Source organism: Coregonus lavaretus, assembly GCF_964263955.1.
Source record: "Coregonus lavaretus genome assembly, chromosome: 2".
Classification (NCBI taxonomy): Eukaryota; Metazoa; Chordata; class Actinopteri; order Salmoniformes; family Salmonidae; genus Coregonus; species Coregonus lavaretus.
Genome location: NC_139989.1, coordinates 52,547,565 through 52,691,743, shown reverse-complemented (window position 1 = coordinate 52,691,743; position 144,179 = coordinate 52,547,565). Strand labels below are relative to the sequence as shown.

Below are 144,179 nucleotides of genomic sequence, written 5' to 3'. Positions count from 1 at the left end.
AGCAGAAGTAAAATAAAGTAACAGTAGGGAGGCTATATATACAGGGGGGTACCGTTGCAGAGTCAATGTGCGGGGGCACCGGCTAGTTGAGGTAGTTGAGGTAATATGTACATGTGGGTAGAGTTAAAGTGACTATGCATAAATAATTAACAGAGTAGCAGCAGCGTAAAAAGGATGGGGTGGGGGGGCAGTGCAAATAGTCCGGGTAGCCATGATTAGCTGTTCAGGAGTCTTATGGCTTGGGGGTAGAAGCTGTTGAGAAGTCTTTTGGACCTAGACTTGGCACTCCGGTACCGCTTGCCGTGCGGTAGCAGAGAGAACAGTCTATGACTAGGGTGGCTGGAGTCTTTGACAATTTTGAGGGCCTTCCTCTGACACCGCCTGGTATAGAGGTCCTGGATGGCAGGAAGCTTGGCCCCAGTGATGTACTGGGCCGTACGCACTACCCTCTGTAGTGCCTTGCGGTCGGAGGCCGAGCAGTTGCCATACCAGGCGGTGATGCAACCAGTCAGGATGCTCTCGATGGTGCAGCTGTAGAATTTTTTGAGGATCTGAGGACCCATGCCAAATCTTTTCAGTCTCCTGAGGGGGAATAGGCTTTGTCGTGCCCTCTTCACGACTGTCTTGGTGTGTTTGGACCATGATAGTTCGTTGGTGATGTGGACACCAAGGAACTTGAAGCTCTCAACCTGTTCCACTACAGCCCCGTCGATGAGAATGGGGGCGTGCTCAGTCCTCTTTTTTTTTTTTTTTTTTCCTGTAGTCCACAATCATCTCCTTTGTCTTGGTCACGTTGAGGGAGAGGTTGTTGTCCTGGCACCACACGGCCAGGTCTCTGACCTCCTCCCTATAGGCTGTCTCATCGTTGTCGGTGATCAGGCCTACCACTGTTGTGTCGTCGGCAAACTTAATGATGGTGTTGGAGTCGTGCCTGGCCATGCAGTCATGGGTGAACAGAGAGTACAGGAGGGGACTGAGCACGCACCCCTGAGGGGCCCCCGTGTTGAGGATCAGTGTGGCAAATGTGTTGTTACCTACCCTTACCACCTGGGGGCGGCCCGTTAGGAAGTCCAGGATCCAGTTGCAGAGGGAGGTGTTTAGTCCCAGGATCCATAGCTTAGTGATGAGCTTAGAGGGCACTATGGTGTTGAATGCTGAGCTGTAGTCAATGAATAGCATTCTCACGTAGGTGTTCCTCTTGTCCAGGTGGGAAAGGGCAGTGTGGAGTGCAATAGAGATTGCATAATCTGTGGATCTGTTGGGGCGGTATGCAAATTGGAGTGGGTCTAGGGTTTCTGGGATAATGGTGTTGATGTGAGCCATGACCAGCCTTTCAAAGCACTTCATGGCTACAGACGTCAGTGCTACGGGTCGGTAGTCATTTAGGCAGGTTATCTTAGAGTCCTTGGGCACGGGGACTATGGTGGTCTGCTTGAAACATGTTGGTATTACAGACTCAGTCAGGGACATGTTGAAAATGTCAGTGAAGACACTTGCCAGTTGGTCAGCACATGCTCGGAGTACACGTCCTGGTAATCCGTTTGGCCCTGCGGCCTTGTGAATGTTGACCTGCTTAAAAGTCTTACTCACATCGGCTACGGAGAGTGTGATCACATAGTCATCCGGAACAGCTGGTGCTCTCATGCATGCTTCAGTGTTGCTTGCCTCGAAGCGAGCATAGAAGTGGTTTAGCTCGTCTGGTAGGCTTGTGTCACTGGGCAGCTCGCGGCTGTGCTTCCCTTTGTAGTCTGTAATAGTTTTCAAGCCCTGCCACATCCGACGAGCGTCAGAGCCAGTGTAGTACGATTCAATCTTAGTCCTGTATTGACTCTTTGCCTGTTTGATGGTTCGTCGGAGGTCATAGCGGGATTTCTTATAAGCGTCCGGGTTAGAGTCCCGTTCCTTGAAAGCGGCAGCTCTACCCTTTAGCTCAGTGCGGATATTTCCTGTAATCCATGGCTTCTGGTTGGGGTATGTACGTACGGTCACTGTGGGGACGACATCATCGATGCACTTATTGATGAAGCCAGTGACTGATGTGGTGTACTCCTCAATGCTGTCTGAAGAATCCCGGAACATGTTCCAGTCTGTGCTAGCAAAACAGTCCTGTAGCTTAGCATCTGCGTCATCTGACCACTTTTTTATTAACCGAGTCACTGGTGCTTCCTGCTTTAGTTTTTGCTTATGAGCAGGAATCAGGAGGATAGAGTTATGGTCAGATTTGCCAAATGGAGGGCGAGGGAGAGCTTTGTATGCGTCTCTGTGTGTGGAGTAAAGGTGGTCTAGAGTTTTTTTTCCTCTGGTTGCACATTTAACATGCTGGTAGAAATTAGGTAGAACGGATTTAAGTTTCCCTGCATTAAAGTCCCCGGCCACTAGGAGCGCTGCATCTGGATGAGCGTTTTCCTGTTGATTTATGGCCTTGTACAACTCATTCAGTGCAATCTTAATGCCAGCATTGGTTTGTGGTGGTAAATAGACAGCTGTGAAAAATATAGATAAAAACTCTCTTGGTAAATAGTGTGGTCTACAGCTTATCATAAGATACTCTACCTCAGGCGAGCAAAACCTCGAGACTTCCTTAGTATTTGATTTTGTGCACCAGGTGTTGTTTACAAATATACACAGACTGCCACCCCTTGTCTTACCGGAGTCAGCCGTTCTATCCTGCTGATGTAGCGTATAGCCCGCTAGCTGTATGATATCCATGTCGTTGTTCAGCCACGACTCGGTGAAACATAAGATATTACAGTTTTTAATGTCCCGTTGGTAGGATAACCGTAATCTTAGGTCATCCAATTTATTTTCAAATGATTGAACGTTGGCTAATAGGATTGATGGAAGAGGCAGTTTACTCGCTCGCCGTCGGATCCTTACAAGGCACCCCGATCTACGTCCACGATATCTCCGTCTCTTCCTCACGCGAATGACAGGGATTTGGGCCTTGTTGGGTGTCTGTATGATATCCTTCGCGGCCGCCTCGTTGAAGAAAAAATCTTCGTCCAATACGAGGTGAGTAATCGCTGTCCTGATATCCAGAAGCTCTTTTTGGTTATAAGAGATGATGGCAGAAACATTATGTACAAAATAAATTAGAAATAACGTGGAAAAACACACATAATAGTACAATTGGTTAGAGGGCTGTAAAACGGCAGCCATCTTCTCCGGCGCCGCTGTCTCGCGTAAGAGTGACAGAAGACTAAATAAATCAGAGTTTGATCTTTCCCTCTCCTCCAGAGTGTCTAATTTGAAGAAAACACGACCACATGCTGGAAAGGAATATTTTAATGATAAAAGGAATGAAACGCATATTATAATATTAAGAAGTAATCTTAGGTTCTACATTTCTATTATATAAAACACAAAATTCTGCAGAATAGCCTTCCTAAATTTGCAGGCTATAGTATATATGTATATATGACAATGACAATAATGTGGAGGTTCCTTCATACAAATACATGCAGAAGGTTTGTTTCAAATAATACAAGAGATTATGAGGGACAATTGCATACATCAGACCTGAGTCGTTCATTAAACAATAGTCTTAAGTAACTCGCTCACTTGTATTGGTTGATTATAAGCAATGTATGAGCAGACTGTCAATCCAACAGTCAAAATGCATAGTACTATAAATTGGTAATGAAAATGTAATAAGGAAATCAAACTAAATACATGTGTAAGTTAACTAACCATAAAAAGCATCAGGCGAAAGCCATTCATACATGTATGGGACCAATCCACAGACATGACATATCAAATACATTACAAGTAAGTAAAATAACCATCATCAAAATATGAAGAAAATGAACCTTTTCTGACATCAAGGTTATAAGGTCTCAAAGTAAGTGGGTATGTAATTTGCCTAAGTCATTTGACCTGACAGATACTCTCAATGTGATAAACGTGATAAACATTCTAATGAAACGGCGAACACAAATATCAACATAGCTACACAATTACTGTCTAAAGGTCTGGTAATTTGCACAATGTCACTAGTAGGTGGGGACGTGGGGTACAGTTCCTTCCGCAAGAATTGTGGGTAACACTTCCTATGAATACCCTTTTCATAATGCGTTATAAGTGCCTTTATAACACCTTATAATCTATGCATTATAATGCATGACATAGGCTCTAATGGCTGCTAATAAATGTATGTATATTCCTACAGCATTATAAGCAGGCAGCATAATGCCTTATGATTATGAAGCTAAGTGATAAGACATACATGAAATGCTCTTTAGGAAATGTGTCAGAGGGGTATACTGTAACGACTTCACGCAGGAGTTCCACACTCCCGTTAAAGGGTATAGTTCACCCAAATGACAAATTACATTTGGTTTCCTTACCCTGTAAACAGTCCATGGAGAAGCTCAGAGAGCAATCCATGCTTTGGTTTTGTTTACCTGGCCACTGTCCTCAAATGCTAACTTTGTAGATCAAATCCAATGTCAAGTAATGTTAAGCCAATATCCCCTTTATAGCATTTTATTTGAGCTTCATGTCCAAATCATCGTAAAATAACTTCATTGAGCTACACAATCAATTGTAGACACTTTAGGATGATTTGTGAAAAATGCTTATATCAGGGTTATTGACTTGGATTTGTGCCACAAATGCTACAACGTTTGCTTTTCTGTGACCAAGTACAGTAAACAAAACCAAAGCATGGATTGCTTTCTTACCTTGTCCATAGACTGCTTACAGGGTAAGAACAACAATATGTAATTTTGCAATTTGGGTGAATTATCCCTTTATGCCTGCAAGACAGAGTACATAGGTGAAAAAGGGTGTGCAGTGCAATTGGAATATAGCCTACCATTTAATGAGCACAGAATGTATAATATAATGTTCCTAATGTGCTTTTCAAATATGGCATCTGGCATAGTAATACTTTGCTTCATAAGGCATTACACATCCTGGTGATAATGCTTTATGCAGTTATAGATGTTCATGAGCAGCTATTAGCACCTATGTTGTGCATCATGATGCATTATGCATAGAAGGTGTTATTAATGCACCTTTAATGCATTATAAAGAGAACATCCATATGAAGTGTTCCCTGTTTGAACTGACCAATCATGATTTCCTATGAAAATAGTGGTTTAAATAAAGTCTGATGTAATATCATCTAGAGTCTAAAATGGAGCATTAACTTTCTTTACTGAAAGTAGAATTACAGGTGTGTGTTAAATGTCTGTGAAAATGTTGCTGAATTGGGACAAATTTTGCAAGCTTTTTTAACACTGACATGCTAACTCTCAATTCAGAAATAATGAATAATTGCTTCAGTAAAATAGAGCATCTGAGACTGGGCCCTGTGAGAATGAGGCCTACTCTAAATAACACCTAGTCAATGTTTAGCTCTTTGACATGTCCATAAGACATTGAGACCTCATGACCTTGGAAATGTCTATACCAGAGAGGTTCATGTTTTAATAATCTTTTCATGTGTATGTTACATATAATTGCTTGTATGTATAGTATATCATACTAGTAAGTACTAGTAAGTACTGTATGATCTTACCATACTTTCATATCATTTTATATATAATGTTGTATAGCTAATATGTGACGTGTTGTATCATAATCAGTTATAAGTCGCACTCACTCATTTTCAGATAATAGTAATTAAACATTTAGATCATAATAATTTAGATAAGTTATCTAAAAGTATTGGGCTGTTTTTGAATTTCAACTGATTTCACTAGAATATGTTTCCTAACCTATCCAGATTACAGCTGTCGCATAGAGAATTAACTTAACAAACTGTTGAGGTTTCTGAAAATCACTGTTCAGTAAAGCACACTGTTCAGAATGTGTCTTGGGGTTGATATGACTGATTATGATGAAGCTAGTCACATATGTGTATCTTATAATATGTACTGTGTATCATATATTACTGTATTTTATCATATTTTATTAGGTTCTCTTTTGTTATACAAACGTCCACCGCTTGTTACAGTTCTCCTCTTTTTGACTCCGTGTTATTATGTCCTTTGTCCTTGGGAAAAACACAAGAGTTACAAATATACTGGAGCAAAAATACAACCAGACCCATTATTTTAGATACCAAGCCAAACAATTCACCAGTTGGCAGAGGACATAAACAGTACTTACTATTAACTCAGGTTTTCTGACTTGGTCCTTGTTGTGACACTCTGGCTCTATGGACTTTATAATTGAGCCAGGGTTGTTCATTTTCTTGTGTTTGGGTGTATTTCATTTGGTGGTGTTGGGGATGGGTGAGTTTCATTTTGTTTGTGTCTATGGTGATTGGTCTATGACTCCCAATCGGAGGTAACGAGTGTCAGCTGTCGGCTCGTTATCTCTGATTGGGAGCCATATATATTCTGTGTGTTTTCTCCTTTGTTTTGTGGGTTATTGTTCCGTGTTTCAGTAGTTGTACTGTGGACTTCACGAGTCGTCTTTTGTTTTGTATTTTACGTGCTTTACTCTAATTAAAGTCATGTTCGTTCAACGCGCTGCGCTTTGGTCTCCTTCACTCCTAGACGATCGTGACACTTGTCCAAGGTCTGTTTGTCCAATAGACCAGTGGTCTCCTCTGCTACTCTGTTAGACATGGGATGTCGTCCATTCATCTGAGGAGGTCCTGGACTCTGTCCATTAGGAGTCGGTTCCTTAGTCTTGTCATTAACCCTGAAATAAGACAACATTCACATTCATTATCCACCAAAACACTGTCCCCTATAGAGACAGAGGCTAACATGAACCAAGGGATGATGGGGTTGGTGAGGTTATCATCCAATGAGTACTGGATGTAGTGAAGTTTACCTGATGTCAGGGGGTTCAGCATGTGCCTTCTGACAGGATTCAGGGTCTGTTCCCCCACTGTCTGCTGGCTTCCTGTCCTCCCCTTCTAGCACGCCTTCCTCTCCTGGGCTTCTAAGGGTGATTATTACATGGATAAGAATTTAAGGATCTGTTTTAGAGGGGTACACATGGTCTACATGTTCATGGCCTAAATTACAGAGGAGTGACTCACCTGCAGAGGAGGGGTGAAGTCTCACCAGCACCCTGACCTGGAGCCCCATCGGTCAGGTGTGATTCCCTGTGGAGTAAGATACAGACTGGATCAGGAAACAGGAACTCAAACAGTTATTGAACCTCCTCTACCATCCCTTGCAACACTTTTGATCCACCACACATAACACTTTACTCCATAGAGGCAGAGACTAACATGATCCATGGGATCAATTCTAAAGGGAGAAATTAGATTGTCATTCAATGGATAATGAGGATCTATTAAAGGAGTTCTCGTGTGGAGAATTTACCTGACAACCTTGGGTACATTCAGTGGAGGGGAATCAGCATGTGTCTTCTGACAGGATTCAGTGTCTGCTTGGTCATTGTCTGACGGCTTTCCGTCCTCCACTCCTAGTACGCCTTCCTCTCCTTGGTCGCTAAAGGAGAGATTATTACATTGCATTTAATGATATTGTTTGGGAGGGGTAATATTTTGTCCATGTCCAAAGCCTACATTACAGAGGACTGATTCACAAATATTACATTTTGTGTAGCATCACATGCAACTTTAAAGGCAAAAGATGGCTGCTGCTACATGTAGCGGATATGAGTAGGGCTCATGGTCTCGTGATGAGGTAGCCCTGCCTGCAACTTCACAATAAGTGTCACCCACGGCCCAACAGGACATTTCTGCTTGGGCTAACAGTCAAAACGTTGGTTTCTCCCATGGGAGACCCGTGTTCGATCCTGCCTGTGACATACACACAGAACAGTGTAAAAGCCAGGATCTCACCGGTCAGAGAGCACCTGTCCATTCGTCTGAGGTTGAACCAGAGTCTCAGCATCAGGAGGCAGGTCATCAGTATGGTCCTTAGTGCTGTAGGAGTAATAAGACATACAGTAATCAGAGTTCACATTTATTATGACCCCTTCCTCCACCACCACAATGTCCTCTATGGAGACAGAAACTAACAGAAACTAACATGACCCCTGGGATCAATATATATCAAGGGATTCTGATGTGGAAAAGTTTACCTGTCTGTTCCCATATTGTTAATCTCAATATCATTATTGGTCTGGCTTGGAAACCTATGTAGTAAGACACAGTATGCATTAAATCAGGATACATTTCTAGTGCACACACAACACTATAAAGGGCAAGGAAATAACTTGTAGATGGTAATAAAATAAACAGAAGATTTCTGACATAATTTTCTGAGAACACAACAGTTTGGTGGTCTGTAAAGTAAACTTGTGATTGGGGTCAGAACCTTTTCAGTCAAGTTGTTTTAATACGAAGGGGTGAGAATTGTGTGCCAGTGGTTGTATGTGGAATGTACTGTTGTGTCATAATGAAACTGCCCTTACCCCTTCTTCAGCTTTTTGTCCACTAACCAACCAACACCGAGCAAAATTATAATGGCAACAGCAATTACAACTGAAAAACAAGAGACAGGGTTTACAATCAAAGCAACAATCCTAATTGTTTAAATGGTTGAACACAGTTTTGCCCATTGATAATAGCTATGATATTGTTTCAACTATTTCATGTTTTTAAGCTTAATAAGAGAGTGTTACTTTACCACACAATGATCACCTGGACTCACTCACCTGGGATGAGCCATGGGTGAGTGTTGTTATGGTCTTGGTTTTTCTGGTCGGCATCCTGCTTCACATTATCTTCAAAATAAAATGAAAGACATAGTTAATGAAATTCATAACAGAGAAGCATTTTGATGACTACCCAACAGAGAGCCACTGGAAACAACAGCCCTCCTTCAATATACTATGCTCTGTAGTTACAAAGGAACACTCACCTGTAGTTTTATTCTGCCACTCAGGCGATTTCTCCAAAGGCTTCTTTGGCTCATCTAGAACAAGACAATATATATATATATATATATATATATATATATATATATATATATATATATATATATATATATATATATATATATATATGAATGTGTGAAACAAAACAACAAACTTGAAAAGCAATATACACATCTCACCTGATGCACCAGACACAATGAAATAGGTCCAATGCTCCTGATTCTGAAATATGATAACATCAATATATTTACATTTTATAATCAAATTGTTAACATGCAACTGGAATGTTTGATCTGGTATTGTACTTTACAAGGTAACTGTACATAGCCTAAACGGCAGTGATAAATAGCCATACTCACAGTCAAACCACTTATGGCAATATGGTTTACGTTCACACACTCTGGGAGGGTGATACAGGAGTAGTTGACATCAATCACATTGGGTGCTGGTGTAGTCTTTTTGTGTTGGCAAAGTTCCGCAAGCCACATAGAAGACTGTGGAAGAAAAAATACAAAAGTTAAATTAAAAATCTACCACTCAAAAACAATCTTCTACATGTTTGAATACATTTGTCATTAAACTGTATCTACTGTCTATATTGAAGTGTAAAAGACAGTCATATTTTTGATTCTACAGGAATCTGATAGTGAAGCCTGTGAATCAATATTGAATCCCAAGTTTGCAAGTCGTACATCATCTGTAGTTGTAGTCACGAGAGTCTTGTGAGATACAATAAACAGATATCTTACATTATTGGAATCCACTGATTCCCACTCCACGCATTTAGGTTTCTCCTTCTCATCTACACAGTATTTGTAAGTATTTCCAGTTTGGAGGCTTGCACAACTAACATTCTTTGTTTCTTCTTCGCCCCAACATCCTGTAGAAAAAATAAGGAAGAGATACTGTATGTTGAAAAACAATTACCACAGCCACCTAGAGCACATATCTTTAATTACTGCTGTTGAAGAGATACAAATGTCCAGAAGAAGCAGCCTGCTTTATAAAGACGATAACGTATGATCGTGTTTGCATCACTATTTGTAGCCATATATCCCCTCCTCCCTCCCTCCATCCTTCTTTTTCAATGTTTGGGGGTGGGAGGATACAGAGGGTAACAGGTTTCACTTCTGGAATTTGGAGGAATTTGGAATAATGGGGGTTGGTGGATAGGAGTGGGAGGGAGGGAGGGAGGGAGGTAGGGTGAATGGAGGGTCTGTGTTGCTAGTTCTGCTGTACCACACCTTTCTGTGTTCATGATTAAGCTAAGCTACATTATACTAGGCCAACTGGTTAACCCTGTCCTCTTATCTTCCACAGTCTAACTAATATAAAGCCTTGTACCTCTATTCTGGTATCCCTTGGGAGAGATACTCTGACCACTTCCTGGTTAAATAAAGGTTAAATAGAACATTTTAAACTTACGACACAAACCAGATGTGTTTTGAATAAATAAAAACAGTTTAAGTTTGCAGAACCTGATAACATTAAGATATAGTGATATAGTTTGTAGAAGTGCAGGAGAGACATCTCACAACCAAAAATACACTGTAACAGTGTGTCAGTGTAGCTGTAGGTGGGTGTGGTGGTGGAATCAGGCGCAGGACGCACAAAGTAAGTCCAAAAGACTTTAGTTGTTTGGCAACAAAACACAGCACGAAAACAAATGCCCTGAGGCGAGAAACTCCGCACGCAGGCGAAATAAAGCGGGCGCACAAAATACGTGCGACCAGGGACGGCCTGTTCAATAGGGCGATATGGGCGACGCACTGCCAAACGGGAAAAGGAAGGGATTTTTTTTCTAATCAATTATATCACGGCAACAGTAGTTATCAGTGTTGTAATCTATACGTCTGATCTGCCACAGTGCCACACTGCCACTAAATGTCGAATCAGGCTAAAGTCGTGCTTCAAATGGCTCCACCCCCTTTTGGGGCGATTTCAGTCAGATTGAAAATCGCCCAGAACTTCTGTCATAGACTCCCATGTAAAATCAATTTTTTTCAAATTTCAGAGCCTTCAATACAATCTCAATGGGTGTCTGTGGGCTTGCACTTACGCGCTTTCGTCATACGTTACGTAACCATGAACGTAACTGAGAAAAGAGTGGATTGTTTGAAAGAAGTTCCTTTTTGTCGGCGAACAAATGAAGATAAATTGGCAACAAAACAATTAGGACCTCCCAGACCAAATTTAATAATTCAACAGGTTTCTACTAAAGGCGGAAAGTCCTACACCCGAGGATTTTCCAAAAATTGGTACGAACGAAAAAAGACATTGCCACTCACTCAACTGGATGACGAGGGATACAGGCTAGCTGTCCGCCGCCACAACGATGAGGTTAGTGTTGATAATCACAAGTTTACTGGATGTGGATATGGTGTAATAAAGGCAGTTTATTCAGAGGTAAATATATCTGGAATCGCGTTCACGGACCCGTTCGTCAAACTCTTAGGGAGCTATAAATTAAGCCCCATTACTTACCATATCAGATAAGAGAAATTGCTGCAGCTACATATATTTTACATCCTGGCCCTACATAGTTCACTATTTGCATCACTTACCAAAATATTACATGTGGTCATATATGCTTGGAAAGTGGAGATGCCATAGAACGTCAAAAAAGTAAACATTGCTGGAGACACATTGCCGTTTTGGAGAAGACATCGCGTTTGCTAGCGAAGAGATTTGTTGTGGCAAATGAACTTGGGCTGGGAATTGCCAGGAACCTCACGATAAGATATATGCATCAGCATTGCGAGTCTCATGATTCTATACGTATTGCGATTCGATACTGTGATTTTATTGCGCACCATATGTCTGTTGCAGAGGGATCAGAAAGCCATGAGAACGAGTTTTGATCAGTCATGGAAATAAAAGTGCTGAAAACAAATTGGCTCCCAATGTGAAAAGATTGAGAACAAGCTATGAAGGAACAATAATGGTGTTTTGGTGCAGGTACAGCCAACTAGCGCTAAAATATTGCGATATTGTCAATACAGTATATCGTAAAGTATCACTATGTAACTCGATTTCTTTCACCCCAATCCCTCAAATTAACGGTAAATAACTGAATTGTTTGCCCCACATTTAGCTAAGATGATTAGCTAGCCAGCTAAAATGTTTTAGTTAGTTAGCAGTCGCATCTACAATAGTTTACTGTCAATAACATGTCTCCAAAAATGACGTGGTGTCTCCAATTGTGTTGACATTTTACAATTGCAATGCGCATCCATGAGTATCCACTTTCTGTAGCTCAGCTGGTAGAGCATGGTGCTTGTAACGCCAAGGTAGTGGGTTCGATCCCCGGGACCACCCATACACAAAAATGTATGCACGCATGACTGTAAGTCGCTTTGGATAAAAGCGTCTGCTAAATGGCATATTATTATTATTATTATTATTATTATTATTATTATCTGAAGAGAGCCCCGAAACATTGTGTGCAGACATTTTATGCAATAAATGAAGTAGGTTCAATCTAGTAGTTCTGATCTTCTGATTGGTCCTGATGAGTTGGGCGAGGTCCCCTGCAGGCTACTGTCACTGTTGCATTGGCTCTGAGTCGGGTTCTCTGTCTTCAAATGTTCAGCCTAAGAGAGGGGATTTTTGTGTGTGTGTGTGTGTGTGTGTGTTTAACAGTGATGATGTGTGTGTGTGTGTGTGTGTGTTTAAAAGTGATGATGTGTGTGTGTGTGTGTTTGTGTGTGTGTGTGTCCTCAGAGCAAGAACTCGTGAGTTGGAAGAACTGAGAGGCCTATGGCGTGGGTGTTGTCCTTGGCCACCTGCTGACAAGGCTGACAAGATAGGACCCTTTTGTCCATTGTTATTGGATAGGAACAGAACTTATAACCAGCTCCTGACCTAAATAGATCTTAGCACAACATTTTACTCAACATATCATATTCCATATTCACTATAACAAATATATTTACTACGACATTAGCAAGAACCGCCACATCCTCAGCCGGCTAATCCAGTGTGTGAAGTTTTGCGGAGTGTTTGAGTTAGCTTTGCGAGGCAAAGATGAAACTGAGGGCTCCACCAACCCTGGTAAGCCAACACTTTTGAGATCAGTCAATAAATGCTTCTGGTATTGACTTATATGCTGCCCCTGTCTTCATGTTGTTGCTGGACATATCTTTTTTTAAATGTGTGTAGGTCACCTAAATCATCAGAAAAATTGCCCCTCCTGAGAATTTTTTCAGGAGCCGCCACTGCGTGCGACAAAATACTCCAAAACACAGAATGGAGAGCAGCTCAACCGAGCAAACTGTACAGACAATAGCTAAGCGCACGACAGTGAAAACAATCACACACAACACTAGACAAACACAACGAGAACTTATAGGACACTAATTACACTAAATAACAGGTAACAGGTGTAACAACAATCAGACAAAAGCAAACGAACATAGAAACATGCAACGGTGGCAGCTAGTATTCCGGAGACGACGAACGCCGAAGCCTGCCCGAGCAAGGAAGAGAGGCAGCCTCGGCCGAAACCGTGACAGTACCCCCCCCTTGACGCGCGGCTCCAGACGTGCGCCGACTCCGGCCTCGGGGACGACCAGGACGACGCGGAGCAGGGTGCGTCGGGTGCCCACGATGGAATTCCGTCAGGAGAGACGGGTCCAAAATGTCTCTCCTCGGCACCCAGCACCGTTCCTCCGGGCCGTACCCCTCCCACTCCACTAAATATTGGAGATCTCCGACGTCTCGAATCCAAGATGGACCTCACGGAGTACGCCGGTGCCCCCTCGATGTCCAATGGGGGCGGAGGAGTCTCCCTGATCTCACTTTCTTGGAGTGGGCCAGCTACCACCGGCCTGAGAAGAGACACATGGAACGAGGGGTTAATACTTTTATACTCAACAGGTAGTTGTAATTTGTAACACACCTCGTTCAACCTTCTCAGGACTTTAAATGGCCCTACAAACCGCCGACCCAGTTTCCGACAGGGCAGGCGGAGGGGCAGGTTTCTGGTAGAGAGCCAGACTCGATCACCAGGTGCGTACACCGGTCCCTCACTGCGGTGGAGATCGGCGCTCGCCTTATGACGACGGAGGGCCCGCTGCAGGTGGACGTGTGCAGCGTTCCATGTCTCCTCCGAGCGCCGCACCCACTCATCCACCGCAGGAGCCTCGATCTGGCTCTGCTGCCAAGGTGCCAGAACCGGCTGGTAACCTAACACACATTGGAAAGGGGTTAGGTTAGTGGAGGAATGGCGTAGGGAATTCTGGGCCATTTCGGCCCAGGGAACGTACCTTGCCCACTCCTCCGGCCGGTCCTGGCAGTATGTTCTAAGAAACCTACCCACATCCTGGTTCACGCGTTCCACCTGCCCATTACTCTCCGGGTGGTAACCCGAGGTGAGGCTCACCGAGACCCCCAACCGCTCCATAAAAGCTCTCCAGACTCTGGAGGTAAATTGGGGACCTCGATCAGACACAATATCCTCGGGTACCCCGTAGTGCCGGAACACATGGGTGAATAGTGCTTCGGCGGTTTGCAGGGCAGTAGGAAGGCCCGGCATAGGGAGCAAACGACAGGCCTTAGAAAACCGGTCCACAACGACCAGTATAGTGGTATTCCCCTGTGAAGGAGGAAGGTCAGTAAGGAAATCCACCGAGAGGTGAGACCATGGTCGTTGTGGAACGGGCAGGGGTAGTAACTTACCCCTAGGCAGATGTCTAGGCGCCTTACACTGGGCGCACACCGAGCAGGAGGAAACATAAACCCTCACATCCCTCGCCAACGTGGGCCACCAGTACTTGGCACTAAGACAGTGCACTGTCCGGCCGATACCAGGGTGTCCAGAGGAGGGTGACGTGTGAGCCCAATAGATCAATCGATCCCGAACCTCGAGCGGAACGTACTTCCGACCCTCCGGGCATTGAGGTGGACTAGGGTCGGTGCGTAACGCCCGCTCGAGTTCAGCATCGACCTCGCACACTACCGGTGCCACCAGACAAGACTCCGGCAGTATGGGAGTGGGCTCCACGGACCTCTCCTCCGTGTCATACCGCCGAGACAGTGCGTGTGCCTTACCGTTCTGTGACCCAGGGATGTACGTGATCTTAAATGTGAACCGGGTCAAAAACATATTCCACCTCGCCTGGCGAGGGTTCAGCCTCCTCGCTGCCCGGATGTACTCCAGGTTACGGTGGTCCGTCAAAATGAGGAAAGGGTGTTGAGCCCCCTCAAGCCAGTGCCTCCACACCTTTAGGGCCTGTACTACGGCTAACAGCTCCCTGTCCCCCACGTCATAGTTTCGCTCCTCCGGACTGAGCTTCTTGGAATAAAAAGCACAGGGGCGGAGTTTAGGTGGCGCGCCGGACCGTTGCGACAGCACGGCTCCTATACCGGCCTCTGACGCGTCCACCTCTACCTGAAATGGCAAAGAGGGATCCGGATGCGCCAGCACCGGAGCCGAGGTAAACAGGTCCTTCAGCCTCCCAAACGCCCTGTCCGCCTCGGCTGACCACTGCAGACGCACCGGACCCCCCTTCAAAAGAGACGTTATGGGAGCTGCCACCTGTCCAAAACCCCGGATAAACCTCCGGTAATAATTCGCAATCCCCAAAAACTGCTGCACCTCCTTCACAGTGGTTGGCGTTTGCCAATTACGCACGGCTGACACCCGGTCTACCTCCATCTTCACCCCTGACGCAGACAACTGATAACCCAAAAAGGAGACCGACTCCTGGAAGAACAGACACTTCTCTGCCTTGACATACAGGTCGTGCTCCAACAGCCTCCGCAACACTCGGCGCACCAGGGCCACATGCTCGACTCGGGTAGGCGAGTACACGAGAATGTCATCGATGTACACGACCACCCCCTGCCCCTGCATGTCCCTGAAGATCTCATCCACGAATGATTGGAAAACTGAAGGAGCGTTCATCAACCCGTATGGCATGACAAGATACTCGTAATGGCCCGAGGTGGTACTAAAGGCTGTCTTCCATTCATCGCCCCCCCCTAATGCGCACCAAGTTGTACGCGCTCCTGAGATCTAATTTAGTGAAGAAACGCGCCCCGTGCAATGATTCCGTCATGGTCGCAATCAGCGGGAGTGGATAACTGTACTTCACCGTGATCTGATTGAGACCACGGTAATCAATGCACGGGCGTAATCCTCCATCTTTTTTCTTCACAAAAAAGAAACTCGAGGATGCAGGGGAAGTGGAGGGCCGTATGTATCCTTGTCTCAGAGATTCGTCTATGTACGTCTCCATAGCTCTCTTCTCCTCCTGAGACAGAGGATACACATGGCTCCGTGGGAGCGCAGCTCCTGCCTGGAGGTCTATCGCACAATCTCCCTGCCTATGGGGAGGCAACTGCGTCGCCCTCGACTTACTGAACACAATAGCCAAATCCCCATACTCAGGGGGAACGTGCAATGCGGGCACCTGGTTTGGACTCTCCACCGAGGTAGCCCCTACGGAAACGCCTAAACATCGACCCACACACTGGGCAGACCACTCCATCAGAGCCCTCTCCTGCCACGAAATAGATGGGTTATGGGTACTCAACCAGGGCATGCCCAGCACCACTGGATACGCAGGCGAGTCGATCAGAAATAGCTGGATCATCTCCTGATGACCCCCCTGCGCACACATCCTAAGTGGCGCAGTGACCTCCCTGATCAAGCCCGCACCCAACGGACGGCTATCTAGGGCATGAACGGGGAAGGGGACGTCAACAGGGAGAAGGGGAATCCCTAAGGCTAAACAAAACTTCTTATCAACAAAATTCCCAGCCGCGCCTGAATCTACCAGCGCCTTATGCTGGGAATGAGGTGCTACCTGTGGAAAACGCACAGGTATACAGAAATGTGCAACAGAGAGCTCTGGGTGAGTGGGGCGCCTACTCACCTGGAAGGACTCCCCAGTGCGGGACCTGTCGTCCTCTCCCCTAGGAGGCCATCCCCAGCACCTAGCCGCGGTGTGTCCTCCCCGACCACAGTTGGTGCAGGAGATGGACCCCCTCGTAAGCCGACCCCTCCTCTCTCTAGCGCCAGCGCCCCCGAGCTCCATGGGGCATGGCTCGGAGGCGCTGGAGGGTGAAATGGACGGACCCCCCTCGGGACGTCCGCGGGTAGCTAGCAGGGTATCCAGCCTGATGGACATGTCGACCAACTGGTCGAACGAGAGGCTGGTGTCCCTACAGGCCAGCTCCCTACGGACGTCCTCGCGTAGACTACATCGGTAGTGATCGATGAGAGCCCGCTCATTCCACCCTGCATCTGCCGCTAGAGTACGGAATTCCAAGGCGAACTCCTGGGCACTCCTCTTCCCCTGCCGGAGGCAGACCAGACGCTCCCCCGCCGCTTTCCCCTCCGGGGGATGGTCAAACACCGCCCTGAAGCGGCGGGAGAACTCGTCGTAGGTGATGGTGTCAGCGTCGATTCTCCTCCACTCTGCGTTGGCCCATTCCAACGCCTTCCCGGAAAGGCAGGAGATCAGGGCGGACACGCTCTCGTGTCCCGAGGGCGCCGGGTGCACGGTGGCCAGGTAAAGCTCCACCTGGAGAAGGAATCCCTGACACCCGGCCGCGGTTCCATCGTAGGCCCTCGGGAGCGAGAGTCGAACTCCTCTGGGTTCCGGAGCGGGAATGGGCTGACCTGCCGATGGTGCGGGCAGGGAGGATGGCGGTGGAGGAGTCCCTCGGGTCTCCCAACCTCGGATGGTGGTGATCACCTCCTGCAGTGCGGACCCCATCCGCAGGATCTGGTCATTTTGTTCGCGGACCCTGTCCTCCAACGTCGCCTGTGCTGCTGCGGCTCCTGCTGACTCCATCGAGAAGGGTGTGTGATTCTGTCAGTGTAGCTGTAGGTGGGTGTGGTGGTGGAATCAGGCGCAGGACGCACAAAGTAAGTCCAAAATACTTTAGTTGTTTGGCAACAAAACACAGCACGAAAACAAATGCCCTGAGGCGAGAAACTCTGCACGCAGGCGAAATAAAGCGGGCGCACAAAATACGTGCGACAAAATACTCCAAAACACAGAATGGAGAGCAGCTCAACCGAGCAAACTGTACAGACAATAGCTAAGCGCACGACAGTGAAAACAATCACACACAACACTAGACAAACACAACGAGAACTTATAGGACACTAATTACACTAAACGATAACAGGTAAAACAACAATCAGACAAAAGCAAACGAACATAGAAACATGCAACGGTGGCAGCTAGTATTCCGGAGACGACGAACGCCGAAGCCTGCCCGAGCAAGGAAGAGAGGCAGCCTCGGCCGAAACCGTGACACAGTGCTGGTACTGTAGCCAACGCCCCCAAAAATGCTTTACTGCCAACGCCATTTTGAAGAAAAACTGGTTGTGGGACAATTTGTATTTTGCAATCTCTCTTTCCTGAGATATGTAACTTTTTCAAATTGAACTGCAAATAGCAAAGAGATAAGCAAACCCTCAAGACATCCAAAAAGCTAAACCAACTACACTAAATATGTGCCAGGAATTCAGGGTGGCTGCCACACATTGGGGAGACTAAAACATATGAAATGTCAGCAGCACCCAGAAAAATACAAAGAGAAGACAATGTTCTTACCTTGAATTAACAGGAGGTTTGTCAATAATAAACCAAATAGAGAAGAAAATGACATTTTGACCCCTTATTACAAACAACTGCGTGGTGCGTGCTGAGTTCCAGTCTGTCGGTGCAAAGCAAATGAAGGCGGGAAAGACACAATTTCTCTTGTTGTGTAATAAACGGAAGTTACATCACAAGGAGGAGCAACAATAACGTTTTGTGAACATTAAACTAGTTTTTTTGTCTTCAACTTAAGGCATTCAAATGAAAAAGTCACAATATTTTCAATCAATTTTCCTTTCACCATGTAAAGCCTCCAGTAGGATGACAACTTGTCTGATTCCTACTGGTGGGGCAGTCTGATAATAGTGTTATGCTTTAGTGCAATTTAGGTGGTGCACTGCAATCTGTGTCTAAAGTGCAGAACTCATTACTAAGTCCATATTACCTGTCTCCTACCAACTTGACCTGTCTAGAAGGTCACAAGGTCAGTATAAACTCAGGGTCCTGCACACAACACTTCTGACCACTAGAAGTGGCTCTTGTTGTACTGTAGGAATGAAACACATGCTTTTGTAGAACTTTACCTAATGGTAGATAACTTTACCTCATGGTAGATAACTTTACCTCATGTTAGATAACTATACCTCATGGTAGATAACTATACCTCATGGTAGATAACTGTTTGAATGATTCAACAGGTAAAGTGATCACAAGCAATTAGCGTTTTTAACATGTTTATAAAGATGATGAACACTCTAGGTTGACTGTGACATCTGACCGTCAGTGAGTGGAGGGTGTGAAGAGAATATCATTATTACAATCATGTGGTACATTTCAGAGTGGGAAGAAATAGGAAAACATAAGTAAAGTCATCATCCATACCATACTGTACCATACTGTGCCATATTGTACCATACTGTGCCATACCATCATTGTCTCCTGTGTGTTACTGGTGAATGCATCAGACATCCCACAAAGACAGACAGTACTTTAGACTCCATACAGTCTGTGTACATGATCAGATCTACAGTGTCTTGCAAAAGTCTTCATCCCCCTTGGCGTTTTTCCTATTTTGTTGCATTACAACCTGTAATTTAAATGGATTTTTATTTGGATTTCATGTAATGGACACACACAAAATAGTCCAAATTGGTGAAGTGAAAAGAAAAAAATAACTTGTATTCACCCCCTATGCTTTGAAGCCCCTAAATAAGATCTGGTGCAACCAATTACCTTCAGAAGTCACATAATTAGTCAAATAAAGTCCCACTGTGTGCAATCTAAGTGTCACATGATCTGTCACATGATCTCAGTATACAGTGGGGGAAAAAAGTATTTAGTCAGCCACCAATTGTGCAAGTTCTCCCACTTAAAAAGATGAGAGAGGCCTGTAATTTTCATCATAGGTACACGTCAACTATGACAGACAAATTGAGAAAAAAATCACATTGTAGGATTTTTTATGAATTTATTTGCAAATTATGGTGGAAAATAAGTATTTGGAAATGGAAGACATACAAGACCACTGATCTGGGTCTCCACGCAAGATCTCACCCTGTGGGGTCAAAATGATCACAAGAACGGTGAGCAAAAATCCCAGGACCACACAGGGGGACCTAGTGAATGACCTGCAGAGAGCTGGGACCAAAGTAACAAAGCCTACCATCAGTAACACACTACGCCGCCAGGGACTCAAATACTGCAGTGCCAGACGTGTCCCCCTGCTTAAGCCAGTACATGTCCAGGCCCGTCTGAAGTTTGCTAGAGTGCATTTGGATGATCCAGAAGAGGATTGGGAGAATGTCATATGGTCAGATGAAACCAAAATAGAACTTTTTGGTAAAAACTCAACTCGTCGTGTTTGGAGGACAAAGAATGCTGAGTTGCATCCAAAGAACACCATACCTACTGTGAAGCATGGGGGTGGAAACATCATGCTTTGGGGCTGTTTTTCTGCAAAGGGACCAGGACGACTGATCCGTGTAAAGGAAAGAATGAATGGGGCCATGTAGCGTGAGATTTTGAGTGAAAACCTCCTTCCATCAGCAAGGGCATTGAAGATGAAACGTGGCTGGGTCTTTCAGCATGACAATGATCCCAAACACACCGCCCGGGCAACGAAGGAGTGGCTTCGTAAGAAGCATTAAAAGGTCCTGGAGTGGCCTAGCCAGTCTCCAGATCTCAACCCCATAGAAAATCTTTGGAGGGAATTGAAAGTCCGTGTTGCCCAGCAACAGCACCAAAACATCACTGCTCTAGAGGAGATCTGCATGGAGGAATGGGCCAAAATACCAGCAACAGTGTGTGAAAACCTTGTGAAGACTTACAGAAAACGTTTGACCTGCGTCATTGCCAACAAAGGGTATATAACAAAGTATTGAGAAACTTTTGTTATTGACCAAATACTTATTTTCCACCATAATTTGCAAATAAATTCATTAAAAATCCTACAATGTGATTTTCTGGATTTTTTTTCCTCATTTTGTCTGTCATAGTTGACGTGTACCTATGATGAAAATTACAGGCCTCTCTCATCTTTTTAAGTGGGAGAACTTGCAAAATTGGTGGCTGACTAAATACTTTTTTCCCCCACTGTATATACACCTGTTCTGAAAGTTCCCAGAGTCTGCAATACCACAAAGCAAGGGGCACCACCAAGCAAGCGGCACCATGAAGACCAAGGAGCTCTCCAAACAGGTCAGGGACAAAGTTGTGGAGAAGTACAGATCAGGGTTGGGTTATAAAAAAATATCAGAGACTTTGAACATCCCACGGAGCACCATTAAATCCATTATTAAAAAATGGAAAGAATATGGCACAACAACAAACCTGCCAAGAGAGGGCCGCCCACCAAAACTCACGGACCAGGCAAGGAGGGCATTAATCAGAGAGGCAACAAAGAGACCAAAGATAACCCTGAAGGAGCTGCAAAGCTCCACAGTGGAGATTGGAGTATCTGTCCATAGGACCACTTTAAGCCGTACACTCCACAGACCTGGGCATTACGGAAGAGTGGCCAGAAAAAAAACATTCCTTAAAGAAAAAAATAAGCAAACATGTGGGAGACTCCCCAAACATATGGAAGAAGGTACTCTGGTCAGATGAGACTAAAATTGAGCTATTTGCCCATCAAGGAAAACGCTGTGTCTGGCGCAAACCCAACACCTCTCATCACCCCGAGAACACCATCCCCACAGTGAAGCATGGTGATGGCAGCATAATGCTGTGGGGGTGTTTTTCATCGGCAGGGACTGGGAAAATGGTCAGAATTGAAGGAATGATGGATGGCGCTAAATGCAGGGAAATTCTTGAGGGAAACCTGTTTCAGTCTTCCAGAGATTTGAGACAGGGACAGAGGTTCACCTTCCAGCAGGACAATCAAATCAAATCAAATCAAATTTTATTGGTCACATGCGCCGAATACAACAGGTGCAGACATTACAGTGAAATGCTTACTTACAGCCCTTAACCAACAGTGCATTTATTTTAAACAAAAAAGTAAGAATAAAACAACAACAAAAAAGTGTTGAGAAAAAAAGAGCAGAAGTAAAATAAAGTGACAGTAGGGAGGCTATATATACAGTAAAATAAAGTGACAGTAGGGAGGCTATATATACAGGGGGGTACCGTTGCATAGTCAATGTGCGAGGGCACCGGCTAGTTGAGGTAGTTGAGGTAATATGTACATGTGGGTAGAGCTAAAGTGACTAGGCATAAATACTTAACAGAGTAGCAGCAGCGTAAAAAGGATGGGGTGGCCTAAGCAATGACCCTAAGCATACTGCTAAAGCAACACTCAAGTGGTTTAAGGAGAAACATTTAAATGTCCTGGAATGGTCTAGTCAAAGCAAAGACCTCAATCCAATTGAGAATCTGTGGTATGACTTAAAGATTGCTGTACACAAGCGGAACCCATCCAACTTGAAGGAGCTGGAGCAGTTTTGCCTTAAAGAATGGGCAAATATCCCAGTGGCTAGATGTGCCAAGCTTATAGAGACATACCCCAAGAGACTTGAAGCTGTAATTGCTGCAAAAGGTGGCTCTACAAAGTATTGACTTTGGTGGGGTGAATAGTTATGCACGCTCAAGTTTTCATTTTTTTTGTCTTATTTCTTGTTTGTTTCACAAAAAAAAATATTTTGCATCTTCAAAGTGGTAGGCTTGTTATGTAAATCAAATGATACAACCCCCCAAAAATCCATTTTAATTCCAGGTTGTAAGGCAACAAAATAGGAAAAATGCCAAGGGCGGTGAATACTTTCGCATGCCACTGTATGAGGGTCTACAGTAGCTACTGTTTATGTCCTCTGGCACGTGTGTGTGTGTGTGTGTTTGTATGTGTGTGTGTGTGTGTCTGCATAAACTTGTAAAACTGAAAACAAATCAAATCAAATCAAATCAAATTTTATTGGTCACATGCGGCGAATACAACAGGTGCAGACATTACAGTGAAATGCTTACTTACAGCCCTTAACCAACAGGGCATTTATTTTTAACAAAAAAAGTAAAAAATAAACCAACAACAAAAAAAGTGTTGAGAAAAAAAAGAGCAGAAGTAAAATAAAGTAACAGTAGGGAGGCTATATATACAGGGGGGTACCGTTGCAGAGTCAATGTGCGGGGGCACCGGCTAGTTGAGGTAGTTGAGGTAATATGTACATGTGGGTAGAGTTAAAGTGACTATGCATAAATAATTAACAGAGTAGCAGCAGCGTAAAAAGGATGGGGTGGGGGGGCAGTGCAAATAGTCCGGGTAGCCATGATTAGCTGTTCAGGAGTCTTATGGCTTGGGGGTAGAAGCTGTTGAGAAGTCTTTTGGACCTAGACTTGGCACTCCGGTACCGCTTGCCGTGCGGTAGCAGAGAGAACAGTCTATGACTAGGGTGGCTGGAGTCTTTGACAATTTTGAGGGCCTTCCTCTGACACCGCCTGGTATAGAGGTCCTGGATGGCAGGAAGCTTGGCCCCAGTGATGTACTGGGCCGTACGCACTACCCTCTGTAGTGCCTTGCGGTCGGAGGCCGAGCAGTTGCCATACCAGGCGGTGATGCAACCAGTCAGGATGCTCTCGATGGTGCAGCTGTAGAATTTTTTGAGGATCTGAGGACCCATGCCAAATCTTTTCAGTCTCCTGAGGGGGAATAGGCTTTGTCGTGCCCTCTTCACGACTGTCTTGGTGTGTTTGGACCATGATAGTTCGTTGGTGATGTGGACACCAAGGAACTTGAAGCTCTCAACCTGTTCCACTACAGCCCCGTCGATGAGAATGGGGGCGTGCTCAGTCCTCTTTTTTTTTTTTTTTTTTCCTGTAGTCCACAATCATCTCCTTTGTCTTGGTCACGTTGAGGGAGAGGTTGTTGTCCTGGCACCACACGGCCAGGTCTCTGACCTCCTCCCTATAGGCTGTCTCATCGTTGTCGGTGATCAGGCCTACCACTGTTGTGTCGTCGGCAAACTTAATGATGGTGTTGGAGTCGTGCCTGGCCATGCAGTCATGGGTGAACAGAGAGTACAGGAGGGGACTGAGCACGCACCCCTGAGGGGCCCCCGTGTTGAGGATCAGTGTGGCAAATGTGTTGTTACCTACCCTTACCACCTGGGGGCGGCCCGTTAGGAAGTCCAGGATCCAGTTGCAGAGGGAGGTGTTTAGTCCCAGGATCCATAGCTTAGTGATGAGCTTAGAGGGCACTATGGTGTTGAATGCTGAGCTGTAGTCAATGAATAGCATTCTCACGTAGGTGTTCCTCTTGTCCAGGTGGGAAAGGGCAGTGTGGAGTGCAATAGAGATTGCATAATCTGTGGATCTGTTGGGGCGGTATGCAAATTGGAGTGGGTCTAGGGTTTCTGGGATAATGGTGTTGATGTGAGCCATGACCAGCCTTTCAAAGCACTTCATGGCTACAGACGTCAGTGCTACGGGTCGGTAGTCATTTAGGCAGGTTATCTTAGAGTCCTTGGGCACGGGGACTATGGTGGTCTGCTTGAAACATGTTGGTATTACAGACTCAGTCAGGGACATGTTGAAAATGTCAGTGAAGACACTTGCCAGTTGGTCAGCACATGCTCGGAGTACACGTCCTGGTAATCCGTTTGGCCCTGCGGCCTTGTGAATGTTGACCTGCTTAAAAGTCTTACTCACATCGGCTACGGAGAGTGTGATCACATAGTCATCCGGAACAGCTGGTGCTCTCATGCATGCTTCAGTGTTGCTTGCCTCGAAGCGAGCATAGAAGTGGTTTAGCTCGTCTGGTAGGCTTGTGTCACTGGGCAGCTCGCGGCTGTGCTTCCCTTTGTAGTCTGTAATAGTTTTCAAGCCCTGCCACATCCGACGAGCGTCAGAGCCAGTGTAGTACGATTCAATCTTAGTCCTGTATTGACTCTTTGCCTGTTTGATGGTTCGTCGGAGGTCATAGCGGGATTTCTTATAAGCGTCCGGGTTAGAGTCCCGTTCCTTGAAAGCGGCAGCTCTACCCTTTAGCTCAGTGCGGATATTTCCTGTAATCCATGGCTTCTGGTTGGGGTATGTACGTACGGTCACTGTGGGGACGACATCATCGATGCACTTATTGATGAAGCCAGTGACTGATGTGGTGTACTCCTCAATGCTGTCTGAAGAATCCCGGAACATGTTCCAGTCTGTGCTAGCAAAACAGTCCTGTAGCTTAGCATCTGCGTCATCTGACCACTTTTTTATTAACCGAGTCACTGGTGCTTCCTGCTTTAGTTTTTGCTTATGAGCAGGAATCAGGAGGATAGAGTTATGGTCAGATTTGCCAAATGGAGGGCGAGGGAGAGCTTTGTATGCGTCTCTGTGTGTGGAGTAAAGGTGGTCTAGAGTTTTTTTTCCTCTGGTTGCACATTTAACATGCTGGTAGAAATTAGGTAGAACGGATTTAAGTTTCCCTGCATTAAAGTCCCCGGCCACTAGGAGCGCTGCATCTGGATGAGCGTTTTCCTGTTGATTTATGGCCTTGTACAACTCATTCAGTGCAATCTTAATGCCAGCATTGGTTTGTGGTGGTAAATAGACAGCTGTGAAAAATATAGATAAAAACTCTCTTGGTAAATAGTGTGGTCTACAGCTTATCATAAGATACTCTACCTCAGGCGAGCAAAACCTCGAGACTTCCTTAGTATTTGATTTTGTGCACCAGGTGTTGTTTACAAATATACACAGACTGCCACCCCTTGTCTTACCGGAGTCAGCCGTTCTATCCTGCTGATGTAGCGTATAGCCCGCTAGCTGTATGATATCCATGTCGTTGTTCAGCCACGACTCGGTGAAACATAAGATATTACAGTTTTTAATGTCCCGTTGGTAGGATAACCGTAATCTTAGGTCATCCAATTTATTTTCAAATGATTGAACGTTGGCTAATAGGATTGATGGAAGAGGCAGTTTACTCGCTCGCCGTCGGATCCTTACAAGGCACCCCGATCTACGTCCACGATATCTCCGTCTCTTCCTCACGCGAATGACAGGGATTTGGGCCTTGTTGGGTGTCTGTATGATATCCTTCGCGGCCGCCTCGTTGAAGAAAAAATCTTCGTCCAATACGAGGTGAGTAATCGCTGTCCTGATATCCAGAAGCTCTTTTTGGTTATAAGAGATGATGGCAGAAACATTATGTACAAAATAAATTAGAAATAACGTGGAAAAACACACATAATAGTACAATTGGTTAGAGGGCTGTAAAACGGCAGCCATCTTCTCCGGCGCCGCTGTCTCGCGTAAGAGTGACAGAAGACTAAATAAATCAGAGTTTGATCTTTCCCTCTCCTCCAGAGTGTCTAATTTGAAGAAAACACGACCACATGCTGGAAAGGAATATTTTAATGATAAAAGGAATGAAACGCATATTATAATATTAAGAAGTAATCTTAGGTTCTACATTTCTATTATATAAAACACAAAATTCTGCAGAATAGCCTTCCTAAATTTGCAGGCTATATTAAATATGTATATATGACAATGACAATAATGTGGAGGTTCCTTCATACAAATACATGCAGAAGGTTTGTTTCAAATAATACAAGAGATTATGAGGGACAATTGCATACATCAGACCTGAGTCGTTCATTAAACAATAGTCTTAAGTAACTCGCTCACTTGTATTGGTTGATTATAAGCAATGTATGAGCAGACTGTCAATCCAACAGTCAAAATGCATAGTACCATAAATTGGTAATGAAAATGTAATAAGGAAATCAAACTAAATACATGTATAAGTTAACTAACCATAAAAAGCATCAGGCGAAAGCCATTCATACATGTATGGGACCAATCCACAGACATGACATATCAAATACATTACAAGTAAGTAAAATAACCATCATCAAAATATGAAGAAAATGAACCTTTTCTGACACCAAGGTTATAAGGTCTCAAAGTAAGTGGGTATGTAATTTGCCTAAGTCATATGACCTGACAGATACTCTCAATGTGATAAACGTGATAAACATTCTAATGAAACGGTGAACACAAATATCAACATAGCTACACAATTACTGTCTAAAGGTCTGGTATTTTGCACAATGTCACTAGTAGGTGGGGACGTGGGGTACAGTTCCTTCCGCAAGAATTGTGGGTAACACTTCCTATGAATACCCTTTTCATAATGCGTTATAAGTGCCTTTATAACACCTTATAATCTATGCATTATACATTATAATGCATGACATAGGCTCTAATGGCTGCTAATAAATGTATGTATATTCCTACAGCATTATAAGCAGCCAGCATAATGCCTTATGATTATGAAGCTAAGTGATAAGACATACATGAAATGCTCTTTAGGAAATGTGTAAACTGTAATGCTCTTTAGAAAAAGGGGTATACTGTAACGACTTCACGCAGGAGTTCCACACTCCCGTTAAAGGGTATAGTTCACCCAAATGACAAATTACATTTGGTTTCCTTACCCTGTAAACAGTCCATGGAGAAGCTCAGAGAGCAATCCATGCTTTGGTTTTGTTTACCTGGCCACTGTCCTCAAATGCTAACTTTGTAGATCAAATCCAATGTCAAGTAATGTTAAGCCAATATCCCCTTTATAGCATTTTATTCGAGCTTCATGTCCAAATCATCGTAAAATAACTTCATTGAGCTACACAATCAATTGTAGACACTTTAGGATGATTTGTGAAAAATGCTTATATCAGGGTTATTGACTTGGATTTGTGCCACAAATGCTACAACGTTTGCTTTTCTGTGACCAAGTACAGTACACAAAACCAAAGCATGGATTGCTTTCTTACCTTGTCCATAGACTGCTTACAGGGTAAGAACAACAATATGTAATTTTGCAATTTGGGTGAATTATCCCTTTATGCCTGCAAGACAGAGTACATAGGTGAAAAAGGGTGTGCAGTGCAATTGGAATATAGCCTACCATTTAATGAGCACAGAATGTAAAATATAATGTTCCTAATGTGCTTTTCAAATATGGCATCTGGCATAGTAATACTTTGCTTCATAAGGCATTACACATCCTGGTGATAATGCTTTATGCAGTTATAGATGTTCATGAGCAGCTATTAGCACCTATGTTGTGCATCATGATGCATTATTATCATTATTATTATTATTATTATTATTATTATTATTATTATTATTATTATTATCATATTATCATTATTCAGGAGACATTTGAAACCCCACCTCTTTAAGGAATACCTGGGATAGGATAAAGTAATCCTTAATTGCACTTAACCCTAATTGCTCCTGTAAGTCGCTCTGGATAAGAGCGTCTGCTAAATGACTAAAATGTAATGTAAAATGTAATTATGCATAGAAGGTGTTATTAATGCACCTTTAATGCATTATAAAGAGAACATCCATATGAAGTGTTCCCTGTTTGAACTGACCAATCATGATTTCCTATGAAAATAGTGGTTTAAATAAAGTCTGATGTAATATCATCTAGAGTCTAAAATGGAGCATTAACTTTCTTTACTGAAAGTAGGATTACAGGTGTGTGTTAAATGTCTGTGAAAATGTTGCTGAATTGGGACAAATTTTGCAAGCTTTTTTAACACTGACATGCTAACTCTCAATTCAGAAATAATGAATAATTGCTTCAGTAAAATAGAGCATCTGAGACTGGGCCCTGTGAGAATGAGGCCTACTCTAAATAACACCTAGTCAATGTTTAGCTCTTTGACATGTCCATAAGACATTGAGACCTCATGACCTTGGAAATGTCTAAACCAGAGAGGTTCATGTTTTAATAATCTTTTCATGTGTATGTTACATATAATTGCTTGTATGTATAGTATATCATACTAGTAAGTACTAGTAAGTACTGTATGATCTTACCATACTTTCATATCATTTTATATATAATGTTGTATAGCTAATATGTGACGTGTTGTATCATAATCAGTTATAAGTCGCACTCACTCATTTTCAGATAATAGTAATTAAACATTTAGATCATAATAATTTAGATCATAATAATTTAGATAAGTTATCTAAAAGTATTGGGCTGTTTTTGAATTTCAACTGATTTCACTAGAATATGTTTCCTAACCTATCCAGATTACAGCTGTCGCATAGAGAATTAACTTAACAAACTGTTGAGGTTTCTGAAAATCACTGTTCAGTAAAGCACACTGTTCAGAATGTGTCTTGGGGTTGATATGACTGATTATGATGAAGCTAGTCACATATGTGTATCTTATAATATGTACTGTATATCATATATTACTGTATTTTATCATATCTTATTAGGTTCTCTTTTGTTATACAAACGTCCACCGCTTGTTACAGTTCTCCTCTTTTTGACTCCATGTTATTATGTCCTTTGTCCTTGGGAAAAACACAAGAGTTACAAATATACTGGAGCAAAAATACAACCAGACCCATTATTTTAGATACCAAGCCAAACAATTCACCAGTTGGCAGAGGACATAAACAGTACTTACTATTAACTCAGGTTTTCTGACTTGGTCCTTGTCCAAGGTCTGTTTGTCCAATAGACCAGTGGTCTCCTCTGCTACTCTGTTAGACATGGGATGTCGTCCATTCATCTGAGGAGGTCCTGGACTCTGTGCATTAGGAGTCGGTTCCTTAGTCTTGTCATTAACCCTGAAATAAGACAACATTCACATTCATTATCCACCAAAACACTGTCCCCTATAGAGACAGAGGCTAACATGAACCAAGGGATGATGGGGTTGGTGAGGTTATCATCCAATGAGTACTGGATGTAGTGAAGTTTACCTGATGTCAGGGGGTTCAGCATGTGTCTTCTGACAGGATTCAGGGTCTGTTCCCCCACTGTCTGCTGGCTTCCTGTCCTCCCCTTCTAGCACGCCTTCCTCTCCTGGACTTCTAAGGGTGATTATTACATGGATAAGAATTTAAGGATCTGTTTTAGAGGGGTACACATGGTCTACATGTTCATGGCCTAAATTACAGAGGAGTGACTCACCTGCAGAGGAGGGGTGAAGTCTCACCAGCACCCTGACCTGGAGCCCCATCGGTCAGGTGTGATTCCCTGTGGAGTAAGATACAGACTGGATCAGGAAACAGGAACTCAAACAGTTATTGAACCTCCTCTACCATCCCTTGCAACACTTTTGATCCACCACAAATAACACTTTACTCCATAGATGCAGAGACTAACATGATCCATGGGATCAATTCTAAAGGGAGAAATTAGATTGTCATTCAATGGATAATGAGGATCTATTAAAGGAGTTCTCGTGTGGAGAATTTACCTGACAAGCTTGGGTACATTCAGTAGAGGGGAATCAGCATGTGTCTTCTGACAGGATTCAGTGTCTGCTTGGTCATTGTCTGACGGCTTTCCGTCCTCCACTCCTAGTACGCCTTCCTCTCCTTGGTCGCTAAAGGAGAGATTATTACATTGCATTTAATGATATTGTTTGGGAGGGGTAATATTTTGTCCATGTCCAAAGCCTACATTACAGAGGACTGATTCACAAATATTACATTTTGTGTAGCATCACATGCAACTTTAAAGGCAAAAGATGGCTGCTGCTACATGTAGCGGATATGAGTAGGGCTCATGGTCTCGTGATGAGGTAGCCCTGCCTGCAACTTCACAATAAGTGTCACCCACGGCCCAACAGGACATTTCTGCTTGGGCTAACAGTCAAAACGTTGGTTTCTCCCATGGGAGACCCGTGTTCCATCCTGCCTGTGACATACACACAGAACAGTGTAAAAGCCAGGATCTCACCGGTCAGAGAGCACCTGTCCATTCGTCTGAGGTTGAACCAGAGTCTCAGCATCAGGAGGCAGGTCATCAGTATGGTCCTTAGTGCTGTAGGAGTAATAAGACATACAGTAATCAGAGTTCACATTTATTATGACCCCTTCCTCCACCACCACAATGTCCTCTATGGAGACAGAAACTAACAGAAACTAACATGACCCCTGGGATCAATATATATCAAGGGATTCTGATGTGGAAAAGTTTACATGTCTGTTCCCATATTGTTCATCTCAATATCATTATTGGTCTGGCTTGGAAACCTATGTAGTAAGACACAGTATGCATTAAATCAGGATACATTTCTAGTGCACACACAACACTATAAAGGGCAAGGAAATAACTTGTAGATGGTAATAAAATAAACAGAAGATTTCTGACGTAATTTTCTGAGAACACAACAGTTTGGTGGTCTGTAAAGTAAACTTGTGATTGGGGTCAGAACCTTTTCAGTCAAGTTGTTTTAATACGAAGGGGTGAGAATTGTGTGCCAGTGGTTGTATGTGGAATGTACTGTTGTGTCATAATGAAACTGCCCTTACCCCTTCTTCAGCTTTTTGTCCACTAACCAACCAACACCGAGCAAAATTATAATGGCAACAATTACAACTGAAAAACAAGAGACAGGGTTTACAATCAAAGCAACAATCCTAATTGTTTAAATGGTTGAACACAGTTTTGCCCATTGATAATAGCTATGATATTGTTTCAACTATTTCATGTTTTTAAGCTTAATAAGAGAGTGTTACTTTACCACACAATGATCACCTGGACTCACTCACCTGGGATGAGCCATGGGTGAGTGTTGTTATGGTCTTGGTTTTTCTGGTCGGCATCCTGCTTCACATTATCTTCAAAATAAAATGAAAGACATAGTTAATGAAATTCATAACAGAGAAGCATTTTGATGACTACCCAACAGAGAGCCACTGGAAACAACAGCCCTCCTTCAATATGCTATGCTCTGTAGTTACAAAGGAACACTCACCTGTAGTTTTATTCTGCCACTCAGGCGATTTCTCCAAAGGCTTCTTTGGCTCATCTAGAACAAGACAATATATATATTGTATATATATGAATGTGTGAAACAAAACAACAAACTTGAAAAGCAAAATACACATCTCACCTGATGCACCAGACACAATGATATAGGTCCAATGCTCCTGATTCTGAAATATGATAACATCAATATATTTACATTTTATAATCAAATTGTTAACATGCAACTGGAATGTTTGATCTGGTATTGTACTTTACAAGGTAACTGTACATAGCCTGAACGGCAGTGATAAATAGCCATACTGTCAGAATGCTGAACGTGGATGTGGTGCAGGAATCAGGCGCAGGACACAGAAGCTTCGTCCAACAGACTTTAGTAGACGACAACGAAATACAAACGGGCCTCAAAAGAGCCCGGAGGCGAGCGATTACGCACACCGTGAGTAAACACCAAAATACAATAAGCGCGCACACAAGTGCGAAAACTCTTCAAACAATGGAGCAAAACAATCACAGCACCTGCTGACATGCGGAACAATTACACACAACACACGACTAACAAAACGAGAACTTATAGGACACATAATTAACACTAAACGGAAACAGGTGTACAAATAAGACAAAACCAAACAAACATCGAAAACATACAACGGTGGCAGCTAGTACTCCGGGGACAACGACCGCCGAAGCCTGCCCGAGCAAGGAGGAGGAGCAGCCTCGGCCGAAACCATGACACATACTCACAGTCAAACCACTTATGGCAATATGGTTTACGTTCACACACTCTGGGAGGGTGATACAGGAGTAGTTGACATCAATCACATTGGGTGCTGATGTAGTCTTTTTGTGTTGGCAAAGTTCCGCAAGCCACATAGAAGTCTGTGGAAGAAAAAATACAAAAGTTAAGTTAAAAATCTACCACTCAAAAACAATCTTCTACATGTTTGAATACATTTGTCATTAAACTGTTTCTACTGTCTATATTGAAGTGTGAAAGACAGTCATATTCCTGATTCTATAGTAATCTGATAGTGAAGCCTGTGAATCATGTTGAAACTCCGGTTTGCAAGTCGTACATCATCTGTAGTTGTAGTCACGAGAGTCTTGTGAGATACAATAAACAGATATCTTACATTATTGGAATCCACTGATTCCCACTCCACGCATTTAGGTTTCTCCTTCTCATCTACACAGTATTTGTAAGTATTTCCAGTTTGGAGGCTTGCACAACTAACATTCTTTGTTTCTTCTTTGCCCCGACACCCTGTAGAAAAAAAGGAGGAAGAGATACTGTATGCTGAAAAACAATTACCACAGCCATCTAGAGCACATATCTTTAATTACTGCTGTTGAAGAGATAAAAATGTCCAGAAGAAACAGCTTACTGTATAAACACAATAGCATATCAACAAGATGGAAATAGTCTGCATCACTGGATGTAGGAAACAATCTCGGTAGGTATGTTTTTTCTTTCTTGAGGAATTTTAAACTCACAACGTCACAAACAATGCTTTGAATGAATAAGAACAGTTCAAGTTTTCAGATCTTGATAAGATAATGATAAACAGGAAGTGGGAGTGCAGGAGAGACATTTCACAACAACTAATATTCGGCTGGCCCCACAATGAATGAGTCACTGCCATTTTGAAAAATTCTGCAAACCTGTGGCGCAGTTTTTATTTTGCAATGTTATCTCTTTCCATAGATAATAAGTAACTTTCTCAAGAGAGTGGCAAATAGAAAATACATAAACAAATGCTCATATAATCGAAAAAGCAATACGACTAGCCTGAAAGTGTGTCTAAAGAAATCTGGCAGAGAAGACTTTAACACAAAGCGTGGCCTCTGGCTATTCAAACATCAGCAATAGATAATACAATGCTAACACTATCTTCTTACCTTGACTTGACAAGAGGATCAGCAAAAAAGTTACAAGATTTGCAACAGACATTGTGGTATTGCAAACAACTTTCTGCTGCAACCAACTGTGTGCCTGCCGCCGTGAAGTGCAAACGCGGAAGAGATAGGTTTAACTCACAGTGAAAGTTATGATACAGGAAGAGCTACAGTTAACAATGACATCTGACTCATTGCGGAAGTCTTGCATCATCATTATGCTAAATCTGTTTGAGCTCTAGCACTGATATTAAAAACCTGCAAATAATTGAAACCCTGTTTTCCTTTCACAATTTCCATGGACCTGATTCCTACTAGTGAGGCAGTCTGATAATAGTGTCATGATTCAGTGCACTGTAGGTGGTTTTACATAATGTCTGAGGTCCATAATTCATTACTAGGTCCAGATGACCTTTCTCCTGCCCACGTGACCTGTCTAGGACCAGGACAAACTCAGAGAACCAGAGTTGTACCTAGTTAGGTGACATGGCTGGTAAACACTCAGTGCTACATCATTCTAACCACTAGAAGGGGCTCTTTTTGAAGAAATGAAACAGAAGCTTTCGTCTGATTCGAGTCATGTTGAACTTTACCTCAATGTATATAACTGTTTGAATGATTCAATAGGTCAAATTATGGTGCATAACATGTTTATAAAGATGATGAACACTCTAGGTTGACTGTGACATTTCACCCTCAGTGAGTGGAGGGTGTGTGGCTATTGTGGATATTGAAAATAATATAATTATTGTGATCACGTGGTTAATTTCAGAGTGGGAAGACATGGGAAAACATCAGTAAACTCATCATCCATTCCATAGCTATCACTGTCTTTTGGGTGAACACATCAGACATCCCACAAAGACAGACATACCATACTTCAGACTCCATACAGTCTGTGTACATGATCACATCTGTGAGGGTCTACAAGAGTTACTGTAGAAACCAGGAGCATTAATGCGTGGCACATATGGTCACTGTGTGTGTGTACACGTGTATGTATGTGTCTGTGTGTGATAATGTGTTTGCGTGTGTGTGTTTGTGTGCGCCATTGTGTGATAGCACAGGACATCCTCCTGTTGTCTTTGGGAGCTGGTCTGTGGAGAGAGAGTGGCAACCCTCCCATCAGATTCTGGCCGTGAGAGCAGGCACTCAAAGGGCCTTCTGTCATGTGCCCCTTCTCACTCACTCTATCTCACGCACACACACGTACAGAGATAAAGCAGGGCTGCCAGAAGCAGCATGCTTCATTTGCAGACAGGAGCCTGTGTCACTCAACCTGGCCCCTTCCCTTCCTGCCTCTCTCTCTCTCCCAAACTCCCCATCTTTCTCTTGCCCTCACTCTGTTTCAGGCATGTCCATACCAAAGGCCCATCCATAGAGTAATGTTGAATTACACTCCAAGTGAACATGACATGTTCTCAGTTCCTAAACATGCTACATAGGCCTACTACCTGATTGAGTTGGCCAGCGTTTCCAGAGGGGAAGGGACTGGGGGGGAAGATATCCATTTTCCATAGATATCAAGTGACAGTAGGAGGTATTCACATCCTGCCCAGGCTGTGTTCCAGAAAGAGAGAGAGAGAGAGAGAGAGAGAGAGAGAGAGAGCATGCTTCATTTGCAGATTTGCAGAGAGAGAGAGACAGAGAGACAGAGAGACAGAGAGACAGAGAGAGAGAGAGAGAGAGAGAGAGAGAGAGAGAGAGAGACCCTCTGCTGGGGGACAGGCAGCATAAACAGAGAGAGACAGAGAGACAGACAGAGAGAGATAGAGACAGAGCCCCTCTGCTGGAGGACAGGACCAGCAGCATGAACAGAGAGCAGAGAGAAACGTAGAGGAGAGGGGGAATGCAGCAGGTCTGCCTATAGACAAGGAGCTGCTAGCTGCATATCTCTCTCTCCCCAGGCCCAGGCTAACAAACAGCCTAGAACAGCCCTGGCTTTGGTTCTATGGGGCTCCACCCAGATGAATGCTCCATGGCAATAAACACACTAATACAGGCCAAGTGATGGGATGTCAATAAATATCTGTCCACCAACACCACTCTGTTTCTCTTCCTCTATTTCATCCTGCCACCTCTCTCCCTCCCTCTTTCCTCCTACCATCCAGGTAGTGATGGGAGATAAATTGTTTTCCTCACCTCCTCCCTCCATCCATCTGTGTTGTAGAGCTCCAACCAGGTCTGTGGTCCTCTGTAGCTCAACTGGTAGAGCACGGCGCTTGTAACGCCAATGTAGTGGGTTCGATCCCCGGGACCACCCATACACAAAAATCTATGCACGCATGACTGTAAGTCGCTTTGGATAAAAGCGTCTGCTAAATGGCATATTATCCATCCTTCTTTTTCAATGTTTGGGGATGGGAGGATACAGAGGGTAGCAGGTTTCACTTCTGGAATTTGGAGGAATTTGGAATAATGGGGGTTGGTGGATAGGAGTGGGAGGGAGGGAGGGAGGGAGGTAGGGTGAATGGAGGGTCTGTGTTGCTAGTTCTGCTGTACCACACCTTTCTGTGTTCATGATTAAGCTAAGCTACATTATACTAGGCCAACTGGTTAACCCTGTCCTCTTATCTTCCACAGTCTAACTAATATAAAGCCTTGTACCTCTATTCAGGTAACACTCTGGTTAAACAAAGGTTAAATTAAAATAATACCAATCCCGCCTGGGAGTGTGAGTTGACTAGTGCTGAGGCAGTATAGCCTTACCCTGCCTGAATACTTAGTGGTAACAATAGCATTACCCTACACTGGGACTGGGAACCCTACTTGACCAGTGTTTACATGGCTTAGAAGCACAGTTTTAAAATACACCGTGTGGAAAAACGACCACAATGAAAACACACAGCAGGCCTGGATGGGTTCCATTTCTGAAAACAATATCATGTTAACAGACCAATAAGGTATTACGTACTTCCAGAGAGGCAGCTGTGAATGGATATTCTTAAACCCCACTGACTGTCAGCCTCTAGGGCTGCTTTGAGAGAGAGAGAGAGTGAGAGAGAGTGAGAGTGAGAGTGAGAGTGAGAGTGAGAGTGAGAGTGAGAGTGAGAGAGAGAGAGAGAGAGAGAGAGAGAGGACTCCATTCAACTAAAACAGTCTTCAGCATAATCCCTATTCTCATGGTGTGGGATGAAAGATGAGCACCAGCTCCGGAGGAAGGGCAGGCTGGCTGCAGACCCACCACGGCCCTCTGAAGTGCTTTGGTCACCAGGTCTGTGTTGTAGAGCTCCAACCAGGTCTGTGTTGTAGAGCTCCAACCAGGTCTGTGTTGTGGAGCTCCAACCAGGTCTGTGTTGTAGAGCTCCAACCAGGTCTGTGTTGTAGAGCTCCAACCAGGTCTGTGTTGTGGAGCTCCAACCAGGTCTGTGTTGTGGAGCTCCAACCAGGTCTGTGTTGTGGAGCTCCAACCAGGTCTGTGTTGTGGAGCTCCAACCAGGTCTGTGTTGTGGAGCTCCAACCAGGTCTGTGTTGTGGAGCTCCAACCAGGTCTGCGTTGTGGAGCTCCAACCAGGTCTGCGTTGTAGAGCTCCAACCAGGTCTGCGTTGTAGAGCTCCAACCAGGTCTGCGTTGTAGAGCTCCAACCAGGTCTGCGTTGTAGAGCTCCAACCAGGTCTGCGTTGTAGAGCTCCAACCAGGTCTGCGTTGTGGAGCTCCAACCAGGTCTGCGTTGTAGAGCTCCAACCAGGTCTGCGTTGTAGAGCTCCAACCAGGTCTGTGTTGTGGAGCTCCAACCAGGTCTGTGTTGTAGAGCTCCAACCAGGTCTGTGTTGTGGAGCTCCAACCAGGTCTGTGTTGTGGAGCTCCAACCAGGTCTGTGTTGTGGAGCTCCAACCAGGTCTGCGTTGTAGAGCTCCAACCAGGTCTGCGTTGTAGAGCTCCAACCAGGTCTGCGTTGTAGAGCTCCAACCAGGTCTGCGTTGTAGAGCTCCAACCAGGTCTGCGTTGTAGAGCTCCAACCAGGTCTGTGTTGTAGAGCTCCAACCAGGTCTGTGTTGTAGAGCTCCAACCAGGTCTGTGTTGTAGAGCTCCAACCAGGTCTGTGTTGTAGAGCTCCAACCAGGTCTGTGTTGTAGAGCTCCAACCAGGTCTGTGTTGTAGAGCTCCAACCAGGTATGTGTTGTGGAGCTCCAACCAGGTCTGTGTTGTGGAGCTCCAACCAGGTCTGTGTAGAAGCCAAGTGTGTTGTAGATCTCCAACCAGGTCTGTGTTGTAGAGCTCCAACCAGGTCTGTGTTGTAGAGCTCCAACCAGGTCTGTGTTGTAGAGCTCCAACCAGGTCTGTGTTGTGGAGCTCCAACCAGGTCTGTGTTGTAGAGCTCCAACCAGGTCTGTGTTGTAGAGCTCCAACCAGGTCTGTGTTGTAGAGCTCCAACCAGGTCTGTGTTCTGGAGCTCCAACTAGGTCTGTGTTGTGGCTGGGGGCCAACAGCAACACACTACACTCACAGTAATCACACAGTAATACACATAAACAGATAAATGTACTTTAATAAACACGCACACACACCATGTAGTTAGTATGTAGCCTACATGTCTAGATTAATGTAAGACAAAATTAAGTTAATTACATAGTCATAGAGAGTTCTTTAAGGGTGCTATGAGTAGAGGTGGCATGGGAATATGCTAACCCACAAATCCCCACACCACATCCCCTTTCCCTCTACCCCATATCTCGGCCCCTTCTAGACCGAGCCAAACCTCCCAGAACCAAATCTCTCTCTCTCTCTCTCTCTCTCTCTCTCTCTCTCTCTCTCTCTCTCTCTCTCTCTCTCTCTCTCTCTCTCTCTCTCTCTCTCTCTCTCTCTCTCTCCTCTCTCTTCTCTCTCTCTTCTCTCTCTCTCTCTCTCTCTCTCTCTCTCTCTCTCTCTCTCTCTCTCCTCTCTCTGCAGCGATTAAGGAGAGCAACTTGAGCTCGCTGAGAAAGTCTTATAAAAGGGAGCGAATAAAACAATCACATCAAGCACATTGACCAGCTCTCTCACACGCTGATCTGAGACATCGAAGACAACCTGTCTGTGTGTGTGTGTGTGTCTGTTTGTGCGTGCTTTTGTGTGCACGTACACCAGCCCAGGGGCCTATCCTCACGTGCATAGATTACAGGAACACTGAATGTAGTATAGGCTACTCATGTCATAGTCATTTCCTGTACTATATGTCACAGTGATGCACTGCTTATCACATACAGTTAGTTCACTTATTGTGCAACTTGGACAGCCCTATGAATCTGTTATCCAGAGAGGAATCTCCTGAGAGGGATCTCTGTCAAACAAACAAATCACTCTCTTTCTGAACCGCTGCCTTATGGTAACTTGTTAAACTCTCTCTTTTTGTGTCAATTCCCCCTCTCTCTTCTCCCCTTCTCTTTCTCTCTCTGTTCTCATCCTTCTTCTCCCCCCTCTCTCTCTCCTTCCCTTCTCCTCTCTTTCTCCCTTTTACTCTCTCTCCCCCTCTTCTTGCTCTCCCTTCTCCCTCTCTCCCCCCCCCCCCCCCCCCCCCCCTCTCTCTCTCTCTCTTCTCTCCCTTGTAGAGCCTGGCTGGCATGGGCTCTAGTTCTGTTCCTTCCCTCAGTGAACCCAGGGTAAAGAGTGTCTTGTTACACCAGTACTGGCCCCTCTGATAAAGCCCAGTATTGTGAAGGATAAGCCTCAGAAACAATCAGGATTTCACACAGACAGCACTGTGTGAATTTCTGCAGTCCCTAAACATTCACACACACACACACACACTCCCATACAGCCAAACATACGTAGCGCACAATCGCTCAAACACACAGACGCTCCAAGTCAGAGAATGTATTATGTCATGTATTACTGTGCACTGCACTCATGTGGTCCTCTGTAGCTCAATTGGTAGAGCATGGCATTTGTAACGCCAGGGTAGTGGGTTTGATCCCCGGGACCACCCATACGTAAATATTTATGCACACATGACTGTAAGTCGCTTTGGATAAAAGCGTCTGCTAAATGGCATATTATTATATATTAATTTGTGGTGGAAGTAAACGCCAGGGCAAAACTCACATCAGGTTACAAACTCTCTACATGTTGTTTTCCTTCCTTTGTACTGTATATATGCCTTACCCTAGGGTACTCACCTGAATGGAGGGGAGGTGAGCACATGTCACGGATGGAAGTTGGAACTCTAGGCCAAGAGAGGGAGGGAGGGTGGGTGGCAGGTGTTGTCCAGACAGGCAGGCTCCTCCTGGTGCGTGGAATGCTTCCATACTGCTGTCATCATTTCTCATCATTCCTCATCATTCCCGGTGATTGCGGAGGATTCCAGAGAATTCCGACATCGGTTTTCCCATCCATCACTGGCCACCAAAGGGAAGAGGAACAATAATTACAAGAGAGACGTTGTCATAACTCAACACCCTCGGGTCACACTAATAACCATGGTAACAGCAGGCAGACGGATCGCTGTGAGACCGTGTCATTCTGTCATTAGGCCAATTACTACAATAGCTGTTAACACTCCCCTACAAATATGTCACGTCCTGTGGCCTTTGGCCTAGTGTGCCTGCACAACTACTTTAGAATAGGGTCTGTTATAAGCAGGCTGTACAGTTTGAGAAAAGTATAGAAACTACGCGCTTGAGCGACATGTTTGCCACTGATCTAATAAGTACAGGGATAATATATGTGGCTCATGCGTGTGGATGTCACCCCATTTTAACACTGATTATTGTCTTTGTCTTGTATCTACTGCCAGAGGATCAGCACTCAGCATGACAACACCTAGTGTATCCAAGCCATTCCTACATCTTGGCTTAACTCGTTGCCAAGACACACACACACACACACACACACACACACACACACACACGCATGCACACACACACACATTGGTCACTGGAGGGAGTACAGCTGATGAAGTGTGAAAGCTGTAATAAGTGTGACCTCAGCCTCACTAGGTTGTCCAGTCCTCCTTGTTGTTTCAGCTGTGAACACGGGAGTGGACTGGAATCACTGGTACTACCACTGCACTGATACCACCTTCCTCCCATCACTGACACCACACACATACTGTACACACACACACACACACACACACACACATTGTAATACAATTCTTTGTAATAGTTGACATACTGTATGACCCAAAATAAACATCTCACAGCACCACGTAACAACAACAAGTACCGGTAAGCCATTATGTCAATGTCAACTACATAATTGTTTGCAGACCGCAACATTCTCTAATATGGACTAGTCTACTGTCAGCACATCCCTGGCAGATTGCAGATGAATAAGTGCCTCAGTCAGTTGTTTCTGACCCCAGAGAAATGGAGAACTGCAGAGCAGATACATGTGTTATTCTACATGGCTCTTCTGCCTCTATAAACAGACCCGGCTTGCGTCCCAAATGGCACCCTATTCCCTACCTAGTGCACTACTTTTGGCCCTTAGGGAATGGGGTGCCATTTGAGATATAGGCCCTGAGTATCATGTCATGATAACATGTCAGATTGTGAGGGAGTGTGAGGCTCTGTGGACTGACCCTGAACCTGGGATCCAGATGGTTGGTTTGTCTCTCCTCCCTCTCCTCTGACACCTCACTATTCCTTACCATGCTTTCACTCTCCACCCCTTGTTTTCACATTCCAATCTGTCCTCAACGACCCACAATGCCTGGCGTATAGTATATACACACAAGCATGCATGTACTTGAGTATGTAAACACACTCACACGCCCACAGGCATGCAGGCACGCGCAGACAGACAGACAGACAGACAGACAGACAGACACACACAGACACACACACACACACACACACACACACACACACACACACACACACACACACACACACACACACACACACACACTCACCCACCCACCCACCCATTGAGTCTCTCATCCTTCAGACCTTGCAGTTTAAACACGTTGCTTGATATCTCTATCAACATGGTGTCTTGTCTCTGTCCTACAGATAACATAGTTTTTTAGCTCCATGTTTTGTCATAGTCTAACACATTCCTTAGGAACCTTTAGACATTCTTACCTGTCGGACTAATCTAGCTGTTTATGTTTATGTGTGTACTGAGGGGTCAAAGTGGCCCCGATAACCTTGACATAGATAGTGGTAGCACTTGATAGCATACCTCCCTCAGGGTAATGTACCCTGCAACGTTCTCCTTCACACCGTCAGACAGTGTAAAATAAACATCCTCACATTGAGCAGCCATATACATCCGACAGAATGACTTCCAGGTAGGTAAATAGGGGCCTGTGGTGTTATTCACCGTCCTCAGTGTTAGGCTGTGTTTATTACACATCCTCACCGTCCTCAGTGTTAGGCTGTGTTTATTAGACATCCTCACCGTCCTCAGTGTTAGGCTGTGTTTATTACACATCCTCACCGTCCTCAGTGTTAGGCTGTGTTTATTACACATCCTCACCGTCCTCAGTGTTAGGCTGTGTTTATTAGACATCCCAGGCCCCAGGGGCCACAACTGCTGCTATGCAACAACATTTGAAATAGAGATTTTTTACATATCAAATACTGAAATGCTAGATAAAGGTTACAATCCTTCTTTAGTTTAAAGGCTTGGCAGCGAACAGGAAAGGCAATACTATAGTCCGTCTTTCCTGCTGCATACTTTAGTATTGTTTGGGCTGGCACAGCAGCCATGTCCAAAAATGTGTTTTGAGAAGCTGCTAAATTGATTATGTTAAGATTGGCTATTTTTTACCGTTCTTTCTCACGCACAAATCAAACATTCAACGGTGTGATACAAATATGCAAAAATACTGCAACTTCACTCATCAATATTCAAAGATTACAAAGGCTCCCCCTCTACCCCGCCTCGGTCCACCCAATTGGCTATCCTGGAGGCGGTGTGGCCATGCCCAAATGCCCACGCTATCATACTATCCCCATCAGATATTTCATAGTTATACAGGTGTGGACTCTGAGGTATGTGGTCGTCCAGTGGGTTGAGTATGCAGGTGGGGTGTGTGATGCTATGTGTCTGAGACTACACACACACCCTCTGCAGAGTTTCCACGTCACACTAATTGCCATTGCAGACCTGACGTCCGTCCACCCGCAAGGCCCGAAAAGCTATTTCTGGCACCGTTTGGGGTATTCTCTTCTCTTTCTGCATACCAAATGATCTGGCCTGGTCTAATCCCCTCGGTGCAGTATGATGAAGGCAGATTAATCTAGCGCTGTATTGCTGGAGCATAGAGAGAAACTAATGCCTTCCACAGGCCATATCAGGAGTCAGGACACAATGTGCCCACTCTGCTCTGCCCTCCAGTCTCAGGTCTTAATGGCTGAAGCCAAGGCATTCACAAACTGTCATTACTGGGATAGATGGAGTATATGGAGGAATATGCAGTCCAATGGAGCTGAGCAGCAGCAGGTCTCAACTCAAGCGTACTAAAGAGCCCATTAATCCCTTCTAATTCTATCAAGAATTGAGCTGCAGACGGATAAGAATCCCACTAAGTTCCAATCCAGAGACTACTACTGTAATGCCATGGAGACCGACCCTGGGAGAAAAAATGTAAACGCTTACTTTCCAAAAAATGTATATGCAAAGAAGAAATAGCTCCTCTTTCTCAACAGTTGATTCAATGTACAACATTAAGCTGCTTGAAACTGTGCCTCATCATGAGAGGTATTTGGTGGACTATAGAAGTTTATTGGTTATTACATTACCAGAAAGAAGCCCTCAAAGGAAGCCTGGTGGGGGAGTTTTAAATGCCTGGGTGATGTTATCCCATCTGATAGTATGATAGGCAGACAGCAGGTATGATACAGGTGTCCTCTCCACCTCCACCTCCATTAGACAGGTATGCAGGTGAGCTACGTGCCTGTCTGTCTGCCTGACAGCCTGCCTGCAGTAGCAACACGTCACAGGGTTCCCTACCTCCACACCATTGATTCTGATCGCCCGCCCAAACATCCGCCCATGGAACTATTCTGTTTTTAGACCTGTATTTTATCTGAAGACGTAAAGTCTTATCAACCGAATTCCCCAGCCCTAAGTATGGGGAAGAGGGAGAAAGTGTGCTTTATTTTCATTCACAATGGAGCGTGGAGACGGTAACGTGTTTCACAGGCTGAGATTAGGGCTCAATCAGCCCATCTAAATACCCACAGGCCGGCTGGGACTACTGTTCTCATGTGTATACTAAACTACAGTCACAGCTCACACAGTGGAGAGGGCTGGAGCTAGTGGGACCTTTCAGATAGACAGGACACACGCCTCAGTTAGTCTGGCCTCCGCTCTATGGACTGGAGGGAGAATCGGCCTCCGCTTGTCAATCCCATTCACTTGAACCAGGTCAAAGGGTCACCAAGGAAGACATCTACAGAGCAAACAAGATGTCATGTTTGAGAGGCTGTGTTGTAAGCTTAGTAGAGGACCTACTTTTCTCTCCTGCTCACCAAAAAAGAAAACACACATACATGATGATGACCTAGACAAAAACAGATAGACAACACCTTCGCAAGCGCAGGCATATACAGTGCTGAGGAATTAAACGTGTCTCTTAGTAACAGTATTGACACAAAACAGGCCTGAAAACCAACGTCCAACACCCAAATCCCTCCTCCCCCATCCCCACTGCTCCATTACTCCTTCCCTTCATTACTGAACCCCAGCTTCTCCCTTCATCCCCCTCTTTTCCCGCTGCATGCCAGCCCTCCCCTCTTCTCCTTTCCTCACCTCCATACAAACCCATTACTGCAGCCTTCCCTTTCTCTGGCTCTGATCTCAGCTGCCTTTCATTCTCCTCACTCAGCCAGGAAGTGGACTGGAAAAGAAAGAGAATAAATAAAAAGGCCTCCACCTCCCAGCCCTCTATCTAGCCAGGCATCGCCATGGCAGCATGACCGCCGAAAAAGCCCAGCACGCCCTGCTGCACTCCAAAAGGATTGAAAGAGAGAGGGAGGGAGGTAGAGAAGGGGGGGGAGAAAGGGGAGAGGGGTGGTGGTGGGAGACATTAGGAGTGTTCTATTAGAAGTTTCCCAGTCAGAAACTAAAGGTGAAGTCACTTGTGACTTTAGAATTCAATATTTTGAACTTAGCTTGAACTTACTTACTGGTCATGTGTGTGACGAACAACTGACTCTTTACTCTACTCTGTTGAGCATATAAACAGTCAGATGACATAAATATTGTTTGTCTGTGTGGGGTAAGAAAAAAAGTGTGTATAATCACAGCCAGGAAGAAATGTCATGATTGTGGACTACAGGAAAAAAAAGAGGACTGAGCACGCCCCCATTCTCATCGACGGGACTGTAGTGGAACAGGTTGAGAGCTTCAAGTTCCTTGGTGTCTACATCACCAACAAACGATCTTGGTCCAAACACACCAAGACAGTTGTGAAGAGGGCACGAAAAAGCCTATTCCCCATCAGGAGACTGAAAAGATTTGGTATGGGTCCTCAGATCCTCAAAAGGTTCTACAGCTGCACCATCAAGAGCATCCTGACTGGTTGCATCACCGCCTGGTATGGCAACTGCTCGGCCTCCGACCGCAAGGCACTACAGAGGGTAGTGCGTACGGCCCAGTACATCACTAGGGCCAAGCTTCCTGCCATCCAGGACCTCTATACCAGGCGGTGTCAGAGGAAGGCCCTAAAAATTGTCAAAGACTTCAGCCACCCTAGTCATAGACTGTTCTCTCTGCTACTGCACGGCAAGCGGTACAGGAGCGCCAAGTCTAGGTCCAAAAGGCTTCTTAACAGCTTCTACCCCCAAGCCGTAAGACTCCTGAACAGCTAATCATGGCTACCTGGACTATTTGCATACTATCAGATGGGATAACATCACCCTCTTTTACACTGCTGCTACTCTGTTTATGATCTATGCATAGTCACTTTAACTCTACCCACATGTACATATTACCTCGACTGTATAACTAACATTTCTATGTGAATGTGGTCGGGTCACCCAAAAAGTTACATATTGCAGCTTTAAAATGTAATAAACTTTACAACGTGAAGACATTTTAAGGAATATCAGTGGACAATAGGACGTCAAAAGATTCAACATTCATTTTAATGGTTTGGTTTTTTGAGTACAGTGGTTATTTTCAGCCATACTGGCATTCACAGAGAAAACAAAACAAAAAACACAAGTAAAACTGGAAACAAGAAATATAGCTTTCTGATAATAGCTCTGGCTCAGTCTAGTCATTATGACAACTGATAATAGCTCTGGCTCAGTCTAGTCGTTATGACAATAACAACAACTCTGCGTACCTGATCAACATCACAGACACATATAAACATGTAAAAACGGTCAAGAAATGGCACTAATAATACTTTTGAAATTCTGTGTGGTTTATAAAAGGACATGTATATTTACATTCAATTTGAATAATTATCATTTGGAAAAAAACTAAAACATATATACTGTATGAGAGTGACATATTAAGGGAAATAAAAAACACTGATTATTCAAACTTTAGATAAAATATATATAATATCAATTATACTATCAGAGTAGGTTCCATTATGTAGTTCAAGTGCTATTAATAGGAATATACAGGGGACCAGTGCCATGGGCGACACGAGGCAGCCATTTTGGCTCCCCTGTGAGAGTGGCATAACACAAGGTGCAGCTCAGAGGTCGGAGGTCAGGGTAATAGGTCAAAGGTTACAGGGTTCAGTCATAGCTCCGCCTCTGAGACACAGTAATAAGTGGTTAGTACAGACATGGAGAAGAGAGGGAGTGAAGGTGAGGGGACGTAACCTGGGCAAAGCATATTTCCACCCTATCACTCCTGGGTAACTGAAGTTAAGATAAGATACTTGGTTTAATACAAAATGTTTTCTCTTTTGTCTTTGTCCATGACATCCTCTACTAGTTGCTGTGTAGTTAGAGGCAGAGAGCAGTCTGAATGAGGGCCAATGGTTACATGGTTAATGGTGAAGGATGGAGAGGGTACATGAGGCCAGTGCTTGTTCCTTATTTGTTGCCAGGTTCCTCACTTCTTGCAGGGCTGTTGTTCCATGTAGAGGTCTGAAATAACAGTTCAGTTCTGACTTTGTCGTTTCACACAGTGAGACATCCACAGAATTAGAGTCAGGGGGCGTCAAGGTGAAGAGGTGGAGCCCTTACATGATGTCACAGACCATCCACAGAGTCCAGCTGATGATGTCATTGTCCAGGCTGGTCAGAGGATGACCAACGAAGTGATGACCAATGAAGATCATTTAGTGACACTCACTGACTGTGTGTTTGAGAGAGCTAACCTAATGCACTGCCCACTAACCACCATCACATTTAAAACATATTCTACTTAGAACAGGACAAAAATCATTATCATTAGCAGCTTCATCTACGACTCCCATTTGAAAAATAGAAACTTTTGTTGTTTTTCATATATAAAAATATCTGTAAAATTACTATGCATATCTCCATATGGACGGGTTGTACTCTACAGTCAAATGTGCTGTGATTTAGTGGGTGTGTGTGTTAGATGGTAGTGTGTGTTAGTGAGTGAGGTGGCACTGTGTGTGCGTGCATGTGTCTTGACGTATTCATCAGAGCATGTGTGTGCTTGCTAGAACGCTCTCTACCTCCATCTACCTCTTCTCTCATCTCCCTCCCTTTTCACACACCTCTCCCCATTTCTTTCTCTCCCTCCCTGTCCCTCCATGTGCTGCTCACCTCTGCTATCTGACTGTCTCTCGCTCCCTCTCTCCCTCACTCCCTCTCTCTTTTCTCCCATCCGTCCGGGTCCAGGTAGGTGAGGAGGGGTGTGTTGGGTTAGGTGGTGCTAGCAGACGGTCTGTTGGCTGGACAGGGGGCTCTCCAGGGACATGCTGGTGGGAGACAGGTCTGGACGGTTGTTCTTAAACATGGAGGAAATATAGAAGGCCTGGAGAGAGAGACAGATAAAACACTGTCCGTCAAACACAGATACATAGAGATGGAACACTGTCCGTCAAACACAGATACATAGAGATGGAACACTGTCCGTCAAACAGATACATAGAGTTTGAACACCGTCCGTCAAACACACAAAGACAACCAAGAGAATCCGTCAAACACAAGACAGATATCCCAACCACCAGAGAGACTGGTTATACTGCTCAGCCTGAGCCAGATAAGGTCCCACCAAATACAGATTGTATAGGCAGATAGATAGGACATGTGATGCCCCGTCATTGTTTAGGCAGGCATTGTTGACATTATTTCATCCTGTAAGCCTGACTTACATAGGAGATCATACATGGACACATTTGTTTGCAGTCCCACAGCTCCATAGAGCCAGAGGGAGGGGAGAGACAGACACTTACCACCCAGTAGGCGGTGAGGCCTCCCTGGATGAAGCCGGTGATCACGTCGGTGGGATGGTGGCGGTAGTCGGAGATGCGGCTCAGCCCGGTGTACACGGCTATCATCACCAGCAGGAACTGCAGCAGCGGGCGCAGCAGACGAGCCCCTCGCCATGACAACCGCGCCTGCAGGTAGAACTGGAGAAGGAGAGCAGGGTCACATGTTTAGAGCCTTCAAATATGAGGAGTGTGTGTGTGTGTGTGTGTGTGTGTGTGTGTGTGTGTGTGTGCGCGTGCGTAGGCACTATCATACATGTTTGCATGCGTCTGTGGTGTGTGCATAAACTGCAATGTAGTTCGTTCTTTACACAGTGATCTGGTCACATGGTACATTAAACACAGTTAACACACAGACGTCCAGAGGGTAAGGAAGAGGACCTGGCATTAGTCCATCCACACTGGGCTCAGCACCCTAATAAACCTCTCTTCCATCTCATCTCGCCCTCCAGGCCCCATCATTACTACAGTAGAGGAGGAGTGTCAGTCAGGGACCAGACAGAGACTGACTGGGGGGGTCAGGGGTTAACTGCGGAGATGCATGGTGCTGTTTATGAGGTGACTGCTGCCTGGGCCTGTCACTGGAACATGTGGAACACATTCCTCTGGAGGGGGAGGGGAGCTGGTTAGGGGGGGTTGGCTCACTGACTGGAAGCAGGTGTCGCTCTTCTTACCCTCCAACCCCAGCAGCTGGCCCAGGGCCCTGGCTGCATGTCACTGCAGGTCCCATGCACTCTAAAGGATACAGTCAGTCTGCAGTAGTAACACTAGCTATACGCCACAGATGGGACGGCGGGAGGATGGAGGGAGGGAGGAGAGAACGAAGAACGAGGCCCCCCGTTTTTCTCAGGCCACTCAACTGCTCTCAATGCCTCACTCTCTTTCTCTCCCTCTTTCTCTCTGTCCCTTTCTGATTAATAGGTGATTAGGAGGTGAGTGGAGGACCCAATAAATCTATTAACAATGTTTTTGAATGGTGATTTCTCTCCTTTTCTCAGATTGAAATGTTCATATATATTTCCCGTAAATAGTTTTGCGATTATTCCAGTCATATTCCGGACCATTGGAGACTTAATGAAGAGGAGGAATACCATTTAGAATGTGAATGAATACATTACGGGAACAAATGCTTGAGCCATGATGGGCTTTTGTCTTCCTCTGTCATTTCTCCCCCCACAATGTGTTCCTCACCAATGGTCCAGTAGAGAGAGGAGAGAGAGAGAAGTGGGGTTCTCTTGTTGAAAGAAGCCTGTCGATCTCTCAGCAGCCCCCCCCCCCCCCCCCCCACCTCCCCCGACCCAAAACAAGGAGTGCTCTGTCTGCTCTCCATCTATTCATGTTCCCTGTGGAAAACCTTTCCTCACTCTTTCTCCCTCTCTTTTCATTTGAGGCAGGATGCCTTTTGAAAAGTTGCTTTTCTCAGAGGCCTCTTCTTTCAGAGTTTGCATGTACAATGTGTGTATGTGAGTGTGCTTGAATGTCTGAGTTTTTTATTGCGTGCGTGTGTGAGTGAGTGTGCACTCTGTCTCTACAGGGACAAAGTGTCCAATATTTTCTTTCATAACTGCAGTGAAAGTGAAAAACTGTCATAAATCATTATTTCATTCCTTCAACAAATATGCAGTAATCCCAGCTAAAGCAGGTGACTTCAGGTGTATAAATGTTACTTGGCAGGTGTGCTGTTCTATGTCGCCACAGGCACGTGTGTCTCTCCAATCGCCAGTGACACTTACCGCCAGGTAGAGCATGGTGTACATGGCAAAAGAGGAATGGCCAGAGAAAAAGGACTTCCTGAAACATAAAGGGATAACAGGGGATGTTAATCATTAACCCAGTGATCTAGTGTCAATATTGCTCCATCTCAATCTATGGCAATAAACCAACAGTTTCTAACAAAGACAAACTTTCACTTTGACTAGGCTTTCGGCGTTTGGGTCTATTCCATCTAAATTCCAGTCAGTTCATGACTTTTCAGGATTGCATAACAATGGAAAAATTCAGCCCAACACCACGGTTCCAGTAACTATGGTGGATACATAACCAGGCCAGCGCAGTTTGGCCAGGTTTGGCTCGGCTTGGCCCTATAGTGTGAATAGGGAGGCGCTCTCTCAGGACTGACCTGGCCTCCTCCACCATCTTGTCTTTGGGCTGCCTGCAGGTGACCTGGGCCATGTAGGAGCCGGGGACGCAGTTGAGCGAGGCGTATGTCACGTTGCACACCGACAGGAAGTTAGGTCGCAGGCGCCCCACGCTCAGCTTGGCCATGTTGGTCAGTGATTGGCCCACGCAGCAGCCGAACAGGAAGCTGCCCAGCTCCTTGTAGAGGCAGGACACGTAGAGGTTGCGCACGAACGCCCGCGAGTGCACCTCACGGAATCGAACCCGGTGACACTCGCCCAGCGCAATCTGGCCATGGAAGAAAAGGAGGTGCAAGAGTTAGAAGCAGTCCTCTTAGTCAATATGCTGAGGTAGACACCGCTAGAGAAATGACGCCACACTTTCTCAGCATATTGTAAAAGAGAATGTGTTCTCAATGACCTGACTAAATAAAGGCTAAATATTGAATGGCTTATAAATACATCTACAGTGAGGGAAAAAAAGTATTTGATCCCCTGCTGATTTTGTACGTTTGCCCACTGACAAAGACATGATCAGTCTATAATTTTAATGGTAGGTTTATTTGAACAATGAGAGACATAATAACGAACAACAAAATCCAGAAAAACGCATTTCAAAAATTTTATAAATTGATTTGCATTTTAATGAGGGAAATAAGTATTTGACCCCTCTGCAAAACATGACTTAGTACTTGGTGGCAAAACCCTTGTTGGCAATCACAGAGGTCAGACGTTTCTTGTAGTTGGCCACCAGGTTTGCACACATCTCAGGAGGGATTTTGTCCCACTCCTCTTTGCAGATCTTCTCCAAGTCATTAAGGTTTCGAGGCTGACGTTTGGCAACTCGAACCTTCAGCTCCCTCCACAGATTTTCTATGGGATTAAGGTCTGGAGACTGGCTAGGCCACTCCAGGACCTTAATGTGCTTCTTCTTGAGCCACTCCTTTGTTGCCTTGGCCATGTGTTTTGGGTCATTGTCATGCTGGAATACCCATCCACGACCCATTTTCAATGCCCTGGCTGAGTGAAGGAGGTTCTCACCCAAGATTTCACGGTACATGGCCCCGTCCATCGTCCCTTTGATGCGGTGAAGTTGTCCTGTCCCCTTAGCAGAAAAACACCTCCAAAGCATAATGTTTCCACCTCCATGTTTGACGGTGGGGATGGTGTTCTTGGGGTCATAGGCAGCATTCCTCCTCCTCCAAACACGGCGAGTTGAGTTGATGCCGAAGAGCTCCATTTTGGTCTCATATGACCACAACACTTTCACCCAGTTCTCCTCTGAATCATTCAGATGTTCATTGGCAAACTTCAGACGGGCATGTATATGCGCTTTCTTGAGCAGGGGGACCTTGCAGGCACTGCAGGATTTCAGTCCTTCACGGCTTGGTATGTTACCAATTGTTTTCTTGGTGACTATGGTCCTAGCTGCCTTGAGATCATTGACATGATCCTCCCATGTAGTTCTGGGCTGATTCCTCACCGTTCTCATGATCATTGCAACTCCACAAGGTGAGATCTTGCATGGAGCCCCAGGCCGAGGGAGATTGACAGGTCTTTTGTGTTTCTTCCATTTGCGAAAATTTTTGACATGCGTTTTTCTGGATTTTTTTGTTGTTATTCTATCTCTCACTGTTCAAATAAACCTACCATTAAAATTATAGACTGAGCATTTCTTTGTCAGTGGGCAAACGTACAAAATCAGCTGGGGATCAAATACTTTTTTCCCCTCACTGTACTTCCAGTGAGTGTGTAAGTGGTGATAGTATGTAATGTGTATATACTCAGTAAGATCCTACAGTGTGTGTTGTGCTGTGTTGTGTTGTGTGTGAATCTCACCGTGAGGCCAGTGATGATGATGCCCCCAGCGATGAGCAGCGTGTCAGGGATGGCCTCTCTCTCCAGGTAGGGGTAGGTGATGCTCTGGTCCCCACAGAAGAAACCCCTCCGGTATGGAGTCACAGCCTTCAGCTCACATGCAAAGAACGGGATGGAGGCTGGAGAGACAGGGAGAGAGAGGAGGGTTTAGACACAGTTAAGAGGGAGATGAAGAGATAGACAGAATAGAAAGAGGTAAAGATATGGAGAGAAGGTTAAGATGTGTGTGGGTGGGTGGGTGGGGCAAGCACACGTGTGTATGAGAAAAGAGTAAGTTCATAACGCATCACACAGTGAGCCAAGACAAAGAGGTGTCATTGATCCTTGGTCCCTGATCCTGTTCTATATGAGAAGGGTTTAGGAGACAGGATATAGGCCTGGGTGCAATCTGAGGAGGGGGCAGGTCTTAGGCCTGTCAGTCATCCACTGACTGGATTCAAGATCTCCCAAAGGATCTGGCATTCCTTACATACTGGAGTTCCACCAGAGAGGCTGGAGGAAGGAGAGATATATGAGAGAGAGAGAGAGAGAGAGAGAGAGAGAGAGAGAGAGAGAGAGAGAGAGAGAGAGAGAGAGAGAGAGAGAGAGAGAGAGAGAGAGAGAGAGAGAGAGAGAGAGAGAGAGAGAGAGAGAGAGAGAGAGAGAGAAACAGAGAGAGAGAAGCGTGCAGAATGAAGGATTTTTCAGGAGGAGAGGAGAACAGAGGAGACCGAGAGAGTTTATTACACAGAAAATGACAATGTGGTGAAAGCCAAAGGGTTTTACAGTAAACTAATAGCCAGGCTACAGTATAGGCTACACTGTGACTGCAGATACTTCCAATAGAAAGGGAATAGAGTAGTCTATTGTGTCCAATAATAAGGGAATAGAAATAGTGTAGTGTGGCACAGAGACGCACAAGGAGCGTACAACATTAACCATTAACTACCACTGTATTGGCAGAATATTTATTAAATCAATGTAGTAACACATTCCTTTCCTATTTTAAGGTTTGTTAATACTGTATCAAGTTCATTTCCTGGTTGGCTAACCAATTAAAAGTTAGTGTGCAAGGAAGGCGTAAAGGAGGGTGGTCAAGGTCTGGCTTTCTTAAGCAAACAACCCTCGCTGCAGCCTGCCCTGCTGCTGGTGAAAGTTCACTGGGTAAAGATTGCGCAACCTCGTTATGATACTGGCAACAGTCACACAGCACGGGCGGACGAAATCAAATACAAAGCTAGATCTGAAATTAAATCTACCCCACTATACTCATTCTGAACTTCCAAACGATCCTTCTAGTTCCTCTCTCTGCTCCCCACAGCCCCTCTACCCCATCATGTAGTCCTCTACCCCATCATGTAGTCCTCTACCCCATCATGTAGTCCTCTACCCCATCATGTAGTCCTCTACCCCATCATGTAGTCCTCTACCCCATCATGTAGTCCTCTACCCCATCATGTAGTCCTCTATCCCATGCCCCCATGGCCCTCTCCCCCATAGAACAGGGAGAGCATGGGACTAATGATTAACCTCTCCCTCATCATAGAGCCTGGAACTGGAACGGGCCCAGGCAAACACTGCTGCTGCCAGGAAATCTCAGAGACTACGTGACAGGAGGAGAGGACAACACACACACACCATTAGAGACAGTATATCAATAGTAGCAGATGGTGAGTAGGACATGGCTCACTGACCTTCAGTGTGACCTTCAGTGACCCTACCAGAGTTCAAAAGGTTTCAGTCTACCTGAACTATATAACCATGAATACTCTGCAGATATATCTCACTCACAGTCCCAGTCAGTCAATCATAAATACTACCAAAACTGATCCATCCATCCACCCACCCTTTCACCCCAAGACATACAGTTAAGAACCTACACACATATCAATGTACCTAAGCACCAATACAATTTATGAATGAAAACGAGGAAGTAGTGTAGCGTCATTGGCTTATAAACAGGGTAAAGTTACTGTAGTATACAGCCAATGTCTGCTTGTGACTTTTGCTATTACTGGAAGTATGTGTTTGTCAGAGAGAAAGACCAAACACAGATAACGACATATCCTCTGGTTAAGAGAAGGCACGGGAGAGCCAGAAAGAGAGGGAGGGAGGGAGGGAGAGGAGAGGGAAACACGTTGCAGGCAGGCAGATAGCAGAGGCTCTGACGACAGCAGAGAGAGAAGAAAGACAGAGGGGAGAGAAAGCAGAGAGAGACAGAGAGAGAGCAGAGGGGAGAGAAAGAACAGAGAGAGCAGAGAAAGAGACAGAGGGGAGAGAAAGAACAGAGAGAGCGAGACAGAGAGAGAGCAGAGAGAGAAGATAAGAGGGGAGAGAAAGAAGAGAGAGAGCAGAGAGAGAGAGAGAAAAAAATCTCACCTGACCCTGATCTCTACCTGATCTACTTCTCCTGCCAGAATCACATGCTCCTCATTTCAGACGCGTTTAGACTACACACACACATTGTACAAACACGTGCATGACATGCACACTCGGCACGCACATAAACACACCATGGTGTGCGACTCCAAGCTGCAGCCCTCTACAGAGCCTCTAACATCACGCAAGGGCCTAACTCCAGACCACTGTAGAAAGGTCAGATCTCTCCCAAAGAGAGAGATAGTGGCTGGCTGGAGTTGGACCCAAAACCATGACTCAGTACAAAGACAGAGATTAACAACTTGCGAAACTACCTCTAACTTCATTCATACAGGATGCAAATACATAAAAATGGTATCCACGAGTTCATTCCAATCTGGGGAAGTAGATAAATGGCCTCAATGGCAAAATCCATAACTATCCCTTTAAGTGTCTTTGAAGGCCTTCCAGCTTCCTTTGATGAACTGAACCCCCCCCCCCCCCCCCCAAACAGAGAGAGTTCCAGTCAGTCAGGTCAATCTAATAGAGGCATGACTACTGTGGTCTAATCAGGTTAAATACTCTGGAGGAGGAGATTCGTCTAAGAAATGTGTTTACTGAATAGACCTTGTGGGTCACAGATGATATGGGATGGCCTGGCTAGAAACCCTGATTTTGTTTACTTGGTGGTTCTGGGTCATGAGAAAACTCAAAAAGCGTGAGGTAGCCTAGATCATTCACAACACAAAAACATTTGGAATATGAACCACCTGCTTTGGGTTAGCCCTGTAGTAATCAGCACGGTGCATCACTATGGCATTCAGTTCCCCAGAGATGTCCCCTGGTGAACACCCTGTACAGCATGATGAGGGTTGCTGGTCCCAAACCTGTTTCAAACAGAATCTCTCTCTAACCTTAATCCTCTTATCGATCTAGGTATGTATTTACGCCTGAGCTGGGAAATAGAGTGAAGAGACTCAAGAGCGAGATATGCCCTAAACCACAGATTATCTATTATATTGACCAGATACTCTAGTGGCCGCTCTAACAATTAAAATACATTTCTTAAAAAATGAGTTGGGATGGGGGCAAGATCAGGTGGGACCATTCTAGCCAATGAGAGGGCAGATACGCATGTGAACAACAGGCACAACGGTTTCCACTAGTTACCACAGCCACAAAGTCAAAATTCACTATATCGAAAAATTCATGAAACAAAAATTAGATTTTTGGTTTTAATTTAAAGGGACATTTCAAAACGCACCTGCTGGAGAAGACAGATTTTGGGACCAGTTATGCCTCTCGCTTCACCTCTTCCTCTCTGCCTAAACTCATCTTAACCCTGGCTGTCACATACCTGTAGAATGAACCAATCACACCTGTTAAGGTCCAGAATGAACCAATGACTTGGTAATTGGTAAACTCAGACTTTTCTTTCTTTCCACAAATGTTGTAGCTTAGACCTATTTTACATCTGTGGATTTTGTGTTGTGCCCGTCATCGGTTGAGACAGCCTACTCTTGAATACAGGCTGGGTGTCATTTCAAATCATAGAAATATAATTAATAGAATGGACCTATCCCTTCAGACCCCTGCAATTTAACTGGTACACCATTGACATTGAAACTTTAACTTCCAATTACTACCAGAAAGATGGCCGCCAGTCCACCCACCATTTAACGTCAACTTGAATGGGAATGTATATTCTATTTCCTATAGTTCTATGATTTCAATAGATTTCCTTATCCGTTGTTATAAAATAAACTGTCAAGTCAACATTCTCTAACGTGTGGACCTCCCACAATCTTTGTGGTACCATTTGAAAGTTGAAAACTAAACTTTACTCACATTTTAGTATATGTATCAGCCAAAACATAAGACTGTGCTGTGTGTCAACCAATGGCAGGTACAAGATGATGGAAAATAGGGTGTAAGCTACCCCAAAAAAATTGGAGTTGACGCGTTTTTAGATAATTGACGACAAAAAACAAATCTATAAATCATAAAACAGTTTGACAACCCTGTTTGTAAGCTTTTAAATTATATCAAACTCAACCGTTTATCTTTTCCAGTGATGAAGACATGGATGTCTCATGGTATGGTATGCAAAATGGGTCAACTTTGAGTACCGTTATCTTCTTAATGTTTTGGCATTCAGGTCCAAAAAGTCACTTTCTGACCACTTCCAACATGGGCAAACAAGTATGGAAGGTTTTGTTCAAATCAAAAGGGATGCAGTCAGAAAGTGATTGAAATCATATGGAACGACCCAGAAGAGAGATGTGGTTCTCTTGACTCAACCACACACTGACAAGGTCAGGGGGCTGAAACCCTATATAGGGTTTATAGCTTTACTCTGAAAACACATGGTCATGGTGGTGTCTACGCTCTGTCCATCTACCACAATAGGCTACTTTTTTACCACAATTATCTCTCTCCCTCTCCCTCTGTATCTGGGGCAGAGTTATGGTTATAATGGGTCTTCTGAGAATAATCAATGCTATTCTGGGTTGTCAGTCTGCTAATGGACAGTGTCTCCATTACTGCCATAATAAAAGTGTGGGGCTGGCTGGTTGAGCCGTTAGCGCCGGATCCTTTAGATGGCCATTTTCAATACTTTCTCACAGTAATGGGAGCCATCAACCACTCAGTCGGCAAACGTAATGGTTTATGACCGCGACCCTGTCAATGATGTATTGACCGCTCTGTAAATGTGTGTGTTGTCATTTCCACATGTGTGTTAAAGTCCATAAACAGGCTTGGCTCACATGGCCGGGACCCAACAACACTCCTTGCTTACAGAGCTCCTCAAAATGCTACTCTCAAACAACACAGTCCACAAAAAAAGAGGCTGCCAGTTTGCCACATACTGACCTCAATCCACAAAACACATCTTATACAAACTTCCCAAATGCACACCACTGTGAAACCAGGGAGAACACACAGAACACGTATGTGATATGTTTTGCAGCAGAACACACACCGTCAACCGAGCCTGCACCTAGCCTATACAACCTCAGAGGTCTGAGAGGTATCAGCCAGTCCCAGTAGAGGTCCAGTCTTTACACTGGGGTTTACACGGGCTCTAAATGGTTTCACAACAAGACACAAAAGACACTCCAGAGCCCCTCACCTCACCTGTCAGGCAGCTGTGAGCAAACCGCTGCACCTGGCCAAGAGCAGCCTCAGAGGACACAGCAGCAGAGCAGAGCGGAGCAGAGAGAGGGGGAGGGAGAGAGAGAACCAGAGAGGAGAGAGAAACACACACACACGGGCCAAATGTGCTGTTGGACGGAGTTCTCAAAGAGGGAATGCTTTCAAATAGTCAAAGGGAGAGACCGAGAGAGGGAGGAGAAACAGGAAGAGAGAGAGGGAATGAGAGGAGAGGGGAAATGTGCCTCACTCTTAAGAAACTCTTCTGGTTGTAATTTACACTTCTATGACCACAGCCCAGAATGAGCTCACTGTGAGAAGAGAACAACAACCGAGAGAAAAAACAGAACAGCCATGGAGAACATGAATAAAGACAGAAAGAGAGAGAGCAGAGAGCAGGAGGGAGGAGGGGGGGGCAGATGTTACATGTTAGTTATTATGTCAGTTATTTATGCGGATGCTTTGTGGGCATATTGCTCATAATGTGTACCAGTCAATAAAACAGCGTCAAACTCAAGAGTAGAAAACATGGTTAGAGGGGGTACGGAAAATTGACAAACAGAGAAAGGGAGAGAGAGGAGGGTGGATAAGGGGTTGGGGTGCTCTAGAGAGGGAGAGAGAGATTGAGAATTGAGAGATGTGGTGAAGTGTTTCACAGACGGAGACGATTAGCGGTGGTTCTGGAATGTGAGGGTCAGAGAACTGGGCTCTGTTGGGATCTGATCTGTAAACAAGACCTCGCCTCGTCCAGCAGAATACACACACAAACCACACTTACACACACACAAACAACCCACAAAACACCACACCGACTAACACGCAACCAAACAAGCCACACAAAAACCCAAACAACCCACAAAAACCTAAATCAACCATAGCCAACCAAATAAAGCACCCTGGAGCCAGAGAAACCACAGCAAACCAAACAACCTATAGACAGGCACTGAACCAACACACAGATAGACCCAAACGAATAGCTTCACTAAACAGTACTAGTATATTATTAACACATGAATATCAATACTAGACTGTAACATAGCCTACTACTCAACAACGCATCAACCAACGTTTTAGGTGACAGTCACTATAGGATACTCCAAACCCCCTCCATGGGTGCTGAGTGACCAGTGACCACTTGATCTCTTGAGGGGTGACCCCAACCAACCACCCACTTGGTCTGCTGTCATGGGCTGGGGCAGGGGAGGGGACAGTCACTGGGGCAGAGAGGAGAACGCTACCCTACTACCCTCCAGGGGTGGTCCGTCTCTCTTCAGCCAGGCAGGCCTCTAGGACCAGTGCCAGGGCCTCTGGTTCTCAACCTCAGGTCTAAGCTGCTTGTTTATCCAGCAGTCAATCTTGCAGAGAAACGAATATGCTACTGGTGTAGTGAATCATTACATGGAGAGGTGCTGTTATTCTAATTTTAGTAAGCCCTGCTGTAATCCCTAATAATAGCACCGTAGGAGAGTTTGTCTTACTATATTGTAACTGGTAGTTGTGTCTACTATACAGAGCTGGACTTTTATTCCCTGTTCTTAGACAATGTGTCCTGGCCACAACATAGTGTGTGTGATATCTATCTGGGTTGAGTCAGTGAGAGTCACAGAGTAGACCCAGACGTCTTTTGTGTTTCACCTAACATTTAAAGACAAAGAGTCTTTGTATAAAATAGTAGCTGGGTGTACAACACACACACACACACACACACACGGACACTATACAGGGGTGAGCCAGGTACACCTCAGACAGGAGGAAATGAAGTCATTGGCACCAGGGCTGTGATTATGATTAGTAAACCACCATCCTCCTAATTATAGGTATTGTGTGTGTGTGTGTGTGTGTGTGTGTGTGTGTGTGTGTGTGTGTGTGTGTGTGTGTGTGTCTGCCCTGTGCGAATGTGTGTGTGGATGAGCACTACAGTGTCCTTTCTCCCAGCTTTTACTTGGTGGCCAATCCAGGTGGTACAGGATAGGGGGGAACGGTGGTGGAAACGTTGCCGCCCCCTCTCCTAAATTGTCTGGATTGTTCTAACTGGGTGCACTGTTCACTGTTTTGTCTGCCCTGATGGCTACACAAAAAGACTGATCATCGAGGGACAAAGCCTGGGAAACCAAAACAGCCCTGCGGCATCTCACTGACTATCTGATATCAGCAGCATCTGCTGCAGCTGGACTCACATACACACACAACCAGAATGTTATTTACTGTACACATAATCACTAACATAATCACTCGATACACAGTCTATCCATAGGCAGCAACACTATCTGTCCATAGTTCCTACGAAACAACAGAGCTAACTCGAAAAACAAGTCAGGAGGTAGAGATGAGACTGTAGCTATAGCCTACTTCCAATTTCCAAGCCATAGGTGCTTGTTCCCCTCTCAACCCCCCTCCCCCTCAATCCCCCTCCCACCATCGGTAGTGCTGTCTCCAGTCTCCAGGCTGTGTAACTGTTACTGTAGCTGTCGCCAGGTCCAGACACGCTTCCCCTAGCCTCTCTGTTCTCTCCACTGGCTTCTTCCTGCAGCACTGCAGCCGTGCTCTGGAGTTAAGGGCATGTGTGGCGAGGGATGGCTGACTGGGAGAGTAGGGGAACATAAAGGGGCCTGCCTGCCTGGCGGTCTCTGTGGTATGTATGTAAAGGGGTTTGGTGGTCTGTGGCGTAGCGTGAAGGTAAGGGTGTGTGTGGTTCAGGCTGGGTGGCTGGAGAGGCGGCTGTCTGTCTGCAGTGCAATAGTATGGGGGGGTTTAATGAATGTAAGATATGTACAGTGAGGACTGGGCTGTCAGACTGTTTGGTTTAGTGGTTTTGTCTGTGGTTTAAAGAGCTTCAGACAGCCAGACAGACAGACGAGGGCAGGGGCTGAGGTGGATAAAGGGGGATCCGGCAGGTGAGATGTGTCAGGAGGATAGGGTGATAGGGTAGATAGGGGGCCATGCTCGTAGGGCGCAGGAGGGGGGATGTCTAAAAGCAAACATGGAGGAGCAGGGGGCAGAAGGAGGACTCATTAGTTTTGACAGACAGGGAATTGGGGGGTGAGGGCAGGAGGGGGCGATCCGACCGGTATGTTGGACTGTCTACTGACACATTTACCATTGCAAAAAGAGCCAGAGACCGCAAAACAGACACACAATGGGCCTAGGCTTTACACTTCACTGTTAACACCGATTGTATGGAAAGACTCAATCAAGTACTTACAGGACCTTCACCAAAGGGAGAATTTGTAGCAATTTGGGTGTGGGAGATACCCCAGGCTGACCTCTGACCCCTACTGTGGATCCTTACCTCTAGAGGAGATAGCCCTCAGCCACTGCTCCCACTCCCCACCCTGCCCCACCCCCCTGCCCAGCCCCTCTCAGGTCAGGGCTGGCTCTAGATAACACTAATGGACTTGGTGTGAGAGGGAGTGAGAAAGAGTGAGAGGGGTGAGTGGGACCGACTGCAGGGTACAGTATCTGGGCTAATGCTACCCAGGAGGGGGTTGTACTAATGGAGCACTGAAATATCACTTACTGACATAAAATAAATGGTTGATACAGGGCAATTCCTGGGGGTTTTCTGGATCAAAAAGGAGCTTAGGTGGTGGGCGTGGCAGGGGGGCGTGGCAATGGCCACGACCGGCCCATGGCTGAATTTCAGATACAATTTTAGAGGCCCCCATCTTGGCGGTGTAGAGAATTGTTTGCCGTTTTAAATCTAATTCTATGCATTTCGTCATAACTAATGCTGTGTTCTTTTGCTTAAACATAATTACAAAATGAATACTGATAAATTCATTGTTTTTGGAATTTTCAATTCTCCATGATTGTCTAGCTTTTCTTTTGGTGATTGTTAGTTCTCAAAGATTATAGTACCGTAAAACTTCAATTAAAACGCTGAGTCTCAAATAGCCACCTGTCCCTTTTAATAGCCGGGCAACGGCACACATTTCAGCAAATGAACGCCCATTTCAAGACACTGCGAGTCTAAATGAATTGTTTACTTATAGCCATTGGCTGCTAACAGCTGAGAACTGCTAGCTAACTGGCAAGCACAAAAACAGTCAACAACTTTGAGAATACAGAACCCTAGAAAAATCAGACAAACTGCCTCTAGTGGCGAAAGTAAGAACTGCCTAAAATGCACAGTCAAAGGAGAATAATTATTGTCAAGGAAAATATTTTTGGGGGAGAGAGAGAGGCATACTAAGACAAAATAAACGTGACAGTGTGTAAATGATAACACATTTGTGCAGGAAATGAGAAATGTATTACAATTATGGAAGTGAATGCTGGAATTAAACAATTAACTATGTAAATTAGCAAAAGCTGACACCTGACTCAAATAGATGCCCATCTCTAAAAGCACCTGTTGTGTTCAGTGATTTAAGCTATTCATTGAAGTTTTAGGGTATTTAAAAATATATAGCTCCATTGTATTTTCTACATACAGCTTTAGTCATTTACGTTTACACTGAAAGCGTTTCTCCATCCTGAAAATATATTTTTCTTACCGAAAAAACTTGTGGCCCACCCAATAATTTCAATGGTAGAAAAATTCCCGAATTCCATGGTAATGTAATTACGGTTTCACTTTAAAATGTATGTCAAACAAAAACCATTGATTTCAAAGTTTAACAGACCATACAACTCCACGAACAAGGACTGCTCTGAACAATTTACACAGACAATTTCAAAAACACATTTACTGGAAGAACTGTGCAGATGCAAAGTTTGGTAACAGAAGTTTTTTATGCGACCACGTTTTCAAAAAAATCTAATATCTACTCCAAATTAAGATTCAAAGCTGTCTGCAGAAAGATTGGGGTGTCAGCTATGACATGCCACCTTGAGTATGAAAAAATATATTTTGGATATTACAGTAACGGAATTACATCATGGGGGTCTGATCTGGACTTTACAGAAATGCATATTTATGGACACGAAGATAATTATCTTCATGGTGATGTATCCTGAATAGGTACACTAAGGTAGAAATATGCAATATCCTTATTTTGCATATTTGGGTATTATTCTACACACTGGCTATTATTGCAATGAGCTCCGCCCCCAAACAAGACCACATTTGGTTGGTTTGGACCAGACCAAATCAGAAACAATCATAGACGTCTATGCGGCAATACATTATACTGCACTGTACTCTAGTGTGCTCTACTCTACTGTACGGAACTCTACTCTACTGTACAGTAACTACTGTACTCTACGCTTCACCGTTCTGTCCAAACTTGCGAAGCATAGATTTAGACCTATGATTTGTTCAGATGTGGTCCGACCAGGGCGGACTGACCAAATTTCTACTCTTTTTCAACGTCAATGGACATCCGGTGTCAGTCGATGTTCAGTGGGTGAGGATGCCCGTTACAGTAAATGGAAAGAGGGTAGGTGTCAGTAAGAGCCGGGAGAGGTGACATTAACTGGAGAGAGAGAAGAGAGTGTGGCAGAGAGAGAGGGAGAGAAGAGAGTGTGGCAGAGAGAGAGGGAGAGAAGAGAGTGTGGCAGAGAGAGAGGGAGAGAAGAGAGTGTGGCAGAGAGAGAGGGAGAGAAGAGAGTGTGGCAGAGAGAGAGGGAGAGAAGAGAGTGTGGCAGAGAGAGAGAGAGAGAGAAGAGAGTGTGGCAGAGAGAGAGAGAGAAGAGAGTGTGGCAGAGAGAGAGGGAGAGAAGAGAGTGTGGCAGAGAGAGAGAGAGAGAAGAGAGTGTGGCAGAGAGAGAGGGGGAGAAGAGAGTGTGGCAGAGAGAGAGGGAGAGAAGAGAGTGTGGCAGAGAGAGAGGGAGAGAAGAGAGTGTGGCAGAGAGAGAGGGAGAGAAGAGAGTGTGGCAGAGAGAGAGGGAGAGAAGAGAGTGTGGCAGAGAGAGAGAGAGAGAAGAGAGTGTGGCAGAGAGAGAGGGAGAGTGAGAGGGAGGGGTTGTCCTGACTGTTTTCACAGTCTTGCTTTGACCACCAGACAGAAAGAGTAAAAAAAACAGTTATGAGTTGAACATAACAGTACGCCAGTGGAAGGGAAGACAGTAGCAGGTGACCCAACTGTGGTTTGTGACTACTATGATTTCCCATTGTAGCCAACTCAATAACAGAATTATGAGAATTATTAGTTTTAATCACTTAATAATTCATAAACTTGATATCAGTAAAAACACTATAACTACGGTAACTGGTAGGTCTACCTTTACTTGTTACTTCTGTGACCTTTCATTATCCTCCCTCCTCACGAGGGAGAGAAATTAGAAAATATCTTAAAGATAATGTGGGTTTTTGGTAACGGAATTACAAGGCACAAGACAATGTTTCTTAAACTTACAGGAGGCAAATAATTTCTACAAAACTAAATATGAGTGTTGATATTAGTTGACAGGGATCTTTACTTCAATATTGTGTTTTGATGCTTATTCCTAATTTTTGGGATGGAAAATAGTTGGAAAATGTTTTCAAAAAAATATATAGACACTAAGTTTTGATTTGACACCCAATTTGACATGCTCCTATGAACTTCACATGTTGGTGCTCATAAGTCATTTTAGATGGAAATGCCCTTCAGTAACTGGGTTAAGCATTGCTTTTTCCTTTAGCTAATCGTTTGATTGCATTTCTTTTATTGGGTGCTGCATCTGTCAATGTCAGAATACTGCCATGTTTCCATGTAATGACTTCATCATGTATTTGATTAGGGCTAAAAACACTGAATGAAAATGCACCAGTGAATTTGTGAACAGAGGCACATGCACACAAGCGCATACTGTTCAACATGACCATGCAAGAGCACAAAAAACAGAGACAAACTCACTCACACACACAGTTACACACACAGGCCCAGAGCGAGAGGATTGCTTAAAATATTCCTGACCCAGTGGCATGCTACAGCATGCTGGCCCTCTCACCGTCTCACTCGACAGCTTTCCCTGCCAGCTGAACAGAAACACAAACCCACTTACACAAACATACTGTATGCCCAAGAAAACACACACGCAAACGCACGCGCCTCAACATGTGTCCCACCCCTCTTCTGGGACACCTTCCATCCCAAAATGGTAAGGAGAAGAAAGAGACGGGAAAGAGAGCGGAGATAAGCAGGAAAGAGGTGGCCCTTTGAGCTCTCTCTGAGGTTAGTGCTATCCCTACCCTAAACCCTAACCTTAACCCCCATCCTTAATCTAACCCTAACCCTTTTAAATGTAAACTTCAATGGGGTAGGGATGTCCCATGGATCCCAGATAGCAAGGACCCTTTCTCTGATCACTCTGGGAGATACAGGCCCTCCTCTCTGGCAAGCTACCTCACGTCTTCTTACCCCCCTACACACACACACACACTCAGTCCCACACACAACTAGTAATCGTCTCTGTGGTGTCTACTGGTCACTCATGCGGTGTTTTGGAGCTGTCTACTCCAGAGTCCAGGCACTTTTACTTCACAATAAAGCCTTGAATTAAGCTGTCTCTCAGGGAAAGCTTAAGCGCTATTCAAAAACGTTTGACCTAGCCTAGACGAGGCAATGAAGTTCAAATCCATGCTCTAATTTTGCTATTGATTTGGGTCTGATTTTCATCTAGGAAATGTTATCCTGAGCAAATATGAATGGATTGTGTGGTCACTGTAATTGATGGTTTTCACAAACCACTCAAGACTTCAGATCACCTTCCAATTACCTTTAAGGGCCCAAATAACTGTCCTTTATAATGGTGATGACAGAGGGAGGACCACCTGTGCTGGAGAGAGAGACAGGCAGCCGTGCAGGAGGCAGTCAAGCAGACTTGTCTCAGCCTGCCCACAGGTATGTCAAAGACTGACCTCTCACCTCTGACCCTGCCTATGCTGCTGGACGCTATGTCTCTAGCATAGCATGGCCACAGGGCATGGATTCTATTCAGACCTGAGCTCGTCTTTAGATAGCTCAATAATGCGGGCCGGAGGAATGCACACACACACACAGATTGAGACATCCGTATGCTTGAGAGGCATTCAGACACAGTACAAAAATGCTCTCTCTGTGAAACATCAACCATCCCAGTGTGTCAAGAGTGCCTCCATAAACAACTTTGACTTGTTTTTGATCTGGGAGAGAGTATTACCTGGTCACACACACACACGGTGACCACATATACAGTGGGGGAAAAAAGTATTTAGTCAGCCACCAATTGTGCAAGTTCTCCCACTTAAAAAGATGAGAGAGGCCTGTACTTTTCATCATAGGTACACGTCAACTATGACAGACAAAATGAGAAAAAAAAATCCAGAAAATCACATTGTAGGATTTTTAATGAATTTATTTGCAAATTATGGTGGAAAATAAGTATTTGGTCAATAACAAAAGTTTCTCAATACTTTGTTATATACCCTTTGTTGGCAATGACACAGGTCAAACGTTTTCTGTAAGTCTTCACAAGGTTTTCACACACTGTTGCTGGTATTTTGGCCCATTCCTCCATGCAGATCTCCTCTAGAGCAGTGATGTTTTGGGGCTGTCGCTGGGCAACACGGACTTTCAACTCCCTCCAAAGATTTTCTATGGGGTTGAGATCTGGAGACTGGCTAGGCCACTCCAGGACCTTGAAATGCTTCTTACGAAGCCACTCCTTCGTTGCCCGGGCGGTGTGTTTGGGATCATTGTCATGCTGAAAGACCCAGCCACGTTTCATCTTCAATGTCCTTGCTGATGGAAGGAGGTTTTCACTCAAAATCTCACGATATATGGCCCCATTCATTCTTTCCTTTACACGGATCAGTCGTCCTGGTCCCTTTGCAGAAAAACACCCCCATGCTTCACAGTAGGTATGGTGTTCTTTGGATGCAACTCAGCATTCTTTGTCCTCCAAACACGACGAGTTGAGTTTTTACCAAAAAGTTCTATTTTGGTTTCATCTGACCATATGACATTCTCCCAATCCTCTTCTGGATCATCCAAATGCACTCTAGCAAACTTCAGACGGGCCTGGACATGTACTGGCTTAAGCAGGGGGACACGTCTGGCACTGCAGGATTTGAGTCCCTGGCGGCGTAGTGTGTTAGTGATGGTAGGCTTTGTTACTTTGGTCCCAGCTCTCTGCAGGTCATTCACTAGGTCCCCCCGTGTGGTTCTGGGATTTTTGCTCACCGTTCTTGTGATCATTTTGACCCCACGGGGTGAGATCTTGCGTGGAGCCCCAGATCGAGGGAGATTATCAGTGGTCTTGTATGTCTTCCATTTCCTAATAATTGCTCCCACAGTTGATTTCTTCAAACCAAGCTGCTTACCTATTGCAGATTCAGTCTTCCCAGCCTGGTGCAGGTCTACAATTTTGTTTCTGGTGTCCTTTGACAGCTCTTTGGTCTTGGCCATAGTGGAGTTTGGAGTGTGACTGTTTGAGGTTGTGGACAGGTGTCTTTTATACTGATAACAAGTTCAAACAGGTGCCATTAATACAGGTAACGAGTGGAGGACAGAGGAGCCTCTTAAAGAAGAAGTTACAGGTCTGTGAGAGCCAGATATCTTGCTTGTTTGTAGGTGACCAAATACTTATTTTCCACCATAATTTGCAAATAAATTCATTAAAAATCCTACAATGTGATTTTCTGGAAAGAAATCTCAATTTGTCTGTCATAGTTGACGTGTACCTATGATGAAAATTACAGGCCTCTCTCATCTTTTTAAGTGGGAGAACTTGCACAATTGGTGGCTGACTAAATACTTTTTTTCCCCACTGTATACGTATTTAAGTCAAAGCCACAGTGAAAGCCTTCGTTATGACGTGATCCTGGCTTTAGGCTCTGATTAACAGTCATTCATAATTCCATACCACCGTGTTAACAACAGTCATTCATAATGCCATACCACCGTGTTAATAACAGTCATTCATAATGCCATACCACCGTGTTAACAGTCATTCATAATGCCATACACCGTGTTAATAACAGTAATTCATAATGCCATACCACTGTGTTAAAGTGTTTACTTCAATTTATAGCAGTAAACACTTTGAAGGAAAATACTGTCTGAGACAGAGGGGACCACACTGAGCAAAGAAGTGGATTCACTCTTAACTTAAGGCCATTAGACTGCGATGCCTTGGGGGAATTCCAGAACGACAGTAATGAATGAGTCCCTTGACGGGGCAGATAACGAGGGGTCAACAGCCTAAGGAATCTGCTGCTGACATTTAGGGAAAATTATGTTTGAACTCAATGAGACAAGGCATACTGTTGGAGAGGAGACAGAGACAACTAGAGACAAGGCATACTGTTAATTCACAATACAGCTGATGATAGTGACACCAATCACATCCATCAAGAAAGACCCACCAGTAAATTAACAAGGCTGATGTCATATGTGATGGTGGTGAATGGGGGAAGATGATGATGCCAGAGGTGAATGGGGGAAGATGTTGATGCCAGATGATAGTAAGCATGCCACGCTGGCAATGTCCCTTTGCCCTTTGTCTTGAGAGACTTTAATAAGTCACTTTCTAAATCTCTCACTTCCTCTCACTCATGTTCTTTCAAGCATGCAACCCGGTGATCGAGTCCTTCCCAGTGTTGCAATGCAACAAGCAGTCAGGGATAAGGAAAGTCAACACCAGCCCACGTGTTCTCATTGGGCTGAGCTAAGAAGAACTGAGAAAGTCTATTTCCTTCCCATCTTCTGACTCTGGGCCAGCCACTTCCAAAACATTTAGGTGAGTGTCAAGCATGCTAGCTAGCAGAGGAGGTGGCAATAGGGTACCTGCAGGCAAGGAGGAATAACAGGCTGTGTGTTGAGAGTGAACCTGTCTGTCAGTGTGTCTGTCAGGGCAGCAGCAGGCAGCTTGTAACCGCCAACTGTGCGCTGGCAGACCTGTCTGTCTGCCTGGACGGGTTCCGCCTTATACTCCTGTTTGTGTCAAGATAACGACTCCAAAACAAACCACTTTTCCCTGCCCTCACATGGTGCCAGCTAGGCAGCATCAGAGAGGCTGATCGACATCCCCCATTTCATTTCAGGGGTGTCGTTAGGCACACAATTGTTGTTTCACTCATGTTAGTTGAGTAACCAACGATAACTACCACAAAGTAGCAACCCAATAGTCCCTCTGTGTTTGTGCGTGATTGTCAGATTGCCTCATGTTCCACATTATGGCTTAACACTGCTAACCCTATCAGCATTCAAAATGTAGGGCCATTCTCTGATGCTTTACTGAATTATATAATAGCCTCCTAATTTGGCAGAGTAACTTTGTTGCACACATTAGGGATATTGTTGCCAAATACCTCAACTCCTCCAACTCGACTAGAGTTTCTTAAATGAACCTCCAAGACTCGCTATATGACGATACTTTAAAAAATGTAAATTCTTAAACCCTTACCATGTACCTATGTTTGTCCTCTGTTGTTGCATGCCTTTCTTCGTATGCTGAAATCCATACTTTTTAATAAAATGTTAATCAAATACAACCACTGACTGTTTCCTCATTGCTGGTGCTCTAAGATGGCAACTCAGCGCGAATGCCAATAGAATATCAACAAGGAAACAGTCGGTGGTTGTATTTGATTAACGTTTTATTCAAATTCATGGATTTCAGCTATGAAATGCACTCAACAAAGGACAAACATATGTAGGCCTACGAGGTAAGGGTTTAAGATTTTTTTTTTTTAAGTATCGAGGCATAGAGACCAGAAGGAGTCAGAGGTTCATTTCAAAAGCTCTAGTCTGTGCTCAACTCAGGAGTTGAGGTACTTGGCAGGGGATAATGCTGTAGCGAAGCAAGGCAAACAATTAACAAATGTAATTTTGGCATTAGAAAACAAGCAGGGAGGGGGTAGCAACATGTTTTATTCCCATGTTCTTTTCTTGAGAACCCCATGGATGGTTGTCATGGGAACTCAATAATTCCCGGGATAACTCTCCTGCCAGCTTTTCTTCAGTGCTTAGCTTAGACTACTTTTTGCCATTTTTGTAAAGTGCTGAATTGGCTTTTGAAATAACTTATTCTTGTATTGTGACCTGTTGAACAGCTAGACCTGTTGCACTTTGCCGTTGGTTCTTCTCCTTAACTACTGGTGCTAATAAATGTAATGCAATGTTTAATTAAATGGTCGTATATCATCTCTTGGACAACGTGACAAGTGAGAGTGAGCAGTCATTGATTTATGTGCAATAATTGCCCATCCTGTGGCATGCATACTATTAGTGATATTCATTGGAATGTCATTGACCTCTGCATTTTTCCTCGAAAATAAGATGGAAATACTGAGACAGGCTATTAATTAAATTAATGCAATACAGACAATCATGTCATGCTACTACTTTGCAGTTTCAGTCAAATAAAACGGGTGAAAGGGTGAAATAACACGCAAAGAGAGGGTTCAACATCATTCTTACCTACAAACAGACAGAAAACATCCAAGCCGACCAGCATCTTTCTCTTGGTACAGAGAGAACTGTCTGCAGGTTCTGCGAGGATGTGATTCTTCCCAGCGCCGTTTTCCTTCATCGCCTCCCCGGCTCCCCCGTTGTCGGCTAACCGCTGCTGAAGTTCAGCGTCCCGAGGAAGAGTATTGGTGTGTGTCGAGTTGAACTTTTGCATCTTGTCTCTTGTTTTTAAAATACAACGTTGATGTTGTCTTGCTGCTGTTTACTGACAGTAACGTTAAGTATCCCAAAGGTGAACATTCAGTCCGTCCAAGGTTGAAAAATACAAATGATTGATGACTGACTAACTTTAGCTAGCTAGCTGTTACCAAAAACCACAAAAGTAAAACGTGACAGGTATCAAACCGTGAGCAACACGCTTGTCCGTGAAATTCAAGACAAGTTCAACAGAGTAAAGATAAACTGAAAGAGAAAAGTTATTGCTAGTCTAGCAAAGCTGGCAGTTCACTAAAGCGCTAGCTAACTTTCACACTGTGTCGTGTTTCCTCTGTTCAAAGTCTTCAGCTAGCTGGCTAGCCACGTTACATCATGAGATAAGTTACCCTGAAACCAACCAAATCAATATTTAAAAGAATAACTTGCAAAATACGCATTGCTCAATTCGTCTGTCAACTTTCAAACTTGCCCATATGTAATTCATTCAACTATTCCAAATGCCTTCTCCATGTGTTGGACTATTTTCTGTTCTATCCTCCTGTTCCCTCGCATTTTGTCCCTCCCCAAAACTAGGCAGACCCCCAGGAGTTTGTTTTGATTTGCAAAATGTTTAAATCTCCTTTTGCTCCAGTCGCACCATCTGACAACCCACCCCCACTTGTTAGTTAAATACAGTAGTTAACCAAATAACTACCCGGACTATCTGCATTGACCTTTTTTGCACTAACTTTGACTCATCACATACACTGCTGCTACTGTTTACTATCTGTCACTTTATGTACAGTACATATCTACCTCAATTACCTCGTACCCTGCACATCGACTCGGTACTGGTATCCCTTGTATATTGCCAAGTTATCGTTACTCATTGTGTATCTATTATTACGTGTTTTACTTTTATATTATTTATATTTTTTCCCCCATCTATCTGCATTCTTTGGAAGTGCCCGTAAGTAAGCATTTCACTGATAGTCCACAACTGCTGTTTACGAAGCATGTGACGAATACAATTTTATTTGATTCTCTTCGGGGTTTTTTTTTTTTACACTAATAGCTTTGTTTGTTTGTTTTATTTGCCAATATCTATGGCATGCTAGAATCAATACTATTATTGATAGATAATTAAGAATATAGAGAAATATATGAAGGTTTATTTTATTGCATTCATTTTTATTTCAGTTTGCTTTGATGAACGGTGGTATGTGTATTAAATGAGGTTTGTAATCAAATTAATGTTATTTGGCACATGCTTTTTAGACAACGGTGTAGACTAACAGTGAAATGTTTACTTAAGGGTCCTTTTCCAACAATGCAGAGTTAAATATAATATCAAATTAAATAGAAACAATGGCACGAGATATAAATACACAGTGAATAACAAATAAAAATAACAAGTAAAGATAACATGGCTATATATAGGGAGTAGAAAATAACATGGCTATATACAGGGAGTACCAGTACTAGTCGATGTGCAGGGGTACGAGGTAATTGAGACAGGTACTGTATGTACTGTACATATAGGTATGGGGTAAAGTGACTAGGCAACAGGATAGATTAGACAGTAGCACCAATGTATGTGTGTGAGTATGTGTGTATGGTGTCAGTATGCATGTGTGTGCATGGTATGTGTGTGGGTGTATGTAGTGTGTGTGTTGGGGTGTCAGTCTAAGTATGTGTGAGTGTGTGAGTAGATGTGTGTAATGTGTAATGAGAGATTCCATTACGTTTCCCAGGCCTACTTAATAAATAAAAAAATGTTGCCCTTTGCCTTACACTTCAAATGTCATCATTTGCCCAGCAATATCTAATCCTTCCTTTGATCAAATAAATGGATGTATCTCTAGCAACACAGTTATTAGCATATCTCATGACTGGCTTGTAGATGATAATTATTTCAAATGTATACTTTCTGATCAGTCGCAGATTTTTCCTTACTCAGTATGGAATAGCAGGTACAAGAGGGAGGAGAGTGCCACCACCTGGTGAGAAGTACAGAAATGGTCACCTCTTTCTTTTCAGGACTGTATATTAAGGTTTATTAGAGACAGACTACAGTGCTATAATCACAAGGTAAAATAACTCAAATTCGTGCAGTAGTTTTACATGATTGGTCTACAACTGCTTGCACAGGAAACATCAAACCAGGAAGCTATGTTCATGAATCAAACACATTTACTCACACACAGGCCGATATGTTTCTCAAGTCCCTCACCAGTTGTGGGTAGGAGCCTGGCGTACAAGGTTACTTCTTCTCACGCAACATTCTCAGCAATACTCCAGTCAGCCGTGGCTAGGTGCCTGATGGCATGCAAGGGTACTTCCTCTCGCGTAACATTCTCAGCAATACTACAGTATTGTGAGAGAAGAAAAGATGATAGAACAAAATTGAGAGAAGAGATGATCAAACAAAATAAAAATAAGGAACTAACAGCAAATTATTTAGGCTGACAGGTCTGTGCCATTACCTCCTTCTTGGCTCATTGAAAAAAGCATCAAACCCTCAACCATCGATCTGTAGAGGTGATATGACAGTGTATCATGCACCAATGCATCATCATCCCCGCCGCTCAATGATCCACAGGAATGACACCTCCTTTTGGAAGAACATACAGTGTCCCCTGCCTCACCTACAGAGTACGTGTCTACAGGGGCAGACTGGGACCAGAAATAAACTCTTGCATTTCTAACACACCAGACTATTTTTTCCCCCTTGGAGGGCCCCACAACAGCCCATTTTTTTCCTTGGGTCCCCCACACTGGCCCATTTTATTCATTGAGGCCCCCCATTATTAGCCAGATAATCATCATTTCGAAAATAAAAATACAAAAATAAAACGAAGTTAGACAGGCCCAATAGGCAAAAAATGGACCAGCCCGCCAGTCCACCCCTCTAGGTCTACCTTTACTTCTCTTTTTCTGTTCAAATGTCAGACTCAAAGGTCATGGGATGATTCCTGACCCCAGCAAGTGGACTAGATAGAAAGGTTAATAAATTCACTGTGTCTTCAATAGAAGAGCCTAAAGCAGTTAGCAGTAATTTTGATGGCCACTAGATGGCTGCAGAAAGTAATTTACTGTGTGATAGGTGGGCCAGGAGAGATGAGAAGCCTGCAGCACAGTGGAGGCTGGTGGGAGGAGCTATAGGAGGACGGGCTCATTCGAATGGCTAGAATGGAATTAATGGAACAGAGTCAAACTTGTGGTTTCCATATGTTAGATGTGTTCCATTTATTCCATTCCAGACATTACAATGAGCCCGTCCTCCTATAGCGCCTCCCACCAGCCTCCACTGCTTTAGCAGTGATTAAAGTTAAGCTTGCTTGCCAGGCTTACATGTCTGAGAACAAAGCTAAGAGAGAAATGAGTTTCCCCCCAAAACAAGTTTTCTAATTGCGTCCAGTGACATTGGCACTCCCTAGTGACAACCACTATACACCTAACACAGGCTACTCAGTACAGCCAGGGTTGGGGAGTAACTGACTACATGTAAACTGATTACAAAAAATTCTAATCAGTTACGTTAGCAGCAAAAATATTGTAATCAGATTACAGATACTTTTGAAGAACTAGATGATTACTACTTGGATTACCTTTAAATTCAGAAAATATGTTTGCAAAAACATACATTATGACACCTTTGTTTTCTCAATTATATTAAATTGAGCATTGACAAAAAGTACAAGTTTAAGTTCGTTCTACCTGAGCGAGTCTGACCACAAGTCAGAGACCACTTTGATGACACACCTTTTTGACTTCTTCTATTGCCTCTAAAGTGAAAGTAATCCAAAAGTAACTGAAAGTAATCAGATTACGTTACTGAGTTTGGGTAATCCAAAAGTTACATTTCTGATTACAATTCGGGACAGGTAACTGTAACGGATTACATTTAGAAAGTAACCTACCCAACCCTGAGTCCAGCACACATCAGATGACACTGATCAACTGTCAGCCCACCCCACTAAGAGAGGGTCATTGCTATCTGGGATCCTTGGAACGTCCCTACCATAAACCCTAAACCTAACCCCTAGCCTAAACTTAACCATAACCCTTACCCATTTAAAATGTAAATTTCAATGGGGTAGGGACGTCCCAACCAGATAGCACGGACCAATAAAGGTACTCTGGCCTTGTACAGGTAACCATGTCCTACCAAAGGTCACGTTTGAGCTCAGCACCAACTGACATCGATAATTAGCTAACTGTCTTTTACACGGAACTCTCTGCCCCAACTCCCAATGGGCCTGCTCACCATGGCAACATGATAAACTATGGCCACAGCATGTAGAGTAGTTATAAAAAAGAAGGGAACGAGGGAAAATTTACCCTACGTTGCGTAGGCCACACTCATTAACCTTTTTATGCGAGTAAAGTACATGTCAGATAAAAAAATGTAATGGAAACAGAACATTTTTCTGTAAACTTTGTAAATGTCCACAAAACAGAATATTCTAGACAAGGTGGGATCTTTGTGTGTCAGTAAAAATGTATTATGCGATACAGGTCGGTGGAAACGCTTTTATGCGCAAATATTGATATAATAACCATCATATCAAAGTAAACTTGGAGTCACGCGATGACATGTTGTGTGGTCCTCCCACTACGACTCGTCGGGAAAGCATGCAGTTTATTAGGCTACGGATTAAACAAATTATGATGAATTTCACAGGGTGGTGAAAGTGCAAAGTGATGAGTTTGGTGCTCCTTTCCAATAAATATTGAGGGTGACATGATAATCGATGCTTGGCTGCCATTTGACAAATAACCTCACTCTTTTGTCCATAATAATAATAATAATAATAATAATAATAATCTCATCATAGTCTATACGTGCGCTCTAGCCAACAGCGTGTAGATAGCGCTGTTGGCTAGAGCGCAGGTGCCAATACCAGAGTGGCACACTTGCTATATAACGCAATTTTTTGTGTGAGAAAACCATCAGTAGAGTTGAAAGGAAACCCATTTAACTTTTATTTTTTTATTGGGTACATGGGAATTTAATCGCAAAAGGTATTTATGTGTGCAATACATCAGGACACAGAGACTTATCTGCAGCAAGTCAATTTGATGGAAACATCTCTGGTTGGAAAATGCGCATAGGGTACTAGGGGGTAACTAGACCCCCCCTAAGAACAATGTCTAATTGCTGACACAAATTGGTATGTGGATGAAGGTCATGCTTAGGCGAATAAACTATAAAGGGGAAAAAATGCCGGTATGATTATGTAACCAATCAAACTGCTCTGGTTCCTCTTATCTTTCCATCACGTTTGGTATCCTCATAAACTAAGACATAGCTCCAAGATTTCCCCTGTCCTTTTCAAAGACTCAAAGCCAATCATATTCTTACTCCTGAGAAAAGTATACTTATACCATTCTCACTTCCTCATTCTCCAACTCACATTTCTAATATCTCATAATTTTCTTCCTATCCAACTGAATAAAAATAACCTATACTATGAAACAAAGATAAATGATATAAAGAATGATAAAATGCTTTGGAGCACCTTAAATGAAATTTTGGGCAAAAAGGCACACTCAGCTCCATCATTCATTGAATCAGATGGCTCATTCATCACAAAACTCACTGATATTGCCAATTATTTTAATTATTTTTTTCATTGGCAAGATTAGCAAACTTAGGCATGACATGCCAGCAACAAACACTGATAATACACATCCAAGTATAACTGACCAAATTATGAAAGACAAACATTGTAATTTTGAAATCCGTAAAGTGAGTGTGGAAGAGGTGAAAAAATGGTTGCCTATCAACAATGACAAGCCACCGGGATCTGAGAACTTGGATGGAAGATTACTGAAGATAGTAGCGGACAATATTGCCACACTTATTTGCCATGTCTTCAATCTAAGCCTACTAGAAAGTGTGTAACCTCAGGCCTGGAGGGAAGCAAAAGTCATTCCGCTACCCAAGAATAGTAAAGCCCCCTTTACTGGCTCAAATAGCCGACCAATCAGCCTGTTACCAACACTTAGCAAACTTTTGGAAAATATTGTTTGACCAGATACAATGCTATTTTACTGTAAACAAACTGACAGACTTTCAGCATGCCTATAAGGAAGGACATTCAACAAGCACGGCACTTACACAAATTACTGCAGATTGGCTGAGAAAAATTGATAATAAAAAGATTGTGGGAGCTATTTTGTTAGACTTCAGTGTGGCTTTTGACACAGTCTGCTGCTGGAAAGACTTGTATTATGGCTTTACACCCCCTACTATATTGTGGATAAAGAGTTACCTGTCTAACAGAACACAAAGGGTGTTCTTTAATGTAACCCTATCCAACATAATCCAGGTAAAATCAGGAATTCCCCAGGGCAGCTGTCTAGGCCCCTTACTTTTTTCAATCTTTACTAATGACATGCCACTGGCTTTGAGTAAAGCCAGTGTGTCTATGTATGCGGATGACTCAACACTATACACGTCAGCTACCACAGCGAGTGAAATCACTGCAACACTTAACAAAGACCTGCAGTTAGTTTCAGAATGGGTGGCAAGAAATAAGTTAGTCCTAAATATTTCAAAAACTAAAAGCATTGTATTTGGGACAAATCATTCACTAAACCCTAAACCTCAACTAAATCTTGTAATGAATATTGTGGAAATTGAACAAAGTTGGTGACTAAACTGCTTGGAGTAACCCTGGATTTTAAACTGTCATGGTCAAAACATGTTGATACAACAGTAGCTAAGATGGGGAGAAGTCTGTCCATAATAAAGCGCTGCTCTGCCTTCTTAACAACACTATCAACAAGGCAGGTCCTACAGGCCCTAGATTTGTCACACCTGGACTACTTACTATTCAGTAGTGTGGTCATGTGCCACAAAGAGGCACCTCGGAAAATTACAATTGGCCCAGAACAGGGAGCACGGCTGGCCATTACATGTACACGGAGAGCTAACAATAATATGCATGTAAATCTTTCATGGCTCAAAGTGGAGGACAGATTGACTTCATCACTACTTGTTTTTGTAAGAAGTGTTGACATGCTGAATGCACCGAGGTGTCTGTTTAAACTACTAGCACACAGCTCAGACACCCATGCATACTCCATAAGACATGCCACCAGAGGTTTCTTCACAATCCCCAAGTCAAGAACAAGCTATGGGAGACACACAGTACTACATAGAGCCATGACTACAGTATGTGGACCTCTATTCCACATCAGGTAACTGATGCAAGCAGTAGTATCGGATTTAAAAAAGATCAAAATCACCTTATGGAATAGCGGGGACTGTGAAGACACACAAACACAGGCACAGACACATGCTAGCACACGCACTCTACACACACGTACATTGTAATATTGTTGTAAGGTGGTTTTATACATTTTGTATTGTAGGACTTGGATGTGTTCCAGGAGTTCATCAAATACAAATAGACCCAGACGTCACACCAGTGGTTCACTCACCCAGAAAATTGCCTGTAGCACTAAAATAAAAACTTGAAAAGGAACTGAACCGCATGGAAAACATGGATGTTGTTGTCAGACAAACTGAGCCTTCTGAATGGGTAAACAGCTTGGTGACAATCGTGAAGCCAAACAAAATACGGATATGCATGGACCAACAGGATCTTAACAAAGCCATCAAGAGAGAACATTATCCTTTACGTACCATTGAAGAGAAGAGGTAGTTGCTGAAATGCCTAACGCCAAGGTATTTTCAGTGTTTGATGCAAACCAAGGATTCTGGCAAATCCAACTGGATGAAGAGAGCTCCCGACTGCACGTTAAATATGCAGTTTTGGAGGTATTCATTCAAGACACTGCTGTTTGGAATCGCGTCCACTCCAGAGGTGCCTTGCCCATCATTTGGAAGGTCTGGAAGGTGTTGTAAACATCATGGATGACATTCTTGTCTGGGGTGATGACACAGAGCAGCACGACCGGAGACTAAGACAGCTACTAGACAGACTGAGAAGCATCAACTTGAAACTGAATAAGGACAAGTGCAAAATTAGAATGACAGAAATTCACTACATTGGACATGTGTTAAGCAAAGAAGGCCTAAAATCAGTCTCCGAAAAGATCAGAGCAATACAAGAAATGTTTCAGAAGAGAAACTGCAGCAATTCAAAACAGCAGAAGATGAAAAGTTAAGACTGGTCACAGAAACCGTTAAAAAAGGATGGCCAGACACGAGAGGGAAAGTTGCAAAGAAAATACAGCACCACTGCACCTTCAGAGAGGACTTGAAATACTCAGATCGACTGCTGTTCAAAAGTTCAAAACTTGTCGTTCCTCAGAAAATGAAAAGAAATTGAAAAAATCCATGAAGCACACATGGAATCGTAAAATGTAAGGAACGAGCAAGGGATGTTCTGTTCTGGCCAGGCATGGCAGATTGAAGATGTTGTAACAAAATGTGCAGTCTGCAGCACACACAATACCAGAGAGAGCTTGGGCTAAAGTTGGAGTGGAACCCTCCATTTCAATGACACAGAATATCTACTATGTGTGGATTACTACTCAAAATACCCAGAAATCTACAGTTGAAGTCGGAAGTTTACATACACCTTAGCCAAATACATTTAAACTCAGTTTTTCACAATTCCTGACATTTAATCCTAGTAAAAATTCCCTGTCTTAGGGCAGTTAGGATCACCACTTTATTTTAAGAATGTGAAATGTCAGAATAATAGTAGAGAGAATGATTATTTCAGCTTTTATTTCTTTCATCACATTCCCAGTGGGTCAGAAGTTTACATACACTCAATTAGTATTTGGTAGCATTGCCTTTAAATTGTTTAACTTGGGTCAAACGTTTTAGGTAGCCTTCCACAAGATTCCCACAATAGGTTGGGTGAATTTTGGCCCATTCCTCATGACAGAGCTGGTGTAACTGAGTCAGGTTTGTAGGCCTCCTTGCTCGCACACGCTTTTTCAGTTCTGCCCACACATTTTCTATAGGATTGAGGTCAGGGATTTGTGATGGCCATTCCAATACCTTGACTTTGTTGTCCTTAAGCCATTTTGCCACAATTTTGGAAGTATACATTGTCCATTTGGAAGACACATTTGCACCCAAGCTTTAACTTCCTGACTGATGTCTTGAGATGTTGCTTCAATATATCCACATAATTTTCCTTCCTCATGATGCCATCTATTTTGTGAAGTACACCAGTCCCTCCCGCAGCAAAGCACCCCCACAGCATGATGCTGCCACCCCCGTGCTTCACGGTTAGGATGGTGTTCTTCGGCTTGCAAGCAACCCCCTTTTTCCTCCAAACATAACGATGGTCGTTATGGCTAAACAGTTATATTTTTGATTCATCAGACCAGAGGACATTTCTCCAGAAAGTACGATCTTTGACCCCATGTGCAGTTGCAAACCGTAGTCTGGCTTTTTTATGGCAGTTTTGGAGCAGTGGCTTCTTCCTTGCTGAGCGACCTTTCAGGTTATGTCGATATAGGACTCATTTGACTGTGGATATAGATACTTTTGTACCTCTTTCTTCCAGCATCTTCACAAGATCCTTTGCTGTTGTTCTGGGATTGATTTGCACTTTTCGCACCAAAGTACGTTAATCTCAAGGAGACAAAACGCATCTCCTTCCTGAGCGGTATGATGGCTGCGTGGTCCCATGGTGTTTATACTTGCGTACTATTGTTTGCACAAATGAACGTGGTACCTTCAGGCGTTTGGAAATTGCTCCCAAGGATGAACCAGACTTGTGGAGGTCTACAATTCTTCTTCTGAGGTCTTGGCTGATTTCTTTTGATTTTCCCATGATGTCAAGCAAAGAGGCACTGAGTTTTTTAAATTTTTATTTCACCTTTATTTAACCAGGTAAACCAGTTGAGAACAAGTTCTCATTTACAACTGCGACCTGGCCAAGATAAAGCAAAGCAGTGCGATAAAAACAACAACACAGAGTTACATATGGGGTAAAACAAAACAAAGTTTTGAGGTTTGAAGGTAGGCCTTGAAATACTGGGTAAAGCAACAATGTAATGTGAATTCAACTCGTTATGGAAGACATATCAGAATGCCAAAATGCTACCAGTACTGAAAAGACTATAGTGAAAAGACCCCCCAAAATAAAATAAGAAATCTGTCAGTGTTTATAGTTTAAACAGAGACTGTTGAACAAAAAAATAGAAGAAAAAAATTAAACATTGACAAGACATTGATAATAACAATGTGATGACAATTGAAATGTCTATGTTATGTTATTAAGAAAAAAAATAGTTTATTGTTTGCATATTGTTGAAAACATTGTTTTGAGATGAAAATTATCTAAAGAAAGGGAGATGTCAATAATTTACATGTACTTACCTGGAGTGCCCGAGGGTGGCGCTGTTACTAATTCCTACATGTGATCATCTGTACTTTGCACTTGACCCATGATATCAGATAAACATGGTTATTTTACCCGCATTCCAGCCACAAGAAAGGAAAGGTCAGTTATTTCCATTACGACCTAAACAACGTTAGAAATGGATAGTAGGATCCATCTCCCACTTGAGACTGGGAGATTTTAGAGATGCAAACATCTGAAACCTGTCATCTTATTAATGTGCTGATGAGTGGGGTTTTGAATATGTTGACTTGACCTGTATTTTACTACAGTACTTTTGAGCAGAAAGAGGAAAATAATAGAAAAATAATGTGAAATGCGCACTGACACGTCAGAAAAGTGAATGGACATGTAAACATTGAACAGTGCCATAACACTATCAAAATCAATTGGTTTGATTTGGTTTATAGTAGTAGCTGACAAATCATATTGTAAAATCTATGTAGGGGAAGGAAGTGAATGACTCATTTTCACTTGATTAAAAGGTCAATGTTTATCACGCCCTCACTTTCTCATTGGTTGTGAGTGGTGTTCCTCTTTCTCTATGAGAGTAGTGTGAATAGTAGGAGGGCCATTCCCCTACGTGAAGAGTTATCTAGTCTCTTTGTTTTCCTTCAGTCACTCAGGGGGAAAGTACCAGCCCAACCTGCCTCCTGTCCTGGACAGCTGCAGAGGAACACAGAGCCGAACACAGACATAAAGACGTCCTCGGATACAGACACAACACACACACAGCAGTGTTCTGAGGTTTCACAGCAGAGGAAGCCAAGAGGACAAACACACAGCGGCTCCATCTCTCGGTCTTCCTGCATTCCCTCTGCTGCATCTCAGGGGACTGAGGTTGCTCTGCCCCGAGCCTCTCTCTCCCCCACGGCCGGACGTTGCAGACTGATGATGCCGCAGCAGTCGATGGACCGCTGTGAGGTTTCAGAGAACTGCCACCATCATGGCCCCGGGGCCCAGGGGAGCCAGCGGCGCCTGGTCAGTGGACTCCTTCTCTGGGTCTGTCTCCTCACCGTCAGCCACGTGGTCTCCATCACCCTGCTCATCATCACCAGGCCACACGTACCGGTAAGACTGCTAACCTGCATAGACACACACACACACTTACACATACTCACTCTCTGGTGTGTGTTAAATATTTAATGCTGTTGCTAGAAAGTGAGGTTATCACCTATGAATTTATTGACAGTTGTAAATTAGCTGATAGTTGACAGTGAGAAGTTTGTCATGTGCAGTTATACTAGATTTTTTTTTGACAAAGAGCCCCTGACCATCACGACTTAGGGAGGGTCATAGTTAGTGAAATCAAGTTGAATTAAATCTGAGATATGTACTGTAGCTCACGGTGTAAATATAAGATGAGATCATGAAGTTGGATCAATGTGTGTCAATAGAGCGGTGTATTGTAGCTGTGGTAACACCTGCCTGTTGCACCTGTTGAGTACAAGCCTCTGAAGTGGTTTCAGTAGCATCACAGCTGGTGGGGGAAACGCATCACTATGTGTGGTATAGTACTGGTGACATCAGAACCCTGTTCTCCAATATGAAAGGGCTGGGTGTGTGCTACTGAATTATCAATGTGTGTATTACATTAACACTGTTTCATATAGCCTAGAGTAGCACTTAATACAAATGTTTTGCTCAGGCAAAATGTTGTTACTTACAACATAGTTACTGATGGGAAATATCACAACGATTGTCCTCTCTCCCTCCCCCAGCCTCTGTCAGAAATAGTTTCAGCTCCAAAACCCACAGCAGACTCATCTCCGGTAGGCTAACCACAAGATGGGTTTAAACATGTTTTCCAACCTCAAAACAAGTTTTGTCCCATGCAAACATTTTGTTCATTTTTGCCTCCTCCAAGACCGAGAGTAGTCATAACGTCATCATGATATTCTTGGCCTGCCAATGATGACAGGATATACAATAGACCAGGGTTTCCCAAAATCGGTCCTGGGGCCTCCCAGGGGTGCACGTTTTGGTTTTTGCCCTAGCACTACATAGCTGTAGTGCTGTAGTGCTAGGGCAAAAACCAAAACATGCACCCCTGGGAGGCCCCAGGACCGAGTTGGGAAACCCTGCAATAGATCATTTTGAATAGAATCCTAACACTTGAATGCATCATGGAAGGACCTGAGCCTAGGCTAGGTCATACCTCGTCAGTCCTGCTTTCTCTGTCTGACTCATCATCCTCCAGGCTCTCTGACAGTAGAGGACTCAACCACCAGCCTCACCGCACTGCAGGGAAGGGTGACATGTCATAACATCATAACCTCAGGCAGGGAAATGCCACTGTGCCACTTGTCTTCTCGACTTTCTCTTTTTTCATGATTTTCCTTCTCTGAAATCAGATTTCAATCTCTGTTTTACGATCATGAACGTGTGGCATACTCCATTAGTAAGTGTTAAGGGCGGTAACTAGTTCAAATTCATTCCTAAATGTGGTAGTCATCCAACATCTAGCCCAAATTTAGACACCTATATTAATTATTGTATTTATTAATAAGCCGGGTCTAAGGGCATTCCATACATCTTGCGAGAAATCTCCCAACCCGTTGCTGTACATGTTTTAGCAGCATGTGTCCGGTGTTGGATGGTGTCCGTAATCATTTCTGATGGAAACTTTGTTGTTTGCGTCGCTGAGCAGTGCCCAAGAAAGTATTCAATCCAATCGTTTGATGCAAACCCCACCCCCTCCAATTTAATTAAAATATGAATTCCCTAACTGAGCACTCACATGGCATGCTCTCGCCTCTAGACAGATAAACACAGACTGTCTGCAATCATTAAATTTCCTGTCGGTTCACGAGCACTAGCCAGAGGCTGCAATACACATCAATGTCCTTTTGTTGACCAGTGGGTGGGCTATTGAGCGTGAACCACAGGCAGGAAGTGGCATGACTTCGAACAGTCGGTTTACTTGTCTAGAGGCGAGTGTGTGCTATGCGAGCGCACAGTTGTGGAATCCATCTTTGAATTAGATTGGGGTGGGGGTAGCATAAAACAACTGGATTTTATACTTTCTTGGGCACTGCTCAGTGACGCAAACTACAAGCTTTCCATCAGAACTGTCTAACGATTTAGATGGCTACATTTGTCTAGCCATCGGTCATTGGGGGACCCCCAATGATTTTGTAAATCACTCTCACTCAGATATCATATTAACATAGAATTTCAGGAAATTTGCTTAAACTGCAAACATTTCTCTGCACCCTATGGCAAAATTTGTAGAATTGCAGGAAATGTACTCTAAAACTAAAACATTAGTGCTGCTGTCAAGAGTCCACCCCAACTACATTTCACTTAGGGCCCCCAAATGGGTCGGGCCAGCTCTGTCTGCATGTGTGGATATGGATGTGGGTATACAGACCTGCGAGCCACTGCAGCCCCTCATGATGAGTTCAGATTGTTTTTGGCCCCTATCCCCATCAAAGTTGCCCATCCTTGCCCTAGACGGAACATTACTGTTAAAATAACTGTACAAGTGACAGCAAACTTGGTAGGGCTATGTAACATCTAGACGTAAGTAATACAATAACTACACGTTCTACTATGCCCATTAAAGGGAAACAGTACAGTGGCAGATATATAAAAATCAAAAAAGCAACATTTATTAAGCTTAAGAGGTTTAGGTTTGCTTGTTGGACACTGCATAAATAAACAGTAAATATTCACTGAAATATAAAACGCACAACAGAATAAACAATCACCTTAATGGAGTCAGTCTGAGTCACTATACTGGTTGCACCCCCAAAGCCTCTCCAAACACAGAATGGTCTGCAACCAACTGAAAAATAAATCCACTATTGCAGTGGCAGCACAAACAATAAAACATTTGGAATATTGTCACACATATAGCAACATTGATACAGATAATGTAACAAACATACCTTCAGAGCACATTTGACCACACCCTATACACTTCTTCAAAAAGTCAGCATGGTTCTCAAAATGGTTGCCCTCGAACATAAACTTGCTCAGCACTAATACAGTGCAACCTCTCCAAATTCTCTTCACGGACAAAAAGCTCTCTTGAACAGATACCAAAAATGGTGGATAAATGAAGATAGTTTACTCAGGCCATTCTTCTTCTTCTATGGTATAATGGCGTTCGCAACAATTTGATGTGCATTCCACCACCTACTGTGCGGGTGAATAATAAGATCCCAAAAAATGAAATAATGTGGGTAAAAATAAATCAAATATCATACAAACTATCAAAAAAGAAATTAACTAAACATAATCCACCTGCTTTTCTGTTTAAAAAAAACAAAATTCTAGTCAGGTCCCTACACAGGCTCAAAAGACTCCTGTGAGGGTGGGACATTTCCTAGCGACAAAAGTCCTTGCAGTGCTTCTGCCGTGAAGTCTTGGAGCCCAACAACTTCGCCTGCAGATATAATGATGTCCAGCTTCTTGGACTTCTTAGACACTTGTGCTGTACAATTAATCACTGTGGCTATAAATGCCACAAAATCCCTTTCTTCACAATGAGTGGATCCAGATCACTCAATTGACTTAAAACACTAGCAACTGGTTGCAATGCATCCACCGCCATATCTTCAACACTGTTGCTTCTTGCTCCTTCGACTCTCTTCACCGCCTCCATATAAGAGATCTGCTGCACAGCCCTGATCCTTGACACCTCGACCTCCTTCACCCTAACAGGGAACTCAAGGAAGTCCGGAGAATGATCCCCACCACAGTTACATTTTCCATTGACAGATTCTTCAATACTATACTTCTCCAGTCTGCAAACATTTGACACGTGACCATTTCCTTTACAATTCCCACACTAATGCTTTGGACACAAATGCTCTCACCACATACCTCACATACTGTATCCAAGCTTCACATATTCAAGTAGAGTTTCCTCAAACAACAATCATTTCGATAGGCTTTTCTCCTTCCTTCCATTTACCCTACAGGTCAGGCGACGTGCACTGACCACTCCTGGGATTTTCTGACTAAGGTACTCGTCATATCCAGTACCAGTCAAAAGTTTGGACACACCTACTCATTCAAGGGTTTTTCTTTATTTTTTTTTACTATTTTCCACATTGTAGAATAATAGTGAAGACATAAAAACTATGAAATAACACATACAGTGGGGAGAACAAGTATTTGAAACACTGCCGATTTTGAAGATTTTCCTACTTACAAAGCATGTAGAGGTCTGTCATTTTTATCATAGGTACACTTCAACTGTGAGAGACGGAATCTAAAACAAAAATCCAGAAAATCACATTGTATGATTTTTAAGTAATTAATTTGCATTTTATTGCATGACATAAGTATTTGATACATCAGAAAAGCAGAACTTAATATTTGGTACAGAAACCTTTGTTTGCAATTACAGAGATCATACGTTTCCTGTAGGTCTTGACCAGGTTTGCACACACTGCAGCAGGGATTTTGGCCCACTCCTCCATACAGAACTTCTCCAGATCCTTCAGGTTTCGGGGCTGTCGCTGGGCAATACGGACTTTCAGCTCCCTCCAAAGATTTTCTATTGGGTTCAGGTCTGGAGACTGGCTAGGCCACTCCAGGACCTTGAGATGCTTCTTACGGAGCCACTCCTTAGTTGCCCTGGCTGTGTGTTTCGGGTCGTTGTCATGCTGGAAGACCCAGCCACGACCCATCTTCAATGCTCTTACTGAGGGAAGGAGGTTGTTGGCCAAGATCTCGCGATACATGGCCCCATCCATCCTCCCCTCAATGCGGTGCAGTCGTCCTGTCCCCTTTGCAGAAAAGCATCCCCAAAGAATGATGTTTCCACCTCCATGCTTCACGGTTGGGATGGTGTTCTTGGGGTTGTACTCATCCTTCTTCTTCCTCCAAACATGGCGAGTGGAGTTTAGACCAAAAAGCTCTATTTTTGTCTCAACAGACCACATGACCTTCTCCCATTCTTCCTCTGGATCATCCAGATGGTCATTGGCAAACTTCAGACGGGCCTGGACATGCGCTGGCTTGAGCAGGGGGACCTTGCGTGCGCTGCAGGATTTGAATCCATGACGGCGTAGTGTGTTACTAATGGTTTTCTTTGAGACTGTGGTCCCAGCTCTCTTCAGGTCATTGACCAGGTCCTGCCGTGTAGTTCTGGGCTGATCCCTCACCTTCCTCATGATCATTGATGCCCCACGAGGTGAGATCTTGCATGGAGCCCCAGACCGAGGGTGATTGACCGTCATCTTGAACTTCTTCCATTTTCTAATAATTGCACCAACAGTTGTTGCCTTCTCACCAAGCTGCTTGCCTATTGTCCTGTAGCCCATCCCGGCCTTGTGCAGGTCTACAATTTTATCCCTAATGTCCTTACACAGCTCTCTGGTCTTGGCCATTGTGGAGAGGTTGGAGTCTGTTTGATTGAGTGTGTGGACAGGTGTCTTTTATACAGGTAATGAGTTCAAACAGGTGCAGTTAATACAGGTAATGAGTGGAGAACAGGAGGGCTTCTTTAAAAAAAACTAACAGGTCTGTGAGAGCCGGAATTCTTACTGGTTGGTAGGTGATCAAATACTTATGTCATGCAATAAAATGCAAATTAATTACTTAAAACCGCATTGAGGGGAGGATGGATGGGGCCATGTATCGCGAGATCTTGGCCAACAACCTCCTTCCCTCAGTAAGAGCATTGAAAATGGGTCGTGGCTGGGTCTTCCAGCATGACAACGAACCGAAACACACAGCCAGGGCAACTAAGGAGTGGCTCCGTAAGAAGCATCTCAAGGTCCTGGAGTGGCCTAGCCAGTCTCCAGACCTGAACCCAATAGAAAATCTTTGGAGGGAGCTGAAAGTCCGTATTGCCCAGCGACAGCCCCGAAACCTGAAGGATCTGGAGAAGTTCTGTATGGAGGAGTGGGCCAAAATCCCTGCTGCAGTGTGTGCAAACCTGGTCAAGACCTACAGGAAACGTATGATCTCTGTAATTGCAAACAAAGGTTTCTGTACCAAATATTAAGTTCTGCTTTTCTGATGTATCAAATACTTATGTCATGCAATAAAATGCAAATTAATTACTTAAAAATCATACAATGTGATTTTCTGGATTTTTGTTTTAGATTCCGTCTCTCACAGTTGAAGTGTACCTATGATAAAAATGACAGACCTCTACATGCTTTGTAAGTAGGAAAACCTTCAAAATCTGCAGTGTATGAAATACTTGTTCTCCCCACTGTATGATAAGTTCATTAGAGTTACCAGCCTCAGAAATTGCAGCCCAAATAAATGCTTCACAGAGTTCAAGTAACAGACACATCTCAACATCAACTGTTCAGAGGAGACTGTGTGAATCAGGCCTTCATGGTCGATTGCTGCAAAGAAACCACTACTAAAGGACAACAATAGGAATAAGAGACTTGCTTGGGCCAAGAAACACGAGCGATGGACATTAGACTGGTGGAAATCTGTCCTTTGGTCTGATGAGTCCAAATGTGAGATTTTTGGTTCCAACCGCTGTGTCTTTGTGAGTCGCAGAGTAGGTGAACGGATATTCTCTGCACGTGTGGTTCCCACCGTGAAGCATGGAGGAGGAGGTGTGATGGTGTGGGGGTGCTTTGCTGGTGACACTGTCTGTGATTTATTTAGAATTCAAGGCACACTTAACCAGCATGGCTACCACAGCATTCTGCAGCGATACGCCATCCCATCTGGTTTGCGTGTAGTGGGACTATCATTTGTTTTTTCAATAGGACAATGACCCAACACACCTCCAGGCTGTGTAAGGGCAATTTGACCAAGAAGGAGAGTGATGGAGTGTTGCATCAGATGACCTGGCCTCCACAATCACCCAACCTCAACCCAATTGAGATGGTTTGGGATGAGATGGACCGCAGAGTGAAGGAAAAGCAGCCAACAAGTGCTCAGCATATGTGGGAACTCCTTCAAGACTGTTGGAAAAGCATTCCAGGTGAAGCTGGTTGAGAGAATGCCAAGAGTGTGCAAAGCTGTCATCAAGGCCAAGGGTGGCTACTTTAAAGAATCTAAAATCTAAAATATATTTTGATTTTCTTAACATTTTTTTGGTTACTACATGATTCCATATGTGTTATTTCATAGTTTTGATGTCTTCACTATTATTCTACAATGTAGAAAATAGTAAAAATAAAGAAAAACCCTTGAATGAGTAGGTGTGTCCAAACTTTTGACTGGTACTGTATATCCAACGAGACTCCAGCTATAACTCCTTTGTCAGGCACCCTGCACCGAAGATCAATAAATGTTACTTCAGACGTGGACAATTTTCAGATCCAGTGCACACTTCTTCTGTTCTTCATCAACACAATTAATCAAAACAAGGCCGCTTCTAGTCACCTTGATTGAATCCACCTTTCCCACTGCTTTCTTCACAGTCCTCGATATTACAAATGGATTTCCCAAATGAATCTACTTGTCCAAAAAACGCAGTCCAATAAGAAGTGCATTATGGGACTGGTCCTTGTCTTCTACTACAACTTTTGCTCATTTTGTTCCATTCTTTGATTTCACTATTTTCCGTTCATTATCACACACTTCACTTGCCATACTTTCAGATTCAAGCACAGTCACCATTTCCTCCACTCAGGCCATTTTCCATTGAATTATTTTTTGTCATTTTCAGTCTCTCATAGACACCAATGCAATGGCGTCTGGTCTGGTCTGGTCTGGTCTGGTCTGGTCTGGTCTGGTCTACTTAGTTCATTGCTCCATGCACAACCCCAGCAAGTTGGTGTTTCACTTCCTTTTCCGTCTCTGCAGCTACTGAGGGGTGCTTTTATACCTTCTTGCCTGTGCTTCCCTAAATAGGGTCTCCTGGGAAACATCGACAACAGCTGTAGTTTGTACCCTGTCACAGGTAAACAGGATAGTTTGAAGATCATACTTTGTTCCAAGGTTGGGGTCAATTCTATTTCAATTCCAGTCAATTCAGGAAGTACACTGAAATTCCAATTCCAGTTCCAATTATCTTCAATGCTTTTCAATGAGGAAAATCATTTTCTGAATTGACTGGAATTTAAATGGAATTGACCACAACCCTGCTTTGTTCTATTGTTAGGATTTGAGTCGTGTTGCTGGAATGCCCACCATTACTTCAGTGAGTAGAGAGATCAGTGACTAATTATGAATTCTGTCTGTCTCCACAGAGCATTCTCCTGGAGTCACCAAGAGTGCCACGGCAAATGCTCACCTTTGACGGTGAAAGTTCTTTGAACGTTCAGTCTCATTGAGTTTTTAAATGTAGTCACAATTCATTTATATTCCAACTCTTGCCACATTACTAATGCCAGTTTTCAACTTATCATCCACAGTTGATGGGGTCTCGGGGGCGAGAAGTGTGATCAAGTGGAAGACGCAGTCCAAGGCGAAGAATTTTGCCTCCCTAAATGGCGGATCCCTGACCATCAGCCAGGATGGTTGTTACTTCCTGTACCTTCAGGTGACTCTGGAGACACTCAGGCCCCAGAAAGTGTCTGGACAGTACATAGTGAGAGTGAACAAGACCAACGGAGTCCTGCTGGAGGGAAGGATAACCAACACCTCCCTCAGCACAGGGTTCCTGGGCAAGGTTGTGGATCTAGCAGCCTCTGACATCCTCACAGTCACCGTCTCCCCTGATGCCAGGATCAACACCACCGACACCGCCACATACCTGGGCATCATAGGGTCAAGATGATATCTGTAGATTCAATTGGATATAGACCCTCCCGTCTTCATAGACACATGCTGGGGGCTAGATCTTTAAGTCATTTGTTAGGGGTTGATTGAATAGATCCTGGGGATCTGGGGTCAACTGAGGTCAATCCATCATCCCACCACCTGTCAGAGAGATGTGACCATGTGGGAGACACTGTCACAAGGGATGGATATATTTGACTGAAACTGATTCAGTCGGACTCCCTGCTCATCAAAGAAGATTATTCCACTCCTTTATACTCTACCTAGCCTTCCAACTGGTTTTGAGCTGCAGAATTCTACTGATGTGTCTTGTATTGTTGGAAAAATATGTTTAAAACTATTGGCCATAATGGGTTATGGGTTGTATTATTACTTTAGCATTTTGCTCTCTTGGATGAAGTAACATTTTGTTTATCGCTCAAGATTATCGTTAGTACGTTTTTCCAGTAAATCTTTTTTTAAAGCTATGAATGAGGGGATTGTCTTATCAAGTCATGTGCACAGGGTTGTTGAGAGAATGCACAGTATCAACATATCTTTAATGTTTACTTTAATATTTGCATATTGCTTAGTATTTAAAATATTCATATATTTTTTTACCTATTTATGCCTTATTACAATATTATCTTATTATTTTCTTCTTATTTATTTTCTTTATCTATTTTGAAGGACATTTTGAGTATGTAGTAAGATGAGATGTAGAGATAACCAATGAATATATGTCAATAACCAGGTTTCCATTCAACCTTTTTATGCGAGTAAAGTACGTCAGATAAAACATTTAATGGCAAGCCTGGTGGAAACAGAAAATGTTTCAGTAAACGTTCCAAATCTAGACAAAACAAAATACGCTAGACAAGGTGGGATATCTTTGTGTTATGCGAGAAAATGGCGCCTTTATGCGCAAATATTGATGCAATAACCATCATATCGAAGTCACGCAACGATACATTGTGTGGTCCTCCCACTACGACTCGGGAAAGCATGCAGTTTATTAGGCTACAGATGAAATAAGTTATGATGAACTTCACAGGGTGGTGTCAAGGGTCTTATTCTGGTGATGATGATCGATTCTTTGCTGCCTTTTGACAATTACAAATAATATCGCATTTATCCAATAATCTCATAATGTAGGTAGCCTACCGCAATATTATCTGCGAGCTGTTGGCTAGAGCGCATGTGCCAAGACCAGAGCGGGCACATTTCCTACTCCATAAGTGGAGTTGAAAATGCGATGGAAACCCATTTAACTTGTATTTTTCATTCGGTAGGCTACATGAGAATTTAACAGCAACATTTATTTTTAAGTGCACTACGTTCTCAGTCACAGCCTTTCATCCACAAAAAAAAGTATGTTTGATGGAAACATCTCTGGTTGGAAAATGCGCATATCGTTTTATGCAGATTTTAGAATATTCGCATGAAAGTCTATCGCAAATTGGATGGAAACCTAGCTACTGTGTGACCGACTTTATAGCGCCAAATAAACTAGAAAAAAATGTACGTTGTTATGAATCCCACAACTAAAGTTCCCGCTGGGAAACATGAATGTAATCTATTATATTAAGAAAGCACTGGAATGTATTTTTTCTCTCCAAACAAATAAATGAAGTACAGTATTTGACTTGCATATGGCTTTTATTTCACCTTTACATGTATTTGTTGAAGCCACAATTACAGAAATTAGGACTAATTCATGACATGTTGTGAAGTTATATGAAAATAGACCACAACTAGATGAAGTATAATGGTGTCATACCAACGCTGTGGGGGGTGAGAGCTATGTTATAAACAGATGTGAAACCATCAGATGTGTATCATTACCAACAAAGTGAAATAAGGGTCATATAGGATCTTAATTTGATTACCCTGTTGCAGGAGAACTTGTAGTGTATTTGAGGTTTAAAAAGGCTTCTGAAGTTTGTGATTTCTTCACTTAAATGTCAGACTTGATTTCCCTACAAAAATGTCCATTAATTATAATCCACATAATAATTATAATTTCCTGGTGCTAAGGGATTATTTTCCTGCTGTAGCCAACTGGCTCAAATTAAGATCCTACATCTGTATAGTCTTGTGAGTTACTGAACCATGAGACCCCAGAGATCAAGTGAAAGTAGGAGGTCTTTACAGTGTATCCCCCACACCTTGGATGAATAATACATCGAAGGGCCCTCCCTTTAACTATGCTGTCGAGGAACAGACCCTCCAGTGGCTGAGAGCTAAGTACAGAAGACGTTATATTGGCTTATATTGCAAACTGTCACAGGGGTACCACACAACACATCAAATCAGTGATATGATTTACTTATATCTTTGCAGGGAAAGGGTTGTGTAGCGTAGCATCACTCATCACAACCCAGACACAACACACATTTTTTCCAGTTGTTGGTTTTTTCAATTTCAATGATAACCTTACATCTTTCTAACCATTGTAGCATTAGCTGTTAAAACCACGGGTTCCGATTACGCTGTGAGTTTATCCAGGATGCTGTCCCACGCAGACAGAGATCAGAGACTAGCGTCCACCCACTCCTTGGAGAGGTTACACGATGAAGCCTAGACTAGGTTTCTAAATGTGATTACTTTCCACTGCCGGATGTGAGGTTAAAGACAGGAGGTATGGCCAAGTCCACACGAGAGAGAAAGTGTTTTGTGTGTGTTTCAGTACAGATGCAGTCCGGGTCGCCTCTGCTTCTTATTTCCACGCACAAAGACGTCATCATGAAAGTTTCCTCCAAATGTTTATTTGCTCTTATCTTATCCCTCTGTCTCTCTTTCTATATCTCTCTCCCATCACTTACTTTCTCTCTTGTCTCTCTCTTTCTTTTTCCATCTCTCTTTCTTTCCATTAAGAATAAGATGCTGTTGTATTAGAAGGAGACACCAGGGAGCAGTGTTTAGCTTTAAGTAGGACCACATTTATTCTCTAGGGTCACACAAGGATTCACTGCCAATGTGACCTCTACTTTTTCTGCCCTGGATTTGCACCGACATTACAAGCCACAAGATCTTTCTCAACCCAGGTATTTCCAAAGGTTGTAGGAAACACATGATCCATAAAACTAACTGACAAATGTGACTGTGTTGCCTCTTCAAACTGCTATAGGCCTATTGTATAGATATTCCTTCATAAATCTTCCACTTCATGGTTGGTTGATGACTTCAGATGAAATGACTGCTATAGGCCTAAATGTTCCACATGCTTAGCTGAGCCATTAAGGACAGGATAAGTAGTCAAGAACAGTAAGAACTTGAAAATCCAACTGCATCTCATACAGTCATCTCTATCTTTCCATTTCTACCACAGAGTTACAGGGCATGGTTAGACCACTGAAGGTTGAAGATGTGGTGATGACTCATGTATGGACTCAGTCGTACACTTGTACACTGTAACATTATGACATGTCTCAACATGCTGATTTTATCTGTAGGCCTAAGTCAGGATGTGTCCCAAATGATACCCTATTCCCTATATATAGTGCACTACTTTTGACTAGAGCCCTATGGTCAAAAGTAGTGCACTATATAGGGAATGTGATGCCATTTGGGACGCAGACTTTGTGATCACAGAATTAGACATTCGTATGATTGAAATTAGACCTGGAGAAACACCAGCCAAGTTCATACCAGAACAGTGACACAAGTGTGTTTGATTAAACAAACATTTGGATCAATGTAGACATGACTACTGAGGGGGATGGGAATCAATATCATATTAACTGCTCATCTACCCCCCTTCACACGCACCCTACTTGGTTCGTAAATGTACTTGTCTCCAGTTCATGGGTTGGAAACTTCCAGAGAGAGAAAGGCCATGAATCAGCGAAACAACAGATGTACTGAGCTGCTTGCATCGCCCCCAGCCAGCACCCAGAACCCCCCTCCTCCACTTCCTCTTCAGTTTACTAATACACAACACACGCCTGCACTGTGGGAGACCTCAAAGAGCTGCTTCTTAGAATAGGACAAAGGTGAGAGGAAAGACAAAGACAAAGACAGAAAGATGTTCTCAGGAGGACAAAAACAAGCTGAACTCTAGAGTGTGAGTGAGTGAAATACTGTATGAATATATAGGTACAGTATTTGTATAATGTGAGTGTGAATGCATGTGATTTAATATAATACATTTTTCATTTAACCTTTATTTGAACAGGGATTCATGTTGAGGCCCAGGTCTCTTTGACAAATGAGCCCTGCAGAATAGAAACAGACATCAAATAGGAAATGCAGAGCCGGTTAGGAGAGACATTGGAAATGCATTTTGTTACGTGTTTTCAATCTATGAGGTCAGATACTTTTGATAGGGAAATAATATCAAAGCTGTGATCAAATGTGGTTAAAGCATTGCTCTAAAACCTGCACAGTGCAGTCTTCTCCTCTCTATCACCAGTAAACAAGTTAATCAGGTCAGGGAAACAAGATAATCATCTCTATGCGAACACAGGTCACATACAGTGGTTAGCGAATGTATTCACCCCCCTATTGCATGCAGAGCTACCTTTTGCAGCAATTACAGCTGCAAGTCTCTTGGGGTATGTCTCTACAAGCTTGGCACATCTAGCCACTGGGATTTTTGGCCATTCTTCAAGGCAAAACTGCTCCAGCTCCTTCAAGTTGGATGGGTTCCGCTGTTGTACAGCAATCTTTAAGTCATACCACAGATTCTCAATTGGATTGAGGTCTGGGCTTTGACTAGGCCATTCCAAGACATTTAAATGTTTCCCCTTAAACCACTCAAGTGTTGCTTTAGCAGTATGCTTAGGGTCATTGTCCTGCTGGAAGGTGAACCTCCATCCTAGTCTCAAATCGGCAGCAATAGCTTAGTGGTTAAGGGGCGTTGTGCCAGTAACCGAAAGGTCGCTGGTTCTAATCCCCGAGCCGACTAGGTGAAAGATCTGTCGATGTGCCCTTGAGCAAGGCACTTAACCCTAATTGCTCATGTAAGTCGCTCTGGATAAGAGCGTCTGCTAAAATGACTAAAAATAAAAAAATAAAAATAAAATAAATCTCTGGAAGACTGAAATAGGTTTCCTCAAGAATTTCCCTGTATTTAGCGCCATACATCATTCCTTCAATTCTGACCAGTTTCCCAGTCCCTGCCGATGAAAAACATATTTTTTTATAACCCAACCCTGATCTGTACTTCTCCACAAACTTTGTCCCTGACCTGTTTGGAGAGCTCCTTGGTCTTCATTGTGCCGCTTGCTTGGTGGTACCCCTTGCTTAGCGGTGTTACAGACTCTGGGGCCTTTCAGAACAGGTGTATATATACTGAGATCATGTGACAGATCATGTGACACTTAGATAGCACACAGGTGGACTTTATTTAACTAATTATGTGACTTCTGAAGGTAATTGGTTGCACCAGATCTTATTTAGGGGTTTCATAGCAAAGGGGGTGAATACATATGCATGCACCACTTTTCCAGTATTTATTTTTTAGAATTTTTTGAAACAAGTTATTTTTTTTATTTCACTTGACCAATTTGGACTATTTTGTGCATGTCCATTACATGAAATCCAAATAAAAATCCATTTAAATTACAGGTTGTAATGCAACAAAATAGAAAAAACGCCAAGGGGGATGAATACTTTGCAAGGCACTGTACTGTCATATACTCAGGTCGCATACCATACTCTTATCTATTACTGTTGATTTGAGACCTCTGAGATATTTGTCCTATATGTCAGTAAAATGGAGCAGAAATGAAAGACACTCTGTATAGGGGGGAATTATATGCTTTACTGTAACGCAGGTGGGTTGTTGGGGATGGGGGACGGTGAAAAGAGACGTGGTTTTCACCTCGTTGTGGTCGCAGGCTGACTGTCTAAAATGCAACTGAGTGGGTGCAGCATCCGCTGCTTCTGAAGCCACGCTCTAGACTCAGTTCCAGCACAGAAGTCCTGTAGTTACATTATGACTCTGTATGTCCATTTGTGATTACATGCCCGCATGCATATACTTTTGTGGATCAATTAAAGTAACAAATAATGCTCACACAGAATTGTAAGAAAGATAAAAAATGAAAAATGTATTTACTTGAATATTTGTAGGATGGAATATACAAAATACACAATATGTGGTACAGCTATAGCCTACTGCTTGCATAGCGTTGGCGTCCAAGAAGAAGAAAACAAACGTATATTTATTTAGATCTCTCACTATATATGGAAGTTGATTAGGCACATTTTCGGTAGGCCTACATGGAGGACAATGACTACTTTTAATTTTTATAAAATGTTAAATAAATAAAAATCACAAGAAAGTGAAATACAAGGTTTTTCTAGGACGCCGACAAACATTCATGTGCTGCACTGTCGAGGAGATTGAAATTAGTTAATTACTTGATCATTTTATAGCGGGTATACAAAGAGGGAAATGGATAGTCCAACATTTGACCTTATCATGAACACAATGAGGTGGCTTACATGCAATTTACCTGAATATCAGGTATTCCTAAATCGTTTCAATAATGTAGAATATATCTACATATCTCTGTTTCGAATTATCTAAATATCTAAATATTTTTCTCTATATCTATACAACATATTTCCTTATACTATTATGGATATATTATTTCTAATCAGGTCAATATAACAAACAAGTAAGAGTATAAAGAGATGATAGTCTGTAAATATGTGTTGAACACAAGGTAACGTTCACACAGTTCTTTCGTTCTTGTTCTTGAGGGCGGGCTATCAACATAATGTATTACCTTCTGACCAAAACCCCCGTCAATAACAACAACCCTACTTACAAAAGAGAAGTAACTGAGTGAATACAAACATCCCTAATAATGTTAACGCAAGAATATTCAGCACTTTCACTTTCACCAACAAAAAATTATGTGTTCTGCAAAAGCAAAATCAATCAATATATTATAATTGTATCCGATTTTATGATTTACCTTAGCAACAGGGCCGGATAATGCAGGGGTTTACCGGGGCTGAAACACCTGGGTCCAGGCCCATGGGGGGGCCAAGAAGCAGCACATTTGTTTGTGTGTTTTTAAATAAAAATGTATTTATTTTTATTATTAAGGAAATATAGACTGTATATATTATATACAGTGAGGGAAAAAAGTATTTGATCCCCTGCTGATTTTGTACGTTTGCCCACTGACAAAGAAATGATCAGTCTATAATTTTAATGGTAGGTTTATTTGAACAGTGAGGGACAGAATAACAACAAAAAAATCCAGAAAAACGCATGTCAATAATGTTATAAATTGATTTGCATTTTAATGAGGGAAATAAGTATTTGACCCCCTCTCAATCAGAAAGATTTCTGGCTCCCAGGTGTCTTTTATACAGGTAACGAGCTGAGATTAGGAGTACACTCTTAAAGGGAGTGCTCCTATTCTCAGCTTGTTACCTGTATAAAAGACACCTGTCCACAGAAGCAATCAATCAATCAGATTCCAAACTCTCCACCATGGCCAAGACTAAAGAGCTCTCCAATGATGTCAGGGACAAGATTGTAGACCTACACAAGGCTGGAATGGGCTACAAGACCATCGCCAAGCAGCTTGGTGAGAAGGTGACAACAGTTGGTGCGATTATTCGCAAATGGAAGAAACACAAAAGAACTGTCAGTCTCCCTCGGCCTGGGGCTCCATGCAAGATCTCACCTCGTGGAGTTGCAATGATCATGAGAACGGTGAGGAATCAGCCCAGAACTACACAGGAGGATCTTGTCAATGATCTCAAGGCAGCTGGGACCATAGTCACAAAAAAAATAAAATGGTAACACACTACGCCGTGAAGGACTGAAATCCTGCAGCGCCCGCAAGGTCCCCCTGCTCAAGAAAGCACATATACACGCCCGTCTGAAGTTTGCCAATGAACATCTGAATGATTCAGAGGAGAACTGGGTGAAAGTATTGTGGTCAGATGAGACCAAAATCGAGCTCTTTGGCATCAACTCAACTCGCCGAGTTTGGAGGAGGAGGAATGCTGCCTATGACCCCAAGAACACCATCCCCACCGTCAAACATGGAGGTGGAAACATTATGCTTTGGGGGTGTTTTTCTGCTAAGGGGACAGGACAACTTCACTGCATCAAAGGGACGATGGACGGGGCCATGTACCATCAAATCTTGGGTGAGAACCTGCTTCCCTCAGCCAGGGCATTGAAAATGGGTCGTGGATGGGTATTCCAGCATGACAATGACCCAAAACACACGGCCAAGGCAACAAAAGAGTGGCTCAAGAAGCAGCACATTAAGGTTCTGGAGTGGCCTAGCCAGTCTCCAGACCTTAATCCCATAGAAAATCTGTGGAGGGAGCTGAAGGTTTGAGTTGCCAAACGTCAGGCTCGAAACCTTAATGACTTGGAGAAGATCTGAAAAGAGGAGTGGGACAAAATCCCTCCTGAGATGTGTGCAAACCTGGTGGCCAACTACAAGAAACGTCTGACCTCTGTGATTGCCAACAAGGGTTTTGCCACCAAGTACTAAGTAATTTTTTGCAGAGGGGTCAAATACTTATTTCCCTCATTAAAATGCAAATCAATTTATAACATTTTTGACATGCGTTTGTCTGGATTTTTTGGTTGTTATTCTGTCTCTCACTGTTCAAATAAACCTACCATTAAAACTATAGACTGATCATGTCTTTGTCAGTGGACAAACGTACAAAATCAGCAGGGGATCAAATACTTTTTTCCCTCACTGTATGTAGCATTTATTTTATACTTTTTCACTAAAGACTCAGGAGCCCGCTCTCAATGGGTGTAGCTGCTGCCTGCTGCCGCTCTGCTAATCATCAGATGGGGGAGGAGAGGAGGTAGGGGGCCCACGTGGGTACCACTGTCTTGATTGGGTAATTGATTAATTTTTAAAAATCTAATTAAAAAATGCATAATAAATAAATATGACTGGTCGATTGTTTGAGTCAGGGACTGGGCCCAAGCCCGTAGTGGGCCCAAGAGGCAAAAAAATAAAAAAATAAAAAAAAATAATAATATATACAGTGAGGGATAAAAGTATTTGATCCCCTGCTGATTTTGTACGCTTGCCCACTGACAAAGAAATGATTAGTCTATCATTTTAATGGTTGGTTTATTTGAACAGTGAGAGACAGAATAACAACAAAAAAATCCAGAAAAATGCATGTCAAAAATGTTATAAATTGATTTGCATTTTAATGAGGGAAATAAGTATTTGACCCCCTCTCAATCAGAAAGATTTCTGGCTCCCAGGTGTATTTTATACAGGTAACAAACTGAGATTAGGAGCACACTCTTAAAGGGTGTGCTCCTAATCTCAGCTTGTTACCTGTATAAAAGACACCTGTCCACAGAAGCAATCAATCAATCAGATTCCAAACTCTCCACCATGGCCAAGACCAAAGAGCTCTCCAAGGATGTCAGGGACAAGATTGCAGACCTACACAAGGCTGGAATGGGCTACAACACCATCGCCAAGCAGCTTGGTGAGAAGGTGACAACAGTTGGTGCGTTTATTCGCAAATGGAAGAAACACAAAATAACTGTCAATCTCCCTCGACCTGGGGCTCCATGCAAGATCTCACCTCGTGGAGTTGCAATGATCATGAGAACGGTGAGGAATCAGCCCAGAACTACACGGGAGGATCTTGTCAATGATCTCAAGGCAGCTGGGACCATAGTCAACAAGAAAACAATTGGTAACACACTATGCCGTGAAGGACTGAAATCCTGCAGCTCCCGCAAGGTCCACCTGCTCAAGAAAGCACATATACAGGGCCGTCTGATGTTTGCCAATGAACATCTGAATGATTCAGAGGAGAACTGGGTGAAAGTGTTGTGGTCAGATGAGACCAAAATCGAGCTCTTTGGCATCAACTCAACTCGCCGTGTCTGGAGGAGGAGGAATGCTGCCTATGACCCCAAGAACACCATCCCCACCGTCAAACATGGAGGTGGAAACATTATGCTTTGGGGGTGTTTTTCTGCTAAGGGGACAGGACAACTTCACCGCATCAAAGGGACAATGGACGGGGCCATGTACCATCAAATCTTGAGTGAGAACCTCCTTCCCTCAGCCAGGGCATTGAAAATGGTTCGTGGATGGGTATTCCAGCATGACAATGACCCAAAACACACAGCCAAGGCAACAAAGGAGTGGCTCAAGAAGAAGCACATTAAGGTCCTGGAGTGGCCTAGCCAGTCTCCAGACCTTAATCCCATAGAAAATCTGTGGAGGGAGCTGAAGGTTCGAGTTGCCAAACGTCAGCCTCGAAACCTTAATGACTTGGAGAAGATCTGCAAAGAGGAGCGGAACAAAATCCCTCCTGAGATGTGTGCAAACCTGGTGGCCAAGTACAAGAAACGTCTGACCTCTGTGATTGCCAACAATGGTTTTGCCACCAAGGACTAAGTCATGTTTTGCAGAGAGGTCAAATACTTATTTCCCTCATTAAAATGCAAATCAATTTATAACATTTTTGACATACGTTTTTGTGGATTTTTTTGTTGTTATTCTGTCTCTCACTGTTCAAATAAACCTACCATTAAAATTTAGACTGATCATGACTTTGTCAGTGGGCAAACGTACAAAATCAGCAGGGGATCAAATACTTTTTTCCCCCTCTGTATATATAATAATGTTTTATCCAACCACAGGAGCCCACTCTCAATGTTCAAAATACACCAGAGAGCATAATTTAGCCACAGAAGATAAATAGTTTATAAAAAAATAACTATAGATTAAGATTTATCACAAGCACATACAGATATCTGCCCAAATGAAGGAAACACCAACAGAAAGTGTCTTAAAAGGCTGTTGCACCACCATGAGCTGCCAGAACAGCTTCAATGTGCCTTGGCACTGATTCTACAACTGGACCTAAACCATGCCAGGAAAATGTACCCCACACCATAACATACGGTATACCTTGTATTCCGTGTTTACTCAAGTGTTTCCTTTATTTTTGGCAGTTACTGGTATGCCTACAGTCAGGAAGGTCATGCACCCCAAATATAGGCTACAGCTTGTTGCATTGTGGCCATAGACATATACTCCATTGAAGTGTTTTGTAACATCTTACCCGGACAATTTGACCGTTAAACTCATTGGTACACTAGCAATGGATGCCAGTTCTGACTTGAATGGAAACTGCCATCTATGGATTATATTTCAATGGTTGGCTGCAGCTGTCGGTTTGCCTTTTGCAGATTTCAAAATTAAATCTTGGGAAAACACACAGTTTGGAAAGCAAATGCCTACTGTTGAAGATAAAATAATTTTTAGCTCAATTGGTAGAGCATAGTGCTTGTAACGCCAGGGTAGTGGGTTCGATCCCCGGGACCACCCATACATAAAAATTTATGCACGCATGACTGTCAGTCGCTTTGGATAAAAGCGTCTGCTAAATGGCATATTATATTATAAGACTAATATGTCTGTAGAACCAATATAACTCCCAATTTGTAGCTAACAGCAGCACTGTTTTTCAAAGTAGCTTATCTTGAGATAGGCTATTGCCACAACTAGCGCATCGGCCATCACCGTGAGTAGCCTATGGCTTCATCTTCATCATTAGGTGAGTCAGTGTGCTACTGGACATTTTATTTAGTAGCCTACTTGTAGCCTATGATATATATACTGTATATATATTGGCTCCTAATATTGTACAATCTGTGTGTCGCTTCATTGGCCTGGGCCATTGTTTGTTTGAATTCAAGACCAGATTGATCTCTGTTTGTCAGTGTCAGAGTAGCCACTCATTTCGATAATTTGTGTGGTATTAAAAAAAATTCATCTAACGTCTTCTGTCATGTAAATGACGTAGAATTTCATGAAATGCGCTATTAAAAGGCTGATTTTTTTCCGACCCTGTTAAAAAAATATCCCCATGTATGGAAATCCTAAAAACGCCTCAGCTCAACTGTATTATGGCTTTAATATAAAGGGGCTTTTTCTTCAACAGTAAATTTACCACGCATCAAATTGCATCTTGGTGCAAGGATTTGTTTACAGAAAATGATGGTGTGCCGGGAAGGGGGAAGGCCCTGCTTAGCAAAATTACATGTACATTGGCCTACAATATTATTATGCCTTAAACCAATGATAATCAGCCAGCTATCTAAAAAAAAGTATCTTTATCATCAACCCCAGGCGTATTATATCATATAGATACCAAACACGTTCTCTGTGGAACAGTGTATCCGAACTTGAGTGACATTTTTCACTTTGACAAAGATGGAGTCATCGTCAAAGAAGTGGAACACCCCTCCCAGGTAGCTGTTTGATGTGGACATCATTTTCCCAGACTTGGGGTGATATCTCATGGACTTAAGCAGTTCAATGTCCTTCCCAAGGTACCGTGGAGTAGTTTTGCAGACCGAATGTGTGAACGCACCATTGACCTCACTGAAGAAGACCTTAGAGTAGACGTAGTAGTACCCTTCCTTCTGGATGACAAGCTTCCCATCTTTGTACTCCATTTCATGGAGGAGCGGTTGTGGCTGCATATCCCATACCAAGACTCCATCTCCATGGGGAGCTTGAGGTCCAGCTGGAGAACAAAAACAGGACAATATGTGGCAAAAGTTGTTGTTTTCTGTCATAAGAGCTCATTTTCATTTATTTTCATGTACTATTTCATACACCATACTATCTTATGTACTACTACATACTTCTATTTCACCCTTTTTCTGTCATGACCAATGACTGAGAAACATTAATATAAAGGGTTGTGTGTAGTTGCAATGGCTTGGTGATGATGCTCTTACCTGTCAGATGTGCAACAGGTTTTGAAGGCAACACAACAGGGTTTGGTCTTGAAGTTGGGGGAACCTCTTTCGGATTGGCCTCTTGGTCTGTTTTGGGAACAACGTTTATGTTGATGTGATGTGCATTTTAGAAAGTGAATGATTCAGAAATAAATCAATCAAATGTGTATACTCGTAGTAGGGATACAATATATACAGTATCTTCTTCTACCAAAGATGAGTCCCTTGTCATTTTGTCACGGTGTTTGAACAAGATAAAAATATATAGTCTGGGACATACCTTGGATACTCATAGCAGCTGACCCTGACTCCGCCTGCATCTGAGAAAAGAGATATAATCATATTGAACACAGAGGTTTGTGGTAATACAGAACAGGCATGTGTGAGAATGTTAATTTGTTCATATTTAAGTGGTTCTTTAGGCCTTAAGCAATGTGACCTTTACATTTTATTAGATGATATGGAGGAAAGATAAACAGAACAGCTTATGGTTTCTGGTAATTAAACAAAGTAGATCAGCCATCCCATACCAGACCACCCTACCCCCTGTCTTCCCCTGTCAGTACATGTGCATGCAGCGAGAGACTAGGCTAGCTCTCTCCTCTTCCCAATAAACTACCGCACCATTGCCACTAGACTGGGTTAGGGGAAATGATGTCACATAAAGTTAAACGTAACCACAAGCACCTGACCAACCAACCATTTCTGTGGAACACGGAATGCTGGCCCCTGCTCCAGCAAGGTACGTCACTGAACATTCATATTCTTTGAAATGATGCCCAATTCTGAGATACTTCTCCATCTCAACTGTTGCCAAACGTACAAATATGAATAAAACTGTTTAATGCGTATATCAAGGGGAATCCCAACTCCAACTTTGGGAAAGAAACTGCTGACCATGACAGAACTTGACTAGAACGCTGTGTTGTCATAAGACCTGTTTGTACGTAAAGCAAAATTGACACGACAAAAAACCTACATCGTGGTGAATAATGCACTGGTAACTCGGAAGTTAATATTTGTTTCTCTTCCCTATAGACATGGAAAATTATTTCATAATCATAGTCTAACAAAACAACCAATTGTAGCATGGTTCCAATACTCCAAGTGCCATATCACCACACATTGCTCTATTCTGAACCAAGATACTGCCATAATACACATGGAGTAAAGGAACAAAAGCTAAAAGCCAACAGTAAATTACTACTTTGTACAAAATACATTGAGATCGGGAAAACCAAATATGACTTTTAAATTGTAATTATAATCTATAGGACTTTATTAATTGCATGTAGTGTCTTGTGTTTTTAAAGTATTGTCTTAATGTAACTGTGCATTCTGCATAAATTCAGTCTTGTCGACTGCGACTATGAAATAAATAAATACAAATTATTTCCCATATGATAATACAAATGGGTTGTACACATTTATTGGAGAGAGAGAAAGAACACATCAATTAATGACATTGTGAAAATGTATTCACTTTCATTTTGGAGTTAAAAAAATATGTTTCTGAGAATAGTGTATAGGTTGTGGGGTTGACAGCGAGACAGAGATTGGGGAAAATAGAACAGTGAGAGATGAAAGAACACAGTAGAAAGAATGCATAGTTGTTACTAGATATGTGTAGTGTGAGAGAGAGAGATGTGTGACAAGAGACTCTCAGGTGTTGAGGGAGATGAGACGGAGACGGAGACAAGGGTAGACAGCCACATCATGGTGATAATACTCACAGATCCCTGTGTGGAGTAGAGGTGGTAGATGAAGCAGGCCTCTATGGCCAAGCCACACAGAGCCAGACCAACCAGCAGGAACAGCAGGCTCTGGGTCACACCACCCCGACCAGGAGGTCTCGGTTTGGGGGGCAGAGGTGGGTAGGCTGCATGGCTATCCACCATGAACACGGAGGGGTACGGGACACCACCCTCAGCCATGATGTCCACAAAGTTATCTATCCGATCAGAGATTATAAGGAACTGAAAAAGGATCCTCCAAGAGATGGTCAAGTTGTACCCGAGTGAGGTCCACGCACCAGGGGTCCCAACACACAACGAGAGACACAGAGAGATTTGGTCCTAGAGCAAAAGACCAAGCACTAGTGTGGGTTGTACAGTATGACTCCTCAGGTCGTCTTGTCGGCAGACAAGTAGTGGAAGAAATAAAAGCCACCTCCAGATATGTGAAATCCGGAAATCCTTCACAGAAACGACTACCTCCCCAAAGAGTAGTCACAGAAAGCTAAACTTGTCTTAACCAAACTAAATCTTAACAGAGAGAGAACTGTTACCTCTGGTGTTAAGTTTCAATCAGTCAGATATAGCAAGACAAATGCAAATGAGCATCCTATAGAGTGACCATGCACTGTGAATGATCACCTCCCCACTACAACCTCCCACACTAGCCTACTACAGCATGCATGGAGATACGCAATAAGTTGTCTCTCTGTTCACACTTCCTCTCTGTTCTCACTCTCAGCCACTCTCATGATGAGTATCTGATCTGGTAGAGATAGGTCTACTGTCTACTCTACAAGCAAAAACAATAAAATCATGAGTAGACCAACATATTCATGTTCCTTTACAGTGCAGCTTCTAGTAAAAAAAAAAACATATGGTTCATTGTATTGTTATTATTGTGTTGTTAAGACTTTTCATGGTTATTTTTTTTTACCACATGCATTGTCAGGACCATGCTTTGTCCGCCCTGAGATTGGAAGGTTGGGAGTTCAATCCCCGGCCAAGTCATACCAAAGACTGCAAAAATGGGTCTCTGCTTGCATCCCTGCTTGGCACTTGGAGATGAATTGGAGTTTACTTTGTCAGGAAGTTGCTAAAATGTACACAGCAGGGGTGTCCATATTTAGCTTCAGCATGCTTCTGTCACACATTCAATAGAGGGAGCCATGCTCTCAAAGGGGTGTTCTAAAAGTACTTTTAAATTCTTTAACTTTTCAATCACCCACTAGTGAAAAAATATACAACTAAACCTATATTCATAATCATATTCAGATGTAGGTTCAACACCCTTTCCAAACACCCTTAGCCATCAGGCTGGGGCAGTACAAATCTGATCTTAGATCAGTGGCAAACAGTAAACTTCATCCAAACTAACAAGAGCACATTGCAATAACAATGCAAAGCTTTTCCTTTGTCATAGCACCACCCACAGCCTCTCTGGCCATAATGCACACTTCTAAAAAAACATATTGTATGTCATATAACAAAAATGTACAAAAAGTTGTCCTTAAAATGGAATGTACACAGCATATGCACATGTTTTTGTATGTATGCTACTCGGTTTGCTGTGTATGCTTTTGCGTATGTGTGTTTTTATCTAGACAACTTTTATGTGATGTGTATGTTTTTATTGATTTTATGAAACCCAGGACTCCCTAGAAAACTGTGGAAATTGTTACTGAGTGTGACGAGTGTGATTAGAAGGAGTCAGGCGCAGGAGGGTAAATCACTGAATACAGAGTTTATTATGTCGTACACAGTTGCGCTGGATAGCGACAACAAAATACAGGCACAGGGGAACAATCTACCCTGGCAATACAAGGTACGGGTCGCTCCACCGAGCTACACTCAACTCACATAAAACAATCACCCACAAGGACAAGGGGCAGAGGGAACACGGACTAATGAGGGGATATGAACCAGGTGTGTGTAACTGACAAGACAAGACAAATGGAATGATGATATATGGAGCGGCAGTGGCTAGTAAGCCGGTGACGACGAACGCCGAAGCCTGCCTGAACAAGGAGGGGAGGCAGCCTCGGTGGAAGTCGTGACACTGAGTGGACAATCCTGGCTAAAATAATTTAATGAAATGAGTGCCCAGTGAGCAAAATGACGTTGGAAAAAGTTGAAAATACATAATTACGGACGTTGACGTCACGCTCATTTTCAGTTCTAAGTGAAAGTTGAAAACATGTATTTTACTGACATTGAAAATACGTATTTTTACGCACGTTGATGTCACGTCCATTTTCAGTTTTAAGTGAAAGTTTAAAAAACATATTTTACAGACATTGAAAAGACGTATTATACTGACATTGATTAAAAATGTGGTTAGTCCAGACAGGACGAAATCTGACCAGAAGTCCCCACACGAATAGTAAACAAACAAACATTTAACCAACTGGGGACATTTTGTTAGTCCCCATAAAGTCAAATGCTAAGGTTTAGTTAGAGTTAAGGTTAGAATTAGGTGTAGGAGATATGGTTAGGGCTAGGAGCAAGGGTTAGGTTTAGGGTTAGGATTAAGGTTAGGTTTTGGGGTTAAGGTTAGGGTTAGGGTAAAAGTTAGGATTAGGGTTAGGTTAGGGCAGGGGTTCCCAAACTTTTTTGGCCCGCGACCCCATTTTGATATTTTAAAATATCTGCGACCCCACCATGTAAAACAAAAAGGTGATATAATGAAAAGCCAATGTTTACTTTTTTTAATGGGGCTATACCAGTCTAATACAAATCAGTCTGACAGTACTTTTGACAGTATTTCAATCTGAAGAAAGTATGGTTTGAAGTGACTGGAATGCATCAGAAAGGTATTGGGAAGTTCAGAATAATAATGTTGTATGATATTCATATCTTTCAGTGATGGGGTCCTAATATTTGTAGCTTAAACCATGCAAAAGATAGAGCCACATTTTTAGGAAGAAAACAGAAACATCTCTGTTTATTACAAGTGTAATCTAGCGGCTAGCGGAGGTTACTGACATAACCCCAGTGGTGGAAAAAGTATCCAATTGTCATACTTTAGTAAAAGTAAAGATACCTTAATAGATAATGACTCAAGTAAAAGTAAAAGTTACCCAGTAAAATACTACTTTAATATCAAAAGTAATAGTATAAATCATTTCAAAATCCTTATATTAAGCAAACCAGACGGTACAATTTCTTGACAGATCGCCAGGGGCACACTCCAACACTCAGACATCATTTAGAAATGAAGCATTTGTGTTTAGTGATCCACCAGATCAGAGGCAGTAGGGATGACCAGGGATGTTCTCTTGATAAGTGTATGAATTGGACAATTTTCCTGTCCTGCTAAGCATTCAAAATGTAACAAGTACTTTTGGGTGTCAGGGAGAATGTATGGAGTAAAAAGTATACTATTTTCTTTACGAATGTAGTGAAATAAAAATAAAAGTTGTCAAAAATATAAATAGCAAAGTAAAGTAAAGATACCCCCACAAAATACTTAAGTAGTACAAATGCATATCTTTTTTCAGAGTTTCTCTTGCGACCCCGTTTACAAATCATGTCGCGACCCATAGTTTGGGAAACGCTGGGTTAGGGGTTAGGGAAAATAGGATTTTGAATGGGACTGAATTGTGTGTGGTTAGTTACACAAGGTTAGTTATACAAGACCGTGTGTGTGTGAAAAGAGAAATCAACAAACTGACAAAGAAAATACTGTAAATAAAATATAATAAACTCCCAGGCTAATTATATCATATATAGTGGCTTGCGAAAGTATTTACCCCCCTTGGCTTTTTTCCTATATTGTTGCCTTACAACCTGGAATTAAAATGAATTTTTTGGGGGTTTGTATCATTTGATTCACACAACATGCCTACCATTTTCAAGATGCAAAATATTTTTTCTTGAGAAAACAAACAACAAATAAGAAGAAAAAAAAGAAAACTTGAGCGTGCATAACTTTTCACCCCCCAAAGTCAATACTTTGTAGAGCCACCTTTTGCAACAATTACAGCTGCAGGTCTCTTGGGGTACGTCTCTATAAGCTTGGCACATCTTGCCACTGGGATTTTTGCCCATTCTTCAAGGCAAAACTGCTCCAGCTCCTTCAAGTTGGATGGGTTCCGCTGGTGTATAGCAATCATTAAGTCATACCACAGATTCTCAATTGGATTGAGGTCTGGGCTTTGACTAGGCCAGTCCAAGACATTTAAATGTTTCCCCTTAAACCACTCAAGTGTTGCTTTAGCAGTATGCTTAGGGTCATTGTTCTGCTGGAAGGTGAACCTCCGTCCCAGTCTCAAATCTCTGGAAGACTGAAATAGGTTTCCTCAAGAATTTCCCTGTATTTAGCACCATCCATCATTCCTTCAATTCTGAACAGTTTCCCAGTCCCTGCCGATGAAAAACATCCCCACAGCATGATGCTGCCACCACCATGCTTCACTGTGGTGATGGTGTTCTTGGGGTGATGAGAGGTGTTGGGTTTGCGCCAGACATAGCGTTTTCCTTGATTTGCAAAAAGCTAAATTTTAGTCTCATCTGACCAGAGTACCTTCTTCCATATGTTTGGGGAGTCTCCCACATGGCTTTTGGCGAACACCAAACGTGTTTGCTTATTTTTTTCTTTAAGCAATGGCTTTTTTCTGGCCACTCTTCCGTAAAGCCCAGCTCTGTGGAGTGTACGGCTTAAAGTAGTCCTATGGACAGATACTCAAATCTCCGCTGTGGAGCTTTGCAGCTCCTTCAGGGTTATCTTCGGTCTCTTTGTTGCCTCTTATTAATGCCCTCCTTGTCTCGTCCGTGAGTTTTGGTGGGCGGCCCTCTCTTGGCAGGTTTGTTGTGGTGTCATATTCTTTCAATTTTTTTATAATGGATTTCATGGTGCTCCGTGGGATGTTCAAAGTTTCTGATATTTTTTATAACCCTACCCTGATCTGTGCTTCTCCACAACTTTGTCCCTGACCTGTTTGGAGAGCTCCTTGGTCTTCATGGTGCCGCTTGCTTGGTGGTGCCCCTTGCTTAGTGGTGTTGCAGACTCTGGGGCCTTTCAGAACAGGTGTATATATACTGTGATCATGTGACAGATCATATGACACTTGGATAGCACACAGGTGGACTTTATTTAACTAATTATGTGACTTCTGAAGGTAATTGGTTGCACCAGATCTTATTTAGGGCTTCATAGCAAAGGGGGTGAATACATATGCACGCACCACTTTTCCGTTATTTATTTAGATATACATTTTTTAAATAAGTTATTTTTTTAATTTCACTTGACCAATTTGGACTATTTTGTGTATGTCCATTACATGTAATCCAAATAAAAATCAATTTCAATTACAGGTTGTAATGCAACAAAATAGAAAAAACGCCAAGGGGGATGAATACTTTTGCAAGGCACTGTATATGTTTATGTTTGTTTTTGTTCCCTTTTTGGTGGGAAATTGTTTGACAAAACAAGTGATTTTAACAATGTTAAAAATCAGAGTTGAAGTGACATATAATGCCAACATTGATAACACTTGCTTTTTATAACAACGTTTATTATCTTACTCCACTCTTAACCAGGATAATGTCATACTAAAAGGGCTTAAAGGAGCTAGAGCCAAAAATACAACAACCAAATACTACATAATGTAAAGGATCTCCAACTAATGATGATCAAAACCAAATAAATTATTCTCCAAAAGATGGCACAATTGTGATCCGCACCCTCAGGGGTTCCAGCCAGCACACATATGGAGACAGAGAGACTTGGTTCCAAAAGTGAGGGCAGGAACTAGTGTCATGAAGGCAAAGGGTGGCTATTTTGATATGTTTAACACTTTTCGGGTTACTACATGATTCCATATGTGTTATTTAATAGTTTTGATGTCTTCGCTATTATTCTACAATGTAAAAAATAGTAAAAATAAAGAAAAACCCTTGAATGAGTAGGTGTGTCCAAACTTTTGACCGGTAGTGTATATATATATTTTAAACTAAATGTATGTTCCAAAAACGTTAATATGGGGCAATGTGGGTTGGTCTGGTTGGTCTGGCTATACATTGGTCTGTGTATAAGTGTTCCCTCTGCCCCCTTGTCCTTGTGGGTGATTGTGAATTGTGAGAGTATGTAGCTCGGTGGAGTTACTCATAACATTGTGTTGCCAGGGTAGATTTTCCCCCTGTGCCTATGTATTATTGGATTCCGTTACAGTGTAATTGCAAGGGATGTTTGTTTCCCCTGTGCCTGTTTCGTTGATCGCTATTGGAGTGCATTTGTGTGTCAACTAAGGAATTTTTACATTACATTTACATCATTTAGCAGATGCTCTTATCCAGAGCGGAATAAACTCTGTATTCGGTGAATACCCTCCTGCGCCTGACTCCTTTCACCACACTCACCCTTCCAGTTAATCATACGCGCTACTTTGTATAAGTTATTGTCAAAGATAGGGCTACAGTGTGCGATTTTGTTGGATGAGATGCCATAAAATCGACTCCCTTTCAGTTGTGCGCACAGTGGTTAGAACTGATCTGAAGCTAGTTGTTCGGTGAAGTAGGTGACTTGATTCCTGCTATGTTAAATGTGCAACCAGAGGGAAAAAAACTCTAGACCACCTTTACTCCACACACAGAGACGCATACAAAGCTCTCCCTCGCCCTCCATTTGGCAAATCTGACCATAACTCTATCCTCCTGATTCCTGCTTATAAGCAAAAACTAAAGCAGGAAGCACCAGTGACTCGGTTAATAAAAAAGTGGTCAGATGACGCAGATGCTAAGCTACAGGACTGTTTTGCTAGCACAGACTGGAACATGTTCCGGGATTCTTCAGATAGCATTGAGGAGTACACCACATCAGTCACTGGCTTCATCAATAAGTGCATCGATGATGTCGTCCCCACAGTGACCGTACGTACATACCCCAACCAGAAGCCATGGATTACAGGAAACATCCGCACTGAGCTAAAGGGTAGAGCTGCCACTTTCAAGGAGCGGGACTCTAACCCGGACGCTTATAAGAAATCCCGCTATGCCCTCCGACGAACCATCAAACAGGCAAAGAGTCAATACAGGACTAAGATTGAATCGTACTACACTGGCTCTGACGCTCGTCGGATGTGGCAGGGCTTGAAAACTATTACAGACTACAAAGGGAAGCACAGCCGCGAGCTGCCCAGTGACACAAGATTTCCAGACGAGCTAAACCACTTCTATGCTCGCTTCGAGGCAAGCAACACTGAAGCATGCATGAGAGCACCAGCTGTTCCGGATGACTATGTGATCACGCTCTCCGTAGCCGATGTGTACTCCGAGCATGTGCTGACCAACTGGCAAGTGTCTTCACTGACATTTTCAACATGTCCCTGACTGAGTCTGTAATACCAACATGTTTCAAGCATTCCACCATAGTCCCCGTGCCCAAGGACTCTAAGATAACCTGCCTAAATGACTTCACGTCTGTAGCCATGAAGTGCTTTGAAAGGCTGGTCATGGCTCACATCAACACCATTATCCCAGAAACCCTAGACCCACTCCAATTTGCATACCGCCCCAACAGATCCACAGATGATGCAATTTCTATTGCACTCCACACTGCCCTTTCCCACCTGGACAAGAGGAACACCTACGTGAGAATGCTATTCATTGACTACAGCTCAGCATTCAACACCATAGTGCCCTCAAAGCTCATCACTAAGCTAAGGATCCTGGGACTAAACACCTCCCTCTGCAACTGGATCCTGGACTTCCTGACGGGCCGCCCCCAGGTGGTAAGGGTAGGTAACAACACATCTGCCACACTGATCCTCAACACGGGGGCCCCTCAGGGGTGCATGCTCAGTCCCCTCCTGTACTCCCTGTTCACCCATGACTGCATGGCCAGGCACGACTCCAACACCATCATTAAGTTTGCCGACGACACAACAGTGGTAGGCCTGATCACCGACAACGATGAGACAGCCTATAGGGAGGAGGTCAGAGACCTGGCCGTGTGGTGCCAGGATAACAACCTCTCCCTCAACGTGACCAAGACAAAGGAGATGATTGTGGACTACAGGGAAAAAAAGAGGACTGAGCACGCCCCCATTCTCATCGACAGGGCTGTAGTGGAACAGGTTGAGAGCTTCAAGTTCCTTGGTGTCCACATCACCAACGAACTATCATGGTCCAAACACACCATGACAGTCGTGAAGAGGGCATGACAAAGCCTATTCCCCCTCAGGAGACTGAAAAGATTTGGCATGGGTCCTCAGATCCTCAAAAAATTCTACAGCTGCACCATCGAGAGCATCCTGACTGGTTGCATCACCGCCTGGTATGGCAACTGCTTGGCCTCCGACCGCAAGGCACTACAGAGGGTAGTGCGTACGGCCCAGTACATCACTGGGGCCAAGCTTCCTGCCATCCAGGACCTCTATACCAGGCGGTGTCAGAGGAAGGCCCTCAAAATTGTCAAAGACTCCAGCCACCCTAGTCATAGACTGTTCTCTCTGCTACCGCACGGCAAGCGGTACCGGAGTGCCAAGTCTAGGTCCAAAAGACTTCTCAACAGCTTCTACCCCCAAGCCATAAGACTCCTGAACAGCTAATCATGGCTACCCGGACTATTTGCACTGCCCCCCCACCCCATCCTTTTACGCTGCTGCTACTCTGTTAATTATTTATGCATAGTCACTTTAACTCTACCCACATGTACATATTACTTCAACTACCTCAACTAGCCGGTGCCCCCGCACATTGACTCTGCACCGGTACCCCCCTGTATATATAGCCTCCCTACTGTTATTTTATTTTACTTCTGCTCTTTTTTTCTCAACACTTTTTTTGTTGTTGTTTTATTTTTACTTTTTTGTTAAAAATAAATGCACTGTTGGTTAAGGGCTGTAAGTAAGCATTTCACTGTAATGTCTGCACCTGTTGTATTCGGCACATGTGGCCAATAAAATTTGATTTGATTTGATTTGATTTTATGACCAACTTTGATCACAAGCAATAAATAGCCTACATCTCGTGGTCGCTGACAGTCTATGGAAAATGTATGTATACAGTGCGGTATGAGTGAAGCGAAGTAGGCTACTAGGCTACAAGAACAAGCATTCATGGCTAACAATGAGTCAACAGTGATATTGTAACTTTTACAGAAGTCCAAAGTCGCTTCTAGGCTACGACTATGGGTTCCATTTTTGATCTGAGCGCTGCTGTAAGACTCTATTTGCTGTATTGTTTCGTTGTACCTGTGGACTTCACTTTAGGCTTGGGACAAAGCCAAGATACTGAATTCACTTTTCTACTCCCTGCCGGCAGAACGGAATGTTTCTACCAAACAGCTGCGAAGAACGGAAGCCTGGAAGTAGAATACCAGGTAGCAGGCTTGGACAATTTAGTTTTCTGTGGTATTGAAAACACAGCTGACATTCTCTGTGTCATTCTCTCTCTGTGTGTTTGTTTGGTGAAATTTACAGTGCCTCTATTATAACAGTGTTATAAGTTGTATTAGTCAGTCAGTTACTGGATGCTTTATTGTTACAGCCAAAGGACTTTGCTCAGATGCAAATAATAAGATAAGGCATCTTCCTTCTATACAGGTGGAGCCTATAAGACAAAGCCAGCTTGCATAGCTGCTGGCATCGGCATGAAGGGCCAAGGCAGGGGAAGTGTTTACAAAGGGATCCACTGTGTCAGCATAAGGCCAGATACTCAAACTAACCTCTGAGCTATAGTAGCTGTAGTAGGCCTATGGCTTCTTCTTCTCCTCTTTCCTTCAGACATGTAAGGAGAAGGAGAGAGCTTACCACCAAATGTTGGCCTACTTGGTGTGTTAGTTAGTAGTCAAGTGCTTTGCTGCAAAATGCATATTAATGATGAAGATTGTTATCATTTATACATAGCATTTTAGTCATTTAGCAGACACAGTTGCAGAGTTAGTCAGTTGACTAGTATAAAAGGGTAAACCACTACGGGTTAAGCCCTTCATAAATTAAAGTTGAAGTGATGCGCATCATGCTACCGTATCAATGCCTACTCTATGAAACCTCAATCATCTGGCAGACACATGACTGTGGTAGGATGTCATGTTCCTCGCCACCCAACCCGCCAAGCCGTGACACATTTCTGTGGACTTTGTGTGTGTGTGTAGTCTGTGTGGAGCCTGGCAGGCTTACTGTGGTATCCACACAGCAACAGCTGAGACACACAGGGCTGAGAGAGACGACAGCTTGAGAGAGCAAGCTGAAGGACTGAGGGGATTGAGCCATTTTATACAGCAGTCTGTGGTGTGTGTCTGTCTGCCTGACTGTCTCTGCCTGTCTGTCTGTCCGTCTGTTACCCTCTCTCAACCAAGACCATGACACCACACTGGTAATGGCAGTGACTCATGCCTAAGGCCTAGTTTATATGGCCCAACATGCTGTGTTTCCCTCCTTATGTTTCTGCTGCCTGAGAGTGGAGTTAATTTGACATAAACAGACAGGTGGTGGGGAGTGGGTATAGTGGGTTTAGCTCATATCTACTGTGTTGTAGAGTTTGAATATGGCAATCAGAGACTGATAATGACCGGATTAACCATGAGCTGTGCAAACACTTGGACAAATAATATATACATTGTTGTAGTGGAGGGTATACACAGGTATACACCGTATACCCACTTATTTTTCAGTGGGCATTGCATATACTCACTTCTTAATCCCCACAATGCATATCAAAGTAATGTAGTGGAGGTATACACCATGTCAATAAATAAGGCTGATGGAACAGATCAGAATGTTTAGCTTAAAACGATTATTTCTTGATAATTTAGGAGGTAGGCCTACGCACGATGGTTCCAAAATGAAATTTGAAGGAGAACACTGTTCTAAAATATGCATCACACATGCGAGCGGTTTCATGGACAGAGATGGAAATATCTGTTAGAAATGTAGAAAGAAGGGGGATTTAAAGATGCAACAACTATCATGGGTTGCTAATATGACTAGGATAATGCCTTTGGCTGCTAGACAATGAAAGAAGGTAGACCTAAAACCAATAGAACAGGAGAACGCATATGAGGAGGTCTATATAAAATAATTGCCTCCACGTTTCTATGGTGGGATTTTGGCTTTAGGCTACTTTAGAGCAAGGTAAGACATGCCTCATATGAAGTAAAACGTCCAGGTTTCAAACAATTAAGGATCATGAAAAATGTAGCGATGCATAGTTGGAAAGGCTTTCCCAAAATCCTTATCAATTAAATGTTAACTAGCTACAAAGTAGCCTATGCTTACCTGGCAGAATGATATCATGATTATTTGCATCAATCCAATGGTCATTTGTTTTGCAAACTCCATATCATGTGCTACAGAAACACAGCTAACCAAACAACAGTGCTAGGTGCCTGTGCACTTGAATTAAAGGGTAACTACATTTTCCCCAGACCTCAAAAGTGGTATCCTGATGTGGTTTAAGCATTGTTATGGACTTAGAACATCACATTTAGTTGTTTGTCTATGAAGTGTGACTTTCAGAGCAAAAAAATGAAAAAAATATAAACAAAATCGGACTCCGTTGACAGCCTAATTTATCTGTTTCAATAGTAGGGCTATTAGTTTACTTGCATAGTACAGCTTGGGTTAGCCTGACTGTGAAAGACCAATATGGGATTTATCATTTTAGGTCGTTCAGAGTGTATGTCACTGTATCTCATAGAATGTTTTACAGAGGGCGCCTTTCCGTCGCCGGGCGGGCCGTTTTAGAAATGTTGGGCAACATTTGAGTATACCCACTTCTCCAGGCACCACTACAACACTGACTCTACCACCACTACAGTGTTCATGTGTCTACAGTATGTATGGACGTGGAGATGTGTGTGTAGACGTGGTGGCGTTCAGTCAGTCTATGGTGTCTGTCTGTAAAACTGGATATTCTCATAGGAACACTTTGAGTTAGATTATAATATAATTTCAACCATTCCCTCCTATTCCAGGTGATTGCAGGTGCAGGCCTGGATGTAGGCTTCACTCTGATCTCCCCTAGCGGATACAAGCTGGCCTCTGAGTTCAGGACATCTGACGGCATCCACACGTGAGTGGGCAAAACTTACTAACACAACCCTGACCTCCTCTAACCTCTCTGGAGTGGTATGAATGTCTCACCATGCTCGAGGATGTATGATTCAAAGTCTGTGTATTTTTTGTAAGGTGATGCCAAAGACACCTTTCCATCCTCTGGCTTACAGACAGTAAAGTTCTACACTATTCTCTATGACAGTTTGAATACTGTCTGACTTGCTCTGACCCTCTCTGACGTCATGTTTTTCTTCCTCATTGGTCTGTCTCCCAGGGTGGAGCCTACAGAGGATGGAGACTACCGGCTGTGTTTTGACAACAGCTTCAGTAAGCTGTCTGAGAAGATGGTGTTCTTTGAGGTGATCGTTGATGGCCAGACTGGGGACGCCTGGGGGGACGAAGAGTGGGCTGACATGGCCGAGCCGGAGAGCATGGTGGAGTACAAACTGGAAGACATCAGGGTGAGAAGGAAAGGAGGAATACTCTAACTCTCAGCCACTGGGACTGTTGTCTTTCTATCACTCTGTTTTTACACATCCCTTTTTTTGTCTCTTTTCATCCTTTTCGTCTCTCCTGTCTCACGTTTTTCCTCTCTTTCCTGCTGTCAATGTTCTATCTGTATTGGAAAGATGTAGATGTTTTTATCACTGGTGTGTAACACCAACAGAAATTCCTAGGAGCCATTTGTTGCACAGCAATACATTCCTGTGTTCTCTCTTTTCCTCTCCCACCTTACCCACTGTCTCTCTCCCTGCCTCTCCCTGTAGGAGACCATGGACTCAGTGCACAGGCACCTGGAGCGGAGCCGTCAAGTTCAGACCATGCTGAGGGCCTTCGAGGCCCGGGACCGCTACCTACTGGAGGACAACCTGTGGAGGGTCTCCTTCTGGTCCTCCATGAGCCTCCTGGTCATCCTGACCGTGGCCGTCACACAGGTCTACACCCTCCGACGCCTCTTCGACGACAAGAAGAGGGTCTGCAAACCCTAGTGTCCAGTGTCATCTTCCATCACCCCCACACCCATCCCAGTGGTATCTTCCACCATCCCCACACCATTCCCAGTGGTATCTTCCAGCAGACCCACACCCTTCCCTGTGATATTTTCCACCACGCCCACATCATGCCCAGTGGTATCTTCCAGCAGACTCACCCCCGGCCCAATGGTATCTTCCACCACCCCACACTCTTCCCAGTGGTATCTTCCACCACCCCCACACCCTTTCCAGTGGTGTCTTCCACCACCCCCAACACCCATCCCAGTGGTATCTTCCAGTAGACCCACACCCATCCCAGTGGTATCTTCCTCAAAGATGCCATAGAAGGGTGTTGGGACTAACAGGACCCTACTGTAAAATAATGGTCTCAGAGATTGAAGAAGAGAGAGACTATTGACAACAGTGATGTGTGGTAAATGAGTGACTGTTAGCAAGGATTTAGTGATGTTTGTGTGTGATGAACTTGATTCAGCTTTTGAGTGGCAGAAAAGGGCATGTTTGTATGTGAGTCATGAACACTGTATAATGATGTTTTGACAATTTTGTGTCAATCTACGAAACAAGAAACCAATGCAATAATAGACCATGTGGTTGTATGTTTTTAACATGGGATCTTAAGAGTGATATTAAAAAGGTTATTTATTTAATGACATGGTTATAACTTAACTACACCTAAATAAACACACACAAAAAACATTCTACTGTGATATAAGTTAATTGTGGAGAAAGAGTAGCCTCGCAAAGCCACTGATCCCGTCAGCTTATATTAAACACTGCAGCGGTTATCAGTCTGGTAATTACTAGGCAAGAGAAAGAGGTCTTAAATGAAACAATGACTGGTCTCATGGGACGGTTTTATTGAATTACAGATATTACATTTTTATTGACAAAGCCAAAGAGTTAATATTAAGTTGAATGTGGAAAAATTATTCCTGCCAGGAGAATGTTGCACAGTCAACCACAAGCATGGTTGTTATATACATCTCCAACACCACAAAACAAGATACAATCATTAATTTGAAAAAATATTGTATTTATAAAACCATAAAATCTCCATGATCAATTCCTTTCAATTACAGGTAGTGCAAGTTTGAGTGTCAAAAGTGTGCGGCGAAAGAAAATAAGGCAAGCTTATTGGCTACAATAAAACAGCACTGGATTAAAGGCATATTGCAAAGTTCTTGTTATTATTATTATTATAAAGTTCTGCAGTTGTCACCAGTTGGATCTATTATTGACATTGTACTACATTAGAATCACATTACCGGTATATGCCCTTCTTCATATAATTACCCTTACTACAGTATAAATAAAGTGTATAATAATAATATATATATATATGCCATTTAGAAGAGGCTTTTATCCAAAGCGACTTACAGTCGTGTGCATACATGTCACATATGGGTGGCCCCAGCTGTAATCGAACCTACAACCCTTGGCGTTGCAAGCGCAATGCTTTACCGACTGACCCTTGCGTAAGGCATCCATTGGAACTGGAATATAGATGGTTTGATGTTCTCTGAATACTGAACATGACATGACCCTTGCTGTTAAAAGTTGTGTATGCTTATGTGCTTACTCATCAGTGCTGTACTCAGCACTACCCGATTCATTCAACTGTTCCTAGCATCCTTCACCTTATCCCATCAAATAGTCACCCTACCGTTTGGCTTTTGGGGCCCTCCTCCCAATACACTACCATAGAATATTAAGGCTTGTCATCATCCCAAGTGGTGTTCCCCAACTGACACATCAAGTGATTAACTGTAGCATCGAATACAATGCAGTATGAGTGAGATTTAAAATGGTCCTATCTACAATTCCACCTACACACAATGTATTTACAATAATCTAAATAAACCAAACTTCTACACTTCAATCATTTTTATAGTTTTCTACAAACGTGTTCAATAGTAATTCAGACACTAATCTGTTGAGAAATGCCCATATTGCAAAACTGCACTTTACATGAAACCAAGAGGAGAGGTTGGGCCCCGGGAGACAGCTAACACAAACAATCAGTGGATTTCATTAAGAATTTGGCACATGAGCAGTCAAACAATTTGATCAGTACAAAAATAATTTCATTTTCTCAATGTTTGTTTAGTATGGAAATAGTGAACAGAAGTTGAACCCGTACTGAGAATGGTGTCAGAATTCAGCCAGGCTACAGCTCACTAAAACCCCTGGAGGGGTTGGAAATGTCTGTGTAGGTGCCAGCTATTAAAGGTCCAATGCAGCTGTTTTTATCTCAATATCAAATCATTTCTGGGTAACAATTAAGTATCTACTGTGATTGGTTTCAGTTAAGAAATGTAGAATGAAACAAAAATAGCTTTTTAGCATAGAGCAATTTGTCATGCACGAATGTTGCTAGGACTGTCTGGGAGTGGTTTGAGCAGGGAGGGGAAAACTGAAAACTAGGTTTGGAAGTCTCTTTCTTATTGGTCGATTAACTAATATACAGTCTGGTGATGTCACCAGGCAGGCTAAAACTTTATCCCACCAAAACAGGCTGAAATTTCAGGCGTTTTTTTCAAACCGCCCTTACACTAAAAGGGCATTATAACTCTATATAAACCACAGGAAAATAACACTTTTGACTGCACTGGGCCTTTAACAGTTTTAACGAGATGTTGAGTGAGGGTATCAAGTTGTCTTCTTTACCACGTGACTGTTCTCTCCCAGACATATTTTATTACAGCTTATGCAATGAGATTTCATTTCACTTGATGAAAAAAAGCCTTTAAAGGAGGCTGATTTTCCTGAAATGTCTTCAGTTATTGTAAAATGAGTACATCTTTGACAGTTGCCATGGAAAAAGCTCCCTCTTGTATTTCATGTTATTAACTAAGTTATGGCTTTTAGAGTTTAACCAGCTCTGAAACCTATTCTTTGGAGAATATTTAAAGTTAAGGTGTTCAAGGTTTATGATTCTTCACAGGGCCGGTTCTCTTGCTGGTATGTGGACAGTGCATCTCCAATCCCATCCTGCTTTGGGGCAAGGTCACCACTGGTTACGACGAGCAGGAGCAGGCCGCCTGTTCAGGGACAATCATAACGACAGACCAACATTAATCACACTCTCTCCCATTCAAGTATTTTTAATGCGTAATGCAGTTTGGTGATTGTGAGGGGTTTAGCAACTCACAACAGACCTTTTGAGAAAATATAGGTTTTTGTAAGGGAAGACCTAAGAACATTCATTTCCTATCATTAAGAGTTTGTGTCCATCTAATCTTCCTGCTTTATTTAGCTGATCATTCCTCCTATTACCATAGCTGCCTGTTTTCTATAGGCAATGTGATGTATTATGGGCAGCAAGAGACAGAAATCAAATCAAGTTGAATAGACCATAAACATTGAATAGAATCAGTATAGTTGTAGACTAAAGGCCTTGTACAACCCACCTCCGCTATTGTTACTAACACTACAACAGAGTACTGCGTTCTATAGTACAGTATGTGCACCTTGCATTCAGAGAAACATCATCAGGAAGGCAGAAAAAAGGAAAGACTGAATAAGTTATTATTATTCCAGGAATTCTTGTCCTTCACAACTTTCATTCCACTTTTAACTCAAGTCAAAAGGCCCGTTAGCACAGAAATGAGCATAGCAACATCCACAGTAAAGGAGGGGGAAGAAGAAGAGAGGAAGATACCAGGAGAGAGACCCAGGAGTGAGGTCAACCAATGAGACAGGAGAGAGAGGGGGGACCACACAAGACACAAGGAGACACCAACCACCAGTCTCTTTATTGTACACAACACCTCTTTATTTAGCGCTCGTGTTCCAAATCTGTTCGTTTGTTTATTCAAATCCATGAAATTGCTACAGAGGCACTTGACAATGCTTTGCAAAAACAAAAGAAAGAGATTGATGCAGGTCGGGGGGGGGGGGGGTACACCCATTAGGGAGAAAGGCAGTCACCAACATCTTACACTTCACAGATCAGGAAATGGGGTGTAGGGGGAAAGGCTACAGTGACAGATACCGTCAGGTGACAGGGACACTTTCATAAGAACGGAACGTGTTCAATTCCCCTACGACTCCTCAACATCAGAGTGACAGCATAAATGTAAGGCCAATCTCTTCCTAGTTGGGGTTCTATACTTGGTCAAGAGATTGAAACCTTTGGGAGCATGGATAGACTGCATTTCCCAGAGGCTTTAGTTGGAGTTAGCTGAGATCAGAGTCAGACACCCACTAGCAGCACTGTCACTGTAGCCAGACCTGATGGAAACATAAGGGAAGAAAAACACATTCTGCCCAGAGAGTCTGTGGTTTTAGACAGTTCCTACCAAATTGACCCTCTACCTGTACCACATTTACTCATACAATGGATTTCTGTAAGGAGTACAAGGTATTGGGCTGAGCTCTATTTAGTTTGGACAGGTTCTCCAGGCAGGATGTGCATGTACACCAAAAAGAGCAACAAAAGTTTAACTTCCGTCACCCGCAATATTCATCATCAAATCAAAACAGAAAAACATCAAAGTAGTCCATTTGTCACTCACTCTCCGGACTCCTCCCCATCCCACCCCCAAAATACACCCAGTAAAGAATCACAGCTGTGAAGACAGACACTCTTCACTCCTATCTAAACCCTCCCAGTGGCAACAGTTATTCCAACTAGAACCCTGTAGTCTAACTCACTATCAGAAATACTTTGTTTCCCTTTCTAGAGGGGGAGAAGTAGGCTGAAGGTGCTGTATACAGCTGAAATCATTTCTATCAAAACGACACATGACAAATGCCCAGGGTTATAAATAATGAATTAATACGATCTGGAGATCAAATCAACGTTTCCCTACATCCCAAGCTAATTCAATATAACGGCTGTGTTAGTGCTTCAATTAGTATAACGATTACTACACATTAAAATGTTTGGTTTTCAATGAACACCATTAAACACCATTCTCCATCAGTCCTTTTTAAAAATGGAGACATCACCATCTCTGTGTGTCTGTACTGAGACTGTCCTTCAGCTATGTACAATGGTGTTTCCAAGACACCGGGAGGGTCTCTCAACCATAAAGACAAATTACCATTGAATTGTGACAGGAAGAAGTTTCGTTCCTAAACAGCCGTCTCTCCAGCTCTAACCACATAGCTCCCATTCCCTTCCCTGTCTCCCCACCCTCTCACCCTGCCCCAGGAAACCATACTGGACTCTCCCCTTCACCTGTCCTTGTCCTGAATGGGACTTTGAATGAAGGTCCACCCGAGGTTGGTTAAGGTCTCAGTGAGGTTAACAGACTTAAGGTGCTGGGATAACTCTATAGTTAAGGATGAGTGGAGAAATCATCTCTCAAAGTGCTGACAACTCTCTCTCCTCCATGTTTATTGTGCATAGTCTTAAAGTAATGACAACCTCAACGCTACCAGAGGATGTATGGATGTACACAGAAGTGCTTCAAGTGGTATGAATTTTTTTTTTTTATGTATGCACTCACTAACTAAGTCGCTCTGGATAAGAGCATCTGCTAAATGACTAAAATTTAAAATTTAAAATGTCAATCTAGATGACATTTTCTCAACGGTGGCAGGACATTCCAATAATAAACGGGCACATTTTATAAGGCTCCTCTCAGCCGCATGTGTTGCCCTGCACTGCTAAATTGTATTTTTATGCCTCCTTTTGCTGTGATTAGAGACTGGTTTTTAAGCTACATACCGGGGCCATTAAAACAGACAAGTCACTCAAATAAAATAAGAAGAAAGTAAATCATCAACACCACCGTAGTCATAATAATAATAACTATTTTTCAGTATGAAATCAAGTTAGAAAAACCATGAAAATATGAACAGGATGAGTGTGTATATTCCACAGAGGTCTAGGGTGTAGTAGAGCGTGAGGCGAGGGCATGTCTAAAGATGTCTTTAGAGGTTTTAGACTATGCTGCAGTCCACCTTTTCAGAGAGGAAATTATTCTGTTATCACAAAAAACAGGCTGCTTAGGGGCATGTCACTTCCATGTACCCATACCCATCTGATGCCGTGAGTGCACCCTGCTGGTCAAAGGTGAGCGATTAACTCTTTATGAATCAGGTGGATATTTTTCTATGGTACAATATCCAAAACAGTGTAATTATATCTCTTTTGATTCAGAATATTCAAGTGGTTATGGTTTCTTTGCTTCTTTAGAATGTGGAGACCAGAGAGAGCCCACATGTGTTGGAGACTAAGGGAGGGTTAGCAGCTTATATCAGAGAACAGTTTTAGTCAACTACATTAGTCTGGTTGAAATAGTATATATATATATATATATATATATATATATATATATATATATATATATATATATATATATATATATATATATATATATATATATATATATATATATATATATATATATATATATATATATATATATATATATATATATATATATATATATATATATATATATATATATATATATATATATATATCAATGTGCATAGATACTATATAGACGCCCCCTTCTCCCCTCCTCTCTAGCCCTCCCTCTCTGGCCTCAGTACACACACAGGTGAACCTGGCTGGATCTACTGGGTAGTCTAGTCTAGCAGGGAGGGCTCGGCAGGGCGGATTATGGTGGGCCGGTGTGGAGCGCCAGGGGGTCTTCGGCTGCAGGGGGGAGAGAGAGCAAGAACAGGAGGTGAGATATGCTCACGGAGAGACATGAGAGACAGAGAGAGACAGAGACAGAGACAGAGACAGAGAGAGAGAGAGAGAGAGAGAGAGAGAGAGAGAGAGAGAGAGAGAGAGAGAGAGAGAGAGAGACAGAGAGAGAGAGAGACAGAGAGAGAGAGAGACAGAGAGAGAGAGAAAGAGCAGGAGAACAGAGGAGAGATCGTGAGACGTGAATGGAGAGAAACAATCCCACAGAGAGATAGGGAGAACAGAAGAAGAAAGAGAAAGAAAGGGAGTTGAGCGCAAAAGAGAGAGGAGTTAAGAAAATGATTTTATGAAACAGAGAAGATAACCAAGTTCTAGAGGAGAGAGAAAGGAAGAGAAGTGTGTAAAGAAAATGTGGAGGTAGTAATGTGAAAGGTGGGACTGGGAGGAAACTTAAATCCATCTATTGACATCAACAGACAGTCAGAGCCAGGTACTGCAGTTATAGTGATAACCTGGCAATTCAACAATGAATAAAGAGGGTTACACAGGTTAATATAGTGTCCATGAGGAGATATTATTCCTGTGTAAGGATAGGTAGGTAGGTACTGCTCCCTCCTGAGGGGCGGAGGTGGTCTTACCTGGGCACGCCAGGGGGGATGCGAGCGGGCCGAGAGGGGATCAGCGGGGGGGCACTGAAGGGGTCCTGATGGTTGATGGTGCCAAAGGCGTTAATGGGCGGCGGGCCCGGGCGAGAGGGGATTGGGGGCCCCCCAAACGCTGGGGAGGGGTTTAGGGGTGGTCCCGGCCTTGGGCCACTCACTGCAGGCGGACGGCTTGGGGGAGGGGCTGCTGCGACCGGGGGGCGGCGCTGGGGGGTGGGACTGGAGAGAGACGAGAACAGAGAGAAAGAGGCGTGGGGAATGGAAAAAAAACAGACAATGAAATATACATCATTATACAAACACTGCACAACTACAACAAGCTTTGGTCGACTGTACAGTCTCTCACACATGACCCCCTTTAGTTCCAAAATGTGACAATGGATGAAGCAAAACATCTTCCATTATATGAATTTGAGAGAATTGAAGGTACATTCACTCAATCCATTTTAACGTCAAACTCAACAAATCCCTGTTGTGTGCGTATATACACACACGCACACACACCCTCTCCTCTCCTCTCACCTGGCCTCCCTTCCTCTCCCCTCCTCTCACCTGTTCTCCTGCATCCAGCTGTCGTTGACGGGCGGCGGCACGGGGACAGTCACGGTGGTTGTGGTGATGTCCCCGATTATGTGCAGCGCCTCCTTGAGGGCATGGTACATGCGGAGCATCTCATCGCGGCGCTGCGCCTGGTCAGCTGACTCCTCCATCAAGCTGTTTTGGTCACCTGATGAGTACAGGTAGGCCAGCAGCTCTGAGTGGATGAAGTCCTTAGCCTGGGGAGGAGGAGAGAGGAGAGGAAAGGTGAGGTGAGGAGAGGAGAGGACCAACGACTATGGAGAAATGGTGGTGTCTTATTCATTTCAGTAGACTCACATCATATTAGTCTGCATGGAGCCATTGAAAGATGGAGTCACTGAATAGTCAACCCTCAGTGATGCCAGATGAGAGCACCTAACCTAAGCTCATCCACTAGAAAACACAAACACCCCGGCGCTTGTGGAAACACGTCAACACATAGGTACACAAAGCTGGCATACAACCATTTCATGGAAACCCCTGCTATACGACAGAGCCTGCTAAGTATAGACTGTCTCTAGGCTTTTTTCACTCACGCTGTTGATCATGAGGTGCATGATGGTCTTGGGCATGAGGTCCCTGATGGACTTGTTGACGATGCCAATGTAGGAGTCCACCAGGTTACGGATGGTCTCCACCTGCCTCTCCAGCTGGGGGTCCATGGAGAAGGTTTCTGATGGGGCCGTATCCTCAGTGTCCACCTGGGGAACACAGAGAGATGTTACCTCTGGATGGAGGTAGAGGAAACATGACCGGTCCAAACAGGCCCTTTGAGTTGAGGCCACACATACCTGTTCTCTCTGAGTGTTTGAGGTCAACACACTATAACTAATACTACTGCATGCCATTGGGATACATTGTGGTAGATGTATGCCATTGGGAATCATACATCCAATCCCTCTGATATTAGACAACATGTACCTCATAATCTCCCTTGAATCATGAATTGGTGTGCATGAGAAAAAAGAAAAAAAGCCATATGACAATCATCAGTGATGTCATCAATAAGTATAGGTGTATGCCTATTGTTAATCAAACACAGACAAAGGCTGTCACCACAATGTGTCCGTTTGTTTGTTTGACCTCTGCTTCTGCTAACATTCAAACTTCAAGGGTCGGTTTCCCGGACACAGATCAAGCCTAGTCCTGGATTACAAAGCCCTTTCAATGGAGAAGCGCCGTTGAGCATGTTCTTAAGTCCGTCCAGGACTAGGCTTGATCTGTGTCCGGGAAAGCAACCCAACGACTATTTGAGTGAGTTTGGGTCCAGTACCTGGTCCTTCTCAGGGTAGACCCCAGCTCTCAGGAAGGAGGCCTTCCAACTGTCCACATCCTCCTGGGTGTCACAGGCCAGTTCAATCTGACGCAGGTCCTTATACACATTCCTGCTTGATGGATGGCAAAACACAAACAGAATCAGGGTCAATTCTATTTAATTTCAGTCAATTCACTGAGTAAATTTCCCTCAATGCTTCTCTGAGGATTTTGTAACATTTAAATGTCAGTTTACTTCCTGACTCCCTGAATTGAAATGACACTTATGTGGAACAGGATACACAAGGACATACATACACAACACACACACATACATTTCCCTAACCTGGATTCAGTGTTGAAGACGCCAAAGACGTGTTTGGTGGACATGAAGCCTTTCTCCACATCCCTCAGCTTCAGGTTATCTAGGGGCAGCATGTACTTCTTCTCTTTCTCCTAAAACACAGAGAGAGGGGGGATCTGAACTCACAGCAATAACATCTTGAGGAGCAAATCCTTGAAGGCATTAAAAACACTAAAGTACACAAATAAGAGGAAGCCATGAAGACAGCCATTAAGAAACTATTCATGGTCAACTTTGAAAAACTGTGGAATACAACACTGGGCCACACTAGGCTTCTCCACCAATGAGCAGACAGAGTGGAATGCATTTCCTCTGTATGAGACTGAGACCACCAGGCTGGCAAGAAGAGAGGGAGAAAGGGAGGATGAGGGGAGAGTGGAGCAGCATGGGGGAGAGAGACGGGGGGAGGGATGCCAGCTTTGCACTGTTGAGGAGAAGCATCTGGAAGCGTTTGTCTGCACTATCACAGAGAGCCGCACAGTCCCAACAGTTACATCACTCAAAGCCCCTGCCCTCGTCACACACACACACACCCCGAAACACAAATATATAACCACACACATGAAAACATACAAACACCCATGTGCTTGTGCAAACACATAGACACATGAAAGTGGCATACAACCATATAAACCAAGACAAACATACACCACCCCCGCCCCCCAACCCGCCCCCCACCCCCCAACCCGCCCCCAGTAACCCAGTACGATTTCCTGCAAATTCCAAAGTCAGATCCCTGCTGGAACATTTCAGCCCGCTGCCACGTCAATGATTCCAGCAGGGATTGACTTTGGAATTTGCAGGAAATCGTACTGGGTTACTGGGGGCGGGTTGGGGGGTGGAGGGGGCGGGGTTGGGGGGCGGGGGTGGTGTACTGTTTGTCTTGGTTTATATGGTGGTATGCCATTTCATGTGTCTATGGTTTGCACAAGCACATCGGCGGTATCTTTTGAAGCTCTTTTCGTTTCGCTGGGAGAGAGAGGGGACATCTTTGCCAAAGCCTGGGCTGCTCTGAGCGAACCAATGGTAAGTTTAAAAGTAAGACTATATTTCCGAATACATCCGCTCCCTTGTGGTTTTGGTTTATTTCTTTAATATTATTTAAACTTTGTTCAACTAAAACATCATAAAATATGTATTATCGATATGCCTTTTCCAACCTTTGAAATGGCCACTTGAAATCTTGTTTTTTTGGGCTGACTGTGCAGAGCAGTGTGTAGTCACACAGAGTGGGCAAACACTTTGCTGTTTTGTTATGGTGCAAAAAGTACTGAAAGTAAATACAGTAACGGCTGTTTGAACTTCAAGTTGATCAAAATCTATAAAAAAGTTGTAAGCTCAACATTTCTCCATTATATCATCATACTAAATTAGTCAATAGTTATATTTGGACCTCAAAGTCTGAGTGTGGTTGCTTTCTTTATCAGAGGAATGTTTACTCTTCCTCCATCTCTCTACCCCCCCCCCCCCCCCCCCCCCCCTCCCCTCCCCCCTCCGTCCTGTCCCTAGGGCACTGACCTGCAGCCGGAGTGACCCCGCGGGCCCTCACCCCTCCTCACCCCCCCGCCTGCCCAGTGTTCAGACTACCTGTTCATCAGGCTGCAGCTGAACAGTAGTCTGCACATTGGTTAGGCTGGGCCGGGACACACACACACAGGACACATCTAACCACCGGCCGGCAGGGGCTCTGGTGAGAGGCTCTAGCCTGATCTGATTCTCCACCATGACAATGAGAGGGAGGAGGGAGCATGCAGTGCAGATCATATATCAGCCCATTGACTGGTAGCAGAATTAAGATTATGGTTATGATAATTCATAATAATTTCTTTCTGGCAGTTTGTATTGTATTAGTATGTGTTGTATTGTACAGTATTTTATTATCCCAGTCTTAGACACTAACCTCCTCATCCTTGTACCAGGATAGTGACTCTGCGGTCAGGATGAACCAGTACTCCTTGGAGCCTCCTTTCATGATGCTGATGTTGATGGTGAGCCAGCCTTTACGGATCACCTGTTAGGGGAGAGATAAGGGTGGGAGGGTACAAGGTATACCAGGAAGATGGAGGGAAAACACATTTGTCATTAAAGTATTAATGAGTTTGCCTCCTGGAGATATTGTGATATGACTAAGTTAACTAATAAAAATATTCCCTGGGTCCTAAGTGTGAGTTTTGATTTCTCCGGTCTTAGCAATATAAGCACTAAGATGTTCTACTTACTCTATATAAACTATTCTATTCTGAGTATTAAGATTTACCACTAAAACAATGTTTCTGAACCTATATCACTGATGTATATAGTAAGCATACAAAAGCATCATTCAGAAAGGAGAATTAACTGGAGTTTTACACATTTTAAACAGGAAACCTTAATAACCTCAAAACAAACAAACAAATAAATATGGGGCATCCAGACCAAATGGGCCCCACATGGGATCAGGGATCAAAGGTCGGCGGTGGTATGTTAGGGTAAGCGGGTCAGTAAAAGCTAGCCTATACAAGGTTAGCCAAAAAAGACTAGGGTTAGTGGGTTAACTGGGCAGAGGACTCAGACATACACTCCAGTGTAGGGCCTGTAGGAGGCTAAATACCTATCTAAGGAACAGGAGAAAGGGACGGGAGAGGCAAGAGGAGGAGGGCGAGAGTGTGGGAGAGGAATACAGCGATATGCAGAGACAGTGGAGACGGGTAGACTGAGCCACAGCTCACGGAGCGGACGGGTAGAGAGAGGGGGGATGAAAAAAATAAAAGGAGGATTTAAAGAAGGGAGAGGGAGGAAAAAGAGATGAGGCAGGGTTGAGAGGTTCTTTCTGTAGACGAGAGTTTTATTAGAGCAGAGGTCTTCAACCTTTTCATGCCCAGGGACCCCCCTCGCAGACAAACCGGCAACCCAGGGACCCCCATCATACATTAGCAAACATTATTTTCACGTCTTGTTTTATCAGGTGAATGATAATGTCAAGAAGTAGTAATGGTGATGTCTAGGAGACGTAATAACATTTTTAAATGAATAGATTTGATAAATAGTTTTTCATTATTTTGACCTCCACACATTATAACTGGAAGAGGAAGTGTAAACTCTAACATAGCCTATTAGCTAGAAAGCTAACTCCAAATACATTTTTGCTAAAAACAACTGTTTAGCTGGTTAAACAAATGTTAGCCATGTGTTGCCAAAAATGTATGTCCTTGTCAAGAAAGCTTACCAGCAGCACTTGCCGCATTGGTAGCCTAATCGTGGGTGCTTTTTCAAAGCCTATGTCAGATACTCCAGTGAGCGCAATTGGCTCCAATGAGTGTAATTTACTCAATATTAGGAGTTGAGAAATAAAGTTGACATAATTAGAAAGATACTCTTATTTTCTACTGTATGTAATTCAACATTTGTTTATTCTGTTGTTGCTAGTGATATTCATAAAAACATTTAAATAAAAAGCACTTTTTATTTTTTTGGGGATCCCGTGCAGTACGTTGGACACCTAAGGGGCTGCAGACCCCCGGTTGTATTAGGCCTTATTAGAGTACTGCTCTTATTGTTAGTGCCATTTCATAGAACCATCAGGGGCAGCAGATATCAAGCTTTGACAAGAATTCTGTCAATTTATGCCGATAAAACAGAGAACATCTCAACCTCTCTCTCCCTCTTTTTCCTGTGTCATAACGGCTGGTGTGGGTTTATGGGGGTGGGGTCATTAGTAGGAAAGTGACAAAAGAAACAAGAGAGAAAGAGGCTGTAACATAGGAGTTTGTTAAATTCTCAGTTTGCCTTGGCGAGGAATTCTCTTAAACCCCTCTGAAATGAGAAAAAATAAAATAAAATAAAATAAATAACCTGGCTGGCAGTCAGTGCTAAGTGTTCAAGGTGAGAGACAGACAAGAGGAGTGTGAGGTGACAGAAAAGGGATAGTGAGACGCTTTTAATGTTATGACACTTCTTACCGCACTGTCTAAAAAGAAGCCCTGACATGCAGGATAGGTCAGTGATGATGACAAAAAGAAAAGTATTTTCCCTGTTCTATCTTTAGCTGTTGACTACATCTGATTTTAAGGTTATTATCGCTATAGAAAATTAGGGCACTTGATGGCATGATTGCCTACATTCCTGTCAAAAGCTTCCCTACATTGTAACCACTCATAATCCAGCAAGCATTTCAAAAGTAAACACATTATTTTAGGTCTTCTCACACATCTTGTTGTACTACCAGTTGGTAAATCAAACATGGATACATTAGATGTACGGATATATACAGATTCCAAATGATTATTAAACCCAATTTATATTACTTCAAAATCATATTTGATCAGTGATTTCATGTAAATTATAATCATTGATTGAATCCTGACACCCTCCCTCTGCCCTTCCTCCTCTAGCGCCATCCTGTGGTCCCTGATTGGAATGACAAACAGCCCCAGAAGACCTGTGACTGGGTCCCACACAGAATGGTTTGTGGACAGTTGAGGTGTGCTACTAACATATTGTTATAGTGATGATTGGAATATTGAGTTGTGAAAATATTGAGTGGAAAGTTTACATGCAACGATAAATTAGAGAGAAAACATCAAGAGGAGATTTCAATGACACCAAAAGGATCGAAATGTGGACATCTAGTGTATGATTATTGGTGATTCATGTCTCCTCCCCCACCCCTGAGATGTTCAGGACCATTCGACAGCAAGGCAAAGTGTGGCGGTCACTAGTTACACCCCTGGACAGGGCAGCATGGGTAAGGACCAAAAGCAGGAGAACTGACGCCAGCCACTCTCACATCCTCCCAACTCTTCCATAGTCTTTCACAGGGAATCATAACATTACACTTCAGTGTGGTACAAGAACGTGATTATTATTTATTTTTTAAATTACAATTCTGCCTGTGCTTGGACAGAACTGCTTTCAACAGGTTTGAGAGTATAAAGATAAAATGTTAGTAAAATTCTATCTACTTGCCAATTAAAGACAATTGCTGTCTTGTTAAGTGAAACCAACAATTATTGAGCATAACCCGGATGTTATTGAGAAAGCCGTTACCGATTACAGGTAAGGGTAAAGCCGATGAGAATTACATCACTACGATATGATTCTAATTGATCTCCGGTTTGCCATTAGTCTTGAGACTAAGACTCTACTACCTCCTCCTGCTCGCCCTCTCTCAGTCCCTGTGGAGTAGAGAAGATATGACCAGAAAAAACAGCTCATCATTTTGAACAGGAGTTCTGTACAAAGGAGTAGGCTGGAACAAGTTGTCAAAACACCAATTCCCATAACCCCCCATTCTTCCTTAAGTGTCAGATGTCTGGCCTCAGTTCTCCTGCTCTGGTGACCCCTGCTGACCCCTAACAGGGTGTGGCTTAGATCTGTGGGGTACTTACCAGAATCTCACCCTGCAGGGATGGGAGGGGGGTTGGGGAGTGGTTAGGGAAAAAGATGGCAGGATAAATCATAGACAGGAGAAAAAGGGAGAAGCAAGCAAGCCATGGAGGTAGGGGAGTGGGAACATGGGTAAAGGGCAGAGGGGTAGAATGAAAGGTTTGAAGATGAGAGATAGAAGTGGAAGGAATCCATGAGACAACCGGAGAGATGGAGAGAGAGGTTGAGGGATAGACACAAAGATGGAAGGAGAGAAAAGATGGAGACAGCGAGAGATGGAGAGAGAGGGAGCAAGAGAACAAGAGTTACATGCGATTAGATTTCCTTCAAGTACCACACGTCGCTTATTTGATATTGGTTGCTTCATTGAGCGAGGCTGGGTCCCATGCACATTCTGAATTACAATACAAAAAGTGCTTGGGTTAGTTGAAAAACATAAAACAAAATAATTCTGTGATTAATTGTTGCTTTGCTGTTGGGGTTCATGCCTTGGTTGTGTTACAGTGCCGTGCAAATAGTGATAAAGTAATGATAGTTGTAGTAGAAACATAGCTGGTCATTTCATATGCAGGGAAGCAGGGAGGGCTTGAATGACTCTAGTCTAAGGCAACTCTCCCCTCGTTGAAATACAGTGATATAAAAGGTATTTCTATAGGATATATCTTATAAAATATGTACACTTACTAGGTTTCTAGGAACCTGAGATGTGCACTCTATAAGTGTTGAGCACAGTGAAGCTGACATAACATTTTCACATGATTTTAGGTATTTAGATATCACATTAAAGCATATAGACTTCAAAACACTTTCAGAGCTGTTTGGATAACACAGGAAAAGAGAGGTGCCAGGTTTATAACACAGTGGACAAGGGGTTAAATTAACATCTGACTTAACAAAGACAGGGTGGTATTTGGCCATGATTTGCAGGGGTTATCTTGAAGCTACTTATGTTTAAGTAAATAAGTTCTGTTAGGTTCTAAGTGTCAGGTTAGGTTACCAGTAGTTGAGTCTATTAATTGGTAGCATAGGGTCAGGGGTCAGGTATGTTACAACATGTAAATATGGTAAAGGGGGAAGTGTCAGTCTGTGGCAGCTTAATCTGGGGGTTGATCAGATTGGGAGGGCTAGGTAAGTGAGAGGGTGTGACGAGGAGGGACAGTGTACCTGGTTTGGAATGGCCCTCTTCTTGTTCTGATGTGTATTTCTCTGCTGGGCACTGTTAGAAAAAGACAGATTCAGAAGGAAAACAACAAATTCAAAATCACAATCAGCATCAACAATGTTTGGGTAATAATTTGTATTGTCCAATCAAATCATTTAACATCTATCAAACCTGTCCTATAATTCAAGTTATAAAACATAGTCGTGGGAACAGTATGAGTGGGGTCTGGGGGAACGGGTGGGGAGGAGGAGGGAGGGTGACACTCAGACACCCCTGTGCGATTCGTGACAGCCCACCTGTTGTTGCCGTACCCTGGTGGGCTACCATCATCGTGCCTTCTGAAGTCAAGACTGGAAGTGACGCCACGAGAGACACGTTAACACTCCTACCTACCTGACCGCACAACACTTCTAATCAATCCATCAACCCATTCTCCATGCGGATGATTTGAAAGGAACCCACGCGGCATACAGAAACGCAAGGGGCCTTGCTATGTTACGTAACCAGAAGCATACCTCAGGCAGAGGGAAGAGACCATAGAAACAGAAGTCATTCTATTTCTATGGAAGAGACTTTCAACTCCGCTAGCTACATGCTGTGAACCCTACAGTAATTGCTACACTGGAGACAGTGTAGAGGGCAGAAGTCAACGCATGTCAAGCTCTGGCAGGACATCCAGTATGAGTGGCTAGGGCTGGCCTATCAGCAAGATGCAGAAACTCAGGATTCTAAAACACCATGTTATTATTAATAACCAATGCAGTCAACAGCTAAAAACTCCAGTCAAACTCACTCAAGTCAATCCCTTAGCACACAACAAATAAGGGTCCTTGAAAAATCAAAACAGCTCCAGTTAGTCAGGGTCAGAAAGGGAGGGAGCGCAACATATAATATAGCAGAGCTGAATAGAGAGAGTAATACTGATAGAAGAAGTAGTGGTAATTGTGGTTTGTAGCGACAGTGGTATCTGTGAGTGTATTTGGGGGTTGTGATAAAGTGGCCACACAGGGATTGAGGTATTGATTGTTTCAAGTCAATAGGGATACTGTAGGAATAATTATCAAGCACAAGCAGTCAGACACAAAAGCTTATGGGGCTCTACCCGATCGATCTTCAGCAGAGTTCAGTTCAGTCCATGCCCAGTTCAGCAAGTACAGTACAAATCTGACTTTGGGCAGTAGTGAGTTAGTCTGGTGCCCTAGGACTACGTCACAATCACACCTTCAGCTGGGAGCTGGAGAGCGAGCATTAGGGTGAGAGGGGTAAGGGGGAGAAGGGTGGGGTACATTAGAGTGGGGGGGGGGGGGGGGGGAGTAGGATTCATACTTCGCAAAGCCTATAAAGTCCTCGTGGTTGGTGTTGATGTAGGACAGCTCAATGTCAATCAGCAGCATCACCTAGAATGAAGACAGAGCTTCACTATGAGAATAGAGTTCATTTTACATCACATTTATATTTATTTACTTGTTGAACAGATGCAATTTACAAATCAGCGCATCAACAACCACTTATCACAATCAAGCAAGTACAGCCTTCAAAATAGCAGCTATCTGCAAAGTCAGTGCTAGTACAGAAAAGACAAGCGCAAGAAAGGCAAGTACAAACAATTTATTCAAATGGAGAAATAGAAATGTACAGTATTTTTCTTAAAATCTCCTGTTGGGAGTGTTTCTCTGTCAGTGGTCAGGGCCTGCATTAAAAAAGCATCTCAGAATAGGAGTGCTGATCTAGGATTAGGTCGCCCTGACCATATAACGTAATTCATTATGATCTAAAAGGCTGAATTGATCCTACAAGGGCACTCCTACCCCAAGACTCCTGGTAAAAACAGGCCCTAAATGCACTGACCTGGTCCTTGGTCTTGCCCTCTCTCTCTCTGACGTAGGTGGTGACGATCCTCTCGGTCTCCTCTCTCAGCCGGGGGTAAGAACCCAGCTGCAAGGTAACACAAAATACAACTGCAACACTGACCATATAGACACACAGAGAAACACTAGCATACACTAACACTCTCGCATGATTATCCAGGCAGACCTACCTCCCATTCACATATAGAGAAGACAGGAGATGAAGCAGATACAATGAGTGGACAAAACATTAGGAACACCTGCTCTTTCCATGACAGACTGACCAGGTGAATCCAGGTGAAAACTATGATCCCTTATTGATGTCACTTGTTAAATCCACTTCAAAATCAGTGTATATGAAGGGGAGGACATAGGTTAAAGAAGGATTTTTAAGTCTTGAGACAATTGAGACATGGATTGTGTATGTGTGCCATTCAGAGGGTGAATGGGCAAGACACAATATTTACGTTTTGAGGCTCTTCTGAGGGCAAAAGGGAGTGCAACTCAATATTAGGAAGGTGTTCTTAATGTTTTGTACACTCAGAGTATAGGATAGGGGTAGGACATAGGTGTTCAGCAGTGAATATAGTAATCATATTGACTACCACACACACACACACCCACACACCCCTTAACGGGCATGCACACAGGATGAATGTCTGTGATCTATGGCATAAGGGCAGGGCATTCAGCCACAGCTGGGAATGACCATGATGGACACCATGAGGAGTAATGTGGTGATGATTAGCTCTAGTTGACTGGAATCAACCTTCAAATGGCTCAATGGATCAAATGCAGAAACATTTAGGAAATTAGATCATTCAACGTTAACTTACAGTTGACACTATAGTTTTCCGGGTGACAGTAAACAATCATTCCGAGCTGACGGTGACTGCTTATATTATTTCATGTTAGTGAAGAACAGACCAGGAGAATGAAGAAGAGGAGGGTGAACGACAGAGTGAAGGGAGATCCTTTCTTCAGCTGAACTAATATCACAGAGGTAGAGTGACAGTGAAAGGAATGTACTGTGGTGGGTCTTTGAAATGCAATACCCCCCTCCATCCACAAAATGGCATGGTTGTTGAGCAGCACTGTTGCTATGGCTACACCACCTGGTACAGAGCACCAGCAGATATTTGTATTGTTTCCCTCATGTTGCTTTTCCATCTGGTTAGTCAGACAGAATAATGTAAATGGGTCAGTGCTGGGTCAGTGAGTGAGTGAAGCCTTATAGCCCTGGAGCATTGATCTGTGCTCTGATCTTCTGATAGACAGAGGTCTGGGTCTTGAGGAGGAGGGAGATGGAGGTGGAAAATCAGTCTTAATGTGCTCAAATCAAACGGTGGCACGGGTGAGGAGAGGGGCTACTGAAAGGAAGTTTTAAGATGCGCTGCTTAAAATTCGGACATGATTTGCAAGTCAATGCTCGATCGGACACGTGTGGCTTGGACAAAAGGAGGGGATGTGCGTGGTGAGGGAGGGATACACACACAATCCAGGCACTGAGGATAGATGGTGTGGGGGGTGATTTCATTAGGATAGGTTGCTGATTGGAGAGCGGTGGAGGAGAGGCACGAGGGGGACAGGGATGGGCATTCAATCACAGATGAGAGGATACGCTCCGGAACACTCTCTCTCTCTCTTCCTTCTTTTCACCCCCTCTTTCCTGTGAGGGGTGAGTCTGCTCTTGGTTACCTTGACGGAACACTTCATGACGAGCGCGGTCAGCTCGGACACCACTAGGTCCACACATTTCAGGCTGGGCTCTTTCAGTTTGAGGATCTGCTTTTTGACTATGGCCTCGAAGGCCAGGTCAGGGGTGAACAACCCCGTTCTGAGGGGGTATGGGGGGGTGGGGGGGGGGGGGGGGGGCAGCAGAGAGAGAGAGGGAGGGATAGACAGAGAAATAACAACAGAGGCGAGAGAGAGAAATACAGGAAAGAGAGAAATAAAAACAAGAAGATTCTTAGTTTAGTTAGTCATCTGTCAAACTAGAAATCTCGTCTTTAGAAATACAAGCAAAGCAAGAAGATAAGGACAAGCTGCAGGCTTTCACATCCTCTTCTCTTGACAGGGCAGTTCTTCTCAAGCTAGGTCTACAATATAGATATGTGGGCACATATTCAACTCACAGTACCCACATAACTAACACCCTAGCTATATAAGTCCTAAGTGTGTATCAGTCTTAGACAGATGAGACCTGCAGCTTGTCCATGTGAGACCAGTGATGCTCGGGGAATGGCCATCCCCAACCATTCTGTCTCCACGACTACGACACCACAACCGTCACAAAACTCCCAAAACACGACAGCGGCACCTGGCACACAGGCTAGCTGTGGCGGGCTGAGGGGGAGTCAAACTGTCCCCATATCTGCACCATCCAGTCCTCTGGACATATACCACACCTTATCTACACTATAGAAGTATCTATAGAGTGGTTAAAAAATACACAGTAGACGTTCTGATTAGGGCCAGGAGTTTTTTTTACATGACTACATGACCTGACTGGAAAAACTCTGGGCCCTAGTTGTACTATCTAAAGGGTCATAGAGACCATGGATGGACAGCTGTTGTGGAGCAGAGTGTGGGTCAGTGTTGTGCCCCCCTCAGCATCGCCCCCTGGTGGCCAGGCTGGGTCGGGACAGGACGGGAGTCCGGACACCAGGCTGCAGTACCTTGTTGGTGCACTGCCTGACTGTGTTGATGAGCTCCTGAATGACAAGGTCGATACATTTGATACAGGGCTCTTTCAGCTTAATGATCTGCTTTTTCACGATGGCCTCAAACGCCAGGTCGGGAGTGAACAGGCCCGTTCTGAGGACGCACAAAGACATAGACAGACGGACAGACAGAGGGGGGGAACGGAGTGACAGAGACGAACAGACAGGGACAAAAAAAACAGAGAGGCAGGGAGACAGACAAGTTATTGTCCAGTCAGAGAGATGACAGTTAGACAGACAGACAAGTTATTGTCCAGTCAGAGAGATGACAGTTAGACAGACAGACAGGTTATTGTCCAGTCAGAGAGATGACAGTTAGACAGACAGACAAGTTATTGTCCAGTCAGAGAGATGACAGTTAGACAAGTTATTGTCCAGTCAGAGAGATGACAGTTAGACAGACAGACAAGTTATTGTCCAGTCAGAGAGATGACAGTTAGACAAGTTATTGTCCAGTCAGAGAGATGACAGTTAGACAAGTTATTGTCCAGTCAGAGAGATGACAGTTAGACAAGTTATTGTCCAGTCAGAGAGATGACAAGTTATTGTCCAGTCAGAGAGATGACAGTTAGACAAAAACAGATAAAGACGAGCAGAGAAAACAGTCCAGACAATGAGAAAACAGTCCAGACAACGAGAAAAGTACATATAAAAAATGAAATGAAAAGATAAAAAACAAACAAAGAGACATTGACAGACAGAGAAGGAAAAGAGAGCAGAGCCAGAGTTATCAGCATACAAACACGAAACAGAAAAACAGTACACAAAACAGTGATTGATGTACGCACAAGGAAACAGGAAGGAAGATATTACAGACAAATAGAGGTGGGGAGGAAGGAGTGGGGGAATGGGAGAACATTTAATGGGTTTAGATTTCACATAGAACAACAACCATTTGAGTGTCTGGTAGGCAGTTCTGTGGGAGAGTGCTCTGTGGGCATTTTAGGCTCAGTGCTCTTTCAGTGATCGCTAAGCATGCTGTGTGTCAGTTTTACATGAAAGGAGGAAACAGAGAGGGTTGACAGTGAAGAGGAAAGAGCTGGTGGTGGTGTGCGTGTGTGGAGACACAGGACGTCCCCTCCTCTCCTCCACTTGCCTGACACCGTGGACATTCTTGATGGCATGACTGATCTCCCTCCTCAACTCCTTCTCATCAAACACAATCTGAGAGAGAGAAAGAAAAAAGAAAAACTGTTAATCCATTCTGCACTCTAAAATTCACACTTCTAAACAAGTCTATCAACTGTGGTCAAAACAATCAAGCAGGCAGATTAACTTCTCTTCTATAAATGCCTAGAAATATTGTGACAGTGAGTATTGAGGCTGCGGCGTTCACCTTGACCAGCTCGAAGGGGAAGCGCTCGTGGAAGATCCGGTTGATTTTGGCACCGCCCGACAGCTCCGCTGTGTCCACCTGGTCCCCAGAACCCTCGATACGCTTCTCAAAGTCCACCCCAAACTGCTGCACCATCCTGGGGAGAAAGACAGAGAGTCAGGGTCAGAACTCTGGAGCTCCTCACTATGGTGGTGTGTGTGTGTAGGTCTGTGAGCTCGTCCTCTACTCACTGCAGCAGAGCCTTGGTCTTGCGTGTGGGGTCGTCGGGACGGAAGTTCTTGTACTCCTCCACCTCTTTCTCCAGGGAGAGCACCTGGCTCTGCAGCTTACTGCGCAGCCCAGGCAGGGTGTCCCTGATGTGGTTGGTCAGTTGCTGAGGAGAGAGAGAGGGACACGATGAGTGAGGGAGGAGAGGATGGAGGGAGGGAGACAGAAGGAGAAATGGATGGGGAAAATGAGAGAGAGAGAGAGAGAGAATGTATAGGCAAAGAAAGAGCAAGTGAGTTTCCAAGGAACATTATAGCCTGGTTTAAGATCGGTTGGTGCCGTACGTCAGAGTTGACAAAACAGAAAAAAAACTGATCTGGAACGCAGACTAGAACAGTGTAGAACAACAGAAAGGTGAACGTTGAGTAATCTCTCACCTGGTTGAGTTGTTTCTGCAGGTGTGGGGTGCCCATGCGCTCGGCCATGTGTCTGTAGCCCGGGTGAGACAGGAAGAACTTCCTCTCAGCAGCCAGCGCAGCGCGGATGTCCTTCCTGCCGTCTATGTCCTTCTGACTGCGGTTCACCACGCCGATATAGCCTGGAGAGAGAGCACACACTTATTACTCTGCGGTTAATGATGTGTGTGTGTGTGTGTGTGTGTGTGTGTGTGTGTGTGTGTGTGTGTGTGTGTGTGTGTGTGTGTATCTCCTCACCTCTACGCAACGGTAGCAGTTTGTTCTCCAGGATGTCTTTAGCATCAGTCCCTTCGTCCATCAGGTCCAGCTTTGTGATCACACCAATAGTACGCAGACCTGAAAAGAACCAAGTAGTCTTCATCTCATCATATTAATCCTGACTACTGCCTGTCCACCCAGCCTTCCATTCCTCATCTCCTTTAGTTGAATATAATTGTTCAGTAGGGCAAACAATGGAAAACGTAGTAAAAAAAAACATGATTTAAAAAAATATGGAAAATAGAAATGAGCATTTCTTATTGGACAAATCCAGGTAGTGCATCCATGTTTCAGTCTATTTGTTGCACCAAATGAACACCACCCAGAAATCAAGTGCCCATCCTCATCTTTTGGTCCTGGGAGTACCAATAGAGTACCAATAGTGTACCAGTAGTGTACTAATAGAGTACCAGTAGAGTACCAATAGTGTACTAATAGAGTACCAGTAGAGTACCAGTAGTGTACTAATAGAGTACCAGTAGAGTACCAATAGAGAACCAGTAGAGTACCAATAGAGAACCAGTAGAGTACCAATAGAGAACCAGTAGAGTACCAATAGAGAACCAGTAGAGTACCAATAGAGAACCAGTAGAGTACCAATAGAGAACCAGTAGTGTAAAAATAGAGAACCAGTAGTGTAAAAATAGAGAACCAGTAGAGTACCAATAGTGTACCAATAGTGCCCCAGTACAGCACCACTAGGCTAGTCCCTTACCCTGTGGGTCCACCTCCTTGGCAATCTTGAGGGCGTCTGAGTTGGCCAGGTCCTGGTTGGCGGGGGTGACGGCCAGGATGAGGCAGCTCTCCTTGGTGATGAACTGCAGCAGCATGTCCCTGATCTGATGCTCTATGTCCAGCGGCTGGTCCCCCACTGCCACCTTAGTCATCCCCGGCAGGTCGATCAGAGTCAGGTTTAGCACTGAGGGAGAGATAGAGGGAGAGATGGAGAGAGAGGACATATGACTGTTGCCATGAAGACTGCATGATGTGTGTGTTACATTGTGAAGGTCGTATCTTTGAGAGGTTGATACATGAATGAGAGTGTTTGCTGCGCTTTTGTGTGTGCATGCATTTGTGTTTGTGTGTGCGTGAACGCATGCCTCCAACTGTTAAAATGAACAGTAAACTAGTAACTGTTGGTGAGCATTACCATTAGGGGAGTAGACTCGGAGGTTGATGGGGATGGGGGAGATGCCCTTATTGGAGCCTGTGATCCTGTCCGTCTCCGCCTCGATCTCCGCCCGGACCTCCTCAAAGTCCACAAACTTCCTCCCTTTACAGTGTAGGAACTCTGCATACTCTACAGACGAGAGAAAGAGACAGAGAGAGACAGAGGGACAGAGGGACAGAGGGACAGAGACAGAGAGAGACAGAGAGAGACAGAGAAAGTCCGAGACACAGAGAGAGAAAGCGAGACAGAAGAGAGAGATGAAAGTCTTTACCAGGCACCAGACAGTGTTGCTGAGTGGAGGAGGCAGGTCCATGGCAGCAGCAATGAGAAGACAGACAAGGCCATGGTTGTAAGATCATTCAGACTCACCGGCTTTGTTAAAGCACAGCTGCAGGATGAGAGGTCTACGGGTGACAATGCCTGATCCTCGAGGAAGAAAATCCCTGAGAGAGAGAGAGAAAGAAAGAGATAGAGAAATGAAAGAAGAGAGGAAAATATATTAAATAAGTGAGGGCGAGAGAGAGAAAGGAAAAGAAAGAGAAAGAGAACAAGAAAAAGAGGGGGCAATCCCCAGACAGATAGAAAAAAAAAGAGAATGTCTAATTATTATTCATTACACTCAAGGTCCATTTCCTCACATCATATCCTGTGCTAAATTGTTGAGCACGGGGAAATGTCACACTTCATGACCTGTCTGTCAACAAATTAAAAGTGACAAAGTCATTTGGTCTCATGATGCCCCTGAAGATCAATAATTTGCTCACCCACAATCGCAGCACGATTTAACAGTTGAGAGCCTCTTGATGAGAAAGCAAGCCGAGGCACATACTTTCAGTTGAATATTTCAAGTGATCATGTGTTGCAAGCTGGCTGTGTCAATATGTAAGATATCGCCTAAGATACGTTGTCCACAGTAGCCTTGATACTTGACATTGTGCTAAAGTACATTTAACACATTCGCTTATCTGACAATTAAGATCATTCATTAGTCCTACCCAGTGCAAGTTACACAATCCACATTGAACATGAATAATTTAACTTTAATCTGACAAAAACATGGGCATAGAGTGCAGAGTAGACTAGCCTGGCCATGTGTAACTGTGCAGTGTATATTATGTCTGTTTCCTTCTTAAAGTGACAGACCACCACCAGGCACCAGTCAGGACCATTCCAAACCCAACAGCCCAGCTGAGTCAGCTATCAGAGGAGAACCCATATCCCACCACCACCACCCACCACACCCTGCCTCCCCTCTCCCCGGGGCTCTCACGCTCTGGGCTGGGGCCCTGCTTGCCTGCCTGCTGTACCCTCTAGCCTGACTGTGCAACAGAAAACCCACTACATCTGGTGGTAATCATGCTGAACTCTGGGCCTTGGCACAGCACAGTCCGACAAGACAAACCTAACCCACATCCCTCCTCCTCTTTCTAACCTAACATCTAATGCCAAATGTAGAGAGAAGCCTGAGGGAATGGAGATGGAGTCAGTCTGCTTTAGACTGGAAGCTATATGTCACACACAGGACAGGACAATCAGGATGGAGCCATACTGTTTAATATTACAGAGGCACTCTCACACTATATACTAGACCTGTTGAACAGTGGGAACATTGTAGATGGCCTGAGTTCAGCACTAATGTTGTGTGATGCAGATAATGTAGAGTGTGTCATAGAGAGGGCCTGCCTAGCTGGGAGAGACGGAGTATAGAAAAGCTCTGGCAGGGGGAGAGAGAGAAAGGGAGAGGTGGAGAGGGGGAATAGGGGAGAGAGAATAGGGGAGAGGGAGAGAGGGAATAAGGGAGAGAGGGAATAGGGGAGAGGGAGAGAGGGAATAGGGGAGAGAGGGAATAAGGGAGAGAGGGAATAGGGGAGAGGGAGAGAGGGAATAAGGGAGAGAGGGAATAGAGGAGAGGGAGAGAGGGAATAGGGGAGAGAGGGAATAAGGGAGAGGGAATAGAGGAGAGGGAGAGAGGGAATAGGGGAGAGGGAGAGAGGGAATAAGGGAGAGAGGGAATAGAGGAGAGAGGGAATAGGGGAGAGGGAGAGAGGGAATAGGGGAGAGGGAGAGAGGGAATAGGGGAGAGGGAGAGAGGGAATAGGGGAGAGGGAGAGGGAATAAGGGAGAGAGGGAATAAGGGAGAGAGGGAATAGGGGAGAGAGGGAATAGGGGAGAGGGAGAGAGGGAATAGGGGAGAGGGAGAGAGGGAATAGAGGAGAGGGAGAGAGGGAATAGGGGAGAGGGAGAGAGGGAATAGAGGAGAGGGAGAGAGGGAATGGGGAGAGGGAGAGAGGGAATAGGGGAGAGGGAGAGAGGGAATAGAGGAGAGGGAGAGAGGGAATGGGGAGAGGGAGAGAGGGAATAGAGGAGAGGGAGAGAGGGAATGGGGAGAGGGAGAGAGGGAATAGGGGAGAGGGAATAAGGGAGAGAGGGAATAGAGGAGAGGGAGAGAGGGAATAGGGAGAGGGAGAGAGGGAATAGAGGAGAGGGAGAGAGGGAATGGGGAGAGGGAGATGGAGAAAGAGGGAAAGGGAGAGCAAGAGATGAACTAGCCTAACTGGACACAGAGAGCAGACTGAGGACGTGTTGAGGGAGGGAGCTGAGGAGCAGAGGGCTGACCTCTCCAAGTGTTAATGTATTACACTAGTTACATCACTACCACTCTCACTGGACCCGTCATCCTCTCCCATCACACACACACTTCATCAGTTCAACTGGACAAAGACGGGGACACACAGCGACATAATCACATTATCACACAGATAGTCAGAACGAAATACTTCTGTGAGCACATGCACCTCGTGCACAGAGGAAAGAAATGACGTAACACACACACACAACATATCCACAGAGACACACGGCCATAAAAAGCCCCCAATAGAAGGGAAGAGAGGAC

The 144,179-nt window shown here is 43.6% G+C and overlaps 7 protein-coding genes and 2 long non-coding RNA genes across 15 annotated transcripts in view; 3 read left to right on the top strand and 6 right to left on the bottom strand.

The window, feature by feature from the left end:
• Positions 1-6,464: 6,464 nt before the first annotated feature.
• LOC311139601 (uncharacterized protein) lies at positions 6,465-9,305 on the bottom strand (the record flags this gene model as incomplete). The annotated part of the gene is made up of 10 exons (XM_084174511.1): positions 6,465-6,657; positions 6,793-6,903; positions 7,004-7,069; positions 7,293-7,421; positions 7,778-7,861; positions 8,353-8,422; positions 8,596-8,664; positions 8,802-8,855; positions 8,997-9,039; positions 9,207-9,305. 10 exons carry the CDS (start codon positions 9,303-9,305, stop codon positions 6,465-6,467), a joined length of 918 nt encoding a protein of 305 aa, XP_084030637.1.
• Positions 9,306-29,103: 19,798 nt separating this feature from the next.
• On the bottom strand, positions 29,104-29,711 carry LOC311144172. Its single transcript, XR_014614486.1, has 3 exons — positions 29,601-29,711; positions 29,303-29,465; positions 29,104-29,186 (listed from the first exon to the last, which is right to left on the bottom strand). It is a non-coding gene; the product is annotated as an uncharacterized lncRNA (long non-coding RNA).
• Positions 29,712-29,807: 96 nt separating this feature from the next.
• LOC311139592 (uncharacterized protein) lies at positions 29,808-33,763 on the bottom strand (the record flags this gene model as incomplete). Its single annotated transcript, XM_084174500.1, has 11 exons — positions 33,517-33,763; positions 32,751-32,881; positions 32,362-32,496; positions 31,745-31,787; positions 31,607-31,660; positions 31,401-31,469; positions 31,161-31,227; positions 30,828-30,881; positions 30,586-30,669; positions 30,101-30,229; positions 29,808-29,877 (listed from the first exon to the last, which is right to left on the bottom strand). The coding sequence occupies exons 1-11, from the start codon at positions 33,566-33,568 to the stop codon at positions 29,808-29,810; spliced, it is 888 nt and encodes a 295-aa protein (XP_084030626.1). The 5' UTR covers positions 33,569-33,763.
• Positions 33,764-45,515: 11,752 nt separating this feature from the next.
• Positions 45,516-70,396, bottom strand: LOC311146237 (phospholipid phosphatase 3-like). The gene is made up of 6 exons (XM_084182741.1): positions 69,634-70,396; positions 51,776-51,933; positions 49,939-50,225; positions 49,553-49,610; positions 47,784-47,960; positions 45,516-47,362 (listed from the first exon to the last, which is right to left on the bottom strand). The coding sequence occupies exons 1-6, from the start codon at positions 69,836-69,838 to the stop codon at positions 47,261-47,263; spliced, it is 987 nt and encodes a 328-aa protein (XP_084038867.1). The 5' UTR covers positions 69,839-70,396; the 3' UTR covers positions 45,516-47,260.
• A 9,838-nt stretch (positions 70,397-80,234) lies between these two features.
• On the top strand, positions 80,235-91,419 carry LOC311148300 (uncharacterized protein). The gene is made up of 4 exons (XM_084185216.1): positions 80,235-80,267; positions 80,784-81,236; positions 89,294-89,345; positions 89,459-91,419. The coding sequence occupies exons 2-4, from the start codon at positions 81,057-81,059 to the stop codon at positions 89,821-89,823; spliced, it is 597 nt and encodes a 198-aa protein (XP_084041342.1). The 5' UTR covers positions 80,235-80,267; positions 80,784-81,056; the 3' UTR covers positions 89,824-91,419.
• Positions 91,420-101,878: 10,459 nt separating this feature from the next.
• On the bottom strand, positions 101,879-104,531 carry LOC311144517 (tumor necrosis factor ligand superfamily member 14-like). The gene is made up of 4 exons (XM_084180543.1): positions 104,280-104,531; positions 102,827-102,860; positions 102,547-102,633; positions 101,879-102,329 (listed from the first exon to the last, which is right to left on the bottom strand). Exons 1-4 carry the CDS (start codon positions 104,478-104,480, stop codon positions 101,935-101,937), a joined length of 717 nt encoding a protein of 238 aa, XP_084036669.1. The 5' UTR covers positions 104,481-104,531; the 3' UTR covers positions 101,879-101,934.
• An 8,878-nt stretch (positions 104,532-113,409) lies between these two features.
• Positions 113,410-117,923, top strand: LOC311137476 (transmembrane emp24 domain-containing protein 1-like; the record flags this gene model as incomplete). The annotated part of the gene is made up of 4 exons (XM_084172014.1): positions 113,410-113,601; positions 116,197-116,294; positions 116,553-116,739; positions 117,046-117,923. The coding sequence occupies 4 exons, from the start codon at positions 113,410-113,412 to the stop codon at positions 117,265-117,267; spliced, it is 699 nt and encodes a 232-aa protein (XP_084028140.1). The 3' UTR covers positions 117,268-117,923.
• A 598-nt stretch (positions 117,924-118,521) lies between these two features.
• LOC311138300 (dynamin-2-like) overlaps positions 118,522-144,179 on the bottom strand; it is a 38,263-nt gene continuing 12,605 nt past the window's right edge. For 2 of the 7 annotated variants that reach the window (XM_084172980.1, XM_084172979.1), the window contains 20 exons: positions 141,656-141,729; positions 141,266-141,415; positions 140,831-141,034; positions 140,095-140,193; positions 139,819-139,979; positions 139,405-139,547; positions 139,175-139,310; positions 138,935-139,002; positions 137,794-137,932; positions 135,117-135,203; positions 134,595-134,665; positions 133,271-133,322; positions 131,869-131,895; positions 128,643-128,753; positions 126,725-126,834; positions 126,398-126,512; positions 125,661-125,825; positions 125,098-125,321; positions 124,522-124,764; positions 123,714-123,889 (listed from right to left, as the gene is read on the bottom strand). In XM_084172980.1, coding sequence (XP_084029106.1) covers positions 123,820-123,889; positions 124,522-124,764; positions 125,098-125,321; positions 125,661-125,825; positions 126,398-126,512; positions 126,725-126,834; positions 128,643-128,753; positions 131,869-131,895; positions 133,271-133,322; positions 134,595-134,665; positions 135,117-135,203; positions 137,794-137,932; positions 138,935-139,002; positions 139,175-139,310; positions 139,405-139,547; positions 139,819-139,979; positions 140,095-140,193; positions 140,831-141,034; positions 141,266-141,415; positions 141,656-141,729 — 2,449 coding nt within the window. In that variant the 3' untranslated portion in view covers positions 123,714-123,819. Of the gene's footprint in view, positions 120,315-123,713; positions 123,890-124,521; positions 124,765-125,097; positions 125,322-125,660; positions 125,826-126,397; positions 126,513-126,724; positions 126,835-128,642; positions 128,754-131,868; positions 131,896-133,270; positions 133,323-134,594; positions 134,666-135,116; positions 135,204-136,813; positions 136,953-137,793; positions 137,933-138,934; positions 139,003-139,174; positions 139,311-139,404; positions 139,548-139,818; positions 139,980-140,094; positions 140,194-140,830; positions 141,035-141,265; positions 141,416-141,655; positions 141,730-144,179 lie in introns of those variants that run through there. The other 5 variants (XM_084172981.1, XM_084172984.1, XM_084172982.1 and 2 more) reach the window with 5 other exon arrangements.
• Positions 127,684-133,262, top strand: LOC311138351. The gene is made up of 3 exons (XR_014614038.1): positions 127,684-127,768; positions 128,252-128,432; positions 128,662-133,262. It is a non-coding gene; the product is annotated as an uncharacterized lncRNA (long non-coding RNA).

Coding starts and splice junctions, on each gene's coding strand:
- LOC311148300 (XM_084185216.1), top strand. CDS start 81,057: ATGATGCCGCAGCAGTCGATGGACCGCTGTGAGGTTTCAGAGAACTGC. Junction 81,237..89,293: donor TCACCAGGCCACACGTACCG/GTAAGACTGCTA, acceptor CTGTCTCCACAG/AGCATTCTCCTGGAGTCACC. Junction 89,346..89,458: donor GCAAATGCTCACCTTTGACG/GTGAAAGTTCTT, acceptor TATCATCCACAG/TTGATGGGGTCTCGGGGGCG.
- LOC311144517 (XM_084180543.1), bottom strand. CDS start 104,480: ATGGCTGAGGGTGGTGTCCCGTACCCCTCCGTGTTCATGGTGGATAGC. Junction 102,861..104,279: donor TCTACTCCACACAGGGATCT/GTGAGTATTATC, acceptor TCTCAGATGCAG/GCGGAGTCAGGGTCAGCTGC. Junction 102,634..102,826: donor AGCTGCTATGAGTATCCAAG/GTATGTCCCAGA, acceptor TTCCCAAAACAG/ACCAAGAGGCCAATCCGAAA.
- LOC311146237 (XM_084182741.1), bottom strand. CDS start 69,838: ATGCAAAAGTTCAACTCGACACACACCAATACTCTTCCTCGGGACGCT. Junction 51,934..69,633: donor TGTTTTCTGTCTGTTTGTAG/GTAAGAATGATG, acceptor CTGTCTCTCCAG/CCTCCATCCCGTTCTTTGCA. Junction 47,961..49,552: donor ACACCATGCTCTACCTGGCG/GTAAGTGTCACT, acceptor CTCCTTCTCCAG/TTCTACCTGCAGGCGCGGTT.